We start from the raw sequence: 123957 nt of genomic DNA on the forward strand, positions 1-123957 counted from the left end.
AGCCATTCTTGGGGGTTTCTGGCTGTGTGTTTTGGATGGTTGTCCTGTTGGAAGACCCATGACCTGAGACTGAGACCAAGCTTTCTGACACTAGGCAGCACATTTATACCCAGAATGCCTTGAAAAAAATGAGATTTCATTTGACCTTCACAACTTCCAGACACCCTGTTCCAGATGCAGCAAAGCAGCCCCAAAACAGAACTGAGCCTCCTCCATGTTTCACAGTAGGGACAGTGTTCTTTTGGTTGGATGCTTCATTTTTGAGTCTACCAACATAGAGCTGATGTCTTCTTTCTCTTTCGGCTTTTCCCATCAGGGGTCGCCACAGCGAATCATCCTTTTCCACCTCACTCTATCATGGACATCTTCTACTCTAACATTAGCCAACTTCATGTCCTCTGTTAAGACATCCATGTATCTCCTCTTTGGCCGTCCTCTTGCCCTCCTGCCAGGCAGCTCCATCTCCAACATCCTTCTACCAATATATCCACTATCCCTCCTCTGAACATGTCCAAACCATCTCAGTCTGGCTTCTCTGACTTTGTCGCTAACACAGGCAACATGAGCCGTCCCTCTGATGTACTCGTTCCTTATCCTGTCTAACCTGGTCACTCCTAAGGAGAACCTCAACATCTTCATCTCCTCTACCTCCATCTCAGCCTCTTGTCTCTGTCTCACTGTACCGTCTCTGACCCATAGAGCAGAGCTGGTCTCACCACTGTCTTGTACACCTTTCCTTTGAGTCTTGCTGGCACTCTTCTGTCACACAACACTCCTGACACTTTCCTCCACCCGCTCCAACCTGCCTGCACTCGCCTCTTCACCTCTTTTCCACACTCCCCATCACACTGAACTGTTGACCCCAAGTACTTAAACTCCTGCACCTTCTTCACCTCAGCCCCCTGTAACCTAACGCTTCTACCTTGATCCCTCTCGTTCAGACACATGTATTCTGTCTTACTACGACTGACCTTCATGCCTCTTCTTTCCAGAGCAAACCTCCACCTCTCTAGCTGTTCCTCCACCTGCTCTCTACTCTCACTGCAAATTACAATGTCATCCGCAAACATCATTGTCCAGGGAGATTCCTGTCTTACCTCGTCTGTCAGCCTGTCCATCAGCATAGCAAACAAAAAAGGACTCAAAGCTGATCCTTGGTGTAGTCCCACCTCCACCTTGAACTCCTCTGTCTGACCTACAGCACATCTCACCACCGTCATACTTCTCTCATACATGTCCTGAACTACTCTGACATACTTCTCTGCCACTCCAGACGACCTCATACAGTACCACAGCTCCTCCCTCGGCACCCTGTCATACGCCTTCTCTAAATCTACGAACACACAATGCAGCTCCTTCTGACCTTCTCTGTACTTTTCCATCAACATTCTCAAAGCAAAAATGGCATCAGTGGTGCTCTTACGGGGCATGAAACCATACTGCTGCTCACAAATCTCCACCTTCTTCCTAAGCCTGGCTTCCACTACTCTTTCCCACAGCTTCATTGTGTGGCTCATCAACTTTATTCCTCTATAGTTGCTGCAGTTCTGCGTGTCACCCCTGTTCTTAAAGATCGGGACCAGAACGCTTCTCCTCCATTCCTCAGGCATCTTCTCACTCTCTAAAATCCTATTGAACAAACTCGTTAGAAATTCCACTGCTGTCTCTCCTAAGCACTTCCATACCTCCACAGGTAGGTCGTCAGGACCATCGGCCTTTCCGCTCTTCATCCTTTTCAGAGCCTTCCTAACCTCATCCTTTCCAATCTCTGCTACTTCCTGCTCCACAACAACCACATCTTCCTCCCTTCTTTCCCTGTCATTTTCCTCGTTCATCAGCTCCTCAAAATACTCCTTCCATCTTTTCTGTACACTCTCCTGGGTTGTTAGCACCTTTCCATCTCTGTCCTTAATCACCCTTATCTGTTGCACGTCCTTCCCATCTCTGTCTCTCTGTCTGGCTAGTCTGTACAAGTCCTTCTCTCCTTCCTCTGTGTCTAGCCTGTCATATAGCTCATCGTAAGCTTTCTGTTTGGCCTTTGCCACCTCTCTCTTCACTCTACGCTGCGCTTCCTTGTACTCCTGTCTACATTCCTCAGTCCTTTCTACATCCCACTTCCTTTTAGCCAACCTCTTCATCTGGACGCATTCCTGTACTTCCTCATTCCACCACCAAGTCTCTTTACCGTCTTTCCTCTTTCCAGATGACACACCTAGCACATTTCTACCTGTTTCCCTGATAATCTCTGCTGTAGTTTCCCAGTCATCTGGAAGTTCATCCTGACCACCCAGGACCTGCCTCAACTTCTGCCTAAATTCCTCACAAGTTTCTTCATTCTGTAGCTTCCACCACCTGGTCTTCTTTTCTGTTTTCCCTCTTTTCTTCTTCCTGACCTCCAGAGTCATCTTACACACCACCATGCGGTGCTGTCTGGCTACACTCTCTCCTACCACCACTTTGCAGTCATTAACCTCTCTCAAATGACCTCGTCTGCATAGGATGTAGTCCACCTGAGTACTACTACCTCCACTTCTGTATGTCACTCTATGTTCCTCTCTCTTCTGGAAGTAAGTGTTGACTGCAGCCATTTCCATCCTCTTCGCAAAGTCCACCACCATCTGTCCCTCCAGATTCCTTTCCTTCACACCAAACCTGCCCATCACCTCCTCATCACCTCTGTTGCCCTCACCAACATGCCCATTAAAGTCTGCTCCAATAACAACTCTCTCTCCTCTGGGGATACCCTCTATGACCTCATCCAACTCACTCCAGAATCTCTCCTTCACTTCTAACTCACAGCCAACCTGTGGCGCATACCCACTGACTACATTCACCATCACCCCTTCGATTTCTAACTTTAGGCTCATCATCCTGTCTGAGACTCTTTTCACCTCTAGAACACTGTTTACAAACTCCCCCTTCAGAATCACTCCTACCCCGTTTCTCTTCCTATCAACACCATGATAGAACACTTTGTATCCTCCTCCAATACTACGTGCCTTGCTGCCCTTCCACCTTGTCTCCTGCACACACAGTACATCTACCTTCCTTCTCTCCATCATGTCTGCCAGCTCTCTGCCTTTCCCTGTCATTGTGCCAACGTTAAGAGTCCCTATTCTCAAACCTATGTTCCTGCCTTTTCCCTTCTCTCTCTGGCCACGGACCCTTCTGCCTCCCCTCTTTCTTCGACCAACAGTAGTCAAATTTCCACCGACACCCTGTAGGTTAACAGCATCGGTGGCGGTCGTTGTTAACCCGGGCCTCGACCGACCCGGTATGTCCAAAGTGTTGTGGATGATTCGCATGGTTATTTTGGCAATTTTTACGCCGGATGCCCTTCCTGACGCAACCCTCTCTATTTATCCGGGCTTGGGACTGGCAACATAGAGCTGATGTGCCTTACCAAAAAGCTCCAGTTTGGTATCATCATTTTCCCAGAAGCTTTGTGGCTTGTCAACATGTATTTTTGCAAATTCCAGTCTGGCTTTTTTATGATTTCCTTTCAACAGTGGTTCCTCCTTGGTCGTCTCCCATGAAGTCCACTCTGGCTCAAACAACCACGAATGGTGCGATTTTCCCTTTCTGCCATGAGAGAAAACAATAATTTTCATAGAAAGGTATTGTTCCTCTTCACTGACTCACAAATCTTCATCCAATCACACAAGTAGCACATGTGTGGCAATGATGAGGAGACACGTCTTGACTTCAATACGTGAAGCTTTATTCACTCATATGCCAACAACTCAAATGAGGCGGGCAAATCATCCTATACATAAACACAGAATCAGACCAGGACCATAGCAACTGCGAAGGCTGTTGGGTGTGAAGTCCAGAGGCAAGGATAGCACCACACATGTCCCATTGATTACTGTAAGCCTTCCATCTGGTGTTCCAGACTTCTCATTGGCTGTTGCAGCTGTCTCCCTCTCCTGCTCACAGAGGCCTTCTTCATGGATTCTGAAGGTCTCTGGCAGGTTTCATAGAACCCAAAAACACAAGCATGCTGAAAGATGATTGGATAAAAACTTTACCACATTGTCAGCTTCTGCACCAAGCGCATGCACATGTATGTAGCCGTTTCTACGATCTGTGTCGCGTCAGCCGGACAATCAGCGTTGTGTCTTGTTAAATTGAAGAAACTTGATCAGAGAAATTTCAGCCAATAGGAGAAAGTTTATTGAGTAAAACCCCAAATAAAGCAATGCAGACACTTTCAGGTCTTTCATACACACCAAAGTAAAATCAGAAGAATGCAGCACAAACATGAGACGGTTCATGTCAACCTGCATGTCACTACCAGGCCTGCATTTCTGCTTCAACATGAATTATAAACAGTGACAGAAGTGATGGGAGAGGCGTTTATGAAACGACATAAAATCACATATGCTACATATGATATAAACGTAAGTGAACAGGCTTTTAAAAAAGTAGTTGTTTTTAGAACAGTTTTATTTATATACACTTATAAACAACGGAAAAATCAAATGTACTATTCTATGTGGGTTTTAGCTGGTGGTCCGGCACTGTGGTCTCATGTGCCACCAACCACCTCCGTAATCAAAGAGGCACTTGTGTTTATTGTTGATTCCCCACAGTATTAAATATTTTAATATTTAGCTAATATGAGATTGTAAAGGAAAAAGGTTTATTGGCAGACACATCCAGTCAAAGTTCATGTAATACAGGCAGTAATATTAACCTTTCAAATCTGACACAAACTGTAAAATCTTTCTTTTGCTCTTCAGTAGATAGAGCAGTAAAATATGATCTAAAGTGGTTGGATTAATCAGAATAACACACACTTATCTGAATTGAAGTACTTAAAGCCACGCCCCTTTTATGTAAGTGGAACACTAAAACAGACTATGACCTTGTGACCATTTCCTTCACTGCTCATTGTTTTCTGGCCATTTGTAACCAGGCTGTGTTCACTTGTCATTTTCATACTGTACATCGTATGCCACCGGACCTTCCATAGTAAATCCCAGGTAGAAAAGTACATCCTCCCGGCTGTATCCAGTCCGGATGTCACCCAGATAAGCTGGGCGAACCAACATTTTCAGGTTTCCTCCATAGTTGATGTAGATTTCCCCGTTTTCTGATCTCCCTTTAACCCTCAACAGTTCTTTCTGCACGTCGGGCTCCTTCCACGCAGTTCCACTCTGCCACAGACGGTGCACGTTACGTGGCTGACTACTCTGACAGCTGCAACTGTCCTGTTTATACACCTGGGCAAGAATTCTGTCAAGCTTCACTTTGGGTACTATTCGCTTTAATCCACTGGAGTTCCCCAGAAAAAAATGAGCTATTGCACTTCGAGCTGGAATCAAGTGAGAAAAGCGTCGATGGAAAGATTTCTTGGCTGACATGACATAAGTGCTGATATCCTTATAGGTTGGAGTGCTCTCCAGTTTTCTGTCTTTTGCAGGCCACATGAGCAGCATTGATAGGTAGTACATCTCAGTCAAATTTGAACGGGTTCCTTCCTTTTGCAGTTCCTTGTCCAAAAGGTCAACCAACTCCTCGTACCTTTTCACCAGCTTTGAAGAGGGCTTGATGCAGTGCATCACTATGTTTGCCAAGATGAAGTTCAGTGTGGTTCCAGATCTAGAAGGCGTGTTCTCAAAGATAAACTTCCATTTATTGAGAACAAACTCCATTTCTTTTGCAGTTTTCTCAGTTAGACACTGAAGAAGTCCAGCGAAGGAATCTACTCGCTTCATTTCCAGATAGTTCATTTGGTCCATTACTTCCTGATGGAGACTAAGCTTTGGGTTCTTGGCCTTTTCAGATGCCTTCTCTTCTTCTGAACTGCTGAAGATCTCAATGTACTTTCGGAATAGTTCTGATAACTTTTTTTTGTTTCTTTCATCGGCCGCTTCCCTTTCCTGGGACCTCTGTCGTAGATAAGTAAAGTAGTTTTCAAAAAAGGTAAATATTTCTTTGAGTTTCGGCTTGAAGGAAGCCAAAAATCTCTCATGTTCTGTCAGGACAGCCACAAACTGGCCGGCGGTTGTGTTGCTGTGATCAAGATGTAACTGGTTTGCTGAAATGTGACCTTTGAGAAACTGACGCATTTTGTCTTCTTCAAGTTTGTTGGCCTGAAAAGAAGGGAGACCTTTAATATTGTCAAGAAGGACCATCATGACTTCCATTTCTCCAACATAACCAGATGTGTTGTAGGACTTTGATCTCTTTATGTTGTGCATCTCAAATGGATCCATCTGTTCATCTTTATTGGCCAGTTCCTGAGAATACTGAAATGCCTTAACAGCCTTGGATCCCACAATCAGGCATTCTTTTAGCACTTCGGGGGTGGGATTACCTGAGTCATCAATGTACTTTTTGAGTTGACTTTTGTACACTTGTCCAACCGTGTCAGCAATGTAAGAATTTGGGTTTTTTCCCTGCGCGTCCTTGGCCCAATGAAGAGCAGAATTAAAGTCTTTCTCGTTCAAGTAGAAATGTCTTGCAAGTGCCTGAGGAAGTGTTGCACTTCTGTCAAACCTCTCTGTGGCTTTTTCCAGGACAATTTTGATTTTCTCAGAACCTTCTTCTTCATTTATTTTCTCAATTAATGGAGAAAACTGTGTGTTTTTGTCCCCACCTTGTTCTTTTCTGTGGCGCGTGACAAGCATGCTCTGAATGTTTTGATAAAGGAAATCTTTGCCCATGCATGATTTATAGACTGTGTCACACTCCAAGATGTCCATTACCATGTCAGACAGAGAGAGACCGTGGTCTTGTTTTAGAATGTCAAGACACTTTTGAGCAATCATTTGATGCAAGAATCTCACTGCCTGATAGGTGCCATGCTCCTCAACAGTAAACGTAATCAGAAGGCTGGAATAAGGATCCATTTTTTCATCGAGAGTTTCTTGCTTCCATAGGGGATTCTTGATGCCAACCAACTCTTCGCAGAGAGACAGTGATATGTAGGATCCATTGACAAAGGTGTTCAGCAGGGCCAGGAAAGAAAAGAGCTTGCCTTGTGGGCTAGTGGCATCAAGGTCTTTAACGGTGTTGCTCACCACATTAGCGATATAGGTTTCACTGAAGTTATTAGTCATTATCATGAAGGCGTAGAAGGTGTCAGGCTTCTCATGGTCATTCTCGAGCTGCTGGAGTTTTGCAGAAAACAGTTTCTGCTCTTTAGGGGACAGCTTGTTGGTTATAAACACGTTTGGAATGCGGCTATTTCGAGATCTTTCTTCAGGAAACTGTGTTCTCTCACAGTTCAGTATGACTACCATCAGATTGCTCTGTTGGTTTTTCTCACGAGAAACACTCAGAAGGCACAGCTTTAGATCTTCCACATCATCCCAGTTGTCCACCAATAGGAGGACAGGTGTGTTGCCTGGCTGACTCTGTCTTCCATAAGTGAGTAAGTTTATGACCTGCACGGCAATGTCATTGTTGGTTGCCTTGTTGTTCTTGACAACAGCACATCTGAACTTACTCCTCAGGTTCCAAAGAACATGCATTGCTAGAGTAGTCCCCCCACATCCAGGGTGATGGAAGAGATTGATCATGGCACATTGAGATGTGGGGACTCCAACAGGTACGATCAGCTCATACAACTCATTGTATTTGTCTCGTTGGATGAAAGGCAGGCTGTTCTCAATCTCTGAGAGGTAGAAGTTCCACCATGTAACTTGTCCTCCTCTGTAAAAGTCCTCTTCGGTTTTTTTCTTGAACTCCTGGAAAGACTCATTTGTTTCGATTTCTGTGTTCTCACACTCATTTTCACACAAAATGTCTAAGACAGTCATGAGTTCTTCCTCTTTTTTTGCCAGCAGGACCGAGCTGGAGCCTGTCGATGGCAGGTATCTCTGTGAAGATCGTGTTTTTGGTTCTTTAAGTTTCTTGATGGTGCTTGATATCTCATTAAGACTCAGTTCGTAGATGCATTTATTGGTAATTTCTTCCTGGCACCGAATCTCTACCAGACGCTTCCAGTCATTGAATACATCTGAATCTCTGCATAAGCACAACATGTTCTCAGCGCCTTCCAGAGAGCGATACATTGCACAGAATGTCTCTAGAATTGGGCTTGAGATTTCAGTTACTGCAGAGTGAAGAACAAATATGACCAAGAGTTTATCTTTGGAAATCAATTCTGGGTTACAAAGCCAGGTTACCATGCTGCTGATCTCCCCGGAGCGTCTCTTAATCCATTCGCTGGGTGTTAGTGCCTTGTCTGCCTCGTTCTCCTCATTCAGACGCCCATTGCAGAAAATCCAGCTGGTGTGCTTATACAGGTTTAGTTTTCCAATGATTGTAGACATGCTGTCTTGTGCAGTGTACATGTTTGGAAAGTGAAGATTGGCAACGCAATCTTTTCTGTAAAAACTGCATGTTCCGTTCACGTCAGACTCCGGGTCAAACTCAAGTACAGCAAAGACCCTCATCTCTTTCAGAAAATCCATGAACTCCAGCTGGCTTGGTGGACATTTGTCGGTGACAACAATAACCTGAAGATAGCTGTCAAATGCATCTTTCCCCCGTGTTATGAGTTGCTTCAGCCTTTGACCCTGATTGCTTTGAAAAATCCGGTTTTCACATCTTTCATCAGCAGATTTTCGGGCTGTTGCCCAGCTCTTCACTTTATCAGTCAAGCCTTTCAGTTTGTTTTGAGTAACTCGAGGATTCGGATCCTCTAAAATGTTAGTAGATTGTGGACCATCCCGGATAAAAAGACATTCTGTTTTGCAGTGCTGACTTTCGTCTGCAGCCATAATACCCAGTTGAGCATAAAAGATTGTATCTAGTGTCTGTGAATAAACTGGGACTACATCTACTTCAATCACCCATCTGTCTGAGGTGGTTCCATCTCGATGGCAAACTTGAATAAAATGTGGTACTCTAATGCACATTCTTGCAGTATCAACATGCTGTTCCTCAAAGAACTCTCCAAAAGACGATTCAAAAGCCTGATTGTAGTCTCTGAAAGATCTGATCTTTTGCCCAACCACTTGGCCAATCTCTTCACGGTCTGACAGTCTGTCTACTCCAAAATGTATAGTTCCGTTGGTTCGGGAATTCATGCAGCTAGCAGAAAAACAAAACACTTCCTTTTTGAATTCATAAAGAATCTCCTTTTCACTGGCTTCATCATCATTTGGAAAGAGGACATACTCGTGGACGGGATCAATAAGATTACTTGGCCCAGCCATGGGGGGAAGAATAGCATTTTCCATATAAAACATGGAGGAATTACTTTTATCAAAGGGTCGGAGCTGGCTAAAGGACTTTTGAGGTTGTACAGCTGTTTCACTGTCAGGAATCTCAATCATACTATGTGCATAGTTTGAGCTTTCATCTTGGCCTAACTTCATTTTGTATTGTGGCATTTCGAGCATCTGCATTGCAGAACTTAGACTCTGAATTCCTGAATCTGATGACACTGTTTCCGTTTCCATGAATTCATTCAATCTTCCTGACATGTCTTGAGCTTTTTTGACCTCATAATCACTGTGTGGTGTTCCAACACTGGACACCAACGTGTCTGAATGTCTCCTGAACTTTTCAGTCTCTCTTAAAATCTGTAAAGCTGGGGCTCGTGGAACACCTAGATCTAACAAATCGTCTTTCTCAAAGGAGGTGAGGCAAGCTCCAGACAACTCCTGGTCATAGAGATTCTGTGCAACTTTCTCTGATACTCTGAGTTTACAGACTAGCCAGGCTTTCACGTGGTCTTTGGTCCAATCTTCAATCCTCAGTGGCAGCTCAAGGTCAGATTTCTCCTGCAAAAGAAAGCATTAACAAATGTAAATTAGCAGAATATGTTTAGGAAAGCAAAAATCCAACAAGAAAACATTATGAAAGAGAAAAACCATACATATTTTGTTTGCAGTCCGTCATCTTTCATTATTGATGCAGTTGCTGTTGGATTCATATTCCTATAAATAAAACACAAACACTTCAACATGGTATCATGCACTTTCTTTAAGTACTGCCCTGCAGAAACATTTGTCTCAGAAAGGGGATCTTTAGTGAATGCTAGAGACTTTAGTAAACACTCCACTCTCTCTACTCCTGCACACCAAGTACAGCCTACAAGAGGACAATGGAAGACCACCTACGCAGCAATAACCCCAACAGGTATGTCAGGAAATCCACACCTTCAACAACCACAGAGGCTGTGCTGCAACACCAGGAAACCAGATGCAGGGTTTACAGAGGACCTGAACAGATTTCTTGCCTGTTGAGACTAGTTCTTGCCTGGAGAGACTAGTTCTCCAACCCATCAAGGAAGGAACATAGAGACCTGCCACCCGCTCCCCGGGAGGGAGGAGACGGATCAGGTTTGTGAATCAAAAACACAAACAAGATTCGATGAAGCAAAAGAAAGGATCTGCTGTTCATCTGAGTGACCATCTGACCAGAAGGGAATGGTGAAATGGCCAAGAAAGCTTGGATTTTGAAAAACATCAAAAAAGAATTTAGACCACCCGCGTGAGAGACTGTACAACAATCTTTACACCAAATGGACCACTAGACCGGTCCAGAGTTCTGGTTGTCATCAACTGAAAAATGTTTGATCATGGACTTAGTAATGAGTTGATGGGGTCATGAGTTGATGGGCTGCACGATATGAGGAAAACTTGCGATATGTGATATTAGCGATCAATATTGTGATGACGATATAACTTGCGATACTTGAACAAATATCAAAACAACAAAAACATCGCCATTTCACTGGAACAGTTTAATTTAAATAAGAGTCAAAATAACTTAAATTATTCTCAAAATGACCCTCGTCTACATAGGAAGCCAACATCTAACATAAAAGCTCCATCCGATTGGTCAACAACATCAAGGGCTGCATCTGATTGGTCGAATGCATAAATGGATTTATTCAATTTGTTAAATAGTTCAAGCTGCCATGAGATTATTTTAGCACATTTAAAGTTTACCATTTATCGATATAGAAGAAGGATTAGTATCTATCATTTTCGTAACTCTTTGTATTGCTAAAAAAAATATTTTAATATATTGGAAAAACAAGAAAAATATAAATGACGATTTATCGTATTTCGGGCAGATACTCGCTGCAGTGTTTTTCAGGTAAATACCCTAGGGCGGTTCAGTTAATTAACTCACCTGCTCAGCGTCCTATTTAAGCCAGGTGCGCAGTTGTTCATTCTTTCTTACCTTCAGCGCTCATTCTTCGCCGGTCTCCGAGGCCGCGGGTCTCCGTCTCTTTCGGCATCTTGCTGTGTTCCCCCGTCCTTCGGATGGATGATCCCCATCTTTCTGATGTGGGGTTTTCATTTCGCCGCGTCTGCTCTCCTTAATTTCTCCTCCGATCCGCGGGCGGCTGACGGCGCACAGCGCGTTCGTTTCGCCGCGGTCGCGTGCATCTGCAAGGGGTGTGCTTTCCGCGATGTTCGGGATGTCCGTGCCCCCCGATCAGGAGTAGTCCGGGTCTTCTCGTCTGCCGTGGTCACCCCAATTATCCACGGTGAGCGTCGTGCGGTACTTTTCCCGTGTAGTTTTCTATGGCTGCGTCTCACTTCCTGTTTACTTCGGTGACGTCACGCCCCTAAGGACCCTGGGAATTGTAGTTTTGACTCCGGGTCCTTCATGATGCACTTCTGATTCCTTTTCTGCTGCGTAGTTCTGCGTCGTCCGGTTGTTTTTTCAGGGGTTGTGGGGTCCTTTCTGTGGTTGTGAAGGCTGGCAGTCCTCGCTTGGACAGGTTTCTCATGCTGGCTGAATTTATCGTGGCTTTTAGCATTTGTTTTCTGTTGCTGTTTTGTTCTTTGGGAGCTGTGTGTAAATCTTATCTTTAATTTGATGCTGGCTTTATTATTATGGCGGTTCTTCTGTTTGTTTTCCTCGTTGTTGTAGCTGCTGGTTAGTTAGAATGTGAATCAGTGTCTCTTGGACCCGTCTCTGCTCTGTGGACATTTTTCCCTATGATTGGTCTCTCTTATGCAGCGTCTATGGCTCATTTTATTCACTCAGCGATCGTCGTTCATTGCCCCCGCACATTCTGCATCTGGTTCTGCTTCGCCTGTTTTTCCCCGGTCTGTGTACCCCAGTGGGTCCTGCCCTGTCCTCAGGGACTTGCGTCGGCCGCATTAGTGAGTGTGTCGGTCTCGTCGCGGCCTTGTTTTCCCGGCTGGACAGTTAATTTGTTGTTCTCTCTCTAGTTTGGTTGGAGGTTTGTGGGGGCTATGTGATGGATTCTTCCGGGGCATCGTTTTCAAAGCCGCCACTGAGGGTGGCCCCTAGGAAGTGTTCAGGTTGACGTGACTTGATCTGGACCTGTTAGCGCCTCGCAGTTAATCTTCTGGGCATCAGTGGCCTGGTTCCCCATGCGCCTTCAGGATTAGTATACATTTTCTTCAGCTCCCCATGCTGTCTCCACGATTTTCCTCCGAGCGCGATATAAGGCTGAGGATGACTGTCACTGATGGTCTCCCTGTTCTGCCTCTATGCCTCTCAGTGGCGTCTATTGGCCTTCAGTTGGCGCTCAAGGTGTTTGCCGGTTTGCCTTTCCGTTGTCGTGGCAGTCCTCATAAAATCGACTTTATTATCGCCCTGTACTGGATATTTGTAGGCGCTTGGTGCCCTTCATTTTGCATGTTATTGATGATTTCTTGGTGGCCAACTTTCCTTTGTATCCTTGGTCTTTTGAATCTGTGGAAAAACTTTATTTTCAAAATTGGGTTTCCACGTTATCTATAATGTACGGTCCTCCACCCGTCCGGATTTATTTTTCTTCTATAGATTTGGGTGGTTCATTGATGCTTGTCTCTCCCCATTATGTCATCTCTAGTTTTTTTGTGCAGCATGTCGTTTATTCAAACTTTGGTTGGATATGATTCGTCAATGATTGGCCCACCTGACGTTTGCTGTAGCTTTGGTCCTATGGTCATCCGTTCATCTTGTGTTCTTGTCCTGGGTAGTTCGATCCTGGGCCACGTGTTCCTGTTCTGGATTTTCGTGTTTTGCGTTTGATCTTTCCCTCTCTATGCCTGGAGTGGTTTTGTGATACCTGTTGTGTCTTCAGGCTCCCTCCACTTGTTCTCCTGAGTCTGCGCCTTCTGGTTTGGGGGAAAAGGATTTAAGAAGAGTGGTTTGTGTTTGTCCGGCCGCCAGAATCTACAGCTCTGATGGTTCTTAAGGGGTCGTCAGGTTATTTCATCCTTGGAGATTATATTAAGGCTGTTTCAATATTGAATGATAGTATTGTGTCATAGGTTGACTTGGTTAATGTTTAAATAACACCTTGAGCAACTTCTACCCTGACCGTAGGAAATGTATCACTTGCGCTCTCAAGCTTAGTTCAAGAGTTAAATCTTGTGTCCACAAGTCAGTCTTCTATCTGCCTTTTCTAAGCAGATGACACTCTGCTAGATGCATCCCCATTTAGAGGCTTGTTATACTCCGCCTCTAAATGCTTAAGGTTCAGTCTAGCAAAAATACTATCAAAACCTATGATCCCTCATGGCTCTCAAGTTCTCTTTTGCAGTATCCAGTCGCCCTTGGCTAAATAAAAAATTTGAGAACCACTAATATCAAATACAAGGCATCAAATCCAGCCGAGCTGTAATCCTCTGCTACGTGGGATGTTGACCTTCCTCATCTACAAATCTCCTTGGCTACTCTTCCATCTACTACTCCTCGATGGCCTCCTGAAGGTGCGTCCCTCTGAAACTGTCAAAGGTTACTTTTCTCATCATTGGAATATATAAAAAAATTGGTGTTAAGATTTCGTGCAGGTCATATATTTCACTATCATTTCACTGTTGGAATTTGTAATTATGGTGGTTTCTAGGGTGCGATAAATCCACAATGGGTCTTTACCTTAACTATCTACTAAATTTCACTTTCTCAGATTTGTTTTTTAAAAGCACTGTTATTTAATTTATCTCAATCATTTTGAAACTGATCAGTTTCTGGGTTATTTATATATTCTTTTCAAGACTAACACTGCTTTGTTTTTATCTATGCATCGCATCCTGAGCCTGCGAACCCCTACGCCCCGATCAGCTTCTCCGTTTCCAGGAAATGACGTCACCCATGCATTCCTTGATCTGGTGCTGCAACGATGACTGCTCGACGTACCTATTGCTGCACTGAAAGTGACGGGGCGTTGGACCTCCACTGCATTCCAATGACACTTCTGACTGAATTAATTAATCAATGTCAACCGCAGAATGAATGTAAATTCTTCGATTATAGATGTTAAAAGAAAATTATAGCCAGGTGGAAGCCTCAAAATTTAGGTTGCTCTAAGTTGTATCATAGTATGCGCGGAGCTCGAATCTGGTTCTTAAGCTCATTTGTTTGTAGTATGCCAATGAAGCATAGTATATATGGGCATTGAACTCGTTCTTAATATTGGGATGGAACCTCATTTATATGGATGTTCCTTGAGCGCTTATAATTGGTATGCCAAATGGAGAAAATTATGGCTATTAAGCTCGTTCGTGGTACTGTCGTTGGGAGCTTCGAAATAATGGATGTTACTTAAGCGCGTGTATATATATAGTTGCCAAAATGGAAGTTTATGGCCATCAAACTTGTTCTTAGTTTAATAGAAGTTTGAATAATGGCTGTTAAGCATGTCATACGCCATCGGAAGCTTTGGATTGGATGTTAAGTTAGTGTATCATACGGGTTGTTTGGCGGTTTAAATTATAGTTCTGCACAGCGTTTTGCGGAAGTGAGCTTACGTTCTAAGATCAGGTATAAGTAATTTTATGTTGGCTCCCCTTTTATTTCTTTCCCTCTCTCTTTCAGATAGTATGTTCCTCTAGTGGTTTCCACGAACGGGAGCGACCCTACGGTCAATGGTGCCGGGTCACACATAGCAGATCCACTAGATAGCATGTCCCCTTCGTGGCGCTGTACTCGAACGGGGCGGCCCAACGGTCAATGGTGCCGGGTCACACATAGCAGATCCACTAGATAGCATGTCCCCTTCGTGGCGCTGTACTCGAACGGGGGCGGCCCAACGGTCAATGGTGCCGGGTCACACATAGCAAATCCACTAGATAGCATGTTCCCTTCGTGGCGCTGTACTCGAACGGGGGCGGCCCAAACGGTCAATGGTGCCGGGTCACACATAGCAGATCCACTAGATAGCATGTTCCCTTCGTGGCGCTGTACTCGAACGGGGGCGGCCCAAACGGTCAATGGTGCCGGGTCACACATAGCAGATCCACTAGATAGCATGTTCCCTTCGTGGCGCTGTACTCGAACGGGGGCGGCCCAAACGGTCAATGGTGCCGGGTCACACATAGCAGATCCACTACATAGCATGTTCCCTTCGTGGCGCTGTACTCGAACGGGGGCGGCCCAAACGGTCAATGGTGCCGGGTCACACATAGCAGTCATACTGGGAAATGAAATGAAAATGGAATGCTGCCGAAAACACACCCCATTTTATTACACACTGATTATACATTCACATTTTCTCTTCTGGATGATTTTAGTGTTGGGGGTTTTGTTACCCGAAAGTTTTATGGAAATTTTATGGAAGTTTTATGGAATTGAACGGAGCCCTATACCAAACGAAAATATGTGAATGCCAACTTAAAGAATGTGGAAAAATGTCAAATAAATATTTCTTACTGCAAGAGTTGTCTGACTGAAATGACGATTTATCGTATTTCGGGCAGATACTCGCTGCAGTGTTTTTCAGGTAAATACCCTAGGGCGGTTCAGTTAATTAACTCACCTGCTCAGCGTCCTATTTAAGCCAGGTGCGCAGTTGTTCATTCTTTCTTACCTTCAGCGCTCATTCTTCGCCCCACCCTCCTCCCCGGCTTCCACCTGTGGGCTCCGTAAAGGGGGGTTTTGTTACCCGAAAGTTTTATGGAAATTTTATGGAAGTTTTATGGAATTGAACGGAGCCTTATGCCAAACGAAAATATGTGAATGCCAACTTAAAGAATGTGGAAAAATGTCAAATAAATATTTCTTACTGCAAGAGTTGTCTGACTGAAATATAAGTCAACACAGAAATCTGCTGCTTGCTCATATCAGCTTGGAAAAAATGTCAGCCCAAAGTTCAAGTAACTTTGGAAGAATTCAGTCTCTCTGGTATCCCATGGCTAACTCCATGACTTAGGGGGTGGGGGGGCCTGGTCGTCGCCACTCCTTGTCCTTCTGCCGTGGTTCGGGGTGGGGGTCGGGGCCTCCGGCGGCCGGTGGTGGGGGCTCCGTTGGTCGGGGGGTTGGGTCGGGTGCCTGAGTGGGGCGGGCGGGGGCGCTGCGTGGTCCTCTGGGCTTGCATGTGGGCGTGCGTGGTGGGGGGGTGGGGTGGCGGCCTAAATTGGCTTGGGGGGTTTGTCCCTTTGCCTGTGCTGGGGGGGGTTGGCGGGGGCCCTGCTTGGGGGGGGGGGGGGGTCCAGCGGCGCTGGGTGGGCTGCCCATCTACACCTTGGGCTGGGATCAGCCCTTCCCTGGCTCTGGGACGGGACAACCCCCTTGGGACCCCCGGTCGCTCTGGGGGTCATCCGCTTCGGCTGCGGGGTCTAGGGGGGGGGGGGGCTTGTCGGCCCTGTCCTGTGGGGGGGCGTTCTGGGGGGGAGGGGGAGCCCACTATTGGTACCGGATCTTGGGGGGTTGACGGGTCGGGGTCTCCGCTGAGGCAATCGGCGGTTGCCCCGGCCGGTTGGCTGCCTCGGCCCCGTCGAGGCCTGACCAGAGCTCTTCTAGGGTCGGCACTTGGGGGTGGGGGCCTGGTCTTGCTCCGGGGGGCCGGCGCTTTCTGGCTCCTCTCTCTCTCTGTGTGGGGTGGGTGGTGCTAGGCCGGGGTTGTCGGAGCCTCCTGGGATGGGGCCCCTGGTCTGGGGGGGCCAGGGGACGGCTGTTTGACCACCGGGGGACAGTCTTCCAGCTGTCCCCAACTTACCCCATTCCTCATATTACCTCATTTTAGGGTGAGGGGGTGGGGGGACATCACTGTGAGTAATCAGGAGATGTCCCCTCAGTGCCCTACCCGCCAATTTTAACTGCACCCCCATTAGTACACACACCCCTCCCCCCTCAAAATATACATTCCAACATAAACACACACACATGCACACACAGACCCTCTCAAACACACATACACGCACACACATTTGCAAGGAGGGTGGGACATAGGACCATCTGTCCCCTACCCCTTCCCTGGTGGGGGGTACGGGGTCCTTGGCAACGGTGGCCGTTTCCCCTGGTGAGCCGGTTTCCTGGGCCTGGCGGTGCTCTCTCTGCACGGGGGGGGGGGGGGGGGGTTCACATTACACCTGAGCCGGGGGTGTCCGTGTCCCTGGGGGGTGGGTTCGGGTCCTTGCCCCTGGGTGCTGGGCCCCGCCAAGTCTCCAACTGTGGCCGAGCCTGGTCGAGCTAAGTTAACAACACTCCTGGTGGGCCCCCGTTCTCCCCGGGGCGCTCCCCTCCTGGGCAGGGGCGGGTGGCCCCTGGCTTGCTCCTCCCTGGACCAACCGTGGGCCGGGTGGGTGGCTGCCTTGAGTGTGGGGCGGGTCTCCCTTGGGGGGTCCTGGCTCGTACCTGGGATTGGGGCGGGGGGATGCCCAGAACTCCTGGGGGGTGGTGTGCTGCTCGTCTGGGGCTGTGGGCGCCCTTCTCGGGTGGGGCCCTGCGTTGGGCTCTCCCGGCGCGGCGGGGGGCTGCCCTCCTGGTTGGGCTGGGGCGGCGCTCCCTTTCCCTCCGTGCCTCCCTGCTCTCTGGCTCTAGGGGCCTCGCGGCGGTCCTGCTGATCCTGGCCTGGGTGGCGGGCTGGGTCGGGCTGGGTCGGTTGTTCCCTGCCTGCTGCCGTGTGGCGTTGGGGTTTCCAGCTGCCGCTGCTGCTGCGGCGGGGGTCTGGGTGTGGGGGTGGCTGGGCGCTCCTCTTCCTTCTTTTCACATTCCACCATCCATTTTAGAAGAACATAAACACTCACCTGAGCACAGGTGTTGACTCACCTATGCACCAACAGTTTGCATGATTGAATGACTGAAATATTTCACACTAGTTGGTTTTAAGGCATAAGTATGCATGTGAACACTATCTGTTTTGTGTACATGTTGACATGTGGACATTTTTGCAGCTAGCAGGTGTGTTTATAACATTTGAGTGTGTGTGTGGACAGGCCCCGCCCTTTTTGTACTACATTTGAACCTTACCGTAATGATAAACAACCAGCAAACTTGTTGCTTTATGCTGCTTCATGGTCTTATCCCCCTTCCCCTCCTACTATCACCCCCTACCCCCCCTCTCTCTAACATCCCTCTCTCTTCTTCCCTTCTTTCCTTTTCCGTCCGGTCCAACACTAAAGATTTTCAAACATGATTGAAATTAATAAAATTTGGCCTCAATTACAAAAGGGGTTTATTCAGACATACCTTTGGTTTGTCTGAAGATTAATAACCCCTCTTGTTAAAGTAAAATATGTCCAACACAAGAGGCCCTCAGCTCTCATCTGCCTGCCCAGCTGTTGGACAGGACAAGTTAAAAAAAGGAAAAAGAAAGAAAAAGTTTACCATTTATTGCGATTTTCGCCAAATTTTGCGATATGGATATTGCACAGCTTGAAATCGCGATAAGGATAAATTTGCGGTTTATTGTTCAGGCCTAATCATGGTGCCTGAGATCTTCACAATCCCTAAAAGCTGGTTGTGAGCCCAGAACATCAACAGACTTCTGACCTGCAGATGAGTTGACCTCAACTCATTGGGTTACACTGAAAACAGCTGCAGAAGGACAAAGACCAAGACAAGGACCCGGACAAAGACCCGGACAAAGACCTGGACAAAGACCCGGACAAAGACCCGGACAAGGACCCGGACAAAGACCCGGACAAGGACCCGGACAAAGACCCGGACAAAGACCTGGACAAGGACCCGGACAAAGACCTGGACAAAGACCTGGACAAGGACCCGGACAAAGACCCGGACAAAGACCCGGACAAGGACCCGGACAAAGACCCGGACAAGGACCCGGACAAGGAACCGAACAAGGAACCGGACAAAGACCCGGACAAAGACCCGGACAAAGACCTGGACAAGGACCCGGACAAGGACCCGGACAAAGACCCAGACAAAGACCCGGACAAAGACCCGGACAAAGACCTGGACAAAGACCTGGACAAGGATCCGGACAAAGACCCGGACAAAGACCCGGACAAAGACCCGGACAAAGACCCGGACAAGGAACCGGACAAAGACCTGGACCAGGACCCGGACCAGGACCCGGACAAACACCGTCTGACCGCCGGCTGCAACAGATATACATTTCTGTTGTCTTCTGTAGTTTTATCTTTGATTTGATTTCCAAATTCAAATAAAACTTGATGCCTCCTGTTATTTGTAATCTTGCCCCCTCCTATGGGGGTTTTAAATCACCCCCTCACTTCTTTACCTCTTGTTCCTTTCTTTTACTTCCACTTTATCTACACCAGTCTCCCACTGATTTCCTTCCAGGTCCAAAAAGAAAAGCAATGGTTCAGTTCTGATCTGTCTGTTCAGGACAAACAAAATAAAGTCCTCAGAAACCAGAGCAATTCTAAGATAGAGACCCGGACAAAAAAGACGTATGTGCCCCCAGTAGATGGCCTAAGGCAGAGATCCAGACCAACCTCAGCTTTAAGTGGGACAATCTGTTGAATCTGTGACAAATACAGATATGCTTGAATTAGAGTGGAAATGATTCTGTGAGTACTACATAACCCGTTAAGCCTAATTTTAAAGGTCACACATGAGATCCTGATGCTCACACACCTGCTGTGCTTGCTGAACGTCAAAGGTTCATCTTTTGATTTGTCACTCGCCACTGAAGGGCAGGAAGAGGAGTCCTCCCCCAAATCAACGTCCATCTTTGTTCTGTTGTAAAAAAAAAAGAAAGAAGCAGACGTGTCACTGATGAAAATAAAAAGAGATTCTCTGGAGGAGTAGAACCGGTTGGACCAGAAAAACTCCCTCTGTTGTTTTGGAATTTGTTATGGAAAATCATTTAGGGGTTGCTAGGCTCTAAAAGTGAGTTTCTGTAACATGAAACCTTTGTGTTTTCCATACAAGCGTAATAAAAGATGTTTCTTCATCTCCTGATGGTTTTTCTTTTTTCAGTGAGAAGAAAGAACACGTATGTTGAAAACATGAAGCCTTTTTTAAAATGGGAGCTGAGGCCTCGTCAACCTTTGATCCCTGCGTTCACCTGACAGGAGTGATGGAATCTCTCTTGTTGGTCAATAAAGATAGCAGAGCAATGAAATCGTTTCTGTTCCTTGTCTGATTTCTGGAGTTATCAGATACATAAACAGACAATGTTTTTTCACTGGTCAGATATTTGTTAATGAGTAATCAGATTAACACAGGAAGATGCACGTCTTGGATTTTATAGCAGCAGCTGTAGAAAGTTTAGTATTGCAGGAATTCAGAGTGAAAACTAATTTTTCCATTTGTCCAAACAATAAAAATGTCGGATCACACCAGAGGTTTGAAAAACAACAACAACACTTTTCCCCCTGAGATTCAACAACAGACACATTTATGCTCAGAAAAGTCTAAACTATACTATGCTGTTGTCAAAAGTAAAAGAAATGTAAATTGTTATATAGAAAAATATAACACTATTCTGCTTAAATAACTGTAAAAATTTGAAAGCTAGATTTTTTTAAATAACTAAATGGACAAAAAAAAAAAACATAAATGGACGACCTTGGGAGAATTTCAGGCGATTCAGCAGTGTGTTTACCTGTTAACACCCGATTTTCCCCGTGGATGGTCACCTGTTCAGTGACCTACCTAAGAACCAGGTGTGTGCTCTTTGCGCTGTGCTGTATTTGTCACCCCTCCCTCCTCTGTTAGGGGTAGTTTTATACCAGAGTTTTTATGGAAGATCTTGTTTTATTTTTCTAAACGGAGCCTTACGCCAAACTAAAAAAAATCTGGAAAATAAAGCTTTCTCTACTGCATAAAGTGCATTATTCCAAACAATAAAGGTGAGACTTTAAAGTTCTCACAGTAAGAACCATTAACTGTTTCTAAAAACTGGACTGAGAGCCCTGCCCCCCTGGCGTTCCCCACAGGAAGTGCCGGACTTCTATAGAAAAACAAACAGCTGTTACTCAGTCGTCCTATTGGTCAGAACAACCGTTCTGGATCTGATACCTTTAACATCTTCTTGATAATCCTCATTTTTTAAGATATTTTTTCTGTAGCTCCAGTTATTCCAGTTATAAACTGGCCTATCAGATGCCTCAGTAAAAGTAGGTGGAGCCTGCTGGCCCACATATTTTGTGTAGGCCGCTTTTGTAGGGGTGTGGTCTTCTAACAACCTCACTCCTGATCCTGCGAGTGGTTGCCATAGAAACGCTAACTCAGACATACCCGGACCAATCACTGTTTCCTGACGACGTCTAGTTCCAACATGGGGGTGTCTGTATCGTTGACTTCATTTGGTTGGAGCAGGAAGTAAACAGTTTTCTACTGATCACTTCGCTTTGGCTCGTTCCAGTTCTCTAATAGTCAATTGTGAGAAACTGGACCAAACTTCTCTTTTAGTATTAAAAGGTTGCAGAACAGACAGGTTGTGGAAGTTTAGAATGTGGAAGCCTGAAATGCTCATTTGCACGCATTTAAGCTGTTCATGGGAAATGGCCGGTTGGACACGCGTTGCTAAGGACGTGGGGAATGTTTTAGAGATTGGAGAGAGCTCAGAGTAGAGCTGCCGCTCCTCCTCTTTGAGAGGAACCAGTGAGGTGACACGGCATCAGGTAAGAATGTTCCCTGGATGCCTCTCTGGGGAGGTGTTCCAGGCATGTAGGGACACGCTGGAGAGACTGCACCCCCCCAAAAAACCAACAGAATTGTTCATTCTTAAATCAAACATGTTAGAAAGGCCAGAGGAAAAAATGATGCCAACTGACCGGATGTCCCTGCAGAAGTTCAGATGTTCATCTTTTGACTTGTTACTCGCCACCGATGGACAGGAAGTGATGTGTTCCCTCCTGTCAGCCTCCATCCTCTGCAGCTGTAGAGCATCAAGAGTCACAGATGAGAAGGAAGCAGAGTCCCTGCGACAGGATCAGGGTTTTAAAACGACCACAAGATTTTTCTAAAGATGATCCAAACATGTGCAACCACATTTCTGTTCATTTTAATAAAAGCCTTTCTCAGAGATTATTTAACTTAATGTTAATTTGTTTAAATTAAACTTAATAATAACTATTTCTTTTAAAAGGCTGCTAGAAGTTGAAGCTGGGGTAACTATGGTGCACTGGGGTTCTGTCCTCTTTCCTTTTTTTACTTCTACCCTTCCTCTCCTCTATTCTTGATCATTATTTATCATTTAGTTCTCCATGCCTCTGTTTGGTGCAGTGCGATTCATGTATTGTCCCTCTTTCCCTCTCCCCTCCTGGGGAGTGGGAGTGCTTCCAGACTCCAGTTGGCTCATCCGTGCTCCAGTTCCTGACCGAGTACCTCGTCTCTGCTCCTGCTCCTACACCTGGCTGTGTTTCCTGTCTCCGGCTCGACTCGCGCCTTTGACTGTCCCCACAACCACGGCTGGATGAAGCTCGTCTGCTGGACTTTTATATATGTAGTTGTAGATTTAGATAAGTTAATTCTTCTCTAAGATTTCTGGTAAATCGCTTGTCCGTCCTGGGGGAGGATCCCTCCTTCATGTGGACACCCCTGAGGTTTCTTCGTTTTTTCCGGAATCCGGTTTTTTGGGGAGTTTTTCCTTACAGAGAAGGGGGGTCTAAGGGCAGGGATGCCAGTATAGCTTAGTCAGTTTGTTAGTTCATTTTAGTATTTTCCTATTGAACTCTTTGTATTCGTGATCCTTTTGAGTTCATGTTTGACTAAGAAGCCCATCGAGACGACTGTTGATGTGATTTTGGGCTATACAAATAAAATTGAATTGAATTGAATTGAATTGAATTTCTCTAATAGTAATTATAATAATATTTTTGTTAACAGTTTTGGAATGTAACCTGTGGAAACAACAAGAGGAAAAGGGACTTGAACGTGTTGGTGGAACCTTTGACACTCGACTGCTGTTCCAGGAGGATCAGGATGGACCGACCTGCTCCACCGGTGTTGGTACCAAAACTGTTTGAACTGCAATAAGTGTTCGGGGGCCTGACACTGATGATGACGTCACACTACGGTAACCCCACTTGGACAAACTACGTAGCGTCCAGATCTGCTCAGCTCTCAATCTTTTCATTTCACGTTTCCTTTTTTAACCTTAAATTCTTTTCCCTCATAACCAATAATGTCATTTTGGATTTTCAGGAGTCTCCAGCTGGTCCAAACTTCAGCGTCCCGTCTGTTAACAGAGACCTCTGCAGGTGAGCAGCTGAAGCACAAAGGTGGATCCAAGTCACTGAGTGGCTCTCCACCGGCTAACACATTAGAGCTGACAGACACTCCTTTATGTCGTCTTTTTTAGTTACTGCTCCCAGGACCCGTCAGAGGAACAGTCCTGCTAAGAGAGAGGAACAGCAGCGGCTCCAGAAAGATTCATATCATTCATGTGATGGACAGCTGTCCAGATGAGGACATTTCTCTGCACACCAACACACGACATCATTTAAGTGTCTTTGAGCAGAAAGTCTTTAATAAAACACAAGAAAAGTTGGAACCTAAAAGACAAAACAGCTTCATATGCTTTAAATATGCAGGTACAAACCGGTCATCATGCATCCATAGCCCATCCGAATATTTTGTCTTTTACTTTATTTAATGTTATTATTACGTATAACATTGTGGTGAGGGCAACAGAGGTGATGAGGAGGTGATGGGCAGGTTTGGTGTGAAGGAAAGGAATCTGGAGGGACAGATGGTGGTGGACTTTGCGAAGAGGATGGAAATGGCTGCAGTCAACACTTACTTCCAGAAGAGAGAGGAACATAGAGTGACATACAGAAGTGGAGGTAGGAGTACCCAGGTGGACTACATCCTATGTAGACGAGGTCATTTGAGAGAGGTTAACGACTGCAAAGTGGTGGTAGGAGAGAGTGTAGCCAGACAGCACCGCATGGTGGTGTGTAAGATGACTCTGGAGGTCAGGAAGAAGAAGAGAGGGAAAACCGCAAGAAGACCAAGTGGTGGAAGCTACAGAATGAAGAAACTTGTGAGGAATTTAGGCAGAAGTTGAGGCAGGTCCTGGGTGGTCAGGATGAGCTTCCAGAGGACTGGGAAACTACAGCAGAGATTATCAGGGAAACAGGTAGGAAGGTGCTAGGTGTGTCATCTGGAAAGAGGAAAGACGGTAAAGAGACTTGGTGGTGGAATGAGGAAGTACAGGAATGCGTCCAGAGGAAGAGGTTGGCTAAAAGGAAGTGGGATGTAGAAAGGACTGAGGAAGGTAGACAGGAGTACAAGGAAGCGCAGCGTAGAGTGAAGAGAGAGGTGGAAAAGGCCAAACAGAAAGCTTACGATGAGCTTTATGACAGGTTAGACACAAAGGAAGGAGAGAAGGACTTGTACAGGCTAGCCAGACAGAGAGACAGAGATGGGAAGGACGTGCAACAGATAAGGGTGATTAAGGACAGAGATGGAAAGGTGCTAACAACCCAAGAGAGTGTACAGAAAAGATGGAAGGAGTATTTTGAGGAGCTGATGAACGAGGAAAATGACAGGGAAAGAAGGGAGGAAGATGTGGTTGTTGTGGAGCAGGAAGTAGCAGAGATTGGAAAGGATGAGGTTAGGAAGGCTCTGAAAAGGATGAAGAGCGGAAAGGCCGATGGTCCTGATGACGTACCTGTGGAGGTATGGAAATGCTTAGGAGAGACAGCAGTGGAATTTCTAACAAGGTTGTTCAATAGGATTCTAGAGAGTGAGAAGATGCCTGAGGAATGGAGGAGAAGCGTTCTGGTCCCGATCTTTAAGAACAAGGGTGACACGCAGAACTGCAGCAACTATAGAGGAATAAAGTTGATGAGCCACACAATGAAGCTGTGGGAAAGAGTAGTGGAAGCCAGGCTTAGGAAGAAGGTGGAGATCTGTGAGCAGCAGTATGGTTTCATGCCCCGTAAGAGCACCACTGATGCCATTTTTGCTTTGAGAATGTTGATGGAAAAGTACAGAGAAGGTCAGAAGGAGCTGCATTGTGTGTTCGTAGATTTAGAGAAGGCGTATGACAGGGTGCCGAGGGAGGAGCTGTGGTACTGTATGAGGTCGTCTGGAGTGGCAGAGAAGTATGTCAGAGTAGTTCAGGACATGTATGAGAGAAGTATGACGGTGGTGAGATGTGCTGCAGGTCAGACAGAGGAGTTCAAGGTGGAGGTGGGACTACACCAAGGATCAGCTTTGAGTCCTTTTTTGTTTGCTATGCTGATGGACAGGCTGACAGACGAGGTAAGACAGGAATCTCCCTGGACAATGATGTTTGCGGATGACATCGTAATTTGCAGTGAGAGTAGAGAGCAGGTGGAGGAACAGCTAGAGAGGTGGAGGTTTGCTCTGGAAAGAAGAGGTATGAAGGTCAGTCGTAGTAAGACAGAATACATGTGTCTGAAGGAGAGGGATCAAGGTAGAAGCGTTAGGTTACAGGGGACTGAGGTGAAGAAGGTGCAGGAGTTTAAGTACTTGGGGTCAACAGTTCAGTGTGATGGGGAGTGTGGAAAAGAGGTGAAGAGGCGAGTGCAGGCAGGTTGGAGCGGGTGGAGGAAAGTGTCAGGAGTGTTGTGTGACAGAAGAGTGTCAGCAAGACTCAAAGGAAAGGTGTACAAGACAGTGGTGAGACCAGCTCTGCTCTATGGGTTAGAGACGGTAGCAGTGAGACAGAGACAAGAGGCTGAGATGGAGGTAGCGGAGATGAAGATGTTGAGGTTCTCCTTAGGAGTGACCAGGTTAGACAGGATAAGGAACGAGTACATCAGAGGGACGGCTCATGTTGCCTGTGTTAGCGACAAAGTCAGAGAAGCCAGACTGAGATGGTTTGGACATGTTCAGAGGAGGGATAGTGGATATATTGGTAGAAGGATGTTGGAGATGGAGCTGCCTGGCCGGAGGGCAAGAGGACGGCCAAAGAGGAGATACATGGATGTCTTAACAGAGGACATGAAGTTGGCTAATGTTAGGGTAGAAGATGTCCATGATAGAGTGAGGTGGAAAAGGATGATTCGCTGTGGCGACCCCTGATGGGAAAAGCCGAAAGAGAAAGAAGATTACGTATAACATTGTGGTGGAGGTCACGTGCACGTCGGGTCTGCTGGCAGCGCGTGGGATTGTGGGATGCGGCCCTCTGGTCAAAATAGGGTCTAGCGTGGGTGTTTCTTTTTGCCTACGTTTCTTTTCATGTGGCGCTTTTGTTGTTCCACCCTTCGTTAATCCTTCCTGTTATATTTGTTTCTTTATGTTGCACCATGAGTGAGGGAGGGGGAGAGGGTGATGACCCATGTGTGATGTTCACTGTTGTGTGTGTTCAAAATACCTGGGCTTGCTCTGCTGGAATGGAGATTTCGCTCTCAGCTTCTCTGTCTGCCTCCTCTTCTCTGATATCGGTCCGAGTCGTGCGCCGTAAGGGAGTGGAACAGCTCTCCAGCGCAGCCAGTTGATTGACAGCTCAACTGGTTGACAGCTTGGCTCCCCTTTTTGCCGCTACAAGTGACATACCAGCGGGGCGTGACAACATGTTATGTCGTAATAGTGTATATAGGTGTAGATTCTTCTTGTTAAATGTTATTACTTTTGTATTTTTGCATATTTTAAACACCCTTTCATTCTTTATGCACATTGATGTTGTTCTTTTTTTCTCTTTTTTTGCACTGAACTGTTGTAGCAATTGAATTTCTACAATGTGGGATCAATAAAGAATATATCAACCTCAAACATTAGATCCTGTTTGGGTCTTTAGACTTTAATCGTATCACCAACCAGTCCACAAGCCAACAGGAAACTCACCTTCAGCAGGTCTGAGCCTTAGTTTCTGTGCTGCAGCTGCAGGTTCTGGTTCTGGTCTCCCTCTGCTGCTAAAGAAGGAAACTGAGAGTTACCACAAACCCAAACGCATCACAAGTCTGATTAAAAACCAACTAATAAGTAAGGTGTCAGGTGATGACGGGTCCAGACTCTGACCCCTCCCAGCTTGCTTCCTGTCAGAAACGAGCTCAGACCAGAACTGTTCCTTCTTGGGTCAGCGGTTCCGCTCAGTCAGAGGAGGCTGAAGGGCCTCCTGAAGGGCCTCCTTTTGGCCCCTCGGCCTCCTCTGTGAAGCCAAAGCGTAAACGCTCCTCTGCACTGTGAGCTGCGACAGCAAAAGACTGAAAACGGCAACGAAACGGGAGCCTGAACGCACCACGGCGCTTGAGATGAATCAAAACGGAGTCACGCGTTAGAACCCCGCAGAAACTCAATCCACGCATTCTTGTGTCCGCGTCCCGCACTCTGTCTGCTTTTATATCGACAAACGTCCCGCAGATTGTGGAGCAACAGATCAGAAGCAAACTCACCTTTTTCTGGACGGACTTCCTGTGATGATGGTTCACTCTAAACAGTTCAGATTTCAGTGCGACTACTGCGCATGCGTACTGTCTCAGGTGTGTCAGGTGGGATGTTTTAAAAAATGTGCATTTACATGTTTACCATGGCAAAACAGAACAATATTAGAATGAATTGAAGACATTCAGATAAACTTTCTCACATATTTACAGCTTAAAGCTTTCTATTGCAGGAAAAAAGAAAACGTTGATTTGTGAAAAGGAGACCAACGTAATAAATGAATAGATGAATAAACACGTTTATGCTAAAGTCTGTGTTTTTTCTCCATAGAAGCCAAATGTTTGTTCACATTTTGAGTCAACATGGTGATTTATGAACCGCTGACGTTCCTGCTACATCGTTTCAGTGACATCACAAACCCAGCAGGTGACTAATAGTCTCTGGTTGTTCCTCACATGTGATAACAGGGAACCCAAAGGTCACTGTCACGGCCCCCACCCACACCCACAGGGGGACTGGGAGCAGGACCCGCTGGTCACTAACAGAATATTTCATGAGATCAGTTCACAACTTTGAATAACAGTTTTTTCATTTGAAAGAAACAGAAAACATTTTCTACATCAGAGTACTTTAAGGTACACCTGGTCTGTACGAAAAGTGAGGCACTGGAAGTTTATTTTTATATAATGTCTAAATTTTAAAGACTCAAAATGTTCCAATTTAGTCTGAAGTATTGACTTAGTATACTTCCTACTGCGTACGTCTGTAGTATACCTGCAATACTTACATTCAAGTATGTTTAAGAGAATACCTCAGGTGTGCTACTTTTTGCCAAAGTCTGTTTTTATTGTCCAGAAATGAAGCCGTTTGAAGCAGGGGGGGCGTTTGTTCATGAGGGACCGTGATCGTGCCGTAGGGTAGATCTTTTCCACCCCTGTTGTCCTCCCCAGCTGTGGATATTTTCAGCGTGTTGTCTATCACTCGTGAGTCGATAAATGTTTGTATTTTTATGGAGAGCTTCTTGTTTTTTTGTGAGGAAAACTTCAAGCCGCATGTCGTCTCTTCAGTGAACCAACAGGAAGTTCCTGAGATGACAGCAGTTATGAAAGAGGAGCGCTTGCTTTGGTTCAGCGGTCAGGTGGGGAGGCGCAGATCTCCTGTCTGATGGAAAAAAAGACAGCAGAGCCAAAGATCACGAGGGAAACTTTTATTTCCTGTCAGGTCAACAGACAAAGGTTAACAATGATGGAAAAACCCCTAAAGAGCTGAGGAGTGACAGAAACATCTGAACAGGTGGAGCTGCAGGTCATGAAGGTTCTGCAGGCTCTTGAACCTGATTGTCTGCATGTGTCCATGACTCGTTTCCACCTGCTGAGGGTCTGATAACTGATAGTCGTCACTTTTACAGCAAACATGCAGCTACAGGTGATGAACAGGAAGATCCACACAGACTCTACAGGAAGAACTGAAGGTGTTTCAGAAAAACTCCTCATGTGAGCGTCAGCATGAACTAACGGAATGTTTCACATCTATAGAATGTCCTGCTGCGCCACACTCTGATTGGTGGTTAAAGAGTGAAAACACTCATGGCAGCAGATGCTGATCTCTCATTGGCTCAGGTGTCACTACATCACCAAAGTGTTTGGTCCAAAGAAGCTCCTCAGATATCTGTATTAGCGTAAGCTGCAGACGGCCTCAGTGTCTGCGCCACAGATGCAGACGGCCTCAGTGTCTGCTCTGATTTCCTTGACAAGCAAACCTCAAGTTTGATGGTTACCCGTTTCCATGGTTACTAAGTTGGAATGCTCAGCAGTTCTTTATGAAACCATCCTTCTGACATGGATCATCAGGTAAAAACTTTCTGAAACATTTGGACTCAAACGTATCCGGTCCTCTTTTGATCTGATCCGGATCACAACTGCAGCGTCGTGTTTCTGACTCGTCAAAATCTGGTAAAAATGTCTTCAAAAGATGATTTTTTGGGCATAAATGTTTCGCGTTACAGCGTTAAACTTTCACCTGATCCTATGAAAACGTCTTCAAAGTGCAGCGTGTCGTGTGACCGGCGTGTCGTGTGACCGACGTGTCGTGTGACCGGCGTGTCGTGTGACCGGCGTGTCGTGTGACCGACGTGTCGTGTGACCGGCGTGTCGTGTGACCGACGTGTCGTGTGACCGGCGTGTCGTGTGACCGACGTGTCGTGTGACCGGCGTGTCGTGTGACCGACGTGTCGTGTGACCGGCGTGTCGTGTGACCGACGTGTCGTGTGACCGGCGTGTCGTGTGACCGGCGTGTCGTGTGACCGGCGTGTCGTGTGACCGACGTGTCGTGTGACCGGCGTGTCGTGTAACCGGCGTGTCATGTGACCGGCGTGTCGTGTAACCGGCGTGTCATGTGACCGACGTGTCGTGTGACCGGCGTGTCGTGTGACCGGCGTGTCGTGTGACCGGCGTGTCGTGTGACCGACGTGTCGTGTGACCGGCGTGTCGTGTGACCGGCGTGTCGTGTGACCGGCGTGTCGTGTGACCGACGTGTCGTGTGACCGACGTGTCGTGTGACCGGCGTGTCGTGTGACCGGCGTGTCGTGTGACCGGCGTGTCGTGTAACCGGCGTGTCATGTGACCGGCGTGTCGTGTAACCGGCGTGTCATGTGACCGACGTGTCGTGTGACCGGCGTGTCGTGTAACCGGCGTGTCATGTGACCGACGTGTCGTGTGACCGGCGTGTCGTGTGACCGACGTGTCGTGTGACCGGCGTGTCGTGTGACCGGCGTGTCGTGTAACCGGCGTGTCATGTGACCGACGTGTCGTGTGACCGGCGTGTCGTGTGACCGGCGTGTCGTGTAACCGGCGTGTCGTGTGACCGGCGTGTCGTGTGACCGGCGTGTCATGTGACCGGCGTGTCGTGTGACCGACGTGTCATGTGACCGACGTGTCGTGTGACCGACGTGTCATGTGACCGGCGTGTCGTGTGACCGGCGTGTCGTGTGACCGGCGTGTCGTGTGACCGGCGTGTCGTGTGACCGGCGTGTCGTGTGACCGGCGTGTCGTGTGACCGGCCTGAGCGTTGTTTACCTGCTTCTGCATCGTGACCTGTTGTTGTTTGTTGGTCCAAAAGCTTTGAACTTTTTTAAAAACACTTTCATGTCAGAAGCAGGAAATCAGAAATCAGTTAAATTGTTTGGGAGAAGCAGCTGCTGAACCAACAGACACAATCTGAAACTACAAACACAACTGACACACAATGACAGACAACACTTGGACGCGTTTCCTTCTTGGCTTTGACCTAAAATGTGAAGAAAATTCTACGTTTGCTTTTCCTAAACAGACAGAGAGGACGCTCCACCATAGATCTGCAGTCTGAGCTCAACCATAGTAACAGGTTTAGGGGTCGTCATGACGACCCCTAAACCTGTTACTATGGTGGAACCAACCTGGATGAATGAGTATTCATAGACCCATGTCTGAGCTCCACGTTTGCAGATTATCCCCACAAAAGGAGGGTGAAAAGACCATCGGCAGTATTTCAGCTCCTGCTGCTCTTTTTTGCTGACTCATCTTTAGTTTTGCATTATTTGATGGTCGTTGGGATTTTTTAGGCCGCCTAACTTCTCTGACAGCTGAGTCGTCATGGTTACGCCGCTGTCAGAGGAAGGCTGGTGGGGTTTGGACTCAACTAACTAACAAGCATGACTCAGCATTTCAGCAGCAGAGACGCTATTCTACAGGAAATCCTGAGATCAGCGTCTGACGGTTTTCAAGTCCTTATTTCCAGAAGACCCCCCCCCTAACAGGATAGAGAGCATCCGTCCCCCGTCACGTCCTCTTACGCTCGCTGCCCCGCCTCAGGAGGGGGCCCAGGCACCTCACGCCCTCCTGCAGCATGGGGGTCCCGTGATGAGGGTCTGAGGGGTCACAGGGGGAGGAAGGAGATCCGGTTAGTCAGACTACAACATCGTGTCACGCTAAACACACTCCTGCCGTGAACAAGTCCCGACCCGAGTCTTCGACGAGAGGCTCGGGTCCGAATTCAAGTCTCAGCAAGGTCACGAGGGTCACATGACCAGCAGAGGGCGGCGTCTTTCACAGACTCCACCAGGGGGTAGGATCACCTGCTGGATGTGGTCATGTGACCCAGACAAATGTTGACACAACATTTAAAATGTCACCATGGTGAGAACTTGGTAATAACCTGCCAGTCAAAAGGCCCCGCCCCCTTTTGTGCTGAAATGTTGACATCAAATATGAAACAAAAGGAGGAAAACTCCCATTTTCACGAGTCTCAGACCTGAAGTCTGAGTCTGCTCTGAGGTCTCCTGAAGATCCAGGATGAAGCTGCTTTCATGCTGGTATAGAATCCAGAAGCTGGACGGATCCAGAACCAGAACAGAACCGGGACACAACCGAGCGTTAGTCCTGGTCAGAGCCGCTGGGAAACTCACCGATGACTTTGGCCTGGACTCTGATCTTCAGACTGTGGTCCTTCCTGCCTTTGGTCACCAGCGTGAGGTCCTCCTGGGTCACCCCCTCCTGGTGGGTCCGGTACTCGCAGGTCACCTTCACCCCCCCTGAGCAGACAGACAAGGCTCTCATGCTCACTTCCTGTGGTTTGCAAAAGCCAGCGACTGATGAAAAATAAACAAAGTTTGACTTTGAACGGAGAGGAAACATTTTCATCAAACACAAACTTTTTGAATTCTGTTTGTAAAAATGATTTTAATTTAAGCATTTCACTAGTTGACCACTAGGTGTCGCCAGAGGAACTGCAGCTTTGATTCCATTAGAGGAGCTTAAATTATATTAGTTTATAATTAAATTGATTTTCTGACTTTAATTTAAACCCTCTTCATTAAAGAACTTTAAAGTCTGATTTTGCATCAAACTGCTGCTCATGTCATTGTTGAACCTTTAGGCTCCGCCTCCTGGGGGTCACATATTTGCAGTTCTGGTTCTGCGTTTTGACCACATCCACGTCACCAAATTCTCCTTTGAGGAGGAGCAGTTCTGGTCGGGTCGCGGTGGAGACGGACTCCTCCTTGTTTCTGTGGACGCGCTGAAGGACGGCGGGGTTCTGGACTTACCCTCCAGTGTGGCGCCGATCCTCTGGACTCGGAGGTTCGGGGTTCTCCTGGACGGGGAGGACGAAGGAGCGGTGGAGAGCTCTCTGCCCAGAGCAGGGACTTCTGGGAGTGTGAAGACGACCTCGTAGGTGTGGTGGCTCTTCAGGAAGCCAGCCTGGGGGGGCGTACACGTGTGGAGAGGGTCATGTGATCATGTGTGCCTGAAGGCTGTGCAGGTCTTCCTCGCCATCCGTCACTCACCTTCACCAGGAAGCTGCCGTCCTTCTCCCGAACGGCGAGCAGGCTGGACACCTCGGACCGGTCGTCCCTCCGCGTCGGGGAGCCGGGAGGCTCGTCGTCGTCAGGGAAACGCACCCCCCCGGCTTTGGAGGTGGAGCCTGGAGAAAGATGACGTAATCTGAGCGTAGGGGGCGGAGCTTCATCCTTCAGGTTCAGAGGAATTCCGATGAAGAACGATGAAGAACGATGAAGAACGCTCCAGACCTGCTTTTAGTATTTATTTCACTCCACATATTTCTAAGGGGGGGGCGTCCTTTAATGTGTGTGTGTGTGTGTTTGTGTGTGTGTGTGTGTGTGTGTGTTTGTGTGTGTGTGTGTGTGTGTGCATGGAGAGAGCATCTTCATCAGAGGAAGACCCCCCCCCCCAGCTATTTGGGCGACAGACCATAATTTCTATCCCCGTATCACGTCCTGGTTGGAGCACAGAGCGCCGCCTCGGATCCGCTCCTGCAGACTCTAGCGGGTCGGCCTTACCTTTTCTTCCTGTCGCCATGGTAACGGAGTTAGGTCTGGGGCCGTGCTGAGCAACACCTGGATTATGTCATAATCCACCTGAGAAAAGACAGTTCCATTGAAGAGGAGAGCAGGAGGAGGCGCAGATCCTCTTTCAAACAGGAAATTAGAAACATCCCAACAGAAAAACTGGATTTTCAAAATAAAAGACGGAAATGTGTAGCTTTTCCTAAACAGTTTTTTTGTTTTATGCCAATTTTTCAGAATTTGGACTAAAAATTTTCTGGAAGAAAGTTTGATTTTATCCTATTTTCACAGTAAAAAACAGAACAAACTAACACGTTTAGTTATTCTGTCGTTTTTTTCGCATCTGCATCAGTTTTGGTTCCAGCGCATGCGCGCTCAGCAAATGGAGATGCTGCGTTCGTCCTGATTTATTGAACGCGTCACGAGCTCAGAGACGTTTTCAGAGATTTTCCGTGATGAGTCACGTGACTCGTGATTTGTGCTGCATGAGCCCGTGGGAGAGGACAGCAGAATCTTCCGGTCCGCCCCTGAACGCATCACAGCAACACAAAAAACCCCACACAGGATCGCGCGCATTTTACTCACATCCAAACCCCCTCAGCATCCCGCGCGTGAAAAGAAACAGGTACCGTCTGCTCTGCAGTCCGTGACCCGGTTCGGTTCGGCGGCCCTGCTTCGTCTGTCCGGAGGAGAGGGAGGAGGACAAGATGCGCGCCACGCACAGCTGATGCGCGTCCCTGAAGCGGGCCCGCGCGCGCCCCCGGAGCCTTCATGCGTCACAGTTGGTGACGGGCAGTGCGGTCATCCGGACCGGGAGGGGTGGGCGTCTCCAAAACACTACAGACCACTGACGGAACCGTTTTTGGTATCATTTGGGGCTATGATATCAGGGGGCGGGGCTCTGGGAGTTGTAGTTTTTTGGATTTTCTAATAAATGTTCTCTGGTAGTCAGGAGGTTCAGAGGAAATGTAAAGGTTTTAGAGTCTAGACTGAAAACAGAATTTAAAAAAAAATTGAACTTCTTTAAGTGTTTTTGTTTATTTATTTATTTGTTTGTTTGCTCAGAATCTGCAGCCAAAGCCACAGAAATGCAGATCTACATCAACGATGTTCTGTCAGGAACTGGTTCTGGAGGACCCAAAATTCAGGAGACCAGGCTTGGTGACAGGAAATAAAACATTTAATAAACAAACTAAAACATGACAGAACTATGTGGAGAAACAAACCGGTGACCAAACAGAGCAGATGACCTGATGAGGATGAACAGAAACCAAGACACTTAAATAGGCTGAAGGCCATGAACTGAACTGAAGACAGACGGCTGTGGATCAGGAACCTGAAGGTGGAGCGACTGACAAGAAGAAAACCAAGAAGAAAACCACAGAATCCTCACATCTTCAGGTTCATTCATTTGGTTTTAAAGCAGCTTTCATGTGCATCAAGCCCCTCATACTCCTGCATGAGAAATATCACCCTAAAACAATGTTTATGATTATCATAAACAGCGTTTTGTTTTTATTTGTTTATTGTTCTTAACAGTTTTATCTTTGACAACAATGAACTCCTGACTCTAAAAATGACCTTTAACCCCGCCCATCGCTGGCGTTGGACCTCTGTTGGCGCCTGCTCCTCATCAGAGAATGGAGCAGCCGCCCTGAGGTGCTTGCTGCCGCCGCCAGGCCTGACGGTCCAGCCGCTCCTGGTGCTCCTGGTGCTCCTGGTGCTCCCTTAGCTCCTGCTCTCGTTTGGCTTCTAACGCCCTGTTTTCATCGATGCGATTGAATTCCTCTCTGGCACGCCTGTTCTCCGCCTCCTCCCTCTCTCTTCTCCTCTGCTCCTCCTCCATTGCTCTCCTCTGCTCCTCCACTCTCCTCTGCTCCTCCTCCATTGCTCTCCTCTGCTCCTCCATTGCTCTCACACCATCATCATCCTCAGTTCACTGTTGTTAGGGATGAAGGAGCCTGAGGACCAGAACCACATCGGGTCAGAAACAGAGTTTCTGCAGAAACGTTCCACTGTTCTCATCCTCCAAACCAAACCATCTGATCACATTTCAAAATAAATTTCATGAAATTATTCTAAACCTGGAATCACAGACAGAAAAACTTCAAGCATTTCTGGGCTTTCGTGTCATCAGGCTGATTCTAAAGTCTTCATTCCTTTGAGTTTTAGCACCTGATAGTTTCTGAAAACAGCATCTGAGCAGAAAACCGTGACCGTGATCGTCTCTCGTACAAACGTTACGTTTGGAAAGCTCCTGTCAATCAGCTGTGCTGCCTCCTCTTCCCTGTGATGAAGAAGCTGGCCTCACCTGAGCTGCAGGCGGTCTCCGGATCGGTCATGACGTTCCTCTGAAGCAGCTGAAGTGACTGAAGGGAAGCTGCAGGCTGCTGAACTCTCCACGGTCAGAGTCAAACTGAAACCATTCACAGCTTTTCAGGTCAGACCGGTCCTTCTCCTCCATCAGGTGGAGCTCAAAGCTGCTCAGGGAGGGGGTGGGGGTGGGGGGGGGGTACCACTACTGACATGTATTCAGTTCTGAACTTCTATCAGACCCAGACTCATCTGGGGGGTCTTCTGTGACGTCTTGTCATTTATGCAGAGATCGAACCAACGGCTGCAGAGAACTTCACTAAGATTTCTAGGATCCACTGTCGACGTTGAACCTTCACCTCCCTGAGGCCGTTTTCCTTTTAGTGTTGGTGCGGCGTGCGGCGTCCGCTGTCATGCGGTCGCTGTACCGGTCTGTTGTGGTGAATGAAGAACTGAGCCAGAGAGCAAAGCTCTCAATTTACCATCCGGTTGTCGTTCCAATCCTCACCTGTGGCCATGATCTCTGGGTCATGACCCAAAGAACCAGGTCCCAGATACAACAGTTCAAAGGAGCATCCTCCATGGGGGGGCTGGGCTCTCCCTTAGAGATAGGGGGAGGAGCTCTGTCACCCATGGAGCCGCTCCCCCTCCACATCCAGAGGGGCCAGTTAGGGGGGCTTGAACATCTGGTCCAGATGCCTTCTGGACGCCTCCCTGGAGAGGTGTTCCGGGCATGTCCCACCGGGCGGAGGCCCCTGGGAAGACCCAGGACACGCTGGTCAGCTGGTCTGGGAATGCCTCTGGGTCCCCCCCATAGGAGCTGGAGGAAGTGGGCGGGGCCGGGGAAGTCTGGGCATCTTTGCTTAGACTGCTGGCCCCAAGACCCGGTCCTGGATAAGTGGAGGAAGATGGAAGGATGGATGGATGGATGGGAAAATGAATTTATTGTTGCATCATAAACAGATTATTTGCTGCTAACTATTAGTTAAACTTTTCTTTGTCATCAGAAACTTCTTCACTCACAGACGGTGAATTTTCGCCGCGTACCAGCTATCGGATGTCGGCTATCGGGTACCAGCTATCGGATACTGGCCATCGGGAATTGGTTGTCGGGTACCGGCTATCGGGTACCGGCTATCGGGTACCGGCTATCGGATACTGGCCATCGGGTATTGGTTATCGGGTGCCGGCTATTGGGTACCGGCTATCGGGTACCGGCTATCGGATACTGGCCATCGGGTACCGGCTATCGGGTACCGGCTATCGGATACTGGCCATCGGGAATTGGTTGTCGGGTACCGGCTATCGGGTACTGGCTATCGGGTGCCGGCTATCGGGTACCGGCTATCGGATACTGGCCATCGGGTATTGGCTATCGGGTACTGGCTATCGGGTGCCGGCTATCGGGTACCGGCTATCGGATACTGGCTATCGGGTACCGACAATCGGGTACCGGCTATCGGGTACCGGCTATCGGATGCCGGCTATCCGGTACCGGCTATCGGGGGCCGACTATCGGTTATCGACTGCCCCCTATCGGGTGCTGGCTATCGGGCACCGGCTACCTTTGAGGCCTCAGCATCACCCGGTTTGAGAAAATGAGGTGTTTTCTGTGACAAAGTCTGTGTTGCTCTGAATTTCTGCTTCATAACTGACAGAAACGAAAGCAAAACTAAAATGCATTTCTTCTAAACCTCAGGACTTCAGGGGAAAAAGGTGAGGTGAGTCACACCATGACTCATGAATTCCTGCAGAATTCCTTCCTCGTGTTTTCAGTGACATGCTGCTCTGATGGAAATGTAGCTAAAGACTGAAAAGAACAAGAAAACAAACTGTCCTGAGAGACAAAGGTGGAAAGTTGGTGGGGGTGGGGGTGGTGTTTGTGTGTGTGTGTGTGTGTGGGGGGGGGGTCCTGGTGTTTGTCATGTTTCAAATCAAACAAATCTCCCGTGAGAAATATATTCTGACAGTATTTCACAAAGACAGCTCTACTTAAACACGGGGGTGGGAGTGTGGTGGTAGTGGTGGGCGGAGCATGTTGAATGTAGTCGCCAGACAGGTTTTCACCACCAACCTCACTGTCCAATGGCTGCATGTTAGGGATTTGTCCTCATACAGATAGGTACCACCTCTGCCAGATGATATCCTGGAATCCGAAGAGTCCAAACGTTTGGTTTGACACTAAACTCTATTGTTTGTCCCACAGTCCCGGTACCGTCTATGTCCTGCAACGCTGACAGCTATGAATTCCTCAAGTTCTTTACAAACAAGACAAAGAAGATCAGAGAGCAGCTCCCACCTCAGTGTGTTGATGATTGTGTTGTGGTGGAGCTAGTTTCACACTAATGCTCTACTTTTAGACCTGTCAGTCTGGAGGACATAGTAGCTCCGTTGACCAGAATGAAACCTTCTACTTGTCCATCTGATGTCGTTACTTCAATTAAATTCAATTCAATTCAATTTTATTTGTATAGCCATAAAACCACAACAGTCTTGATGGGCTTCGAAGTAAAACATGAACTCAAAAGGATCACGAATACAAAGAGTTCAATAGGAAAATACTAAAATGAACTAACAAACTGACTAAGCTATACTGGCATCCCTGCCCTTAGACCCCCCTTTCTGTGAGGAAAAACTCCTGAAAAAAATGGATTCCGGATTCGGAAAACGAAGAAACCTCAGGGGGGCCCACATGAAGGAGGGATCCTCCCCCAGGACGGACAGGCGATTTACCAGAACTCTTAAGAATTAACTTATCTAAATCTACAACTACATATTTAAAGTCCAGCAGACGAGCTTCATCCAGATGGATTTGGGGGTGACAGTCGAGCCAGAGGCAGGATCCACAGCCAGGTGAGGTAAACGGTCAGGAACAGGAGCACGAATGAGCCAACTGCAGTCTGGAAGCACTCCCACTCCCCAGGAGGGGAAAGAGGGACAATACATGAATCACTTCACCAAACATAGGAATGGAAAACTAAATGATGAATAATGACCAAGAATAAAGAAGAGAGGAAGGGTAGAAGTAGAAGAGAAAAGAAGACAGAACCCCAGAGCACCATAGTTACCCCAGCTTCAACTTCTAGCAGCCTTTAAAACAAATAGTTACTATTAAGTTTAATTTAAACACATTAACATTAAGTTAAATAATCTCTGAATACTACACACATTCACACACTGGTGGCGGCTCTGCTGCCGAACACTGGCACCAACCTCCCACCAGAGGGAAGGCGGGGTTCAGTGTCTTGCCCAAGGACACTTTGACACTTGGGCGTGCAAGGCGGGAATCGAACCTGCAATCTTATGATCATGAGTCAACCACCCTACCGCTGCACCACGGCCGCTCCCAACAATCTGTGACACCGTCACATTGAAAAAAGTAATGAAAAGTATGATGAATGAAAATGTAAAATATAAGGAGAAACGAAAGGGAAAATGCATATGAAAAGAAAATGTGGGAATTATAACAAAAAAAATCCTGTGTACACTGCCTATGAATATGAAAATCGGCGTCATTGACTATGGGGCTTTTGACTGGGTGAACCTTCATAAGAGGCTGAAACCAGAGGTGATTTAAAAAAGAGGAGCGGGAGACGCTGAAGGAGGGGGGTGTGGCGGTGCCAGACGCGGAAAGTCTGCAGCCGCAGCTTGTCATCCCTTCATTTTCATTCAACAGTAGTGGAAGAATAGCAGGAGATTAATTAAATATAACCTTCATCTTGGCGGAGCGCTTGCGGGAGGACCGGGTCCCGGAAGCGGCGTTCTGGACGGGAGGAGCGCACCCGAAGGAGCAGTTCTGGATTCCCTCTGGGAAGCGGTGAGATCGACCCTATATTCATTTTTTTGGATGTACTTTTTTTTTAGTCATGGTACCATGTGAAGATTGAGACTTCATTTTTTCGTTTTGGAGGAACTTTTTTTTTCACCGGATTATTCAATATTTTTTTGTTGTGCATCATACCAGGAGCGGACGGAGAACTATAGTATTGACTGTGGATCTCTCTTTCTGTTTTTTTTTCTTTCTTCTTGTTTCAACGGGTTCGTTTGTTGCGGGAAAAAGGATGTTTATTTATTAGGGTTTTTCCTGTGGGAGTATTTTGTGTTTCTTCTGGGTTTTTTTTGGTCAAAGGATTGTCAAAGACAATTTCAGTTTTCTGTCATTATAAAAACGTCGTTTTGTGACTAGCAGATGTAGTGGCTGGTTTATTTTGTTTGTGTGTATCTGGGTGTGTTGGCTTGCATTACATGGTGAGGAACCCCTTGGTAATGTAACCATCAGAAGACCTTGTAAATGGTTTTTTGAGCGTTACAAATCTAGCTAACAATCTAGCTGCTGCGTTCTGAACAAGCTGGAGACTTCTTAAGGAACTCTTAGGACACGCTGCTAACAAGGAGTTACAGTAATCCAGCCTCCACGTAACAAATGCATGGATGGGTTTTTCAGCATCACTCTTAGAAAGTATATTTCTGATCTTAGCAATATTCCGCAGGTGAAAAAAGGCAGTTCTACACGCCTGAGATATGTGAGCCTTAAATGATAAATCCTGGTCAAATAAAACCCCAAGGTTTCTAACTGTGGAATTGGGGGCTATACTTATGCCATCCAGGGAGACTATCTGAGCAGACAGAGCATCTCTGAGGTTTTTAGGATCTAGTATAATGACCTCAGTTTTTTCTGGGTTCAAGAGGAGGTAATTAATTGTCATCCAGGTCTTGATGTCACTGATGCAGGCGTTCAGTTTCTCTATCTGGTCATTCTGGTCAGGCTTCATGGATAAATACAACTGCGTATCGTCGGCATAACAATGAAAATTAATGCTGTGTTTCCTGATTATGTTTCCTAGGGGTAACATATAAAGCGTAAACAGGATCGGTCCCAAGACTGAGCCCTGTGGGACTCCATAGTTGACTCGAGTGCACTGAGAGGAATGGCCATTTACATTAACGAACTGATACCTATCAGACAGATAGGATTTAAACCACTGGAGAGCAGATCCTCTGATCCCTATGTCCTGCTCTAATCTATGGAGTAAAATACCGTGGTCGATAGTGTCAAAGGCAGCACTGAGGTCCAACAGGACCAGAATAGAAAGTAGTCCCTTTTCTGAGGCCAATAACAAGTCATTAGAGACTCTAACTAGTGCAGTTTCCGTACTGTGGTGAGGTCTAAACCCCGACTGAAAGTCTTCAAAGTGGCTATTGTCCTGTAGGTGGCAGTAAAGCTGCTTAACTACAACTCTTTCTAGGATTTTTGAAATAAAGGGCAGGTTTGATATCGGTCTATAGTTGGCCAAGATGCTAGGATCCAAACTGGGCTTTTTCAGAAGAGCCAAACTCTTCCTAAAGGTGTTTGATGCCATCGGCCAAAGTGTCACTGAAATGATCAACTTTCCACTTTCCACTGGTGTGTTTCATTTAAAGATGCCACAGTGGAGCCTCTGATGGAAATGTCTGATCAGGCGCCTCATTTCTAAAACTTTGCGTAGGATTTGCGTCAGAAGTGGCGTACGGATGAAACAGAGGACGTGCGTACGCACAGAAATATTCGGATTTATAAAACCGTGCGCACGCACATCCTACGCATCTTTCCCTTTATAAATCACAACCAATTCTAAATGCAGCGCAGCTTTTGCGGCTACATGACACGCCCATAGTTGCCCATAAATAGTCCGTGAAACGCCCACAAATGAATATTCATTGATTGGGAAACCATGGCAACACAGAGAGGAAATGAAAAAAACGTAACTTCACTCAATGTGAAGTAGAAGTTATCGTTGGCGAGGTGGAAAAGAGGAGAATAATGTTGTTTGGAGGGCACAGTGTGGGCATTACTACTGCCAAAAAGGCCCGTGATGGCAGACGGCGGCAGACGCTGTTAATGCTGTAGCCTCACAACCTCGGACCGTGGCTGAAATAAAAAAGAAATGGTCGGACATCAAAGTCGAGGCAAAAAAACGTCTGGCGCTCCATTGCCAGAGTGTGTCTGCCACGGGTGGGGGACAGGGGACACCGGAGCTGACCCCTCTTGATGAGAGACTGGCGGCAATAATTGGGGAATCCCTCTTAAGTGGAGTGGTGACTGAGGCGCAGGGGGACACCAACGCGCCAGATGCACCGGGTGACACCCCCCCAAAAGCCCGCAGAGGTCCAACAGGACGGCTGGAGGAAGTCAGAACCGGCTCATAAGCCACTCGTCCTCGTTTTCCAGCAAGTCTTCTTGCTGTCTAAAGATGCGTTCACTCCGAATTCTTCCATTTGCCACATCTTCTAAGAGCGCCGGATCAGCCATTGTGCGTCATTACGCATTGTGATGGGGCATTTTATTTCCCTCCATTTAATTACATCTGACAAGCTACAGATGTCGGTAATAATCCACGTGGAAATGGGAAATTGATCAGCAAATGTAATTTCTTGTTGCTTTCTGAATGGTTGAGACATACGCCATACATTGTTTCATCAAAAATAAAACAAACTAAAGGCATATGCATGCAAATTTCGTTTGATCTTTTTTGTTTGTTTCGCTGCTGATCGATCAAACGGGTGTTTGTGTAGCTGTTAATTGTCAGACTTGCTTTGTGAAGTCTTCATGTTATTTCTGAGAGGCAGGATTGTCATTTTCACTTTCACGTGTTTCTTCCATCTGCCGACGGTGTCGCCGTTTCTCATTTCACCCGTTTTTGTGCGTACGCCTGGGTCAGAGCGTGAAGGACCGCACATTTTCCCCTCAGGTTTGCTTTTTATAAATCTCAATTATTGCGTAGAGAGTGGCGTACGCCTTCTTTTGTGCGTACGCAACCTTTATAAATGAGGCCCCTGGACCCATCAGCCTCCAGAATCATAGACCCATCTGAAAGCTTCCATTTATCTCAAAGATTCTGGAGAAGGTGGTTTCTGAACAATTGTCAGAGTTCTTTGATAACAGGAGTATGTATGCCTATTATACATGATCCCCCTTGGAAAGATCATCCAGGAGTTCAGCGATGTCTCCTTCTTTGCTGATGATATCCAGCTATAATGTTCTTTTAAGCCCTCTGAGACACAAACTGGATTCTCTGATGAGCTGCTAAAACAACGGCACTGTAAAAACTCAGAGGAAACAGAAACGTTTGGGTTCTCTTGATCAGGCTGTCAAGCCCAGCTGTAGAACCGTGGGGGTCCTTTTTGACAAAGATCTGTGGCTGGAACAGAACTCCAAACAGCTGATCCAGAACTGTTTCTACCAGATGAGGAACATTTCTACTTCTATGGTGTCACATGAAGATCTAGAACTTCTTATTCACACCTTTGTTTCTACACGGCTGGACTTCTGCAACCGTCTGTTTCCTGTCTGAATCAGGAGCCGTCTCTCCTGCAGCTGATCCAGAACTCCGCTGTGAGGATCTGGACCAGCACCAAGAAAGAGATCCCACCCCCCGATCCTCAAAGATCTTACTGCTGACTCTTAGGGTCCTCCTTGTTCAGGCTCCTCCATGTCTGTGATCTGATCGCCCCCTACAGGCCATCTGGTGCACTGACGTCTGTGGATCAGAACCTGCTGATGGTTCCTCACACACGGTTCTGGACCAGAGGACACAGAACCTTCCTAAACTCTGGAATGAGCTCCGTTGTCCCGGCGTTCCCTGGACTCTGAGAAATCTTTTAAAGCTTTTTAGCTGAAACTGTTTTTCTTTGGGATGATTGTTTTACGCTTTCGTCTTTTCTGTTTCTATGTATTTATTAAAGGAGACACAGACATAACATTGACTTTCTGAACTATCAGTGGTGAGACCCTTTCAAAGTAAAAGCATGTCACACTTTATTCACAAGTTTGTTTATTTATAAACATCAGTGTGGAACAGAAAACTCTCATCCAGCCTGACATGACTCAGCAAAAAATAAATTAAGATTTCCAACAGAACTAAACTCAGGTGACACACAAACACACACACACACTCAAATATAAACACACACACACTGAGACAGCAGTGTGAATGAGTGGCCGATGCATTCACACACACACACACACTCACGCACGCACACACACATGAACACACACACACACAAAAAGCTGAACGTCTTCAGGAAGTGAAAGTGCTGAAAACTTGAGTGCAAATATTAGAAAGAGATCCTGCAGGCCCCGCCCTCACCGGTCACGGCCCCGCCCCCACATCTGTCAGCCCCGCCCTCGCCGGTGACGCCCCCCCCACGCCTGTGACGGCCCCGCCCCCACATCTGACAGCCCCGCCCTCACCGGTGACGGCCCCGCCCTCACCGGTGACGGGCCTGTCCTCAGATTCTGTTGAAGCCGCCCAGCAGATTCCTTCCTCCAAGCATCCAAACAAAGTTCCCTCCCCCCACACGGAGGGGCGGGGTCTGCGGTGTTGGGGGAGGGTTCGAATCCCCTCCTCCCTCCTACATGCTGCCGGAGCAGCCGTGTTTGGGCCTTCAGCTGGTTCATCTGGATTTACTCCTAAGTCTGGGCTTCCGGCAGCGAGCGCCCCGCCCCCCCCAGCCCGTTTGCGGCGCCACACAGGAGTCCTTTGGCGACCTTTGATGTGGGGGAGGAGCTATTGCCACTTATCGTCCCGTTCAGGTTGCGGTGCGGCCGCTGCAACGAGGCGCGCCGTCTGGGGCCGGGCACGGCGGCAGAACCGCGGAGGCACGCCGACGGGAGGCTGAGCCCCACCCAGCAGCAGCTGGGACAGGAGACGGCGTCCTCCTGCTCCGGGGAGTCGCAGGGTCGAACACGGGCTCCGCCGCCACCGTTGGAGACGGCAGCCCCGCCCCACTGCACCTGCTGACCAATCGCTACGGCAGAGCCGTTGTTGTTGTCCAATCGCAGCAGCGGGGACAAAGTGGGCGGTCCGTTGGAAATGGGGCGTCTCCATCCGTTGGTCAGAAAGGAGGCGGGGCTTGGTTTGAGAGGGGTGGAGTTCAGGATTCTGTGGGCTGGGTCAGGTGAGCGGCTGACGTCCATGGGTTCGGTCAGGCAGACGCTCTCCTCTTCCTCCTCCTCCTCTTCCTCCAGGCGCTCCAGAGACACCATCTCCAGCTCCACAGGAAGGCCAGAGTCGTCGTCCCCGCCCTCCTCCTTCAACAAGCCCCTCCTCTCTGCGTCTCCATCCACCCCCCCACCAACCCCCACCTTCCTACTGTCCACTGTGCAGTCTGCGGGGAAGGGGGGGGTCCGGCCCATCTCCGGGGTGCAGGGCAGAGACTGGCACCTCCTCTGTGGCCCCCGTCTCTCTCTGAGGAGGTGGGGGGAGGTGCAGGGATGCGCCGGCAGGGCAAAGGTCAGGGAGATGACCGACTTACTGGGCGTGTCCAAGAGTTTGCAGCGGCCCCCGTTTAGGTCCCGCCTCAGAGAGAAGGGGTTGACCCGTGCAGGCGTCCCCAGCAGGGGGGACGTCAGGGAGCTGGGGGGCAGCATGTCCGATTGGCTCCTGGAGAGTCCCGGACGCAGCTGGGCGCGGTCCGTGGGGGGGCACGGAGAGCTGCGGCGCCGATACGGGCTGACCTCCACCGCCACGGGCTCTGAGGCGGAGAAAACACGAGCATCAGACAAACGCCAACCGCTGAGACCTGGACCAGAGGCCCCGCCCCCCCAGAGACATCTACAGAAGAATAAACAGCTGATTATCTGTTGGTCAGAAGAACCGTTCTGGTTCTGATCCGGTTCTTTAACATCTTCTTGACAATTCAAGTTATAAACGGACCAATCAGATGCCTCAATAAAAGTGGGCGGAGCCTGCTGATTTTGGTTTAGGTTGTTTTCAAGTGGTAGGGGCGTGGCCTTTCATCAAGCTCCATCCTGATTTGAGAGAGTGGTTGCCATAGCAACACTGACACAGACCGACTCCGACCAATCACAGACGGCGTCTGGCTTCAACACGGCGCCGTCCGTAAAAATGGTGACAGAGTTGACTTGTAAACGGTTTTCTACACTCAGTCTAGTTCTCAGACACCGACATCAGCTGTGGTCTAGCGTCTGCTCGCGGTTCAATTCCCCTCAGGCGCCTACAGAACAGGATCTTCATCACGGTTTCCTCAAGACCTTTCAGAGTCACTGCAAAGGTTCTGACTCGGTTCTGAGTCCACCCACGGAGCAAACATCCAAACCAGAAGGAGGAGGGGTTTACCGGCTGGAAGGCGGCGCTCCTCCGGCCTTTCCATGTCCTCCAGAGACCAGACGATGTCAGAGAAGGAGGGGCGGCTCTCTGCGCTCATCTGGAGGAAAGAACGTCCTTCAGCTTTTATTCTGAAATCCCAGACGCTCGTCTTCCTGCGGTTTTACTCACGTTACAGCAGGACACGGCCAGGCCGAAGAACGCGGCGGGACAGTCTCCAATCATGTTCCTGAAGGTCTCCACGTCCAGACCGAAGTCCTGCAGAGACCAGGACGCCGGCGTTCAGCGCCATGTTTGACAACACAGACGACTAACGGTCAGAGATCAATGATCCTGAAGGCTGACCATAACATTTGATGTTTTCATTCATAAGGGAGGGGTCAGTCCCCACGCCGACCAGCGGGGGCGCCACGGGTCCTACCTCAGTCCTGGGTAAGACATCCGGGTCGGCTTCGATTCGGGCAATAATCTCACACAGGATGATGCCGAACGCGAAGACGTCCACCTGAGCAGAGACGTGGGGGGGTCACGATCCAACACAGAACCAGACCCCCAAACTAAAACTACATCCTCAGAACCCTGAAACTGAACCCAGAACCTGAACCCAGAACCCTGAAACCCAGCTGGTTTCTTCAGTTTTCCACAAACCTTTTCATTGTAAAGTTCTCCTCTCAGAACTTCAGGGGCCATCCAGTACGGAGAGCCCACAACGGCCAGAGGCTGCTTCTCCTCGGGGCCGCTGAAACACAGACAGACAGTCAGACAGACAGGCAGGCAGGCAGGCAGACAGACAGGCAGGCAGGCAGGCAGGCAGGCAGGCAGACAGGCAGGCAGGCAGACAGACAGACAGGCAGACAGACAGGCAGGCAGACAGACAGACAGTCAGACAGACAGACAGGCAGGCAGGCAGGCAGACAGACAGGCAGACAGGCAGGCAGGCAGACAGACAGACAGGCAGACAGACAGGCAGGCAGACAGACAGACAGTCAGACAGACAGACAGGCAGGCAGGCAGGCAGACAGACAGGCAGACAGACAGACAGACAGACAGTCAGACAGACAGGCAGGCAGGCAGGCAGGCAGACAGGCAGGCAGGCAGACAGACTCTGCACAGGTGTTGTAGTCCAGGTGAGGCCTGAGAATCATGAGGGTTCACTCACAGGTGCATGATGGGAATGTTGACATCAAAAGCCCCCCCACCCCCACCCACCTGTAGTCAGGGATCTTCTCTGCCAGACCAAAGTCTCCGACCACGGCGGTGAACCTGCCGTTCTCACAGCGGACCAGACAGTTCTGCGGGTCAGAGGGACGCAGGTTAAAGACGATCGGGACGTTTTCATGACGGGGTCAGAGGTTCAGATTAAAGGTGGAGGTTAGAAGATCCTGAAGAGATAGCTGCTGGTAAAACCATCTGACATGACCTTCATCAGGACGATGGAGGACGGCAGGAGACAAGATCGGCGTTTGGGGGGAGGTTACAGCAGAACCCCCCTCAAACACTTTGCAGAGATTTAAAGAATTTATGAGAATTTGTTTAGAAATTCAACATTTTTGTTTTGGAGTTGAACTCAATGACCTCCTAAAACCTGAACCTCAGGCGTCGGGGTCGTCCTCTTCCTCACCTTGGAGGTGAGGTCTCGGTGGAAGATGCCTTTGCTGTGCAGGTACTGCAGCCCGCGGGCGATGTCCTGAGACAGGCCCAGCCTGACCCCCCAGGACAGGAACAGGTCGCTGTCCAGCAGCTGCTCCAGGTTCCCCCCGTTGATGTACTGCAGAGGCATCAAACTGGTTAAAGGAGCCTCACAGAGGAAAGGAACACGGATGGAACACGGATGTTCCTGCTCAGGACAACAGGTCACCAGGATGACCAGCGGCGAGCGGCTTTCATTGTAACCAGCAGAACGCCGTACCTCAGTCAGAGCGTGGAGCTGACCTTCATGGACACAGACGCCCAGGAACCTGAGGAGACAAAGAGCAGCCTGAGCACCTGCTGCTGGCGCCCCCTGCTGCCCAGACGCCCTCAGCGCCAGAGGCTGTGGTGAGTGATGGACGAGGGCGGAGCCTACCGGAGGATGTTGGGATGGCAGAGGCGGTTCATGAGCTGCACCTCCCGCAGCATGTTGGCCTTGTTGCTCGCCAGCGTGTTCATCTTCAGCGCCATCACCTGGCCTGTGATGCGATGCTGCACCTGTGGAGGACAGAACCGGGATGAGGTTCTGCACAGATCCTCCACAGAACTTTGAGGGCAGAATCCTGACCCGGCAGGTCCATCCTGACAGAAATCCGACCCGTTCTGATCAGTGGCAGACGGGACGGTTCAGAACCGACAGCAGAGGAGAAGAAGGTGGAACCGCGTTTTCACCATCCTTTTATTTTGAAAAGCAGAGCAGGTTTTGTGGATCATGCTGTGTGCAGCTGTAAGCAGGACACGCACACACACACAGGTGGTTTGGCTAAATGTGTGTGTGAGTCCACACAGCATGTGTGTGTGTGTGTGTGAGTCCACACAGCATGTGTGTGTGTGCGTGTATTATTAGCGTAGCTCTAATAGGCTTTCTAGATTTCCCATCACTCTTCTTGATCTGCACAAATCCAGTTTGCCATAACCATCACCCCACAGTGCACACTTGTCAGTACGCATGGGCGCACGCACTCACACACACACACACATACACACACACACGCACTGCAAAAACACTTGTTCCTGCATCACAACCTAAACGTGATCCTAAAAGCAGTCTTTTATTTTGTTAGACGACCGGACAGCAAGCCCCTGACTTCCTGTGGTGAGGTGACGAGCACGCCCCGAAGACGGCGCATGTGTCCGAGCGTGCACGTACACAGTGGCGTGCACACATGCGGGGGGGCTAATCAGCTTAGTCTGGACAGAGAGTCCTTCAGTCAGGCTGTCAGCTAACACCAGCAGACAGTCTGTGCACACACACACACACGTGCACACACACACGTGCACACACACACGTGCACACACACCCACACACACATACCCACGTGCACATTTTAAATTGATCTGTGTTCTCCCCATCAGTTATAAAGACATGAAAGAACAGGTCAAAGTGTCTGAGAGCTTCAAGGCCTGTTCACACCGGGACGAATTTCGCCGGCGATTTTCGCCGACGTTTAACGCCTCGTGACTAAACAAAGGGCACCAACGAGAGTGTGCACACCGACGCGAAAAAACGCGACGCGTTAAAGCGTCAAAAAAAAAAAAACGCCTCGGGTTCGTTTTTTTTTTTCGACGCGTCGCGTCGAAATCTACTCGACCAATGAGAATGGCGCTTTTGCTCACGTGTCTGGAGCTTCTGAAGTTACAGTAAAACACAACTTGGGGGCGCTCAAACACAAAACTGCCTTGCTGAGCACACATACCAGCGAAGAAGATAGACGCCAAGTAGCGTCTACACTGCCGCGAAGCAATAATGACGGACATTCTAAAATATCCCCGAACCAAGCACCAGTTGGAGCTACTGGTGCTTGAAATATTCATGTTTTCGTTGTTTGATTCTGACAAGCGTGTAAATACTTGCTCTCTTCTTCTGAGTGAAAAGCGACTTTAAGAAGCGTAAAGTTGCGCAGCGCCACCTTGTGTACAGGAGTATTTCTGTTTTACATTAAGCGCCATCTAATGTCAGGGAATGAAATTGCATGTTCAATCCACTCATCGTCAGCGAAAATCGCCTGGGTGTGAACACAAAAAACGTGGCGAAAAACGCTGGCGAATAACGCCTGGCGAATATTCGTCCCGGTGTGTACGGGCCTTCATCCTGATGAAGATGAGGCTCAGTTTAGTTTAATGCATAAACGGCTCAACTTTAATTTTAAAGTTTGTTTCAACATTCATGTCATGAAGTTAAAGTCAAACTTTACGTTTGATGATATTGTTGATCTTAATGAAATAGATTTTAAACGTATTTTCTGATCTTCAGTCAAATGTTCATGTTTGGTCCTTTTTGAGGAACATTATCTGGACTCTGAAGAGGCGGAACGTTCTGCTGATCCAGAGGAACGTCTGGATCTGCACGTTTCCATGACGACTGCTGTTGACGAATTTCCTCTGCTACTGTTTTCACCTCATTTCAATGATGTACATTCAGCTGACAGACTAGAAGACACTAGAAGAGGTCTCCCCTCTGGGAATCCTGACTTCACAGAAGGAGGTCCGTCTGGTTCACTTCCTTCTGACGCTTTGGAGGTGAGGACGGTTTCCTGAGACCCCAGCGTGTCCGTCAGCACATGAGAGCGTTCCTCCCGTGTTTCAGCAGCATTTCTGCAGGACGCTAAACACGAGAAACGCTGCAGCAGCTCCACACGCAGACATTTTTATACTAGATCACGTTCCGAGAAACGCTGCAGCAGCTCCACACGCAGACATTTTTATACTAGATCACGTTTATGGTGACGTCAAAGTCAGCCAGGAAGAAAACCTCCAATGACAGCAGAACCTGAAGCTCTGAGGAGACGCCATGGTTCCCTCTGACCTCTGACCCCACTGACCTTGAAGACCTCTGAGAAGAAGCCCGAGCCGATCTTCTCGCAGAAGAAGTCGTCGATCCGGGCCAGGCTGGACACGGCGCTCCTCAGGGCCCGGTAGGAGGAAGGCCGGATCCGGTTGGGAGCGTGGATGCTGTGAAGGGGGGGTTCATCCGGCCCCTCCTCCGGGTCACAGAAGCAGCCCTCGGCGTGGTAGTCCATCGTTCTGGCGGGTCGCCGCCCCGCAGAAACGGTTTTCTCTCCCGTAGGGGAACCAGAACTCCTGTTAGACCAGAGTAGTCCTGTGGGTGGTGGGCCTGCCCCCCATCATCGGGTCTGAAGGGTTTCGGTTTGATGCAGCACCGACCCGATCATTCAGTCCCTGTTCTTCTGGTCGTCCTTAAATGATCACCTTCAGCATCCTGACCAGAACCTCTCACGGTCTGACGTTTCCAGCTTCTCCAGAACAACAGAAGTGGCTTCCTGTGCGGGTTTAAAGATTCCCACGGTCCCTGAAGGCATCCTCAACGGGTCCAGGTTCGGTCCCGTTCATCATCCCGGTATTTCACCACATGCACCGACAGTAAGATGAAGGATGCCACGAGCGGGCCACGTTGGGGTTCCTGCAGGGGAGATGCAGAAAGGCTGTCAACACTGGACCGTACCACTGCACGGGAGGGGGGTGGGCTCTACCAACAAACGCGGATTTAAGGAGGAAGCCGCCATTTCAGCCAGTAAAACCCTTTCTTAGGCAGACCAGACCCCCATCTGCTCGGTCTGGAGTGACGCTGGGGAGTCATCCCGCGCGGGATCCACCGAACCCGGAAGAACCGCGCGGATCAGCGATGATAACGGGCCTCAGTCGCGCTCACCACTGATTTACTATTTACTACACACAGGGCGAGTGAACCGTTTTAAACACGGGAACGGATTCAATCAAAAAGTTTCATTTCGAATTACATTTTTCGTAAATCGAGTTTTTGTTTATAACGGGGGTTGTCGTCGGGACGCGTCTTAAAGCGCAGTGCTGCTTACCGGTGTCCTCGCGCCCACTTCCGGTCGAAAATGGCAGCGAAAAGATGTTTTTTGAAATGGAATTAAAAACAGAAAACGTTTCTAAACTCCTCAACTGCGGAGGAAGCTCCTAATCCCGTCAGGTTTGTGCTGCCCACCGCTGATGGGACGGCGACCATAATGACACAGCCCGGAAACAAGCTTCCGCCCGTAGGAACTATAATTTCCGGTTTGGAACTTCACAATAAAAACCCGACGCATGATTTGTCCTCTAATTTAATTGAATTTAACTTTAAATTATTGTATAATGTTTTGGTAGTAAACATCTTTCTATTAAAACTTAAATGCGAAAATTAAAATATGTGTCTTGTGTCTTTATGACTGCTTAAAGTCCCACACCGACCATCTCCTGATCTGTTTCCAAAGCGTTCCCAGCGGCCTTTTCATGATGTTGATGCTGTTTTTACCCAAAATAATTTTTTATAGTTGTATTCCTTCATCATAAAATTGAACAAAAACGTTCAAAAACACAATTTTCCTTTTGGAGGGTTTTTAAGTGCATTGGCCTTCGCCCACAAGTGGTCGGGATAGGCTCCAGCACCCCCGTGACCCCGAAAGGGATAAAACGGCAGAAAATGACTGACTGACACTGCTGTGCTAGTTGTATGTTAGTAATGACACTTCAGGTTTTAGGGAGTTTGATATAAAGTCTTAATAATGCAGTTTTATAAATATTACCAAAATTATTTAAGCAGATTTTGAACAATTTTATTACTAAACTGAATTCGAATGTTTTTTTTTTTTTGGTTTTTTATTTGTTTTCTGAGCTTGTTTTCCAGATTAATATGGACTGCAATGTTTTTGCAACAAATCAAATGTTTCTCTTTTTTTCCCCAAACATTGGAAGATGTCAAAGTGTGATTTGTTTTTGGTGGAATAACTGTTTCTGCATTTAAAACCCAAGAACTCCAGAAGAATACAAATATTTTAATGCATTTTTTTCTTATAATGCAAGCATTTTAAAAGTTATTAAAACTTTTTAGTATTTTGAAAAGGACGTTGGGGAACTTCCTCTGTGTTTCTGCCTCACTTTTCTTCGTTGACAGTTTGCGCATGCGCGCCGGAGTTGAGTGTGCGGCTGTGATTGAAGCAGGTGAAGAAGGCGGAGCCTAAACCTGACTCGCTGAGCTGGAATCAGCAACAAAAACAAATGAATGCAGATTTACAGCATTAAACCGACCTCAGACCAGCAGCTGGAGCCGGAAGTGATGCACTATGACGTTTATTTTGAAGCGTCGGTTAATTAATACATTTTCAGTCCACCCCCCACCCACTGACACCGTTTTGTTTTGACGTTGGAGGACGTGATGAGGGAAGGTTTTTTCCCCAAAACTTTATTTAAAAATACAAACAAATTACTGTCGTCAAACTGTACAACAGTAACTGTACAGTTCAGAGCTTTAAGTTATCTTTATAATTATAGAATATACAATTTGTTTTTTAATAAGAAGTTCCTTTAAAAGATAAAATGTTCTTCATGTTTTTTAGATGTTCTATTATTCTTTAATGCGGTTTAAAGTCCTAAAGGAAAACAGTAAAACAAGACTGGGAATTGAACCATTTTACATTTGTGGATGTGGAATTTTCCAAAGACAATAATCAGTTTAACAATAAAAATGACATCTTTTGATAAACCATGAAAATCAAAATATGACATGACATCACCTACTATATTGAAGCTTAGGGGAATAATTACAATTTTCATTACATCCATTGTACATAATTCTCCACAGAGAGAAGATGGTTGCCGGGCCAGGGGGGCTCATTCCCCCAGCTTACATTAATACTATATTGTGTTCATATTAATATGCTTTTCTATTATTATTAGTAGTACCATCCACTAAAAGTACCATAGGTGGGGTGGTGTGCAGACAACAATTTGGTCCTAAAAACCTCAAAAACAACAGAAGTGATCGTGGACGTCAGGAAGAAATCCGATCTGCAGTCCATTGTCATTAATGGAGTGGGGGGGGGGGGGGGGGGAGCCAAGCTTCAAGTACCTTGGTGTGCACATTGATGAAGACCTCTGATGGAGCTCAAACACCACAGAGGTCATGAAAAAGGCCCAACAGCATCTTCACTTCCTGAGGATCCTCAGGAGGGTCAACCTGCAGAGAGAGCTGCTGGTTTCCTTCTACCGTCGCTCCATTGAGAGTCTACTAACATACTGCATCTCTGTGTGGTTTTCAAGCTGCACCATGGCACACAAGAAGGTCCTACAGAGGGTCATAAACCCTGCCCAAAAGATCATCGGCTACCCTCCTCCCTCACTGAAGGACCACTACAGCACCCGCTGTCCGGGGAGGACACACAACATCATGAAAGACTGCACACACCCAGGACACCGGGTGTTTCAATGGCTGCCCTCTAAGGGGGCTGAGGTCACTGACAAACAGACTCAGAGACAGTTTTTACAACTGAGCAATAACCCTCATATGTATATTTGTATATATATATATATATATATATATATATATATATATATATATATATATATATATATATATATATATATATATATATATATATATATATATATATTTGTACATATGTATATATTTTTATATACTTTTTGTATGAAAGATAGTTGTGAGCTGTTTTATTATTATGTTGTGGTTTTCTTCTTTCTTCATGCACCAATGTGGGACATTACGCAATTTCGTTGTACTGTTGTACCAAGTGTGACTGTAGTACAATGACAATAAAGCTTTATCTTATCTTAAACACACCTTCCTGTCAACATGCTTGAATTAAACTAAATAACAATTAGTTGTTGGTAGGCTGCTGGAGCTGGAGAAACGATGGAGCACTGGGTTCTGTCCTCTACTCTCGTCTACTTCTACTCTATTCTTGATCTTTAATTTATCATTCAGTTCTCCGTGCCTCTGTTTGGTGACATTCATGTGTCGTCCCTCTTTATACAAGGCAGACAAGGTGCAGCAATATTACTTACATGTAATCAAAAATAAAAACACGTTTTAGATTTGACACATATGAGTATTTCTACCTCTGCACGTCTATGTGGTAATAACACACTTCATCACCACTTTACTTAACCTGATTTTAAAAGTATTTCATACACGCTTGTTTATATTTTAATGTTTTGTTATCATTTAATTGTACTTTGACTACCGATGTACAAGTGAGCTACAAAACTGTACTACTTGTTCTAAGTGAAACAATTATTAATATTTATTGTAGTATTTCTTTACTACGAATATGTTGAAGAATTTGATATATTTTTAAATGTTATTGCAAACTTCCAGTGGGAGTGGGACGTTTCCTGCTATCCAATCAGAAGGACGCAGCCGTCGTAACCTGAGCCAATCAGAGCCTGCTGGGGCAAATTCGTCCTGTTTGACCTCTGCCAGGGCTGTTTATGTGAAAATGTAAATGTGACCTCCCAATATTGTGCAGGTTATAATTATAATTTAACCAACAGAGCAAGAATGCGCCAATCCTTTAGGCGGGGAGATACGAAAAAGAAATTAAAACGGTAACACCGGAAGTGCTTTTCCTTGGCTTCACATTAAAATCCAAAAATGCGAAGTCAGGTCATTGATGACAGAACTTATGCTTTCAGCTGATTAAAAATCAATGAAACCATTTCTAAAAATATATGCAGTTTAATATAAGTAAACACAATGCCATTAAAGAGAGCTTTTGTGGTCACTATTAATTCAAGTTTGTTTTATTTCGAAAGTTCCGAACCGGAAACCGTGTACCCTGTCACTAACTCGTTCGGTTCTCGCTCCCATAGCGATGCTAACGGAGTCATTCATGTAAAACTAACGGATTTTCTCCAGCACTCAGCCCAATCATAGCGGGAATCCAACGGTTATTCGGTTAAAGATGGCTCTGCTGACGCCATTGCTGGCCTTCCTCTACCACCTGCCGCAGGTGTACAAGTGGCTGCTGAAGCCCTACTACGTAGCCTCGTTCTTCATGGCTGTAGCCTTCGTGGCTATCCGAAAGACCCCCGGCGTCTGCGACCACCTGGAGACGCAGCGAGAGGACGGGAACTCCTGCGACTTCGACTGGGTCAGTAGAACTCTAAGAACCCGCTAGCATGTTCTTGTGGACCTGCTGGAGGCGCGTGCAGCTTTAGTTTAGCTAGTATTTATTGTTCCTGCGTCATTTTTGTTCAAATTGTTGCAGTGATAAAGTTAGAGAAGCTGTTCTTCCAACACCCACGTGATGGTCACGTGACTCTAAATGTACAGTTTTTCATTTACTGGCATGTTTGTCTCATTGAAATGTTTCATGCAGTGTGTAAATCATTCTCATTAAACTTACATGAGCGAGTGAGAGACACTCCTCAGAGGTCAGAGGTCAGAGGCCTCCTCTGGGGCAGAACACGGCCGGATGCTCTTCATCACCTGCTGTGGGAGGATCCTGAGGGGACCCAACCCTCTGGAAGACCTGGAGGTCAAGAAACAGCTCAGAACGTCAAACACGGGGGCGGCAGTGTGATGAGCGGGGCTGCTTTGCTGCTTCTGGACCCTAAAAAGACTCAGTGAAGTTCTGAAGTTGTGACCCGCAGAGGAGGTTCTGCTGGAAAAGCTGAAAAGCTCCTCCACACCTTACAGCAGCAGACGGTTCAGGGCAAAACCTCCTTTAGGGTTTATTTCATTTGGTTTGATGATGTGAAACTTTACAAACTCAGACGCCCTAACTACTAAAAAACTATGCAGTGCTCTGGATTGTAAAAGCAATTCGGACTCCATGATCACTACTTTTCTTTTTTTTATGACAGATATGACGTCATCGATTTCACAAAGTTAAATTCTAATCAATATGAGCGTTTTGGGATGATTATTTATGATCTACTGTCTTCTGGAAATAAAATCTTTGATGGTTTATTTAAAAAATACATTTAAATAAACATATTATTATTATATTATAATAAACATAATATTTAAATACAAAAATTGTTCAGACGCAATGCATTGTGGTCTATACTCACCGGTCTAGTGAGCATGGATGCACACGGGTTTTTCACAGAAACTTCTGGGCTCTGGATTTTTGGATTGTAGATTCAGACAAACTAGAACCTGCTATAAGGAGCACTATGTAGTGATTGAAGCATAAACTCACTGTTTGTTTTCACAGAGGGAGGTGGAGATCCTCATGTTCCTCAGCGCCATCGTCATGATGAAGAACCGAAGGGCCAGTGAGTCCAGCTGCGTTCAGAAGAACCGGGTTCAGAAACCCGCTAATCCTAAATCTGATTCTAACGGACTTTATTTAAAAAATCCAGACGGATTCATCCGATCTGATTCTCCTTCTGGTCACTTTTATTTCTGTGTTGACTCCGGTTCCTCACAGACATAGGTCCCCGTCATCTGGACTTGGTTCTGGTTCTGACGCCGTTGCTCGGGTCGGGAAACGGCGGTGAGAGAGCGGCTCCATGTTCTAGGGAGGAGGGGTCACGATGGCTCCTCTGAAGGTCAGGTCAGACCTATTAAAGGCTCAGGTGGTTTTGGGTCGTTGGAAGCCCAGGTACTTGTCCCAGCAGCTGGTTCTGGTATGTGGACGACACCCGGGTCCAGATGAAAATCCCGGAGCTGGAAGCGGTTACAGAGAACCCGCACGCAGATCAGAACCTCCAGAACAGAACCCAAGGCGGGTCCATTAGGCCTGAAGGTGAAAAGAAAGAGGAACCCGTCCGCCTGGCCTCAGAATGTTCTGATATCCAAACCGGACCTTCTCCAGATCCCAAGTAAAAAACCAAGGAGGAATAACGATGTGATCCCGTTCATCTCTGGACTGTCCCAGAACCGCATCCCGGCCCATTCCCGATCTCTCAAAGTGTTGGAACCAGTTTGGACCGACACGTTACAACAGAAATGTGAAGATTTCCATCCAGTGGAGTCCAGTGGTGCTGGAGAGTCCAAAGAACCAGGAGGCTTTATCAGCACAGCAGGTCCGGATCTGCTGGAGCGGATTCTGCAGAACACGTCCACCCGAACGACCCAAAGCAGACGTCTGAGGACGGAACCGGAGAAGTTCTGAGGGAAAGATGAAGATGAAGAGTCCCCCACCACTGTGGTCCAGAACCCAGGAGCCCTCTTCAGAACCAGAACCAAGTCCAGTTTAATGCTTTTTATATTGTACTATTTAACTTCTTTAATGTAAAAAAATGAAAACTTTACAAATGAGAGTTTGAAACTGTTCAGTTTAACTCATTAGTGTCTGTGTGTATTGTGTGTCTCTCTGTGTGTGTGTTGTGTGTGTGTTGTGTGTGTCTGTGTTGTGTGTCTCTGTGTGTGTATTGTGTGTCTCTCTGTGTTTGTATTGTGTGTGTGTTGTGTGTCTCTCTGTGTGTGTGTTGTGTGTCTCTGTGTGTGTGTGTTGTGTGTCTCTCTGTGTGTGTGTTGTGTGTCTCTCTGTGTGTGTGTTGTGTGTGTGTTGTGTGTGTCTGTGTCTGTGTTGTGTGTCTCTGTGTGTGTATTGTGTGTCTCTCTGTGTTTGTATTGTGTGTGTGTGTGTGTCTCTCTGTGTGTGTGTTGTGTGTCTCTGTGTGTGTTGTGTGTCTCTGTGTGTGTTGTGTGTCTCTCTGTGTGTGTGTTGTGTGTCTCTCTGTGTGTGTATTGTGTGTTGCCGTCAGTCACGGTGGAGCAGCACGTTGGGAACATCATCCTGTTCAGTAAAGTGGCCAACGTCATCCTGTTCTTCCGGCTGGACGTCCGTCTGGGTCTCCTGTACCTGACGCTCTGCATCGGTGAGTCCGGCCTGCAGAACTCTGAGCGGTTCTGTTCAGAAGACCCGGGCGAGGACGGGGGGGTCAAACAATCACGGCGTCTCTGCTGCGTTTCAGTCTTCCTGATGACCTGCAAGCCCCCCCTCTACATGGGACCCGAGTACATCAAATACTTCAGCGACAAAACCATCGATGTGAGTAACCCCGCCCCCCAGCACAGCTGGGCTTAGCCTGGGTGCCCCCCCAGCCCCCCCTGAGTCTTGTGTCTGCGCCTGCAGGACGAGCTCCAAAGAGACGGACGCGTGACGTGGATCGTAGAATTCTTCGCCAACTGGTCTCCGGAGTGCCAGTCCTTCGCCTCAGTCTACGCTGACCTCTCGCTCAAGTAAGCCCGCCCCCCCTCACTGGGCCAGGACCCCCCACCCCCACAAACACAGTCATGGCATGCATGCTGCTCTGCAGGTACAACTGCGCCGGCCTCAAATTTGGGAAAGTGGACATCGGACGCTACGGAGAAGTTTCCAAGAAGTAGGAGATGTTTCTGTAAAGGTGGGAGGGGCTTCCATCCAGACTCTGACGCTGTGCCCCCCCCCCGCAGGTACAGGGTGTCCGCATCGCCACTGTCCAAGCAGCTGCCGTCCTTGGTGCTGTTCCAGGGAGGAAAGGAGCTGATGCGGCGCCCCCAGGTGGACAAGAAGGGCAGAGCGGTGTCCTGGAGCTTCACTGAGGTAAGGGGGGCGAACACTGGCCGATGGTCCCAGAGTTTAACGTACGGCGGACGACGGTAACGCGGAGGCGGGACGAGCGAAAACACGTCAACACTGAAGGCAGCTTAGTTCAGGGAACCTTAGTGATGTCATCACCGAGGCTCAGTTTCCCCTGGACTCCTGATGCTGAAGCGGCCAATCAGAGGCTGACTTCAGTGTCCTCTTTCAAGCTCGGTGGAGGTGTCATCATGGTTTGCAGGTGAAGCTGGATCAAACGTCTGCTTTGCTCCTCAGGAAAACATCATCCGGGAGTTCAACCTGAACGAGCTCTACCAGAAATCCAAGAAGCTCAGCAGGAGCAGAGAGAAGCCCAGCCAATCCCAGTTCCCCACGGTCACCGAGGAGGAGGAGCCAGAGCAGCAGGGAGCCCCCGCCCAGGGGGAGGAGCCTGAATCCAAGAAAGACAAATGAGACTGTTGGCTTAGCAAACTCCGCCTCCTGTCATCAGCTGTGGAACTGACGGTTGATCAAGCAGGAGGGGCTCGTGAGGCCTCACCCCCCCCCCTCTGTTAACAATAACTTCACAATTCCCATGCATCCCATAATATGAGGACAGAGGACCCCCCCAGCAGCGTTGTGTTTGATCATTTCCATAAAAACGTTTGGTTTTCTGCAGGTGGAGGCGGAGCTTATGTTTGCACGCAGTTGGATTGTTTTTTTTATTTCTAGAGTAAAATTCTTTTCTTACGTTTGTTTTTAACATTCCTGTAGTAAATTATTAAAACACTGGAAATGTTATTTTTAATCTTCATTCCTAGATTTTAATGATTTGATTTACATTTGATCAGTTTTTTCATGCAATAAAACAGAAACGTGGAAAAGGTGTTTTTCTGTCAGATCTGCAGGTTCTTATGTTTGACAGTCGCCCCCTGGTGGCAGAACGGAAACTGCACCAGGATGCAGGAGAACTGCTGTTTTTAATGACCCCCCCCAGAAAGGCCACGTTGCAGCGATGTTCCACAGGAGGAGTTTATTGAGCAGCTTGCAGCACAGAGGGACTCACATGGATCTGTACAGCAAACATCAGCCGTCCACGCGGCGCCCACAGAAACCAACGCCACGGTTTGCATGAAAACGCCCTGGAGGCCCGATTGGTTCTGGAAAACCCACACGTCAGTTGGTTCTGCTGGAGTTCTGATTGTTCAGGAATAGAAATACAAACCCAGCTCATTTCAGGCCCAACAAAGAGGCAAGCACCCCCCCCCCAATCATCAACGGCCAACAACAATGGAGGAACTTCTGTGGTTCTGGTTCTTAAGACATGAAGGCGTCGTTTTTTCCTCTTGTCTGCTGTTCTTGAATGCCTCATCGTCCTCGCCACGCTTTGATTTGACTAATTCTATTCACATTTTTATCAAACATCTGATGCTGTGCTGTTATTTTGAAAGTATTCATTTGGGGGGGCGTTTCCGTGCTTGGGGGGGGGGGGGGGGCTACAAGTAGTTCACATTTTGGAGCTGCACTGCTACCCTCGGACGCTTAGAGGCGGAGTCTCAGGAGACGAGCAACAATCTTTCTAATCGGACGCCCGCACTGAGACGGATTAGAGTTGCTACGGCAACGCGATAGAAGGGGAGGGGTCAGCGATGGAGGGAGAAATGTTCAAAACAGTTTTATGAGCACAAACGGAAACCGTCTCACTTTCACAATAAAACACAGATTTTCATAATAAAAGCAGGGGTTTGCAGTCAAACCACGTGTCTGATTTTAGAATCAAGTTCAAAAAGTTGTAAACATGAGAGGAACGCAGGAGGAAGGGTTTGTCCCGTTCAAATGTTTCTGAGTGTCTTCATCTGGTTCCTCCGTTTGGATCAGAACCAGCAGCTCTGGAACAGACTTCCTTCTTCAGGAGGTTTTGGCTGAAGCAAGTCTTCCAGCTCCTACAGCAGCTAAACAGACACCGACCACCACACTACCACCACCGTGTTTGAGGAGCCAGGTGTCTGTCAGCTGATCGGTTCTTCTAAAACTCTGTGGTGAAACTTGGTTCTGAAGTTCCAAACGCGGTTCCTTCAATCAAACCCGACCCGGGTCTGACATCAGAAACATTTCAAGGAGACAAACCTGCAAAGCCTCCTTCCTCTCCAGCAGCTGGTCAGGAAGTGGATTTTCATTCACCGGAGGAAAACCTGAACAGGCGAAAATTATCTCCGTTTTGAATGTTTGGATTGAAAAATCTTTAAAAAGCAAGATTCAATCCCAGAAGTTAAAAAAAAAACAGACTTCCACTTATCCAGGACCCAGTTTGGTAGAAAAGTCTGGCATTGGATGGTTTCCATGGTGACGGGGGATGTGGATCTGGGCATGCTCTGTGAGAACATCACTTAAAAAACAAACATTTAGAAATCCCGCCGTCGTCCTGTACAAACACGGAGTCACGGAGGCCCAGGAACAAGGAGGGAGGTTCCAGGGGTCCGGGTCCCCCATCAGGGGAGGAGTCAGGCTGCTGTCAGGGGGGAAGCGCCCCCGTGACCCGATGCCGGGAACCGGCAGCTGCAGCCGTGGACTCAAGGTGGAGGATCTGGACAAGAAGGTGAGAGCTTTGAAAAGAAATCCTGTTTTCTGTGGCGGAGCTGCTCCGGCCCCGGCAGGAGGGGGCTGCTGCTCCATGCGGGAGTCCGAAAGTCCAGGAAGTCTGAAAGCCCAGGACGTCCGAAAGCCCAGGACGTCCCAGCTGTACAGGAAGTCTGTTCCTCTCCGCAGAGATCTGGGATGGGAGGAGGCGGAGCCTCAGCGCTCTTTTACCTGTCATACAGAAATCTCGTAGGTAGTTCCCCCAACGCCCGTCACTTTCTTCACACTGCCCCCTTGAGGTTTGTGGGCGGGGCTTGGATGAGAAGGGGAGGAGGGGGTGGAGCAGGAGAAGGGCTGGCCCCCATTGGTCCGTTTCAGCTCATCCCTGTGGGGAGGAGGGAGAGAGGAGCGTTGAGTTTCTGGTAGAACCCGTCCGGTTCTGCGATATAAGTTCCTGTTAGAGAAAAACAGACTGAACTGGATGAAGCAGAATCACCGTTAAAGTTTTCTTTACATGGAATTCTGGTCACTAAAATAAGCGATGACCTCGTCAGGCTTTTATGGTCCAGATCTGATACTTATGAGATGCATAAAAAACTAAAAAAGATGAAAGTCTTTTTAGGCTCTGTTTGCGTTTGGACAAACCAGCAGAGACACTGATGAACCTTTATGGAAACAGTTATTGGTCCCAAAAGTCAGAATCTGGGAAGATCTTTACCAAACTGGTTCTGTTACTCTAGAACTAGAGCCAAATTCTGCTGCGTTGTACGGCGGTAAAACATGGCGGTCTGTTGGTGATGTCACTAGTGCACTAATGATCTGGAACAATAAGCTTCAAATATTCAGCACTGATCATAAAAATGAGACCAAAATCTGATTCCCGATCAGATCACAACTTCCCTAAATAAAATGAAACATTTAAATGATAAAGTTTTTCAAAATAAGAGTCGTCTTTAGTGGAAATAAAAGTGAATCATTTCCTACTAAACTGAAATCTGCATGTTTGATTCTAAATCATCTCAAAAACAAAAAAAGCTTTAGGAAAACTCCTTTATGGACGTCTTCCGCTATAGGCTGTCAATCATTTAGTGTAGATATTATTTTGTCTTTAGGCAAATGCTTCCACATTAATTTAAGTTTCATAAATATTCTCATCAAAGAATAAATTTCATTAAAAAAATCAAAAGTTTCCTAAATAGCCTAATAATCAATTAATTCAAACTGTTTAAATATTTCACATAAAAGTTTAAAGTGTGATTAACACGTGAACGCATTAACGTCCACATCCCCGTCAATAATTTAAATCATTATTATCAGACTGATTTAAACTTTATGTAAAATATCAAATAAGATAATCATAAATAAATTCTGCTGTATCCTCCAAGTTTCAGTATATAGAATCTCACAGATCAGAAACAAGAAAAACTGTCTGCTAGAAGAAAGATTTCTGCTAAAAACATTTTCTAAAACATCTCATCCATAAATCTGCCAAAAGACAGAAACTATAAAAAGTGTCTGCCAGATAAAAAAACTTCTGCCAGAAGAAATAATGTCTGCTAAAGGAAAAAAACATCTCATAGGAGAAAAACATGACATGACTAGCAGAAAGATAAATCCTGTAAAAGATTTTCTTTGTTCTGTTTGCTATGAAATAAGAAAAACACACAAATTTAAACTAAACAGAGAATCCAGAAGGAGGCGGAGCCTCACTGCTGATGATTCATGACTCGTCATTTTCTACACCTCTGAGCCTCCCGCAGCACTCTGAAATGCCAACTGCTTTTCTGCCTGGGGGGCTGTGTCTGGTCTAAGGAACCCTGGGGGGGTGAGGCTGGTCTGAGTCAGTCTCAGCCTCATCCTCAGTCAGGACGTTTGACAGAAACACAGAAGCAAAAACAGAAGAGGAGCAGAGAAGGAGAAACTCACAGAATCTGGCAGTGAGAGGAGGAGAGAAGGGGGGCAGAAGAGGAGCAGGAGGAGGCAGTCAGGCAGTTGGATGTTCGGGCAGGTGGGCGGGTTCAAACCCATTGTCCTGGCCGAAGGGGGAGGTCATACTCACTTTGGCGCTTGGACCGCTCCTCCTCCCATCCCTCCTCCTCCTCCTGCCCCCGCTGCGTTGGCCCCCGCCGACGCCGACGCCTTGCGAACCAGCCGGTACTGCATTTCGGCGGCGGCGGCGCTCGAGTAAGACAGCGACTTGCCGAGGGGCGGGGGGTGTGGGGTGTGCAAGGACTGGATTGTGTTGGTGGACCCCAGCGGGGTGTCTGTGGAGCGGGTGCGGTACGGGTAGTGGTGGTGGGGCGGGGCATGAGGAGCGGCGAAGCGTGGGGGGCGGGAGGTGGAGTGGTGGTGGTGGGAGTGGTGGTGGTGGTGGTGATGATGGTGGTGGTGATGGTGGGGGCCAGGCTGAGATAGTGGGGCGGAGCTCTGAAGGCCAGGTGGGAGGTCAGCCAGCAGCCGCTCCCTCTCTGGTGGGGGAGGGGGGGAGGAGGACGTGGAGGAGGAGGAGCGGTGGAGGAAGGGGTGGTGGTGGTGTGAGGAGCGGTGGTGGTGGTGATGGGGAGACTGGGAGGCCTGCAGGTCCGCCTCCCTCTGCTGCAACAGGAGGGGGGGGTTGAAGCCGCCTCCCACTGCTGTACAGGGTTTCCCAGAGGAGAGCTCAGGGGCAGCGGTGACCCCCACTTTGTTGAGATCCTCGCCCCCCACCAGTAAGTTGTCGTAGGACAGACTCCCGTTGCGGTGGGGCGACGGCGTCTGATTGGCTAGACTTTTGAAGCTGGCTGTGGTTGCCTCGGAGATGTGGGCGGTGCCTGTTGAAGTGTGGGCGGAGCTGGAGGACCGTCCAGAGAGCACGCTGGCGTCAGAGAAGGACGGGTACGAGCGCCCGCCCAGGGAGTAGCCAGGTATGCCCCCGCCTCCCGATTCCCGCCCCCCCTCTCTCCTGTCGGCGCCGGCCCCCCCTCCCACTCTGTCGGTGGGGGCCTCCCTCCGGTCCAGGCTGGGCTGCGAGCGGAAACCGGGCTGCTGGCTGGCCTGGAGAAGGGAGGAGGTGGAGGAGGAGGAGTCCCTGGCACTGCCGGTGCTCTCCCCCCGACTCAGCTGGAGGGGGCGACAGAGGGGGGAGAAGAGGGGAGGATAGGAGAGGCTGAGCCAACAGGAGCAAAGAGAAAGACCCCACAGCCCCCCCTTTGTGTTCTCAACGACATAACATCCTAAACACTAAATGACAAAACTAGGAATTCTGGGAAAATCGGTCCAAAACAGAAAGGTCAAATGAGGTCAGAGGTTCTGGAAGAACTTTTGCATAAAAAGTCGTCAAATCCCGAAACATCGGCAGAACATCAAAGAGATGGCTTCTGCCCCCCCGACCTGTTAGGCCAGGTGAGATGTTCACCTGATGCTGTCGACTGTATCTGAGAACTGGACTGAGCGACTCCGCCCCCCTGGCGTTCCAAACAGGAAGTGCCCGCCAAAACAGAGAAATAAACGACCGTTATTCGGCCCTTCTTTTGGTCAGAAGAACCGTTCTGCTGGCCGCCTAAACGTTTGACCGCGGAAGGGGTGTGGCCTTCCAGCACGCTTACTCCTGATTGGAGAGAGAGGTTGCCATAGAAACAGTGACTTGGGTTGGAGCTGGAACAGAACCGTTCTGGTGGGTCCAGTTCTCCGATACAGTCGGTTCTGGGACACCGTCCAGCTCCCAGAACCGACATGCAGAACCTTCAGCTATCGTCTCCGCTGACGTTACCTCCTCACATCTGCCACAGATGAGGCCCTTGGGCCGCAGAACCCACATGCTGCTTTGGAAAATGCCCCCCGTGTGGACAGCAGGACAGGGAGGGGGGCAAGAAGGGCAAATAACGGGGGTGGGGGGTTCTAATAGGTGTAGGGAGACCTACAGACTCACTGGACAACGGGGGCAGAGAGGCTGAGGGATCTAGACCAGACACAGCTCTGGATTTGAGCAGATGCCTCTGAACTCAGTCGAGGTTCTGGGTCGGGTCCAGATCATGGGGGGAGGGGTGTTAGGAAACATAGCTGAGCCTAGGCAGGGGGGGGAATGCTTCCAGAACACTTACTGAAACTGATCAACAGTAAGCCACTGAGAACCCAAAAGGAAAGCAAAAGAAAACGGGTCATTAGAACGCAGTGGCTGAAGAAACTGATCAGAACCGGGAGCGCCGCGGACGCTGCGCTGAGGGCCGCTTTACCTGGTTGGCGTACGCGTGCGTGAGCGCGGTGTGGTTCTTCCCCGGGCTGTAGCTGGGCCTGTACTTGTACATGGTCGGGGTGGGCGGGGCTTTGTTCAGCAGGCTGCACTCTGCAGGAAGGGGGCGATAAACCGCAGCACGATCACACACGGACACCAACGAGACCAAACATTTTCATGACAAGGAAACACCAAGAATAGAAACTGGTTTCAGGGTTTTGTTGGTGGATCTGCTTCCAGCTGAAGTCAGGGCTCCAGACTAACTTTTTTCACTAGGAGCACTGTGGCCCCTAACTGAAAATTTTAGTGGCACAACCAGAAAATTTAGGGGCGCATACCGTAAATCAACATGCTAACCAAATCTACTCATTTCCACTGTATTACTAATAAATACTTTAATAATAGATGCAGAAATTACAATGTGCTGTTTCAAATTCAGTGTCACATTTTATTCTTCACTTTTGAAGATGCAACAAGAAGGTAAACTGACATCAGCATCGCTGTCATGACTGACTGTCATGAATAGTAAAGAAAACAGAACTGATCTTGGTGAGACCAAATAGGTGCAGCCAAGATGCACAATAAGCGTGTTTGAGATCACCCAGGTGAACTCAACGCTGCGCAGATCACCTGGTGTGAGATATATATTTTTGTTTTTGCTCCAACATTAACTGTCAATCATCACAAAAATATCGCGAGAAAGGGGTGGGAGCAAGGGGCAAACCTACCCGGACACAGCTGGAAACTGAACTGACTGAAAGCTGCCCTACAGACTACAAAACAATGCATTATGGGACATGTGTCCTGATGGTTTTCGTAGTGGAGTGATTAATTAAAATAATTTAAAATACCAATTCATTAAAAAAGGCTACATACATCACAAAATATTAAAATAATCATAAAATATATAATAACACAGATCATACTAAGGGGGAGAAGAATATTAAAACTAAATTGAATGTTAAGGACAACTCCAACTTCCTGTTCCCCTTCAGTCTTGCTGCAGATTCGCGTTCATCTCACAGCCCCCCCGCCTGGTCTCCCCAACGATCCAGGCGAGGTGCCGGTTCATCTCAAACACGTCTATCGTTGCATTTTCCCCACGTATTTTCAGTGTGTCTAAAACTAATGTTGTTTTTGCTCGAGCGTGTTTAAAGTTCAAGCCCCGTTAGCTGTCACGCATGTAGGTGTGGGACATTTATTCTCCTCAGCTGACCCGACTCCCGCGGGAGCGGTGTGCTGCCGTAACCCGTTTGATGCGCCGCCGTAACCGAAACCCTAAACCTTCCTCCGGTTCTGTGCGGCCCAGAGAAAAGTTCAGCACGGACTGCATGTATGTAGAAAATTACGAGCGACTAAATACGTTCTAAAGGAAAGTAAGGAACTCCTTAATGTGGTCCGGGGAGGGAGGGGGCTGTCAGGTTTCCTGCTTTCAAGCCCGGTCATTGTCCCGCCCCCAAGAGTCATATACCCCACTGTGATTGGTTACTTTGTCAGCTCCGCGCACGACAATGTAAAAGTGTCATTCATACAAACTGGCGGGCTGCAGTAACATTAAACCTTCATATTAAGGCGGGGACCGCAAAATATCTTGGGGGCCGCAAATAGCTTGCGGGCCGCGAGTTTGAGACCCCTGCTGTACACTCTGGCACTGGTACACTAGCCGCAGGTCGGAAGAACGAATCAATAGTTCGCTTACCCATAGTTCAGACGCACATATCAGGTTGTGATATTTGTCTCCGTTTCCTTCCCACAGATGTTTACGCGCACTCGATTATCTCTAGGCCCCTCCCCCTCCACGCATTTTAGCCACTCACAGTGGCTTTCCCTATTCTTCTCACACGCAGTGGCCGCCTCACACACAGGCATCACGCGAGTGTGTACGTGCTCGCGTTTCATGAGTATGTGCGCGAGTATGTGTCTGCCTGCGTCCGTGTGCGCTTGCGTCGCATTGATTATTTCATTGATCATTGACTTGCCCCTTCCACGTTTAATGTTTAAAAAATACGAAGGGTGGGGGAGGCAAATTTACTGGTCGCGCATGTGCGACTGGATGTAAAATTCAGTCGCACACTCTCAAATTTTGGTCGCAAAATGCGAGCAATTGCTCGCAGTCTGGAGCCCTGGAAGTAATTAGATAACCGTCAAAATAAAACGTACAAAGACTTTCAAGCATGAATACAAGGTTTGGTTTGACATTTCTGTTTTCAAAACCATTTATTTGTCATGAACACGAAATTTCCCGTTAGATCACGGTCAAAAGTCCGTCACAGGTCACGGAGCATGGATGCAACCCTGCACACATACCGACTAACACTAGATACAGTGGCGGTTTTTCTATGGGCAATGTGGGCGGTAGCCCAGGGCGCAATCTGGACGTTTTTTTCCTGTAGTTTTTCTAGACTAAACCAGGTAGCTCCTCCAATTGCGTCAACTTGCTGCTATTGTGACAATATGGGGGTGAGGGTGGGGGGGGGGGGTGGGGTGGGGGGCGTCCAGTGTTTCACCCAGGGCGCCAAACAAGCCAGGACCGCCTCTGACTAGATCAGAGGTGGGCACTGAGGGCCGCATTCCTGCATGTTTTCCAGCAAACCCTGCTCTGGCATGTTCTAATTGGCTGGACACACCTGAACCAGGTAATCAGCCATGAGTAGGGCAAGGATGTCTGGAAATCATGCAGACACACCGGCCCTCGAGGCCTGGAATTGCCCACCCCTGGACTAGATAGAACATGAGGGAACAGAGACACCTGGGGGGCAATATGTCAATCATAAAGACCTATGGGTAAATCACATTCATCAAATGTAATCATCATGCTCGCCATAAATGATGATGTCACTTGATTGACATGCAGAACGGCCAGTGGGACATCCGTCTCTGGGGCTGCACGATATGAGGAAAACTCGCGATATGTGTGATTAATATTGCGATAACGATATAATTTGCGGTGTATAAACAAATATCAAACCAACCAAAAACATAATTTCCATTTCAATGCAACAGTATAAAACAGTATAAAAGTTATACTCCAAATGACCCTCGTCAACATAGGAGGCAAACATCAAACATAAAAGGGCTCATTTGATTGATCAACAACGTAAACGGGTCCTTCCGATTGGTTAAATGCATAAAGGGATTTATTTCATTTATTCAATATTTCAAGCTGCCATGAGATGTTTTAGCACATTTAACCCTTGTGCTATCTTAGATGACCCCCCCTTCCATTGAGGTGTTCTCCCTACCATGACAAAGGTGGATAAAGGTGGAAAATTTCATGTAATCCATGGACACCAGTGAAGATCACAGATCAATGAAGAAAAAAGGTTCAGAGCACTGTCTAGTGGGTCTAGATGACCCCACTATCAATGTTAAAGTGCCTAGGATAGCACAAGGGTTAAGGTAACCATTTATTGCGATTTTCGCCGTCTTTTGCGTTATGCATATTGCACAGCTTGATGTCGCGATAACGATAAATTTGCGGTATATTGTGCAGGCCTATATGTCACGCATGATCGCACACGCAGCAGTTTCTGTTGTCGGGGCGCCGTGCGCCTCAGTGCCGTTGACAACTACAACCGCACAAGTCACGTTCACCGAACCGTTGAAGGAAAAATGACGGGAAGGTTTTATCGTGTTGTAATGTCACGTATTCATCTACATTTATCAAGTCAATTCCAAATCAGTTTTTCGTGATAAATCTGTGTGTTTGGTAACATAAATGAGCTTCAAAGGCGCTCGCTTGATGTGGATCATTCATGTCGCAGGAGTGATGTCATAAAGTAGAGACGGTGTAGTTTATTAAAGACACATTTAGGGGCGTGTAGATGAACTTCAGAGATGACAGGAAGTTGGGTTTTTGGATCATAGGGACGTTTTTGTTGGTTTCAAACCGGCGCTGTGGTCGGCTGCCGGTACGTTTGCTTTCCTGACAACTTTGTTTCTGACAGACTTGGACTTTTTTATTTTATTTACACCTAATAAATGTACTGAGGGGCCTGCTGCTCCTTTTTTGGACTGTTTTCCACCTCCTCCTTCCACCTGAAACGGTCTGTGGGTATATTGTTTACAAGACCAGCTGTTGTCGCTTAGCAACAACAAAGCCGTAGAAGCGACCGGACATCCCTGTTATGAGTTTGATTCCTGTATTAACACGTTCATTCCTGAGCCCGTCACTCCCTCCTTCCCACAGCGCCTCCCCTCAGAGTCCAACACCCCTCAGAGGAGGAGGTACCTTCTGTGTTCTCCCTGGTGATTCCGGGGTAGCGCAGCTCCGGTTTGGGAGGAGGAGGAGGCTCAGCGTCACACGATTGGCTCTCCATCATCTCCAGACTGGACTTGGACTGGGAGGGACGAAGAGGACAGGGGGATGAGGAGCAGAACCGACAACGGCCTTCTGGACCTGCTGACAGACCCGTCAGGCTCTGGAGGAGCACCGGGCCTCCCCTCACCCTGTGGAGGTCTCCCTGGATGCCGTTGTCCAGGATCTTCGCCGCCAGCTGGGCCTCTGTCAGCTGCGGCCGCAAAAACGGCGGCTGCACGCTGACGTTCTGCGTGCATCGCTTCCTGCCCAGATACCTGCAGAGGAAGCGGGATAAAAAAACTCCCATGATGCAACACAGCTGAGCTTTTCTGCAGTCCACGGCAAAGTGAAGCTAGCAGGAGAGCAGGCGACACTTCAGAGGGGCGGGGCTGCAGCCAGGAGTCAGACGTGGAAACGCCAAGTTTACCTGGGCGCCAGTGAGCTGCAGAGCACATGAGACACGTTCTTCCAGCAGCCGTTGGTGAAAGGGTTGACTCCGCCCCTGAACTTCCCCGTCACCTGGACAGAAACAACCGGTTAGCGTTCCCGCCGCGCTGCAGCTGCCCCCGGCACGCCCTCCCACGCACCTGCTCGTTGGTCGTCCTGCCCCGGGCCACCAGAACCACGTGGAAGCCGGTGAGGCCGGCCACCGGGATGAAGAACAGACCTGCAACGCACATCACAGCCAGCCTGGGGGGGGGGGGTCAGGGGTCAAGGACCATGACAAAAACATGCAGCAGGTCGTCCGTCTGTCAAACATCTCAGCACCTCCCCTTAGGAGGAGCCACAGCAGATCATCCTCCTCATCCTCATCCTTCATCCATGAACCTCCTCTTTCCTGGCAGCTCCAACATGATCACTGCTCCTCCTCTCAACGTGTCCAAACGTCTGCTTTTCTGCACGGATCTCCAGAACATCTGTGTTCTGATGAAGATCCGATCCAACGAAAAGTACTAACACGCCACGCCGCATCCTGAGACGCCGTGACTGCGACCACGAGAAAAACCAACAAACGTTCAGCGGGAAGAGAAGATCGATTCAGGAACTGTGACGAAACCAGAAGCATGACCAGAATCTGCTCGCCCTCCCCGGAGAACCAGGGACGAAGACGGACCCGACAGCGGCACAGCAGAACCGTCTGAACAGAACCATCTCAGCAGAACCATTTAAACAGAACCATCTGAACAGAACCATCACAGCAGAACCATCTGAACAGAACCATCACAGCAGAACCATCTGAACAGAACCATTTAAGGTCATAGCAGTTTAACCTCATCTGTGTCCAGAACCTTCACCTCAGTGGAGTCCCACCGTTGTAGTTCTGGTCATACGGGCGCAGCGACCGCGGGTCGGCGCCTAAAGGATACGTGACGATGGCGTGCAGGCGGTCCACGCTCTGCCGATGGTAGAGGATGAAGAGCAGGCCGAAGCCGAACACGGCCATGATGTGAGCCGTCAGAGACAGGAGGAAGAGGAAGAAGTAGCGGTAGTTCCTCCTGCCGATGCAGTTGTTCACCCACGGACAGTGGTGGTCGAACTCCTGCAGGAGGAGGGAGGAGGAGGGAGGAGGGAGGAGGGAGGAGGGAGGAGGGAGAAGGAGGGAGGAGGAGGGAGGAGGGAGGAGGAGGGAGGAGGGAGAAGGAGGAGGAGGAGGAGCACAGGTGAAGCAGCCGTCTGAACATGAACGCTCCTTCCTGCCTCGTTCTTTCAGAGGATGGAGATCCCAGACATGTGGACATCCAGACTCTTTGGATCGGTCAGAAAAACCCACATTTATTAAGTTCTGACCCGTTACAGAACTGGGCTGAGAATCTTTGCTGATGCAGCAGGAAGTGGCGGTCTGTGGTTCATCATAAAGTGATGTCAGAAGCATCAGCTGCTGCAGGAAACGAACAGATCTCCGCCTGCTTTGCTCTGACCCGGAACGTTCGCCAGGAAGTCGGACGAGCAGCACGTGACGGGGGGGTTCCGTCCTGCTCTGTTTCTGATGTCATGCCCCGCCCACTGCTGCTACTGACGACATGAATCAGGCGTTTTCCGACAGACAGAACCGGACAGCCTCATGAAAACCAGACGCTCATTATCTTGGGGGCGGAGCCTCTCCGGGGCGTGCATATGTAAACGCTCCAGGATTCTGCCGGCAGAGGTTTCTTCTGACAGATTCACACTTTAATATTATTAATAAACCTGTGCCGCATCGTGTCTGAATGCTGAGAATAGAGCGCCCCCTGGAGGCCAGGACACTTTTAGAGGACCTTTTGTTTCTTTTGACGTAAATTATTCAAGTTAATCAAGACCTGATGTCCGTCTGTTTTTACAAAGTTCAGCAAAAGCAGAGGTTTGGGTTAAAGGACGGGACCGGCTGGTTTAGGGTCGGTTCCACGGCCTCCTGAGCTTTTGATGAGCTGTGGTTTATCTGGACCTGAACGATGCCTTCAGGGTCTGTGCGACAGACGTGCGCTTAAGGCAGAGCATGCATCAAATTCCTGGAAATGTTTTCTTTGTCGTTTTTAAATCTTTTGAGTCCTGAGCTCCACCAGCTGCTGAACCTCTGAGGAGCAAACAAAGACCAAACACAGACTTTTTTGTGTTGGAACTTTTAAAAGAAAAAAGCTCATCCTTTGAGCAAAAGACGATAAATCTGAATCAAAATCTTCAATTAGAACCAGGATTTCAGTGATTTGACTCGACTCATTCATAGACACTGAGAACGCTGCAGAACCTCAGCTGGAACCAGTTCAAAAGCTGCTGAGGGGCGTGGCTTCCTGTGAAACGAGGGCGGGCTGAGTGAGGACACACCTCCACGCAGTTGTCGCACACGGAGCAGTGGGAGCAGCGCGGCGGGCGGTAGAAGCGGCAGGTGGAGCACCACTTCATCCGGACCTGAATCCCCCGGATCTCCACGGTTTTGTACAGCGGCGCGCGGAAGTCGTCCTCCTTGTCTTCGTCCTCCTCAGCTGCACACAAACACACACCCACGTTTGGCGGGCCCTCTCTGAATGTCGCGGCGCTCTTGGGCTGCACTCACCTCTTGGGAAGATCCCAGGGTCCATGAATGTGGCCATGCAGAAGTTAGCCAGCACGAACAGGAAGATGACTCCATTGTAGACGGGCACGGCGACGGAGAAACGCTCGGTAAGCCAGGGACACCTGCAACAGCAACCAGAGCGCCATGACACGCTGAGGTCACGCAGAGTCACCAACATCAGAGCACCGCACATCTGGACAAGCTTTAACCCTCAGGACGCATGAATGGAGGATATTTCTAAAAAAATGGCCCCATTTCTCTGATCCCAGTTAAAACTACAGATGTGAAGAAATTCTGCCAGGAAAAACCCAGATGAGGATCCTGTCAGCACCAAGCAGAACCAAACAGAACCAGCATCCATGAGCTTCACAGAACTTCAAGCTGCTTCGCTGGATCTTTGTCTTTTAGTCACCAAATGATCAGAGATTAAACATCTTCATCCAGAGTCTTCCTCAGAGGTTGAAGGTGGAGCCACGCGTTTCTGCTGGCAGAATCCTCTGACTCTGCAGACAAACCTGATCACTGATCGATCCATCATCAATGCCTCTGATCAGGAAAGAGTCCCTAAACTGCTGCAGACCGTCTGTCCCATCGACTGTATCACAGACCTGGACTGAGTGATGTCAGCCTGCTTCTGGCTCCAACCAGATGAAGTCAGTTAAGTCACCATTTTCCCCCGATAGAACGCCGCCATGTTGGAGCCAGGCGACGTCAGTTAGCAGTGATTGGTCTGAGTCGCTCTGAGTCGTGGTTTCAAAGAAAAATAATCATGAGAGAGCTTGTTGGAAGGCCACACCCCTACGACTTGAATGCGGCCTACGCATATGTGGGCGGCCGTGGTTAAGCGGTAGGGCGGTCGACCCACGATCATAAGATTGCAGGTTCGATTCCCGCCTTGCACGCCCATGTGTCAAAGTGTCCTTGGGCAAGACACTGAACCCCACCTTGCCTCTGGTGGGAGGTTGGCGCCAGTGTTCGGCAGGGGAGCCGCCATAAGGGTGTGAATCTGTGTGTGAATGTGTGCATGGGTGAATGGGTCTGTGACTGTAAAGCGCTTTGAGCCTTCAAAAGAGGGTAGAAAGCGCTATATAAGCCATTTACCATGTACGCAAAATCTGTCAGTCAAATGTTTGGATAATAGGGCCCAAAGGCTCCTCCTACTTTTATTGAAGTATCTGATTGGTCAGTTTACAACTAAAAAATGGGGATTATAGAGATGATATTTAGAAAGGTATCAGATCCAGTTAGTCTAACCAATAATGTCCAAGATAGCTCCGGGATTTGGCCTTCTTGGAGCCAGCAGGTCCTTCCTGTTTGGGACGCCATGGGGGCGGAGTCAGTCGGTCCAGTGCTCAGATGCAGTCACCTCACCTGCTTTCTGGTTTGGTTTCACCTGAGCCCCGATTGTTTCCACGATTTCCCTCCATATGACCACAGAAACATAAACAGACGGGGGGAGGGGGGGGACTGGATGATGGGCTTTTGTCAGGGTGACAGATGTTGGCCTATTTCCCCCCCACCCTCACTAATCTGGCAGCCCACCACACTGACCACACACAGATTAGACTTTCTCACACATGCGTGCTCTGAAACGCACACGCCAATCGGACTTTCTCACATCTCGCCGCCGCTGCCTCTTCCTGTCCTCACACTCTGACTAGACACGTAATCTCCCTGCAGAGTCACAACCAGCGGGATTAGAGACAACAGCCTGCGACCGCCGCACAAACACGCAGACCCCCCCCGACGGAGGATCTTCCTGAAGTCCAGCATCAAACATGAAAACCAATTCGTGAAAATATGAGGATTTTCCAGTCTGGATTAAATCACAGGCTTATCAATTTCTAATTAATCTTTACTTAAATTCTACATCTCAAATCAGTAAATCTCAGAACCCCGTTTAGTTTTGAGCAAAAGGTTTAAAAGTGAATATTTTCTGAAGGAAAACTCCATCTTTCATGGTGTTTCGGTAAAGTCTGTTTCATAAACAATTAAATGGAAATTTCCAGAATAAATCAAATGACATCATGAATCCAGATGATTCCGTGTCTGAGCAGTGATGTTCACCAAAACCCTCAGATATTTAGGGTTGATCTCTGTGAACTTCACCGCAATTTCATAGAATCACCTGAACCGTCAGGAGGACCAGCACAGATTTCTGCATCTGAGCCGTTTGCTGGGTTTAAATAAAGTTACGGCTTTCTTTTAACATCGGCAACACCGAAATAACACACGCTCTGGGAACTACCAGAAGTCTTTCACCGTTCCGCCAAGGAGGAAGCGGCTTTTCTTCTGGGCTTTGCACAGATCCACGCCACACCACTGACATGACATGACGTGACGTGGATCAGCATGAAGCTGCTTCAGAATCTGCAGGAATCGTGGAAACGGTTGAAGACCTAAACGATGGCTCAGACCCAGATCCATGTGGACAACATGAGAACCTGCAGAACCATCGGGTTCTAACAGATTGACGTGAGCAGAACCCTGAAGGTTCCTTTGTCCTCCAGCCACTTACGTGAAGCAGAAGAAGAGCGTGGTGGAGCCCACCAGGAAGAAGGTCGCTGCCGACACCGGGACGTAGCGGGAGGGCCGCAGCGGTCTGCTGGGGGGGGCCACGGCGTGGGGGAGCGGTGAGGAGGACGGACCCCTCCCTCCGCTTTTACTGCTGCTACCTGGCATCACTTCCTGTTTCCTGGCGGTGTGTTTGCTGACTAACAGCTGGGATGAAGAGGCTGTGACTGTGACTGGTGGGGGCAATAACCAGGCCGAGAGGGGGGTCAACTGAGGATGAAGGCTTCCTCTGTCAGGACATGGGGGGCCTGAGCTTCACCCCATTCAAGAGCATGGATGTTTGTGTAAATCCCAATCCTGATGGGGCAGATTAGAAGCAGTTTATGGGTCTCTGTGCCGGAAAAGCTGGGTGTTCTGATTAGACACAGAATAACAGGGGGGGGGGGCTTAAACCAGAGATGATCCAGATGAAGGTGTTAGAACAAAACCCTGTTAGAACCAATCATTCAGATCGTGTGCTCTCCATCAATTGTAAGAAAAAAAACACAAAGAACCATGTGACGGTTCTGGTTCTGGTTCCACAGCCGAGGAAAACAAACCGTTTCTGAGACGGTGAAGTTCTGAAAACCCAAGAGGCAGATCCTGAGCCGAAACCTCCAAAAGTCCTCAGGGTTCAGAGCAACTGAAGCGGATCGTCCCTGAGGGATCCAGGCTGACGGGTCCTCAGACGGGGGCAGAGGTAGTTCCACACAGAAACATGGACAGAATGAGGGGGGGCCAAACAACAGCGAGGGGGGGCAGAACGTGAAAAGGCCGGAGGATAATCTGCCCCGACGCTGCTGTCCTCTCTGTGCTTTTCTTCTCTCTCAGCTCTGGCAGAATCTGGTTCTCACAGCAGACCCGGAGAACCGGCAGCTCCTCACATCCTGAGAGGACGCTCCACTTCAAAGGGAAGAACGGCCTTCAGGTCAGGACTCGGTCTAGCAACAGCAGTCTGACCACGGACCAACACAGGAGACTGGTCTTCCTGTGTCGGGACATCCCCAAACCCCATCGGCGGTGGATTCAAACCACCTCCCCTGCCAGGGGCGCCTCAGGTGTGACAGAGGGGGGGGGGAGTGGGGAGCGAGCTGATCGTTGGGTCCAAAACTCTGACGTGAGCTGGTGATCCATCGGCGTGTGCGTCCGTAAACACAGAAAGGAAAACGGAGAACAGCCGACCTGCAGCAGTAACACCTGCAGAGGCTCCGCCTCCTTTCTGCTGGACAGGTGTGTAACCTCCAACCTTCCCCAGATTTCCCCTCCACTGCCTTCCCCTGAACACAGAAACGGTGCCTGGATGATGGTTGGACGACGACCTCCGTCAGTGGGTGGAGCTGACGCTCAGACAGAAGCTGAAGATGTCCTTGGAGAACCCCTCATCCAACAGGAACCCCAGGATGACGGCCTCACAGCAGCCGCCGTTTCCCAGGTGTGTGATGGGGAGGGGGCCGTCCTAGCGGCATGATCCAGTCCGACGGCCGATCAAACTTCTGCTCCTGCAGCAGGAAGGAGAGCAAACAGTCTGTTAGCGTGAGAAGGTCCCACATCAGCAACGGATTCAGGCTTTTCAAACCAAAACTGTAGAACGTTTGCTCAGCAGGAAGTGATGTAAGACGACAAAGGATCACATCTCACCGTGAAGAGTCGAACTCTTCTTTCTGAAATGCTTTAGCCTGAATGCACATAAAGCCTGACAGAGCAGCAGCTTCCTGCTGCCGTCTGATTGGCTGATCAACACCACAGGCAGGTGAGGTGATGCTGCGGAGCAAACACCTGATTTCACATCATCTGTTTGCTGAAGCAGAAGTGTGGAACGCGTTCTGTTGCATTCTGTTGTCTTGGTTTGGGATAAAAATCCAAAAGTCTATTTTTTCTTTGTAATCTTCCAACAGCAGCGGTTCCTGACTCGAGAACCGTTCCGGTATCCCAGAACCTTTGGTGATTGGAGGAAACCACTTGGACAACTCGTTTTTGTTTTGACTTTTTCATTCACACCTTCCCACTGTGGATCGTATCGGGTTGGCGAGGATTTCTGTGACTCAAAGGTCTGATGTTCTGCATGACGACAGCAGAGAACGGCAGAAAAAACAGAGTCCTCCAATGTTCCAGATGCTGTTCTGCCAGCACGTTCCAACTTTAGACCTAAAGAAACCGTTAAAGCCCATCAACAGCTCTTTAACAAATAAAATGACTGCAGCAAAAGCGCTAAAGCACCGCGGAGCTGAACCGAACACGGAAAGAGATCCGTTTGGATGAGAGACGTCGATGTCATGAGCAGATGAACGAACGCATACATGAAGGAACAAAGGAATGAGGGCAGCGCTTAAACGAGAGAAAACAGACAATGAACCCATAACAGGAGCCATGTTTCACAATAAAATGGCCTTTCTGGATTTTTCCCTAAAGTCCCGCCGCCATCATCCTTTAATCTGTTTTTGCAAGTGTTCCCAGTCGTCTTCTCATTTCTGATGACAGCGTTTTTAGCCAAAATCCAAAAACCAGTGTCGTCTTCTCAGTTTATGCAGAAATTCACCTGTGGGCGGGACTGCCGGTGCAGAATAACCCCGCCCCTCTTCCCTCTGAGAGCTCTCTGTTCACAGGCTCTCCCGCTAGCTTACAGCTCCCTGAGGTTTCTTCTTTTTTTCAAGAATTTGTTTTTCCTTACTGGGAAGGAGGGTTTAAGGGGGAGATGTTTAGTTTAGTAATAAACTGCCGTGTTTTATGAATGGTTTCCTGTTCTTATATTACCGCTTTGAAGCCTATTGTTGTAATAATGTATTGGGCTAAATAAATACAAGTGAATTGACGTGGAGGAGGCTCTGAAGGAGAAGATCCATCATGAAGGACCTGAAGGAACTGGCACGTTTCCAGGACCCGGTCTGCACGGACACACCCCCGTTACCGGATCTGGATCAGCGACGGCGACACCGGCGGGATTACTTCAGCGTTTCGGTCTAAGCTTCTACGCGAATCGGTCCTTAGCTAGCAGTAAGCTAACACACCATCTCACCTGAGAGGAGGTCCCGCTGCTCCTCCAGGCGCAGCTGGGGGCTCCCACCGGGTCCCGGGCTTTGTGAGGGTTATACCGAACAGACACACGCCGCGGCCGTCCGCCCCTCAGCCCGGTTCCAGAAAGCGGACGTTGTAGCTGCTGACAGGCGAAGCTAGCTTTCCCAGCAGCCCGCGGAGGCTCCTGCTTTTAGACCCGCGAGGCCGCTGATCCAAAGAAGCGCGAGCCGAAGGCGGGAAAAGTGATGAAAAATAGCCCCAAATGCTCACGCGCTTCTCTCTGTCAGGGCGCTTTCGAAGAGGCTCCCGGAGGCCGACATATTCCCCGTAACCCTGATGCCACGGAGCAGCAGGAGAGCCGACGCCGCGAGGACAGCTGTGATTGGACGACAGGAACAGTCAATCAAGCTAGCAGCGAATTGCTGCCTCGCGTTTGGCTAAGTCCCGCCCCCAGCATCCGGGATGTCAAGCCCTCTGAATATCGTGATTCGGTAGAATCCGGAGCAATTTAGCGGATATTAGAGAGATGTTGAACGTTTTCTGCTGCTTTTGTTTTCGTTGTCACCGCGCCTTGTTGACGTGTAATCGGTTTATGACACAAAATCCTAATCTTCTCACGTGACACCCTTTAAACGTGTTTTCGGGTGTTTCCCCGAATTTAAGCTTGAAGCATCCTGACCCACCCATCATGGAGACCCCCCACCCCCACCCCGGGGGGGGTAAAATGACAGCAGGAGCCGTGGAGATCACCCCAAACAGCGAAGATCCTCCTCACGCGCGTGATCCGAAAAAGCAAACAAAAAGAATCAGAGCAACAGAAAAACAAACACGCGGCTCTGCTGTGGTCGCGTGCGCGCATGCGCGTGAGAGATGAATCCACCAAACACAGAAACAGATGTTTGGCTGTTGACCCATTTCCCACAGTAAACACCTCCTCCACCTGCTGCGACAACAAACAGTTAAATCACTTTGGAGTGCACCTGTCCAGGTAGGGGGCGGGGTCTGCCCATCCAGCGTGCCCCTCTCTCTCTCATTTATTTATTTTCTGCCACATTATGTCCATACAAAACACGTGTTTTCCACACGTGTGTTTTCCTGTCAGGTTTTGTGACTGTTGTTCCTTGTAGAGCTTTAAGCGAGAATTCCGAGCATACCTGAACTTCTCACCGGTTCCCAGATCTACCTGAGCAGCAGGTGCGGCGGGACGAGAGCGCGAGGCGCTGATGTCGGAGCTGGAAACGGATCACGCTCGGCTGATCCGGATCAGACCGGCTTCGGGTTCAGAAAACCTGATCACGGTTTTAATTCACTTGGATCAGTCTGAGTTTAACCAAAACCCTGTCTAAAGGAATCACCATGGCAACCAAAAACCAACGACTCAGCTTCACTGGGTGAACGTGATGACGGACTTTTTGTTAACCTGCATTTATCCAGGGAAGACCGATTAAAACAAAATATTATTTTCAACTGTGGCCTGGTTAAAGGAGAGACTTTTAGAGAAAGAAAAAATATTTTTCTTTGTAAACACTTTATTTAAAATTCACAGAGCTCAGCCTAGTCGTCATTTTTAAACCTGAAATCTCTGTTCTGTTTTTTTTCTTTCATAAATGACATGAATGTAAAGTGAGAAGACCCAGGAGGTAGAGCTTAGGGTTAAAAAATGTGAAGAACTGATCCACCCAAAACCTTACGAGGCCTTCAGGAGACCTCCTCTCCTAATCCTTTGTTTCATGAGATCTCAGTAAAAACTCATCCTCTGGATCGGTCCCCCTTCTCCATCTCAGATGAAACGATGCTGCAGACTATAAAGTGGGAGGGGCTAGAGTTATCAATCAGCCTGAATTTACATCATTTCTGAAGTGAGTGTGGATTTATTCATGAGGATAAAACAGATGAACAGGTTTCTGACTCTGACAGAACCCGTCCTCTTCTCCTCTTTGGACCTGAATCCTCATTCATGTCCGGGTCAAAGGAACCCGTCTGAACAGAGGCGGTCCCGGCTGGTTTGGCGCCCTGGGCGAAACTACGGAATATTGAACTTTTATTTATGCAAATAAATATGAAACATTTATTTTCCATTAGTTTTTTTTATCTATTTCATGCCTGATATTTTAGATCAGGGGGGTCAAACTCATTTTCACAGAGGGCCACATCAGCACAGTGTCTGTCCTCAAAAGGCCAGATGTAACTTATAAATGTAACTAAATGTAATGAAAAATAAATGTAACTACTACTACCCTAACTAAAGTATTTATTCTAACTTTTTAAAGTGACAATTACAGTTGCATAGAAAACATGTTTGCTTGTTACTTTAGCATAAATCCCTTACATTTTGTCCACTTATTAAATAACTCCATTAATGAAGGACAAACTGTCCAAGTGAATAAAGGAAAATAACATAAAAATGAGCTAGAAACAACATGTATGACACGTGTTACAGTTTGTCTGCTTACACCTGCAAAAACTAAAGAAAATTCTTATTTTAAGAAATTAAAATCTTTTATGCTCTCGCGGGCCACATTTGGCCCCCGGGCCTTAAGTTTGACACGTAGGATCATGAAGTTTATGATTAAAACACTTTTTATGTTTAATTTTGAATAATGCTCACAAATCCTGTCAGTCCACATTTACCACATCGATGGAGCAAAAAAACAGAAGTCACTGAAAGCAACACACACTTTTTTAAACAATTCTAAGCAAATTCAGCTCAACCACAAAGAAAAATATCAAGAAAAAACAGTTGAAACAATTATCAGGAAAAAGCGCAGACAAATTTAGCAAAGTCTTCTTCTACATTACAGATGAACAAAAACTGACGCAGCGCCGGTTTGAGGGTTGATCCAAACACATTCGATAAAAACCCGTCTGGTGTCAGGAAGCTCCAGTCTGCATCTGACCCCTTCAGAACCGCTGCTCCATCGCCCGCCACATCTTTACCATCAGAGTTCTGGTTCTGGTTCTGCCCCTGCACAGAGTCTCCCAGCTCCAGGGAAAAGGAGGACCTGCTGAAGTGGCCCAGATCCTCTGAGCTGATGGGACCCCCCCCCCCCCCCCCCCCCTTCTGCCTGCTGCTGCAACAAGCTTCAGCTCTGGGGCTGAGTGGAAATCGAGTTGGGAACTGTCCGTTCATGACCTGGAGAAAACCCTCAGACTCCTGGTTTCACAATCTGAATCACCGGAGCGGATTTCATGCTTTTATTTTGGCAGGGACAGCTTCCTGGAACTTTCTATTTGCCGTCTGGCTGAGAGAAGTTCCATTGAAAACTCTAATTCTGTGCTGATTGTCATTTTCATGAGGAAGGAGGCGGGGCAAACGTCCCCGGCGCTGAGGCCACCGCTCCGTTGGAAACAGAGACTCGCTCCTCATGAAAAGTCCTTTGGAGTCGGCGGCGTTACGCCGTTAACCCGCTGGACGCCTCTTCAACCTCCAAGAGGCCGTTGACCTGGCCCGCCGCCGTCCTGGCGTCCGTCTGGATCAGAAGAGCCATTTCGCTCTCGGACTGGCTGGAGGGCATCAGAGTCCGGGCCGCCTGCACCTTCAGCAGGCTCCGGCGGTGCTGGAACAGGTAACACGGCAGCAGGAACCCGGCTAGGGACAGGACCAGGAGCCCCACGTTGATCTGCCGGGAGAATCCCACGTCAGCTCGCCGTCCACAGCTGCTGACGGCGGACGGCGTCTCTTACCCAGTGGGGGTCTCCGTTCAGGTGTCCCACCATCAGCATGAAGAGCGGCTGCTGGAGTAAGGCGAAGGCGGCGCTGATCATTGACTGCATTCCTGTCAGAGACCCAAAGTGGTTGGACGGGTACCTGGAACGAGGACAGAGGATGATGATGATGATGGTGATGATGATGAGCTCCTACGTCAGTGTCAGTCGTCAGGTCACTGCAGCTCCTCTGAGGCGACAGCAGAACCGAAACCCATGTGGTGGTGAGGGGGGGTCCTACTCCAAAGAGAGATCTTCCATCCATCCAGTTCCTGAAACCCACTCAACCACTTTCTGGGTCACGGGGTGGCTGGAGCCTATCCTAGCTCCTGTTTGGTGAAGGCGGGGTTCCCCCAGGACAGGTTGTCAGTCCGTCAGAGCCACACAATCCCACACACACTCACACCTACACTGGAAAAATGTCCACAAAACAAGACGAAACTTTGAAAATACAGATGTAGAAGTGGGAAAAACCTGCAAATAGAACAGTTTTTCTTGATTTTTTTAAAAATAAGTTGAGATGTCCTCTTCTTTTAGGACTAAATTTCATAGAAATATAAACACATATTTAGGTATGCTGCTCTGAAAATTGAGATCATTGTGTAAGAGTGAATGGCCTTCAAAGTGTGCATGATCACTTTTTAACGCACGCCGTGGAAGCCTGAACCGTCCTCCGCTTCAGGCTTCCACGGCATGCGTTAAAAAGTGATCATGCACACTTCGAAGCCCATTAACCCGCTTATACCATGGTCACTTACAAAAGAAAGAAATAGTAACCTGTTTTTAGTCCTTAATTCTTGTTTTTTTTTCCAATTTGGATCGCTTTTCCGTACCACGTGGCAAATAGCCCACGTTGCGCCGCACCACCGCTGCAGTCAAGACTCTGCGATAGATATATGCTGATCTTTCCGATGGGTTGAATAAAGCATCAGTTCAGAGAGAAAGTTCTCCTCTTACTGCTTGTTTTTGTCTAGATGATGAAGCTAAAGGTTGTTTTAAAGAAGTCGGCGCAGTGATACTAAACATTTAAGCTAGGTGACCGGAACTTCTTTTTTCACCCTGCGGTTATCCTGTGGTATTTCACTTTTTAATGCACACCCAGGAGCCAATCAGAATCGAGTATTCACCCGGACCGTGGTAAATGTTTTAATATATGCATGAGCTTTCATCTGTGAGGTAGGAACATAGTCATGCAGAGATGATGATACTTTCCCCCCAAAACTGTTAGTGCTCCAACAGTCCTGCTGTTCTCATTTCTAGAACAATTAAGTCAAATAGGACCAGAATGAAACATTCAAGACCAAGTTGGCAAAATTATAGGACAATTTTGGGTAAAAACTAGTTTCATTACAGATGTCACTTAAAATAAAATGTTCTCCACAAGATATTCAAGATTGTAACAAACTGTTACATAATACTGAAAAGTTACTAGTGAGGAAGTATTCTCAAGTGTAGAAAGATGACAGAAATACTTGGCTATATTTAGTATTTTGTTAGTATTGGGGCATTTTGGAGTCACTTCTGTAGTTGGACTGTAGGAGGAAACTGACGGAGGCCGACTCATGAACCGGCAGAACTCCACACAGAGAGCTCCCCTCTGGGATTTGAACCCTCTTGACTTGAGGTGAGGGTGCTAACCACTACACCACCATGCAGTCTGTTGGACCTGTGGGACAGTCTGAACCTGAGCAGGTTTATGTGGAGAGAGGGTAAATGTTGAAAACTTTAATGTTAAAAGGGTTTGGCCTGAAGCAAACACGGTGGTGGTGCCATCATGATATGACCTGCAGCTGCACGGCCACAGTGGGATGAGGGTCTGAATCTGAGGCTGAGACTCCAGATCTCCATCAGTGGAGTCCGTTCAGGTCTGAGGAGGACCTGCGTTATGCCCCTCCCCCTCTCACCGGGCGTTAACCTTTGGGCTTCACACGGTGCAGACGTGTCACTCACACGGCGTGGTACAGGCCCCCACAGCAGGAGTGGATGAAGCCCCTCACCATGGTGTGCAGCACGAAGGCCCCCAGCTGTGAAGGAGCACACATGCATGGATCCAGCTGCGTTTGGTGGAGACCTGCAGAACTCACCTCTCTTTTCTGCTCACCTGGACGGGCAGGTTGTCGATCAGAGAAATGACCCCGAAGACGACCAGGAGGAGGTTGGTGAAGATGAACGCCGTGATGGCGTTGGTCAGCTTTTGGATCTTTTTGTCTCTGGTTGGAGGATCTGATTTGCTGCCGGAGGGGGGAGACCGACAGTGGATCTTTATGTCAGTGATCTCTGAGCAGCAAAAGAGGAGGAATCCAGACGGAACCGGCTGCAGATCCTCCTCTCACCTCCTGCTGGGACTCTCCTCCTCACACTCCTTCATCCTCCAGTCCATGATGTAACCGATGAGAGGACACGTCACCAGACACAGCAGCTGCATCGTGCCGAAGACGGACGAGTAGAACCCGACTGTGGGAGACAGCAGACCTGAGCGTCTAAACGTGAAAAATGTCTAAACGTGAAAAACGTCTAAACGTGATAAACGTCTGAACGTGAAAAACGTCTGAACGTGAAAAACGTGTAAACGTGAAAAACGTCTGAACGTGAAAAACGTCTGAACGTGAAAAACGTCTGAACGTGAAAAACGTCTGAACGTGAAAAACGTCTAAACGTGAAAAACGTCTGAACGTGAAAAACGTCTAAACCTGAAAAACGTCTAAACGTGAAAAACGTCTAAACCTGAAAAACGTCTAAACCTGAAAAACGTCTAAACGTGAAAAATGTCTAAACCTGAAAAATGTCTAAACGTGAAAAATGTCTAAACCTGAAAAATGTCTAAACGTGAAAAACGTCTAAACCTGAAAAACGTCTAAACGTGAAAAACGTCTAAACACTGTGGGTTCTGCATCCTATGAGAGAATGTACAGCACCCAAGTCAGCGTTAGTGCAACAACACAACCCTTCACAACCACAACAACACAACCCTTCACAGCCACAACAACACAACCCTTCACAACCACAACAACACAACCCTTCACAACCACAACAACACAACCCTTCACAACCACAACAACACAACCCTTCACAACCACAACAACACAACCCTTCACAACCACAACTACACAACCCTTCACAACCACAACAACACAACCCTTCACAACCACAACAACACAACCCTTCACAACTACACAACCCTTCACAACTACAACGACACACCTTTTCACAACTTCAACAACACAACCCTCTACAACTACAACAACACAACCCTCTACAGCTGCAACAACACAACCCTTCACAACAACACAACCCTTCACAACCACAACAACACAACCCTTCACAACAACACAACACTTCACAACTGCAACGTAACAACCCTCTACAACTACAACAACACAACCCTCTACAGCTGCAACAACACAACCCTTCACAACTACACAACCCTTCACAACTACAACGACATAACCTTTCACAACTGCAACAACACAACCCTCTACAACTACAACGACACAACCCTTCACAACAACACAACCCTTCACAACTGCAACGACACAACCCAAGAAGCTAAAATCCTGTAGACTTTTATCGAGAAATAAACAGCTTTTAGACATCTTGATAATTCTCGTTTTGTCATGTTTTTTTGTAGTTCAAGTTATTCAAGTTATAAACGGACCAATCAGATGCTTCAATGAAAGTAGGTGGAGCCTGCTGGCCACCACGTCCAACATTCAAAGTGTTTGACAGATTTTGTGTAGCCTGCTTTTACGAGGTGGAGGTGTGGCCTTCCAACAAGCTGACTCCTGATAGGTGAGAGTTGTTGCCATAGAAACTTTGACTCAGACCGACCCGGACCAATCACAGCTCACTGATGACCTCTTGTCTGGATGGAGGTTGATATGGAACCATCACTGAGTTCTAACCCAGAATAATCCAGAACATCTTCCATTTTCTGTAACACACCAATGGCTTTGCGTGTTTCTCCTTCTCTGTTTCCACATCTTGATGAGTTCTACAATCACGACTCCTGAGGATTTATTTACCCCACAGCATTCAGCTCCGTCTATTTTAAGTGAAACCTGCGACGCCACGCCGCCTCCGGACGATTACCTTGCTCCTCTGCCTCCCTCTGCAGCTCCTCTGAGGCTGAAAAAGACAACAGAAAGAGATCAGCAAACCTACTTCAGCGTTCCCGTGGTAACAGCTGATGCTTGGCCTCATCGTTGTTCTGCAAAAAGGCAGCTTTAAAGGTGCAGGTTCGATTCCCCTCAGCTCTGCTGCCTATGTGCAGTCTCTGTGTCAGGGTCCCTTCAGTAACTTTTCTGGGTTTCTGGTCTGTCTAATAGAGATTCTATTATTATTCGATTGTACCACTTTCACCTGAGAGTGCAACCGTGTGCATTAGGCACAGACACCCCCCTGAGGTGGTTGGTACGACCCACTTCCTACAGAGACAGAACCTGAGGACCTCTGCTCCACAGTAACGCTTGGATTCACAAAGGTGACTGTTCTTACGGTGGGGGTCACCATGAATGACCAGGAACTCCAGCATCTTGTTCATCGCTCCCATGAAGAAGATGACCCTGAGCTGGGTGATCGCCATGGTGACCACGCTCCACAGGAAGATGGGGGAACACACAGAACGGCAGAGCGGCACCGAGGCTGGGGAGGGACAGATGAGACGGGGGTGAGAGCAGGATCCCGTCAGGGAAGAAGCTGGCTTGAGAAGATGCAGCAGAGGGTTGCAGGTCGTTCCGGCTCAGGGGTCAGAATGTTTCCCCGTGTCTGAAGGAAACTCGTTTAGGAGGATTTTAAGGTTCAGGGTTGTTGCTCCTGCAGCTCCTGCTGAAACAAAACTAAAAGAAGAGCAGCTGAGTCACAGTTTTCTGCCTCAGGTTGGTGCACCTTCACCTGAAGGTCTCAAACATGCCGTCAAACGTTTGCATGGAGTTTCTATCCAGAAACTGTATGAGGAGACGGTGAGAGACGTTTGGAGACCTTCAGGAGGACTCAGGTGGAAGCAGCGTTACCCAAACACTCCTTCAGCTTCTTCCTTTGAAAACCTTCTGGAGGATTCTACACTTCCTCTGGAACAGTGAAGGTCAACCTAAAGTCAGCATCTGACCTGAAACGCAGGAAAAACGCACCGTTGCCTTTGCTTTGGGGGTCTCGCTGCTCACAGTCCTGCTTCCTGGCCCCCACGGTGTCCGTCATGACGGTCAGGTGGGTGACGTACCTGTCCCCGGTCAACCGGTCCTCGGACACCACCCTGTCCAGCCGGAGCTTCTTCCTGCAGAGACACGAGGGAAAAGGCGTTTTGGCGGAAACGTTCAGGCTGAGATCAGCTGATGAAACTAAACTCTCTTTGTTAGGTCGGTCGAAGCTCCATCATGTTCCTGAGGAACTGCGCATAAATTCAGGTGGAACTTTCCTCTGGTTTGCTGCGTCTGACGTTCTGGTTCTGACCCGGAGCCTGCAGACTCATGACGGATCAGAGGCGAGAACCCGCCTCCTCCAGAGCGAGGGGCCCCACCTCCTTCAGAAAACATCATTCATGCTTCCATCTGTGACGCCGAGTCGTCCAGCCCCTGACCATGACACCACCGTCACCGTGTTTGACTGTTGCTTCTCAGTTTGAGGTCCACCTCAACGTTCTCCTTCCAGAAAGTTCCTCTTCCGCTCCAGAATGTCCGTCACAGACTTTGGTAGATGTTTGTGAGACTTTGTGGAGGTTTCCACCATGGAGTCTCCTCCATGTTTGTCTCTTTTAATCCTCCATAGTCGTATTTCTGGCTGCAGATGAACGTTTTTTCCCTAATCAATAAATCATTCTTTGACTTTACATTGTCTTTTCTTTATGTGGGTTATTTTCCTGATTTGACCTGCAGTCTGACAAATTAACCAGAATGAGGAGAAAACGTCTTTTTTTTACGTCACTGACTTCAGGTCGTGTTTGGAACTGAATGGGATGATTAAAGGTCTGCAGTAGAGAGGGAGCAGAACATCTGCACTGACGTGTATCTGATGTCTTCAGGAGCAGGAAAGGATTCGCCGGGCCAGTTCAGCAGACAGTTGAGGATGACCATGCAGGCCAGGCCGGTCCAAACCCACATGATGACCCGGAACGACGCTCCAAGGTCATAGATCAGCTGGTGAGCATGAGGAGGGGGACCATGTAAGGACATAAAAATGAGGAAGCTGCTTTATAGATATAGTAGTTACTGCATATATTTGTTCCTTTATGTGGATCTGACAGAGTGTGTGTGTGTGTGTGTGTGTGCGCGCGCGTGCACGTGTGCGCGCACCTTGACACCAGGAAAGGTGACGGCTGAAGAGGCGTAGGATCCGATCATCAGGGAGAGGATGGTGGATCGGATGTTCCCAAACATGTTCGGCAGCTGCAGGAAAATCCGCAGAAACAACAAAGAATTGATGAAAATGTCACTTTCACTTAACTCTACTGTGAGGTTCTAATGTTTTCTATTTATTTCCTGCATTAATGACAGTTTCTCCCACTTTGTCCGCAGTGAAGCTCTTCATGCTGCTGATTTTGGGAGGAAATAAAGTGATAACAACCTTTTATTCTGCAGGTCGTTATCATGCGGACGACCGGCGTAAGAACAGGAGCCCCCACCACCAGAGAGAGAGAAAGCCCGGGGGTTCTGAGAGACCCGTCCCAACCTGGAAGGGTTCTGGTTCAGGTCAACACAGGACAGAGGCACAAACCAGCAGACCAGGGTCTGTGACAGATGGGCCCTTGAACACATGCAGCCCATGGGGGCCCAGCCCGACCCAACCTGCCCCAACCTGCCCCAACCCGCCCCAACCCGCCTCAACCTGCCCCAACCCGCCCCAGGCCTGGAGGCAGGAGAATCCTACAACCTTAAAGATACTGCTTCCTGTTTGGACTGAAAGGCTATTTCTGGAGAACGTTTCCACACAGCAGCTCACAAACTGCAGAGATGACTCCAGACGCCCACTGGGCGTGCCCAGTCCAGGCCTGGCTCACAGTCAGGCGGTGGGAGGGGGGTCAGAGCGGTGGGTGTGTGGACGGGCAGGTCCAGGATTGGCTGGAAGGCCTCGTGAGAATGTGTGACATGTGGAACAGCATGTGCTGTGGCCCGCATCGCTGGGATGTTCCCCAGCTCCCTTCAGTCAGACTGAAACCAAACTGGAGTTTGGCCTGTCAGAGTCCGGAGGGAGGATCTGGTCTGTAGGATCTGGTCTGTAGGATCTGGTCTGTAGGATCAGGTCTGTAGGATCTGGTCTGTAGGATCTGGTCTGTAGGATCAGGTCTGTAGGATCAGGTCTGTAGGATCTGGTCTCTAGGATCTGGTCTGTAGGATCTGGTCTGTAGGATCAGGTCTGTAGGATCTGGTCTGTAGGATCTGGTCTGTAGGATCAGGTCTGTAGGATCTGGTCTGTAGGATCTGGTCTGTAGGATCAGGTCTGTAGGATCAGGTCTGTAGGATCTGGTCTGTAGGATCTGGTCTGTAGGATCTGGTCTGTAGGATCTGGTCTACAGAGACCATCAAGAAAACCTCTCTGATCCAAAGATCTGATTGTTAGCTTCCTGTGAAAAGGATCTTCTCTGGATCCACCTTACTTTCCGTTAAGCCAGAACTGCGCGGTAAAAGTAGTCATCCAGTACAATTCAAAAATGAAATGACCTACAACAACGGCACAGGGGTAGAGTGGTCAGCCTCTGGCAGGTTTAGTTCTTGTCCTTGGGGTAGACATAGAACCCTGCAGTGCCCAGGGGGCTGGTTAGCGTCTATGGTGAAGATGCTCCACAAAGCAGGACTTTGGTCCAGACCTGAACCTTCATGGTCCGATGGGTTCATCAGAACCGGCGCGTGGCAGCACGCCACGTTTTTTCTTCACGTGTAAACAAGCCAAAGATGGAGGGAAAGTCTGCTCCTCGCCCGTGTTTACCGCTGTTTGGAACAGAGCGGGACCGTTTACAGTACGGCTGTCAGCTCAGATTTACTTTGTGAACCTTCAGCAGGAACCAGAACACCAGCAGACCGACGGGCCGGGCTTCTGGGTTCTGGTTCCCTGAAAGAGCCGCAGATCCAACAATGTCCAACAGGGGGCAGGCTAAGAAGAGAGACTGAGAGGCGGACTGATGCAGAACAAATCCTGTGGCTGTTTCAAGCAGGGGACCGAAAAAAACATTTAAAACACACACGACTTATGCACGCGTGTGTGTGTGCGTGTGTGTGCAGGTGTGTGTGTGTGTGTGTCAGCCTCACTGTCAGAGAGGTGAAGGTCAAGCAGATTCCTCCAAAGCCGTTGAGGCAGACAGCGAGGAAGATGAGGATGGAAAAGACTGATGAAGAAAAACAGCTGACATGAAAAAAATTGTGTTGATCTTTTTTTCCCTCTAACATTCGTAGGAAAATCAAGTTTTTTAACACAACAAGCTTTTTTAACTGTACCTGTTTTACATAAGCTCTCATTTTTATTTATTTTACGTTTAAAATGTTTACATTTTGATTGTAAAGGCCTGTTCACACCGGGACGAATTTCGCCGGCGATTTTCGCCGACGTTTAACGCCTCGTGACTAAACAAAGGGCCCCAATGAGAGTGTGCACACCGACGCGAAAAAACGCCAGGCGTTAAAGCGTCAAAAAAAAAAAACGCCTCGGGTTCGTTTTTTTTTTTCGACGCGTCGCGTCGAAATCTACTCGACCAATGAGAATGGCGCTTTTGCTCACGTGTCTGGAGCTTCTGAAGTTACAGTAAAACACAACTTGGGGGCGCTCAAACACAAAACTGCCTTGCTGAGCACACATACCAGCGAAGAAGATAGACGCCAAGTAGCGTCTACACACAGCCGCGAAACAATAATGACGGACATTCTAAAATATCCCCGAACCAAGCACCAGTTGGAGCTACTGGTGCTTGAAATATTCATGTTTTCTTTGTTTGATTCTGACAAGCGTGTAAATACTTGCTCTCTTCTTCTGAGTGAAAAGCGACTTTCAGAAGCGTAAACTTGCGCAGCGCCACCTTGTGTACAGGAGTATTTCTGTTTTACATTAAGCGCCATCTAATGTCAGGGAATGAAATTGCATGTTCACTCCACTCATCGTCAGCGAAAATCGCCTGGGTGTGAACACAAAAAACGTGGCGAAAAACGCTGGCGAATAACGCCTGGCGAATATTCGTCCCGGTGTGTACGGGCCTTAAATGTGATTTATTGTTTCCTCCTAACCAGGACTCCCTTGAAAAAGAGATTCTTCATCTTTTTGGGACGTTTCCTGGGTAAATAAAGCTTCTCCTGTAAAGAAAATTCACTGGAAAAGCTGAGTCTGTTTATTTGTCGACATGCAGGATCAACACAAAGGCAACAACGGCGTGGAAGAAGACCCGTGTGACCAGCTGAAGTACTCCCATCATAGTAATGTAGTACTTTGCAAAAACACAGACAGAAAAGTACAGAAAAAATAAAGACTAATAAGTACAATAAAGACGGTGGGGGGGTTCAGATGTGTTACAGACGTCTTCCACTTTTGGTCGTTGGAAACAGCACGAGTGTGAACATATAGGTGTGCATGAGCACGTGCACGTGTGATGGGTCAGTTCACTCACCTCTGGGGTTGTAGGCGGCGGCCGCCATCACCGCACAGGAAGCTGCAAAGCAGGAACTGACAGAGAAAATAAGCTGAGTTCAAACATCAAAGAGCTTTTTTGGGATTTGTGCGTTTTTTAACAGACAACGTGGAGTGATGCGCTTCATTCCAACGTTAATGTTAAAGTACGATTAGCTGTCACATAAAGGTGTGGGACACTTGTTCTCTGCATTGACCCCTCCCCTGGGGGAGCAGTGAGCCGCAGACACAGTCGGGAACCATTTGGTGGTTCAACCCCCCCAATTCAACCCCCTCACGCTGAGAGTCCAGCAGGGAGGCATCGGGTTTTTAGAGTCTTTGGTAGGACTCGGCCTGGATTTAAAGCTTCTCCTAAACTTTAGCTTTAGCTTAGCTTATCTTAGCTTTAGCTTAGCTTTAGCTTAGCTTAGCTTTAGCTTAGCTTAGCTAAGACACACAAAGTTAGTCTGTAAATTCGGAACAACCTAAATCAATCAGAAACCTTTCGGAGTGGACTCCTCTTGTTTGACCTGGCAGGATGTCGTGATGAGGACATGAAAAGACTCGGACCATCTGCAGGTCAGACTTGTAGAAGAGCAGTTTTGTCAAATACGGTAAAGAACTGCAGGTCATTTCTGGACTTCAGCAGCAAAAACGGATCAAACTGAACTAGAGACCTGGTTCTGCAGGTCAACGTGTCACAGGAACAACAGGGTTTTGTTTCTTTGCCCTTTAAAGTAAACTTTTTATTTTATTTATTTTTTGGTTTATAAAGGGGTTGTGTTACCTTCCCACGAGCCTGACAGGGCGGGGCCCAAATCTGTCCATCAGCAGACCCAGCGGCATGGTGGCGGCGCTCAGCAGGAAGGAGCCGATGGTGAAGCCCAGATTCAGGACCTCCTCCTGTTCGATGCAGCTCGGCCAGCCGTTGTAGTAAATGAAGGTTTCATTGGGGGCTCCTGTCAGGTTCTCTGGATGGGGTCAGAGGTGAAACCAGACAAAACCACACCAGTCCTCCTTTTTGAGAGTGCAGACCGGTTTGAGCGGAGGTCACATGGTTTTCACCTGTAGGGTCAGTCTGCAGCACGGTGACCATCCAGAAAAGATCAAACATTTAGAGGCATTTCTGAACTTTAATGATCATTCTGAAAGCCTCACAATGACGAAAACTGTTTCTTTGTGTTTTACTTTGGGCGGGGCCACAGCCTCTCTGCTCCGCCCCTTTCTGATGCAGACCAATAGATCCATGAATGTCTTTGTTGTCCTGGTCTGAGCTGGATCTGGATCAGAACTGGATCTGATGTTGCTGCTGTTTTTTATTCACCGCATGTTAGGTCGGGGGGGGGGGGGGGGGGGGGCTGTAAGCTAGCAGGAGAGAGTGTAAACAGAGGGATGATGGGAAATGAAGGCTGAAAACTGGCTGAAAACAGCATCATGGTCGTTAGAAGAGCTTTGGAAACAGATCAGAGGATGATCTGGGTGGGACTGGAGGCAGCGCTCAGGGAAGCCCGCTCCACCACAGCCGTACAGATACTTCAGCAGAACGTTTCTCACTTTGAGGAGCAGATGATCAAAAACAGTTTGACTGAAGTTTTTTCTCATCGATTTCTTTGTTTCAAACGTGTTTTTGATTGACATGTTTGTTTGCTCAGAGAAATGAAGAACGTTTCCTGAGGAACCTGGAGAACACCTGAAGCAGGTGAGCTGCTGCTGTTCTCCTCCAGCCAAACTGAACTGAACATTAGTTCATCATGTAACCTGCAGGTGATGGTTCCATTCTTTCTGAAACACGTTTCTCTATTTCAGTTTATTCATTAATAGTTTCTAGATTTCTGGAGAAAATTATGTTTTTGAGTTTGCTGCTTTTGTTCTGCGGTTCTGACGGAGAACGTTCTGCATGAGTCTGTGGTTCTGCTCGTTTCCTGCTGCTTTGCAGCTTCAGCCCAGGTCAGACGATGTTTGACGGTTCTGCAGACGTGACCTGCGGCAGGTGAGGCTCACCTGTGCAGAGGTGGGAGTAGAAGCCTTCGCTCTTCAGCATGATGAGCAGAGAACCCCATCCCAGCAGAACCGCAGAGAAGAACAGGTTCTCAAAGATGGCGGTGACGGCCATCCACCACCTCCGCCTGTACGCCAGGGCCAAGCTGGGGGCCATCGCTGCTGGGGAGACATGAGCCCAGCATCAGCCCTGGACAGGTCAGACCTGTTCCTCTGGTCAGTCCGGACCGGTTCTCCATCTCTGGAGTTCAGACCGTTTGTTTCAGCAGATCTCCGTTTATTTAACCTGGTTCTTCTCTTATCTGACTGGTAGATCAAGTTTAAGTCCTCCTCTGCATTCCTCACTTCTGGTGTCCCACAAGGCTCAGTTTTGGGACCTTTATTGTTGATTTTATATCTGTTGCCTTTGCAGCACATTTTAAGTTCTTTTAACGATATTTCTCATCATTTTTATGCTGATGATATTAAGCTTTATGTGTCTTTCAAACCGCAAGATGTTTGTAAAATACAGATTTTACACGTGTCTGGATTCAGTCAACAGTTAGATAAACAATAATTTTCTCCAACTAATTGAAACCAAACTGAGGTTCTAGTCTGTCCTCCTGACAGTTGCCCCCCCAGATCCTCCAGTGGTTCGGTCCACTTGCTTCCTCCATCAAGCTCTCTGTGAGGAACCTCAGGGTGACTCTAGACCCGGTTTTATCCCTTGACTCTCATGTCGGGTCAGTTGTTCGTTCTTGTTTTTATCATTTAACCCTTGTGCTATCTTAGATGACCCCCCCCCTTACATTGACATGTTCTCCCTACCATGACAAAGGTGGATAAAGGTGGAAAGATTTCATGTAATCCATGGACACCAGTGAAGATCACAAATCATTGAAGAAAAAAGGTTCAGCGCACTGTCTAGTGGGTCTAGATGACCCACTACCAATGTTAAAGTGCCTAGGATAGAACAAGGGTTACAAACAACTGAGTCCAGTTGTGTTGCGTTCTGAGATGGAGATGCTCATCCACGCTTTCCTGTCATCTCGTCTTGATTATTGTAACTCCATCTTCAAATGTTTAAGCAGAAAATCTCCAGAACGCTGCTGCAAGGCTTTTCACTAAATCTTCTAAGTTTTCTGTTGTTAATCCAGCTGCACTGGCTCCACATCCGCTACCGAGTTCATTTTAAAATCCTGGTTTTAACACACAGCTCTCAATAGCCAAGCCCCGGTCTACAGAAAAGACCTTGGGCGGTCGTACACCCCCAGCAGGTCCCTGAGGTCATGTGACCAGGGTCTGCTGGACAAGAAAACCCGGGTACAAACTAAAGGTGACACAATTAACAAATAAAGTTTATCATTTTAATTAATTATTTCTTTTTAAAGCTCATTATTATTACTAAACTTTGAGCCCCCCCCCCTGCAGAGCAGCTCTCCTGCAGCCTGTTAAACACTGGAGCAGCTGCAGCATGGGGGGGCATGCACATGACCTGCAGATATCGGGTGTCATGGTCTCGGACACGTGCTCCGCCGCCTTCTGGAGGTCAACCTTTGTGGCGTTCCTCCGTGGCGGCGAGAGCGCTGGAAGCCACCGGAGAACCGTGCGTGACCCCTCCCTGACCCCTCAGTGAACCTTCAGCCTCAGCTAGTGTCAATATTTGAAGTCAAACACGGCAGATTTGGAAAGGTCTCCACAGATCCAAAGCTCCAGCCTGGACAGGAAGGAGGAGCTCACCTGCTCAGGTGTTTCCTGTCACCTGTGGCTCCAACATGCGACGGAAAGAGCTGCAGAGAGAACCGGGCTGCAGCTCCCTCCGTCTGGTTCTGATCCAACTCACTCGACAGCTGCTGGCAGAGGAGCCCTGGTGTTCGTCAGGTTTGTTATCTTAAAAAATAACAAACCATGTGTTTCTGTTAACGCACGTGAAACGTACGGAGCGGCAGTGAACGCATCGTTCAGGGAGTCTGCACAGCTTCACCTTCATTCAGCCCCTGCAGGAGAACCAGGCAGGAGGCTCACATCCACCCCCCCTCCCCTCCCCTCCCCAGGCAGAAAATACCAAACACTTACCTTACAGGGCCGTCCCCCCCACCAGGGAGCAAATCTGACGGGCAGTGAGGGGCAGCTTCAGCCTGAAGGTCCAACTGAGTTCCTGCAGCAGGAACCGTCGCCGTGAGCGCCAGCCGCCTCTGCAGGCGCAGCTGCGTCGCGTCATCCACCCCTCCTGTGTCTAAAAATGGACCTCCAGCCCCCCCCCCAGCTGGCCTTATCTTAGGTCCAAACACACGTGCAGACAGAAACTCTCACTTTGGACCCCTCCTCCTGCAGGGAAGACCAACTTCTCCAGAACCTGCTGGTCCCCCCTGAACAGTTCTGCGTGAAGACGGCAGCACCGGCTGGTTCTGATGGGACGTCCCGTTTCAGTTCTGCAGATAAGGAACCGGCCTTCCAAAGAAGGCCATGATCCAACCTTTGAGCAGCAGCGGTGACCTCACACTAACACGGAAACACAGATCAGATCACCAACGACGTTCTTTCAGGGAACCTTTATTTAAACAGGCAGGTCAGTCCAGAGCCAACCCCCCCCCCCCCCCCCCCCTCCTGTCCCACATCAACCAAGGACGCACACAAACGCGAGCGCTAACGTGTCACAGATATCACAAATAAAAAATGAATTTTGAATGCTCTAAAGACCCTTTTGCCTTCATATAAAACAAATAAACTGCAACAGAAATCCTTTGGGGTCATTTCTTTCCCTTTGACGCCAGAAACAAGAAAACAGGCAGAAACTTTATTACAGCAACAAAAATCCTCCTGTCAGCAAACAAAAGACTTCATTTTATGTTTTGGAAATGAAAATATTCTCTGTTCAATTAAAAATGCAGTTTACAGAAAAGTTCAGTCACCTGAGCTCTAAAGCTGAAAAACGTCAAACAAAACCCTCCATAGATCAGCACTGGACCCGCCAACAGGGGGCGCTGGTGTTCTGGTGCTGGTCGGACATCAGACCCGTTCTCCTGCATTCAGCTGAAGCCCATAAGCAGAAATCCATCAAACCTTCAGCAGAACAAAAACGGGGCTTAAGGAAACAGCAGAATCCCATCAGATTTTCAGAATAAAAGTTCTGAGGGGTTCTGCTTCCACCAACCGGTTCAGAACCACAGGAGCAGCGAAGCATCAGAACCAGGTCCATGACGGAGGCTGCAGGAGCGGCGTGGTGTCCCGTTTCTGCAGCAGAACCTCCTCTGGAAGGCGCTGGCCGACCCGCTTCTCTAAGTTCTGACCGAAAACGAACAAACCGAGTCGGTTGTTGGGAGTAAACAGAACTTTGAGGAAGACGCTGTCAGAACAGAACGCTTCTTTTGGTTTTTACTGAAATAAATGAAAGACGAACGTTTGACGGAAACCGCAGAAGATTATTCTCTGCATTTTGGGGTGTGGCTGTGGGCGTGATGCCACGGCCGTGGCCGTTGGCGTACGGATGTGGCCGTGCGGCCGTGGGCGTGCAGGCGTTGGCGTGCAGGCGTTGGCGTGCAGGCGTTGGCGTGCAGGCGTTGGCGTGCGGGGGGCAGTGTGGATGTCTGCTGAAGAATGTCATCGCTCAGAGGAAGCGGGGAACACGCTGCGGTTTGAGGTTTGGATCTCTCCATGAACTTCAGCCAAACACAGGAGGATGTTTGGTCTGACGGGAACATCTGGACGACCTTCGTCTCCATGGAGACCTTCTGCTAAAACTGACCTTCTCTTCTGTCTGATTGTCCGTTGGCGAGGCGTTCACCTCCTCCTCACAACAAACATTTTTTCTGGGTTTTTACTCCCAGAAGATGTTGGTGATGTCAGAGTCCAGGCTGAAGATCCAAAACACCAGCGGCGCCGAGATCAGCACAAATGACCAGGACACGCCCCTCAGCGACTGGCGCAGCTTCAGCATCACGGCCCCGACTACGCCGCCGCCTGACCTCTGCAGCTCCTCCTCCTCCTCGTGTTCCTTTGAGGGACAGAAGGAACCGGGAGGTTAGACCAGAGGAGCGCGGAACAACCTGAAGACGCTGGAAGCTCCTCCCACCTGCATCTGGCTTCCTGGTTCGATGTAGTTCCTCGCCAAGAACTTTAGCGCCTCGTCCATCAAGATGACAGGAAGCGACAGCTTCAGGACCACCACCCACTGAGTCCAGGAGAGGGGCCGGATCTGGAAGACCACCTGCAGACACGCCCCCGCGTCAGGACCGCATACGCCACAGAGCGCGGCGTCTGTGGTTCTGCGGGGTTCTTACCGGGAGGGGGTCCACATACAGAATGAGGAAGTGCAGCGCCATGGACAGGCAGATGGCCCCCACCAGCCAGGGGTTGGCCCAGGGGGGCATTTTCAGCAGGGACTGGTTCTCTGACAGACTGAAACAGAAACAGAAGAGAAGACGTTTCTGAGCGGCGCCGTCACAAAGCGCTGAGTCATGTGACCACAGCAGGATGAGCTCGTTTCCAAAGCAGCTTTGGTGAACAGACGAGCTCCTCCAGGTTCTGGTCCTGGGGGAACCACTACACCGGACCAGGGGGGGTTCAAAGACCTCCTGCAGAAACTCCAGCACCACCTTCAGGAGACCTGGAGACTTTCCGTTCATCACATGTGGAGCGGACGACCTCTGATCGGGGATCACAGGTTCGATTCTTGCCCATGTGTCAGTGTCCATGGATAAGACCCCCCCCCCCCCCCCCCCCCCCCCGTGTCTCTGGTGGAAGGTTGGCGCCAGTGTGTTAACAGATGGAAGGGACTGTGACTATACAAGTTTGAGCCATTACCCAGAATGCATCACTTCCAACAGGTTCTGTGCAACTAAACTCCCAGAGGTTCCTTAAACTGGAGAACCTGAACCGTGGGCGGGTCTGTTTGGGAACCTGACCCGGCGGTACCTCACCTGTTCAGGGCGTTGCACATCTCTATGGTGACCAGCACAGACAGCGCCATGGTCATGGGGTACGGAGACTCAAAGACCGAACACTGGACGCCGGCAAACTCAGCGTGGCCTTCACTGCACTGCAGGTAATGAGACTGCGGGCACAGAGGAGGTACAATCCTAATTAGGGGAAGTCAAAACCTGCCTAAATCCTGTAGAAGAAACAGAGATGATCACCAGCTGGTAGAAGGACACTTTAGGTCCATCATGCGCCGCCATGAACCACCAGGCAGCGGCTCCTACGGTGGCTCCTCCCACATAACCTGCAGACAAACACGTTTTTTTCTGTGTTTCAAGGTCTTTCTTTCATAGTAAAAAAATAAATAAAATCAGAAAAATGTATAAAAAAAGTGCAACAGGGTTCTGGTTTTGTGTTTTTGGTTCACATACATTTTTCTGCTTCCTAGGGTTTCTTTTATGCAGATGATGCTCAACTATACGTCAACCCCAGGCTAAACAACTAACTTTTTGTTTTAGCTTTAATTTTATGAGCACTGACATTTTTAAACTTCAATCAGTTTCTGTAAAAATGTATTTGTATCAACTTCCTGTGAAGAGGATCAGAACTTCCTGTCCCAAAGTCTAAACCAGCGCAGGTCCTTAACATCAGACCGTCACCAAACTCTGATCATGTCCCCTTCCTCTTTGACTTTCATGAATTATTGTTTACATATTTACATTTTTCCTTATTCAAGGGAAACATCTGTTGTTTGGTTATGAAAAGTAATTTCAACAAACTTTGGGATTTAATTTAAACAAAGGAGAAACTTTTAAGAATTTCACATTAAAACGATAAAGTTTTCCCTGAAAAAAATGAAATAAATTGATGTTAGGTCCTGCCTAGAGTAAAATATTCATGATCTATAAATCTCTTATTAGAGGTCAGTCCTACAGTCTATGGTCAGTCCCCCCCCCCATCCACCAGAGGAACCCCCCAGGAGGATGACGAAGGCGGGACTCACATCCGATGATGAGGTAACGGAAGAACAGCCAGTTGGAGATGAGCGGCTCCTTGGGGGAGCGTGGAGGACGCAGCATGATGTCCAGGTCTGGGGGGTTGAAGCCCAGAGCGGTGGCGGGGAAGCCGTCGGTGACCAGGTTGACCCACAGCAGCTGGACCGGGATGAGGGCCTCCGGCATCCCCAGAGCGGCCGTGAGGAAGATGCTGAGGAGGAACAGGCAGGGGCAATGAAACTCCGCCTCTCGCCCGTCAGCTGATGGGTGCTTCCTGCTCAGAGCCACACCCACCACACCACCTCCCCGATGTTGGAGGAGATCAGGTAGCGGATGAACTGCTTCATGTTGTTGTAGATGGCCCGGCCCTCCTCCACGGCCGCCACGATGGTGGAGAAGTTGTCGTCGGCCAGGATCATCTCAGAGGCGGACTTGGCCACGGCCGTTCCACTGCCCATGGCGATGCCGATCTCGGCCTTTTTCAGCGCCGGCGCGTCGTTCACGCCGTCGCCTGTCTGGAAGGTAAGAACAGACGGTTGGATGAAGCCCGAGCTGAGGGGAGGAGCTGGGGGGGAGGAGCAGCCTCACCATGGCGGTGATGTCGCTCAGACTCTGCAGATACTCCACGATGCGGCTCTTGTGGGCGGGCTCCACGCGGGCGAAGCAGCGCACCGTCTGGCAGGCCTGCCGCTGCAGGGCAGGGGGCAGCTCGTCAAACTCTCGGCCCGTCAGGCCCCCCATTATACCTGCCCCCCCCTGCTCCTCCTCCTGCTCTGTGATGATGCCCACCCTCCTGCAGATAGACAGCGCCGTCCCTTTGTTGTCACCTGGAAGGAGGAGGAGCATGGAGGAGGTGAAAGGAGATTAATGGGAATTTTAGAGCAGAGAATTTCTGCAGGGACGCCGTCTGCAGGGACGCCGTCTGCAGGGACGCCGTCTGCAGGGACGCCGTCTGCAGGGACGCCGTCTGCAGGGACGCCGTCTGCAGGACGCCGTCTGCAGGGTGCTGTCTGCAGGGACGCCGTCCGCAGGGACGCCGTCTGCAGGGACGCCGTCTGCAGGGTGCTGTCTGCAGGGACGCCGTCTGCAGGACGCCGTCTGCAGGGACGCCGTCTGCAGGACGCCGTCTGCAGGGACGCCGTCTGCAGGGTGCTGTCTGCAGGGACGCCGTCTGCAGGACGCCGTCTGCAGGGACGCCGTCTGCAGGACGCCGTCCGCAGGGACGCCGTCTGCAGGGTGCTGTCTGCAGGGACGCCGTCTGCAGGACGCCGTCTGCAGGGACGCCGTCTGCAGGGTGCTGTCTGCAGGGACGCCGTCTGCAGGACGCCGTCTGCAGGGACGCCGTCTGCAGGACGCCGTCCGCAGGGACGCCGTCTGCAGGGTGCTGTCTGCAGGGACGCCGTCTGCAGGACGCCGTCTGCAGGGACGCCGTCTGCAGGGTGCTGTCTGCAGGACGCCGTCCGCAGGGACGCCGTCTGCAGGGTGCTGTCTGCAGGGACGACGTCTGCAGGGACGACGTCTGCAGGGACGACGTCCGCAGGGACGCCGTCTGCAGGGACGACGTCTGCAGGGACGACGTCTGCAGGGACGCCGTCCGCAGGGACGCCGTCTGCAGGGACGCCGTCCGCAGGGACGCCGTCTGCAGGGTGCTGTCTGCAGGGACGCCGTCTGCAGGGACGCCGTCCGCAGGGACGCCGTCTGCAGGGTGCCGTCTGCAGGGACGCCGTCTGCAGGGACGCCGTCTGCAGGGACGCCGTCTGCAGGGACGACGTCTGCAGGGACGACGTCCGCAGGGACGCCGTCCGCAGGGACGCCGTCTGCAGGGACGCCGTCTGCAGGGACGACGTCTGCAGGGACGACGTCTGCAGGGACGCCGTCTGCAGGGACGACGTCTGAAGGGACGGCGTCTGCAGGGACGCCGTCTGCAGGGACGCCGTCTGCAGGGACGCCGTCTGCAGGACGCCGTCTGCAGGGTGCTGTCTGCAGGGACGCCGTCTGCATGTTTTTTTAATTTCACTCACATTTCTCTTTCAACTATTTCTGAATCTCAGCACATTTATAGATTTGATTTTGATTTTATGGGGCGACAGTGGCTCAGGTGGTTGAGCGGGATTGGCGGTTCGATCCCCGCTCCCACCAGCCAAAATGTCGTTGTGTCCTTGGGCAAGACACTTCACCCTCCTTGCCTCCAGTGTGGCTCCACTGGTGTGTGAATGTGTATGAATGATCCCGGTGATGGTCAGAGGGGCCGTAGGCGAGAACTGGCAGCCACGCCTCTGTCAGTCTGCCCCAGGGCAGCTGTGGCTACAACTGTAGCTACCATCACCAAGTATGAATGAGGAGTGAATGAATAATGGACACAATGTAAGAACTTTGGGTGTCTTGAAAAGCGCAGAGAAATCCAATCCATTATTATTATTATTATTATTTTCTTCTGATGAAACTAATAAACTGAGATCTGCAAGAATTTTCTGGACTAACTTTAGTGACCTTTCCAATCAAACGAAAAACTTGACCTTCATCCTCTTCATCATCGTTTATATACTAAAGTCACTCAGGAACCGAGCGTGGAACAGAAAATCCTGACGTTCCACCTGTGGAAATATGAGGAACCGCCCTCCAGAGGAACCATGTTTATGCTTCTAGAAACCAACAGAGTGGTTTTATTTTGAAAGAGACAGATTATATTAGGATTAAACCAGACTATGATGATGTAGGGGGGGTCCAGGGGGGCAGAACATGCAGCAGCTCGTCTGGTGAAGGTCACGGAGGACGTTCACCTGTGATCATGATGACCCGGATTCCAGCCTGCCGACACATTCGAACGGCTCCAAGCACCTCCTTCCTGGGGGGGTCCAGCATGCCCACACAGCCCACAAAGGTCAGGTCCGTCTGGGGGAGGACAGGAGGAGCAGGAGTTAGAGAGAGGAGGAGGTTCAGATTCTTGGTTCCATCAGGATCTTCTGAACCTCATAATCCACAAACGTCGCCGAGTTCTCCAAGTTCAGGCTGTTGATGTCGGGGGGCGTGTCCCTGGTCGCCATGGCGAGGCAGCGCAGGGTGTCTCTTCCTGAGGTCCAGTCCCGTACGGTGGACAGCAGCTGCTCGCGCACAGCCATGCTCATGGGCACGCGGGCAGAGCCTTTGACGCGGATGTAGCTGCAGCGCTCCAGGACGCTCTCCGGGGCCCCCTGAGGAGACAACACCACGTCATGAGGTCCGCTCAGGGCCCCCGCGCACGCCATCGCTCGCCGGGGGAGGGGGGCACCTTGACGAACATCTTGGCTCCGGACGGAGAGCGGCTGAGCTTGTTGGTGGAACAGAAGACGGACATGGACTTCCTGTCTCTGGAGAACTCCAGTGTCAGCTCCTTCCTCATCAGCTGCTTGATCACCTGACAGGAAGACAAAGATGGAAGTCCTTTCAAAATAAAAGGATGACTCTGGACACAGAAGATACCATCCCTGTTTACCACACCTTCACAGATGCTACAGGGATCCATGGATCTATAGGTTGGAGTTTCTATACAGTTAAAAGAAAGAAAACTATTTCCTGTTTGATAAAAGAAGGAATTATTTTATTAATCAAAGTCACCATTTGTTCGGCTAATAAAGCTGTGAGCTTCGTGGTACGGCCCGCAGAAGCTACCTACCCTCGCTGCCCCCTTTTAACCCGCCCTCCCTGTCTGAGCAGCTACACGCCCCTCACTCACTCACGAACAGGTCTGCAATATTTTGGGAAAAATCTGCCAAAGGAAAGGTTTTTCTTGACCACGCCCACATTCCTAACATCTCCATATTGTCTGTCAAATAATTTCTTTCAGCTTAAACAATTTCATTATTTACAGTATTCCGCAAAAAAAAAATGCGAGCAACAGGGGGCGCCACTCTTGCTGGCTCGCCACGCGAATGCCGTTCAAGATCGGAATTTTTAACACCAACATTCTTTGCCTCCAACGATGTCTGACAGGAGTTTGAATCTGTAGCTGGTACTGAAGATGGTGACCTGGTTCCAAGGTCAAAGGTCAACTAAACCGTGGACGTGGTTGTAGACTTTAGCGGGCGACGGGTTTGTGACATTTCATAAAGTTCGCTCAGATCAAAGTTTTCTTTTCTCGTCTGTAAAATGTAAAAAATCAAAATGGCCGCCGAGCCATCCCATAATACTTTTACAGCTTCTTCGTGTATTTTGGTTTTGTTGGGGGATTCAGGAATATTTTTTTGAGCCCCGTTCTTTTTGTGTGTGACCCCCCTCCCTGTGATGTCATCAGTGTTTTGGGGGCGGGGGGGGGGGGGGGGCGAACGTTGGGGTGAGTTTCTGAGTTTGTGGCGGCGGTGAAATAAAAGCTGCAGTGAAAAGAATCTGGACGGAACGAGGACTCTGCAAAGATCCCGCCCCCTCACTTCCAGAACAGCCGTTTGGGTTCCGGATGAGGTTTGGACGGGTTCTGTTCTCGGGGGAACGTGGCGGCGGCGTGCTCACTCACAGAGCAGCAGGCGGTGGCTCTTTCGGCGCGGCTCAGTCCTCTCAGGTCCGTGTCGAACACGTTCATCTTCTCCACCAGACAGCAGAGGGCGGTCTCCGTCGCCTCGCCCACCTTCTCGAACACGCCCTTGGACTGAACGCACACACACACACACACACACGGGTTAGGGTCAGGCTGACGCGTCTGGGCGTGGCGTCCGCGCTCTCACCTCGTTGTAGTCCAGAGACGAGTCGTTGCAGAGGGCGCAGATGGACGCCATCTCCACCAGACCTTCATACTGGCTGCACTTCACCGCCACGCCGTCCCTGAAGCTGCACAGACGGAGACGCGTCCCGTGAGAGACTGACAGCGGAAGCGGCGGCCGGGGGGCGGGGTTACTGGTTAGAGACACTCACACGTCCCCTTCAGGGGCGTAAGTCGATCCGGTCACGGAGAAGTCGTTCAGGCTGCAGGTTTCTCCGGACACACTGTCTACTATGAACATCTGAACACACACATGCAGACGGTTAGTGCGTTAGAAACAGAGAACTCTCATCCTCTGACGCCAGGAGGAGGAGGAGGAGGAGGAGGAGGAGGAGGAGGAGGAGGAGCACAGAACGGAGCGCCTGGAGTTAGTCTGAAGGCTTCTGAGTGAAGCCGACAGAGACGACCCGACAGCAAACTGGATCTGAAGGTTTCATGTTTCTGTGAACCCTGATGATCCATGATCTTATTGAAGGTTACTAAACAGATCTGGATTGGAGATCAGAAACGTGGTGCTGGTCTGGATCCGCTTGTCACAGCGGAAAGTTGCCGGTTCGAATCCCAGCTCTCTGTCTGCATGTGAGTCTCCTGTGATAGCTGCCAAACACAAAAGTGTTTCTACGTTAGAACTGATGGCGATATGAAAGGAGAAGGTCATTAGTTTGACCTCATTTAGAGACACACACGTTCTCCACGTCCCGCCTTCGTCCCACGCCACTGTTGGAATCAAACGCCGTCGGGTTTTGGACAAACCAAACTTTTAAAACTTTCAGTTTACCTTCAGATTAGGAATTTTAATCTGTTCCTCATTAGTGACAGTCCTTCAGTTCCAACTCATCTCTTTGTGACTCGGCTCTGACTCATCCAGGACTCGTCTGTAAATCAGCAACGTGGCCCTAGATTCATCTGGGACTCGGCTCTAGACGTGGCTCTGGACTTAGGACAGATCTGCCCCCCCCTTGCTGAATGTAATTCTTGAGGGGGGGGTAGTCCTGGGGGCGGGGCTCTATGGGTTACGGTGAGCAGTCGCAGTGCGGCGGTCGTCACACGTCCCACCGTGGAGCTGAGCCGCGTCTCGCCGCCGTCCTCTCGTTTCTTCTGTTGGCGTTTCATTGTTTTGGTCTGTTTCTGTTTCCTGAACTTAAAGATTCTTTGAAACCTTTTTGAGAACTGATAGAATGTGGTCGGAAGACGACCACGGCTACACCGAGGCTCCGCCCACATCTTACCCGGCACACGGACATCTGGTTGGTGGTTAGCGTTCCCGTTTTGTCCGAGCAAATGACAGACGTGCAGCCCAGCGTCTCCACGGACGGCAGGCTGCGGACGATGGCGTTCTTCCGGGCCATCCTCCTGGTGCCCAGAGCCAGGCAGGTGGTGATGACCGCCGGCAGACCTGACGGGGAACAGAGACCGCCTTCATCAGAACCACCTCCGGTTCGGATCCGGCTTCCTCACCATGAACCAGCTCGTCTCGTTGTTACGGCGAATGGGAGACAAACCTTCAGGAATGGCGGCGACAGCCAACGCCACGGCGATCTTGAAGTAGTAGACCGCTCCTCTCAGCCAGCTGCCGCCGTGGACCGGGTCGTTGAAGTGGCCCACATTGATGGCCCACACAGCCACACAGATGACACTGATGACCTGCAGACACACGGCGAGGGCGCCTGGTCATTCCACGTGGACTCGCCTCTGCGTCAGGGTCCACCCGGGCGCCGCCCCTCACCTTGGACAGCTGCTCTCCAAACTGGTCCAGTTTCTGCTGAAGGGGGGTCCGCTCAGGTTCAGTGGCGGCCATCTCATCCCGGATCTTCCCGATCTCGGTCTGTACCCCGGTCGCTATGACGACCCCGATGGCCCGGCCCGCGGCGATGTTGGTACCCTGCAGAGAAAACGGCGGCTCAGAACCGAGAGGACCTTCAAACACAGCCCAGCGTGAGGCCCGGTCCGGTTCAGACAGAGACGTCAGAGGTGGTTCTGAATAAAACATCAGAGGCTGCAGCTCAGACGCCACCTGCTGACTCCACCCCTTCATCTGCTGCTCACACAGCTCCGCCCTCTGACCTTCTGAAGATCTGAGTCCAGAAGCAGCAAACGCACAGAACCGGGTCAGACGTTACGGACCTCCAAGGACCGGACGTCTCTGCAAACATGCCAGTTCACGCGGGCGACACACCTGTGTGCTAAACGAACGGCGCCGTTCACGAACGCCCGAGGCCCGTGAAGAACACGCAGAACACTCACAGAGAACAGCATGTTCTTCTTATCCTGATTGACAGCTCTGGGGTCGGGGACGGGGTCGGTGTGTTTGAGGATGGACACGGACTCCCCCGTCAGAATGGACTGGTCCACCCGGAGCGTGGTGGAGCAGATGGACGTCAGCCTGATGTCCGCCGGGACTTTATCGCCAACTGAGGAGAGAGAACGTCATCAAACGCTCGCCGTCCACCCTGGAAGTGTGGACCTGAATCCTGGTCTTCATCGTTTCAGAGGAAAAACAGACAAAAGGAGGAATGAGGAGAACAGAGAGGAGCTCCTCTCCTCATCCAGGAGGAGCCAGAACCTGAAGAACTTTCCTGGTCCTTTGACTTTCTAATGAAACTTCATTAGATTGCAGATGGATTTGGATTTTAAACAAAACATCTGATAAAAATTAGATTTACATTCTTAAATGTATTCTGTAATTTAATTAAAGATGTTTGTCTTTTTGAGGAGCTTTTAATGATAAAAATAGTATTTCTGTCAATAAAAGTTAAAGTTTTGGTCTTTTAATCACCGCTGATGTAAAACTCTGGAAACCAAATCAAATTTTGAAACAGAAAAATTAAAAATAGATTATTATAGAATCGTGTTAGTAAAGGAATAATAATCATATGGATCCAAATAGATTTAGAAACTTGTGTAGAAACTCCCAAAAGCTGAACCTAAAATCTTCTCATCTTCACATCCATCCTGACGTTCCAGCTGAGCTGCAGAAGCTTCACGCGTCTCAGAACCTAACAGGAAGCTCAGGAAATGAAAATGTCTGCTGGAAAATGTTCATGGAGTTCGCATGAAGGAGCAGAAAGAACCGACTAGAACGTCCAGAACTTTGTCGTCTTCTGCTTCAGAAACGGAAAGGAAAGCTGAACTTCCACTGCAGGTGGAGGTGCGGGTGGAGGTGTAGGTGGAGGTGTAGGAGGAGGTGAAGGTGTAGGAGGTGGTGTAGGTGTAGGTGCAGATGGAGCTGCAGGTGGAGGTGGAGCTGTAGGAGGAGGTGGAGGTGTAGGTGGAGGTGTAGGAGGAGGTGGAGGTGTAGGAGGAGGTGCAGATGGAGCTGCAGGTGGAGGTGGAGCTGTAGGAGGAGGTGGAGGTGTAGGTGGAGGTGTAGGAGGAGGTGGAGGTGTAGTTGGAGGTGTAGGAGGAGGTGGAGGTGTAGGAGGTGGTGTAGGTGTAGGTGCAGATGGTGCTGCAGGTGGAGGTGTAGGTGTAGGAGGAGGTGGAGGTGTAGGTGGAGGTGTAGGAGGAGGTGGAGGTGTAGGTGTAGGTGTAGGAGGAGGTGGAGGTGTAGGTGTAGGTGGAGGTGAAGGTGGAGGTGTAGGAGGAGGTGCAGATGGAGCTGCAGGTGGAGGTGGAGCTGCAGGTGGAGGTGGAGCTGTAGGAGGAGGTGGAGGTGTAGGTGTAAGTGGAGGTGAAGGTGGAGGTGTAGGTGTAGGAGGTGGTGTAGGTGTAGGTGCAGATGGTGCTGCAGGTGTAGGCGGAGGTGTAGGTGGAGGTGTAGGAGGAGGTGGAGGTGTAGGAGGAGGTGTAGGTGTAGGAGGTGGTGTAGGTGCAGATGGTGCTGCAGGTGGAGGTGTAGGTGTAGGAGGAGGTGGAGGTGTAGGTGTTGGTGTAGGAGGAGGTGTAGGTGTAGGAGGAGGTGGAGGTGTAGGTGGAGGTGTAGGAGGAGGTGGAGGTGTAGGAGGAGGTGGAGGTGTAGGTGTAGGTGGAGGTGGAGCTGTAGGAGGAGGTGGAGGTGTAGGTGTACGAGGAGGTGTAGGTGTAGGTGGAGGTGAAGGTGGAGGTGTAGGAGGAGGTGTAGGTGTAGGAGGTGGTGTAGGTGTAGGTGCAGATGGTGCTGCAGGTGTAGGCGGAGGTGTAGGTGTAGGTGGAGGTGTAGGAGGAGGTGGAGGTGTAGGAGGAGGTGTAGGTGTAGGTGCAGATGGTGCTGCAGGTGGAGGTGTAGGTGTAGGAGGAGGTGTAGGTGTAGGTGGAGGTGTAGGAGGAGGTGTAGGTGTAGGAGGTGGTGTAGGTGTAGGTGCAGATGGTGCTGCAGGTGGAGGTGTAGGTGTAGGAGGAGGTGTAGGTGGAGGTGTAGGAGGAGGTGGAGGTGTAGGTGGAGGTGTAGGAGGAGGTGTAGGTGTAGGAGGTGGTGTAGGTGTAGGTGCAGATGGTGCTGCAGGTGGAGGTGTAGGTGTAGGAGGAGGTGTAGGTGGAGGTGTAGGAGGAGGTGGAGGTGTAGGAGGAGGTGTAGGAGGAGGTGAAAGTGTAGGAGGTGGTGTAGGTGCAGGTGGAGAGTCTCTTTGTTGCTGCTGGTCTGACGTAGATCAACAATCAGATTCTTCTCACAGAAACAGTTCAGTTACTGATTTCCCACGACCTTCATACCAACGGAGAGAGAGAAAATACACACGCATACATGCATACACACAAAAAAACACATGAAAACACACGCATATGCATCCACACATGGATGCACACACAACACATGTACAAACAAACATACACACACAAGCCCTCAAAGACACACTAACACACTTTTAGCCCCATTTCCTGCAACTGCAGAGCCTAAAATATCTGAGCGCCCAGAGGGTTTGGAGGTTTCTGCTGGATGTGTTCATGTGTGCAGAAACACACAACCCGCCTTCTGGACGTTCATGTGTGCAGAAACACACAACCCGCCCTCTGGACGTTCATGTGTGCAGAACTGTGCGCGTGTGCGTTCAAACGGGGGGTGGAGGTAAAGCTGCACGTCTTGGCAGAGCTGCACAGAGGAATTCCACCCCAAAGCTGCAGAAGACCTCTGCTTTCCACACACTTGGCTCCGTTTCCTTGGCGACCAGCTGAAGGAGGACAGAACGGCTGCATCCTGGGACGTCATTGGACTCTTTGTTCCCTCCCTACAGGCACCTCTGAGGGATGTTTGAGGGAACGCATGAACTAAAGCTGAAGACCCTCAAGCTTCTCTAAACACTAAAAAATATGACTGACAAAAGTTATTTGATCAAAGCTAAACAAAAAAAAACAGCTGCTGCAACAACAGTGAGAACGGAGTTTGGAACAACGAACCCCTGAAACTGATATTTAGAAGAATTTGGTTTATTCAGGATTAATAAAGCCTGAAATTTGTAAAAAAGTTCAAATAAAATTACATTTTTCCGGTGACATCTGTTAATAATTCCCCAAATTATGAAGCCAAGCAGAAGACTGACCTCTGACCTCATGGAAGTGTGAGTGTGATGTCATCACCTCTCAGCGGCTAAATGATGGAAACGTAAAGATTTAACTCCCAACAAAACCAAAAATGTTTCGGTTTATGGAAAAACTAACTTTTCTGTTTTTAAACAAAAACCCAAACTTGTTTTTAAAAAGATTACTTTTTGAGGAAATCGATGTTTGAACCCCAAACCGGTGGAGATCATAGATGACTCACCCAAAGGCCCAATGGCTGTTGTTGGCCCCCCTCCCCTCCCCCCAAAGCCAAAAACATCTCTGAGGATTCGACAGCATTCAGGAAAACGGGAATCTCACCAGCAACCTCCACGATGTCTCCGGGAACGATGTCCCGGGCTCGGATCCTCTGGACGCTCTTCTTGTCCTGCCGGTACACCTTCCCCATCTCAGGCTCGTACTCCTTCAAAGCCTCAATGGCGTTTTCTGCGTTCCGCTCCTGAGGAGAGTCACAGCACGGAGAACCTCAGGAGAACCTTCCAAACCCTCCCAGAGAACATGGACGTGTTCTGGTGTCAGATAGGAACCCTTCATTATAGGGGGGTTCTTTATTTGTAGGAATGTTAGAGGTGGGGGGGAACCCTCGTAGACACAACAGAGAACCTTTGGGAAAATGTTCCCGCAGGAACATCTTCCCAAAGCTTGCTGAGGGGGCTCCTTACCTGCCACACCCCCACGATGGCGTTAGCGATGAGGATGAGGAGGATGACGAAGGGTTCAACGAAGGCTGTGATGGTGCCTTCGCCTTCTTCAAACCACGCCAGCGTCTACGGAGCAGAGAACATCGGGTCAGGGTCAGAGGTCGTGTTAGGGGGGGGGGTACGCTGGTTCTGATCCGCTGGATTCCTCACAAAGGAGATGCAGGCGGCCAGCAGCAGAATCCGGACCAGCAGGTCCTCGAACTGCTCCAGGATCAGCTCCCACAGAGACTTTCCTGCATGGGGAGGGAAACCAGCCGCAGCTCAGAACCCCCCACAACCGTTTTACTGCTTTTTATGAAAAAAAAAAATACATCCTTCATGTCATCAAAGAACAAACTTTCTGACAGGAAACGGGGATCAGATGTTCTAACAAAATAAAAGCCTGAACCAAAACATGCATTTAGTGACGTCAGAAACGTTTTGCTCTTTTCAACAATCAGACGAGGACTGACCTTCTTCTGCTGGAAGCTCTGGAGAGAAAATGACAAGCAAAGGAGAAAAAAGAGAGATTATTGCACGATTGTGAGCAAATTCAACACAGAAACCTGTCAAAATAACCGCTTGGTTTACCCAAACCCCACATCCCTACAGACAAACGGCCGTTGGATTGAAATAGAAACGCTACCGTTGGGCCCCCATTGGTCCCGGTTCTTCTTCAGCTGCTCACAGCTCAGACCTGTGGATTCGTTCACGCCGAAGAAGCACAACACCTCCTCCACGGTTTTGGTGTGAGCGTTGTCCATCCCTGTGGAGAAGAGCATGCTTTTAAACTGAAAGTCCCACACTTCCTGTCCCGTGGTGAAACGTGTGAGCAGATGTTCTCCAACAGGTCCAGCATCAGCTGATGCTCCTGGAGGTCAACTGCTGTCATGGAAAGTTCAGTGGATGTTCGGGGAGGGGGGAGGGGGGCTCTTTTCTTTTTTTTTGGGGGGGGGGGGGGTTGTTTAGTATAAACATTAAACATTGTGAAATCTTTTTTTGCTCCGAGTGTCTCGATTAAAAAAAATCAATTGATTTATTTTATCAAGAAGAAAGAGGGGTGAGGCGTTCAAAGACGCTGGGAAATGAGCCTTTTGATGAGTCTTAAACAGGTAAAGGCGCAGATCGCACCTGTGCGTGATCACACCTGTAACTGCGCATGTCAGTCTCTGCCCTTACTGCATCCAATTCCCACAGACTCCCGTCATCATCCACGCCCGTTCGATCCCCGTTAACGACTAGAACGGTTCTGTTCTCGGCTGGACGTGGGTCCGGGCTCCACGGAACCCGAACCGCACACAGTAACCGGGTTACACAATCAGAGCTAGCGGTTAGCCCACGACGAGGGGGGCGGGCGGGGAGCTAACGCTAATCCTCCGGGATGAACGGGCCACCTACCGGAGATCGGTGTCCGTCCGTCGGGTCCGCTCGCTGTCAGGAAGGCGGGTTGAATCACAGCAGCATCGGTTTCAGACCCGATTCCTCCCGAAGATGCGACGGACGTTTTCCGCAGAGCCTCTTCGTTAATCCCGTTAGTTAGTAATAAACACGATAAACTAACAAACGTGACTCCTCTGCGTCCAAAAAACCTGAAGCGCGTTCTTCCGGAAAAAAAGAGAGTTTTAAGGCAAAGGTTCTTCTCTCAGCGCTTATTCATGCTGTTTTATTACAGTTCATCCTGTCAGCTGCGCGCGCAGTCAGCGTGAAATCCACCGACGCCAAACATAACTTCCGGTCATGTCAAAATAAAAGCATCCGCAAATGAGACGATAAAGGAAAATAATACCTTCGTTCTCCCTCTCTTTGAGGGTTTAATGATCCATGTTGGTAGTCCTGTAAACGACGTTTTCCTAATTATTGAGCATTAATTTGCATGAAAGGGCGGGGAATGAGTGGCGTGGGGACCTAAAAACGGTCAAGAAGCTTCGTCCTGTTACGTAGTTTGAATATATTTTACGTTTTTAAACTCATTCAAATGACCGGACTAAGATGCCAGAGAACTTCTTAGGGATTTTTATTGAAAAATGGTCTGAAGCTGCTCAGTAGCAGACGCGATTAGCGCAGACTGAATTGACCAATGAGAGGACACGGAATGTAAACTCCGCGTGCGAAGCCCCGCCCATAAAGCATCAGTAGGCTCCTTTTGGGGGTCGGAGCCCGCCTCTGGCTGTCAGCGCGTTCAGTTGTTCGAGTGACAGCCATGACAACCAATCAGTGTCCGAGGTGAGAGCGTGACGCATTCAGCAACCAATCAGAGAGCTCTGGAGGCGGGACTTAAAGAAAACATGGAAATGTTGCAGAATAAATAAATGACACAGCGTTCCTAACGATAAATATACCATATAAACAATGTTATTCACTTTTTTGGGTTAGGATTTTAGTAATTGATATTTTTTTCTGATCATCATAAAATATAACAGTTAAGAATGCAGGAAGTGGCTTTGGGTCCATTTCCTCAGACTTGATCCTAAAATAGACGAACCGATTAAAAAAAAAAAAGAAATTTGGGTCGGCTATAAAAAGTCTAAAAGTGTGTCAGTGAGTGGAGCCCGTGGCTTCCATCACACGGTGCTTGGATCTGTGTGTTATTGCCCACCTCCAGATTCTAATACCAAACATTCAGCAGGTGACATTACCTGAAGAGCCCCCCCCCCCCCCCCCCCCCCCCCCCCCCCAACAACATAGGCAGCCAGAGAATCAGCAGAACCTGTTTAATAAAACAGAACCGGTCCATAAAAACAGAACGTGTTGTGATGCAGAAACATGATCATTATGATGATAAACGGCGTAAAAAGGTGGAACTTTGCAGGCTTTGGCTCCTCCTCCTCCAGACTCACAAAGGATATTCGCTCCACAGGCTGAAAATAAAGGAGATGAAGAGTCAGAGTTTTTAAAGAAGATAAAAATCTGTGTCTGAGATTAAAGAGTTTTAAAAATCATCCCTGATGTCAGAGTTTTTAGTGCATCATCTCCGTTTTTTAGAGAAAGTCTGCATTATTTGAACGTGGAAAAGCCGGATTTCAACATTTAGAAGCATTTTCTTCCTGATCATCTTCAGGAGCCGCTGCGGTTCTGCCAGGACTCCTGAGACCCGGACTCCTGTGACCCGGACTCCTGTGACCCGCCTGCAGACGAGCTGGCCGTAACAGTAGGACAGTGTGTGTTTTTTCAGGACGTGTCACCTCAGGCTGTACTCGGGGTCGGCGGGGGCTTTCAGCAGCAGCTCCCTGATCTCCTCGGGGGGGTCCAGGCCGTGCAGCTCTGCTCTCTCCCACCTCTGCAGACGACTGATCCCTGAAAACAGAGAAGGAAAGCTGCACTCCTCCCTCCAAGAGGAGATGCTCCCCCAAAACCGTCTCTTTTCTTCCCATTTCAGGTCAAATGTGAGGAAAGTAGGTTTAATTATTTAACATGAAAGCATTCCTGTGATCTCTAGAGGCTGGAGCAAAGTCCGGCAGACACGTTTAGATCTGCTTCCTATAGATCAACCAGACCCCCCCACCCCCCCACCCCCCCAGTGCTGCTCCAGCTGCAAACTGAAGGCGTGCCCCCCCATCTGCTTCCATACCTGTGCACGGCCCAAATCTCAATTCCAAGTCGAAGTCTCTGAGCTTCTGCAGCGCCTCCTGCTGGACGGTGTCTGCAACATTTTCTGCAAAAGCAGAAAACGGATTTCAAACAAAAAAGTCCTGAAAGGTAGAATTTATTTTTTAATGTCTCTTTATAATTATGTCTGTAAAGATTCTATTTCTATGTCATTTACAGTTTGTCTCTTCAATACTCGTCTGTTTTTGTACTCAGAGAAACAGAACACGTTTTTACAGCCCTCTGACAGAGGAGGAGACACTTTTCATGGGACTCTTGACCTTCTGTAACCTTTCAGTGACCCGGGGTGACCTTTCTGTGACCTCCTGTAACCTTTCTGTGACCTCAGGTGACCTTTCTGTGACCTCAGGTGACCTTTCTGTGACCGCGTGGCTCGTGCACGCCGCGTGGCTCGTGCACGCCGCGTGGCTCGTGCACGCCGCGTGGCTCGTGCACGGCGCGCACATCAGCGGACACCCGGAGGATCCCCACCTGTCCGAGGGGGGGGCGGCGTGGGGCTCTTCTCCTGCTTCCTTTCTCTCTTCTTTTTCTTCACCACCTTGAAGGAGTCAGTGATGAGTCCCCGCTTGGTTGTCATGGTGACCGGCTGTACCGATGATGCAGCTGCAGACAGAGACGATGACAGCGTCCTGCAAGTTACTCTACCTGTAACAGATTACTCGTCCATTTGAGTAATACCTCATCTCACAGAATTATTGCACAATCAGTTTCTTTATGATTCCTCCAGAAGCAGGACAGAACGGTCTACAGCAGGCATGTCCAAAGTCCGGACCAAGCGCCATATGCAGCCCGTTCTGCAGGCTCCTGTCATTAAATCAATAAAAATCTTCAGAACTTTCTAAGGTTGAGGATTTCTGGATTTTGATTGGTTAAAACCAACAACCTGCAGCTGCTTGAGCTTCAGAGCCAAACGAGGAGATTTATTGTTTCTGAGATCTAAACCAAAATGATTTGAACTTCTGAATAACTTAGATTCATGTGACTTATGTTGGAAATAGTGAATCGTTTGTAACATTTCATAGAAATTCAGATTTAATGTTGACCAAAATTTTCCAGACAGACTTTTTCATCTCTGGTCTTCAAATATAAACATTCATAAACATTCACAGTCATTTAGGTAAAAACATATTTAGATCTGTTCTCTGTGAAGACATGAAAATACTCATTTGCATTTATTATAGTATGGCTGCTGAGAAAGCAGCATAAATCTGGCTCCTCTTCACAAAGGTTGCACCTAAAGTGATTTAAATTGTTCTCCTTTTAGAATTAACAGGTTAAAGTTGGTCAGAAAAGCACAAAAATGAAGACAAATTAACCAAAAACATGCAGTCATCTGTATTTTCTTCTAGGATCCAGTTCATCTTTGTGATCCTGCTGCTCTGAACGACATTTTAAAATGCTGCTATGGAGGAAAACTCAGTAGGTGATGTTCGTTGAACTCAAACACATTTAGGAATTTCTTATTTTTTAATCAAAGATAAAAATCAAACAAACAGAAATTCCTGATGATTTAAAGTTTGATGGAGTCTGTCTGCTTATGCATGAGGACTTATTACATCTCCCTACGTTTATTATAAGGTTTTCGTAAAAGTTTTTCTAATAAAACAAGTTTGACTTTTTTCAAAAGTGGAATGTAGTCTGAAGCCACGCCCCTTTACCTGCTCGAGCCTTTATTACAGCTTTACGGACAGTCTAAACACGTAATTACACCTTAACCGCAGTTATCTATGAAACATTATCAGACCTTAATGTCCCAAATATATTTCATTTTAAAAACTAAATGTTTTTATGATGAAATCTGCAGGAAAATAATATGCTTTCACTTTTGACTAAACACGGTACTGTAGTGCGCCTGCGCCAACAGAGTGCTCAGAAAACCGAACAAATACGAAATGAACTCACCTGATTTTGGAGAACAAAAAGATTTCCGTGAATATTTATTCCTCTTTAACAGATTTGCAGAAAGCAGCAGGGCGGAGGACCAAAACAATGACGGCCACGGCGCGCGCTCTTCTTCGTGTTTCTGACCAGTTGGAGCGCCGCGCGCCTCTGCTGCCCCCTGCCGGCGACTGTTGAACAGCAGTTTACCACACTGACGCAAACGGTCTGATGCAAGAATGAAACGAAATGACATGAAACGAACCAATAAAAACACATCAGGAGTTATTATCTATATAAAATTTTATCTTGAATTTTTAAAGATAATTTTTTCTTCTTCGTAGACATGTTACAGTCCTCAGAAACTGTTTGAAAGCTGCAAAGTCTGCCTTTAGCCGGTTGCTGTCCCTGCAGTTTAGTAAAAATGACTTTTATAGAATTTTTGGGTGTGGTGCAAAGCTTATGGGGTTTTGTGAAGCACTTTGAAATGCCTCAGCGGGTCAAAGATGACAGAGATGCACTTAAACAATAATATGCCATTAGAAGATGCACTCACACTTAAAAAACAAACGAAGTCTGGCAAAAAGCAGCAAACTTCTCTCAAACCTCAATCCATCCATCAGTGAACAGAAGACACGCCGTCTTCCTGTAGAGGCCCATTAACTTACAGACCCAGGAGGACGATGCAGCGGCGTGATCTCTGCGGTCTGCCCTTAGTAAAAGACTCTACAGCGAAGACGGTGGGAATGTGGCTGGAGGTCAACCCCTAATGATGGCTGCCTGGAAGGACGCCGCCGGGGGGACCGCCGCCGGTTTCCTCTTTCTCTACTTCTCTGGTCCTGAATGTCAAAATCAATAAAAAGCAGTTTGATTGGTTCTCCTCTGATGTGTCTGTCCATTAATCTCCCATTTTCCATGTCAGAACACTTCCATGTGATCCGTCTGGATGTGCGTTTGTGTTTCGGGGATTGTGTGCGTGTAGTGATGCAATAAAGCCTCGACACGGTGAGGACAGTTTGGTTCTGGTGGAAAAACAACAACATGCCATTAAAAAAACTTGTATGTGGAGGTAAAGGCTCAGAGAGGAACTTGACGGTTCCCTTTGGAATCCCTGATGCGGCTGTGAAATGTCAGACTTGGAGAACATCAGCTGCTGCTGCTGCTGCTGCTTCCTCACACCCTCGCTGGGGGGTCCGCGAGCGCCACTCGCATAGTTCACATCAGCTTTTGTCTGGCATGGTACTGGTATGTATGCGTGAGCTGGGTTCACAGAAATTTGACATGTACAGTTCATGGATTTCAGTTTCTCCTCATAAAAGATCAAACGTTAAAGGTCTCAGGTGAGCCGTAGCACAAAAAAGTCCTAACAGCTGCTAACTTGATGATCCCTGCACTACATCACGTCTAACCTTCCCATACAAATAGTAAGAGCAATATTTTTATGAACATGGTTTCACTTTATTGGACAGTAAAATATTCTACAGTAAATGACTTAGGTGGTCTCCAGGGCACAGCCCCCCAATCACGTCTCTAGATCCTCCTGAAGCACGGACAGAGGTCTCATTCCTTTCAGAAACACGTTAAGGACATGTTGCAGCCGTGTCCGGCGTGCACCGGCTCCTCCCCCAGTCTAGACCAGAATTCCAGGTTCCTGCGTCCGGAACGCTGGTGATCGCGCGTTGCTGTGTACGTTTTAAAGTCCAGTGGCGAGCTCTGCGCACAAACCGGCGTTCATTGGTGGCGCTGACGGTTCAACTGGTTGAACTTTTTCATGCTGAACGCAGCGATGCAGCTCTGTAGCTCTGTGACCAATCGGGGACTCTGATTTAGTGACGTGTGGGTGGCGTCCACTTCCAAACACGAGAGCATGAAGCGTTGCCAACGTGATCATGAAGGAGACGTTAACAACTGCGACCGTATTAATTTGACACCAAGACCGGACATTCATGGGAACAGAGCCGTGAAAACCAAACATCTGATTCACGGGGTTTGCACCGTTGACTTGGTGCACAGAGCCTCTTCCTGTTGTAGGTGGCAGACGAGCGCCAATAAACAGTAAATACTAAACAGAGGAATCGAGAGGGGCCAAGATGGCGACCGCGACCGCATGTAAGAAACTTCTGTGAGTTCTTAAAACTGGGAATTCGCTGCACAAACTGTTTTTTTCGCCGACCCTTTGCCTTGAAACAACAGCAAAAGTTTTTCCGTGAAGATTTTTCAAATTAATACTTCAAAATCTAAACTAACAATGATGAAGAAATCAAAAGATAACCGCGGCTCTCTCAACCGCAGCAGCTCTTTGGAAAATATGGAAGTGGATGCTTCTAAGGAAAAACGAAACATCAGAGAAACCCATTCCTATGCATGTCACATGAAGGATGATGGAGAATGCTCTTCAATGCCAAATACACCTATGAAACATCCCCCCAAGAAGGTGAGAGGAGAAGAAAAGCAAAATAATCCTGAGAAAAGCGCTGCAACTGAGCCGACTTTACCGTTTACCAAAAAAATTAACGAACGAGCAGACAGAACCGACGAAGCTGTGCATTACAATACTGTCCAAATTGACAATTTAAAGAAGTCGCTTGAGTTTTGCCATCAGGAGGTCATGGACTTGAAAAAACTAAATGAGAGCCTGAAAAAGCAACGTGAAGAGCTGGAGAAGAAGGTTGGAGAGATGGAAACTAAAATGAACGATGCCGACCGCCACAGCAGAAGAGTGAATTACGCCTGTCTGGTGTCCCTGAAAGAAATCCAGAAGATGTCAAATCAAGAGTCCAAGACATTTTTAAAGAGATGTTACCAACCAAAGATTCTGCAGTGGTGGTTTCAGCAATCAACATCGCACACAGAGTTGGAAAGCCCAGTGGGAATGGAACCAATCAACGTCCCCGACCCATAATCATCAGGTTCCTGTCCAGATCGGCCAGAGATCTCCTGTGGAAAAGTTCTCCAAAGAACGTCTACCTACTGGATCATCATCTTCGTCTCCAGGAAGATCTCACATCTGCTGATAAGGAAGCTCGCAGCCGCCTATGGCCAGCAGTGGAGGCAGCCAGGAAGACAGGAGAGAAAGCCTACTTCATTGGAAACAGGGCTTTCGTGAACGGCAGGGAAATACTGAGTTAAGCTGAAATATGTTTGTAAAGGTCAGTATGACGGTATAAAACAGACTCAAAGTTTAAGGCAGATTGAATATGTGCAGCGGTTCCTGAACAAAACCAGGAAGTTCCTAAGTTAATTTTCTCTTTTTTCTTGTTCTTATAGTTCATGTCATTATCTGTTCTAACTGTGAATGCCAGGGGTATCAGAGACCAACTGAAAAGAAAATGTGTTTTTTGTATTGCCAAAATAAAAATGCAGACTTTTTACTTGGAGCAATAAGGACAGATCTCAGCGTTCCCGCTTTGATTTTTGGCTCATTTCTAATGACATAGAAAATACAGTTGATTCTGTTGAGATTATATCCAATGTTTTTTCAGACCACAATACAGTGTCCATTAAAATTAATATGGAAACTGATGCACCCAAATGCAACGTAGACTATTGGAAATGGAATAATTTACTATTAAACAATAAAGAATTTACTGGTGGAGTAGAAAAACTAACTGATAAATACTGGAAACAAGCATTTACATTAAAAAGATATTCAAATAGTTGGGAGTTAATGAAGTATGAAATAAGATCTTTGGCAAAATCATTTGGGAAGAAAATTGCTAAAACAAAACAAAAAAGAGTCAGAACTAATAAGAAAAATAATGATTATTAATGAAAAAACGAATTTATCTGATCTAGAACAAAAATTACTCATTTCTTTGCAATCAGAATTGAATGAAGTATATGAAGAAAAAGCACGAGGAGCGTTTGTTAGATCAAGAAGAAAATGGTTAGAAAGGGGGGAGAAATATAAAAAATATTTTTTCAACTTAGAAAAAAGAAATTTCGAAATTTCCTGTCTACGTTAAATTAAAATTGATAATTCAATAAGTGAAGATACAAAAAAGGTTTCTCAATATGTTGCAAAATTCTATCAGAGACTTTACACCAAAGATTGCTTTAGAGAAGAAGATATTGAATTATTTTTTTAACAATATTAAAGATAAGATTGGAAAAGTCAGTGAAACTTTTGAAAAGACTTGTGACCAGAAAATTAGAACAGAGGAAGTTGAAGACTGTATTAAATCTCTTAAAGATAATAAAAGTCCAGGTAATGATGGACTAACAAGTGAGTTTTATAAATTCTTTATTGCTAAATTGACCCCTTTTCTATCAAATTTATTTGAAGAGGCTTTAGACATTGGTATATTGCCCCCAACTCTCAGACAAGCCTCATCAAACTCATCCCCAAACCACAAAAAGATAAATTATGCATAGAAAACTGGAGACCAATTAGTCTGTTAAACAATGATGCTAAAATATTCGCTCTTATTTTTGCCAAAAGATTGAAACCAGGACTGGATAACATTATTGATGAAGAACAATCTGGTTTCATGCCTGGTAGAAATATTGCCAATAATATCAGATTAATACTTGACATGATTGATTATAATAAATATATTAAAGATGATAGTTTTATCTTATTTGTTGACTTCTACAAGGCATTTGAAACAATTAGTCACAGTTTTATGATTCGAGTTATTAAAGAATTTGGATTTGGTAAAAGATTTTTAAAAGCAATTGAGGTTCTATACAATGGATGCAGCAGCTCCATTAAACTGGCACAACTCCCAGATGTGACATTAACAGAGGAATCCTGCAGGGATGTCCTCTCAGCCCTTTTCTCTTTTTACTAGTTGCTCAGGTTATGGCCCTTCATTTAAAAAATGTCCATTTCGTGGTTTTACAGCTTTGGGGAGAGAATTTAAACTCTCTCAACTAGCAGATGACAACAATTTTTTTGGCCAATAAACATGAAATAACAAATGCAATTAAAGGAATCAAGGACTTTTCTGGATTAGAAATGAACCTTAACAAATCTGTCCTGTTTCCACTAAAAGATTGTGATTCACCAGAAATCAACGGTATTCCAGTTAAATCTTCACTTACATATCTTGGTGTAATTATTGATAAAAATGAAAAAAATCGCAGTGAAGTTAATTTCAAGCCAATAACTGAACAAATTATCAAAAGATATAACATGTGGTTAATGAGAGATCTTTCTCTGAACGGTAGAATTCTGTTCTCTAAAGCTGAGCGAATCTCTAGATCTGTCTATGTGTCTCTGTCTTTAGAAATGCCAAAACACATCTGGAACCTATTAAACAAAACATTATTTGATTTGATTTGGAGGAAAAAATGTCATTACTTAAGGAAAAATGTTTTATGTAACACCAGAAAATATGGTGGCATGGATGTATTAACCTTTGAAACTTTAAACAACTCTTAAAATAAAGTGGCTAAGTCAGTTATTGAAAGAGGAAGACAATATCTGGAATGCATTTCCCAAATACATATTTGACACAATGGGAGGCATTAAATTCTTGCTAAAATGGAATTATGAAATGGAAAAATTACCAACAAAACTTTCAAACTTTTACAAACAAGCCCTGCTGGCCTGGAAACTCGTTTATAAGCATAATTTTTCTCCAACAACTTGTTTTATTTGGAATAACAGTAATGTACAATACAAGAATAAATCACTTTTTTCCCTAGATGGTATGATAATGATATTGTTTTAATCAGACATCTTTTCAATTCTCATGGACATCTTCTGATGTATGAAGAAATTCGGTGTTCCTGTTCCACCCAGAGAATATGCCATAGTGTTAGATGCCGTTCCAACCAGTCTACTTCAACTGTTTAAAGGGATTTATAACATAAGTCAATTAAGAACCCAGACAATTTTTTTGGACAATGTGGATATTTGTGTTCATTCAGTTTCCAATAAGCAAATAAGAAATCTTTTACAGACTACAACCTTACCTGCTGGGAAATTCTATTGGGAGTCCAAATTTGTGGACATAAACTGGACATATGCCTGGACTATTAGTAATAAATACTGTCTAAATAACAAAATAAAAGAGGTGTCTTTCAAAATATTGCATTGTATATATCCTACCAAAAAAACTTTGAGTAGATTTGTTGTGGATATGGACCTGTCTTGTTCATTCTGTGGAACTCAGGAGGAAACTATTTCTCATCTGTTTGTGGACTGCAGACATACTAATATGTTTTGGATTGAAGTGGGAAACTATATTGGAAATATAACTAAACAAACTGTAGCGGCTGCGGGTTTATGAGCCGCTAGAGAGGCTGCGGCAGGTCCTGTTTGCGACGCGCTCCACAAAAAAAAACTATGACCATGAAATCCACTTTTCTTGTGTTTCGTGATTTATTCCACTTCATTATTGCCTCAGATGACACATGTGGTACGATCCATCAGAAAAGTATTGTGCATAATCAAGTGTAAAAGTGGTCAAAAAATACTGGGTCCTGTGCACCCTCTCTGTGTCAAACCAACAAAACCAAACTAACACAGGTGACAGGTGCGCCTAAATGACGTCTTAACTAATCACGTGACTACACAAACTGTTACATTTTTAGATAAAGACATTATTCTGGGTTACCTTAATGTCAAAGTAGACAAAGATTGTATCTTCATTACACAATTGTTTTTATTATTGGCAAAATTTCATATCCTTAAAGCAAAATGGTCAAACTCCAAACCTAAATTCCAGCAGTTTTTGAGTGAAATCAATCAGTATTGTACCATTGTCCAACATCTGCAAAACCAAAAAGCAATTCCAACTAATTTAATTCTTTTTTTTTTTAATTTATTAAACCCCAAAGATTTTTGAAGTATTGATTCTTTTTGTCTGTATATGTATGTGTATATATTTATATACTTTTTGTTTTATTTCTTATATTTTCTGTAAAATGTACACATTGCAATTTCCCCTGAGACATTCACATTGTTATTGTATTGTGTTGTTTGTCAATAAAGTATGAAAAAAACCAAAAAAAAAAAAACCCAGAGGAATCTTCTCCCTGCTGCTTCCTGCATGTCTGCCGCTGGTCCGGTCTGAACAACACCGGCTGGATGAGCGTTCAGAAAATGTTCCTGTTGTGTGACTTTGTGGCTGGTGGTTATTGCAATCATTTGAAATGACCAAAAAACAAAAAAGACGCGTTGACAACTTCAAATTAGCATAGACGACTTTCTATGAAGTCGTGGACTAATCGCCGTGAGCATCATTTCTTCCTGCAGTTCCTTCACCTGGCCTCTAGAGGGCGGGATGTTTGCAGAAGTGCATTCAAAGACAAACTGAGGAATTTGGTCTTTTTGGTGTTTCTGACATGGTCTGGTGGCATTTTTCTGACGGTGGAGGACGATTTACAGAAAACTGAATCTATGTTTCTGTGTGTTTCTGTATTCAAATGTGTGGCAGTTTCCCCTGACTGAATCTCGTCCCGTTCAGACCAGATCCTCAGAGCTTCGGCCCGGAAGACTCTCCGTCTTTTACATCTGATCTGATTCCCGTCCTGCTGAGGGTCTCCATGGCAACAGGATGTTGAAGCTGAGAAGATGATCTTTGTGAAGATGAGAAGATAAGAAAATGAGTTTTAATGCATCTAAACTTAGTCATTAAGTAAAGTAACCGAGCGAGGAACAGCAGGAAGGTTTCAGTTGAGCGCTGTGACGTCAGGACGAAGATGGGATTGTTTTCCAGAACCAGTGCTCTACTCTGACCTGACAGCTGGAGGAAACCTTTGGGAATCATTTACACACCAGTGCGTGGTCAAATCTGCAGCGGAGCAGATTGACAGGCGGAAAGCGCTGGCGTGTCCTGCAGGCTCCTCCTGAGACCGTGGTCAGCGCTCGCCACAGCTGCTTCCTCTTCCCCTCAGCTGCTAATGGAAGAGCAGACAAAAGACTTCAATTCATCCTCATTCCCTTCATCTCCATGACACATCTTTTCCTCTCTGACTTTGTTCCTCGTCGGGTTACGTTCTCTCCTCGTCTGCAGGAAGAAAACAAAGACGTTTGACGTCTTCCTGGGTTCTCCTCCACCAGCGGTCCGTTATCGACCCGTCTTAAGTGACTGCGGCTTAATGGAGGCAGTCAGTCAGTCTCAATAGCACCATAAGTGAGTTAGCGGGTAACACTACCTGCTGGAGATGCT

The 123957-nt window shown here is 48.3% G+C and overlaps 8 protein-coding genes and 1 long non-coding RNA gene across 19 annotated transcripts; 1 reads left to right on the forward strand and 8 right to left on the reverse strand.

Moving 5' to 3' along the window:
* Positions 1-3701: 3701 nt before the first annotated feature.
* LOC110015914 (sterile alpha motif domain-containing protein 9-like) lies at positions 3702-27527 on the reverse strand. Of its 2 annotated transcripts, XM_023953853.1 has the most exons (7): positions 27408-27527; positions 26860-26927; positions 26390-26556; positions 21873-21976; positions 19726-19827; positions 9842-9902; positions 3702-9746 (listed from the first exon to the last, which is right to left on the reverse strand). In XM_023953853.1, the coding sequence occupies exons 4-7, from the start codon at positions 21965-21967 to the stop codon at positions 4929-4931; spliced, it is 5076 nt and encodes a 1691-aa protein (XP_023809621.1). In that variant the 5' UTR covers positions 21968-21976; positions 26390-26556; positions 26860-26927; positions 27408-27527; the 3' UTR covers positions 3702-4928. The 2 variants fall into 2 exon arrangements, with proteins under 2 accessions (XP_023809621.1, XP_023809622.1); XM_023953854.1 differs by lacking the exons at positions 26390-26556; positions 26860-26927; positions 27408-27527 and having other exon boundaries at positions 21873-22138.
* A 1061-nt stretch (positions 27528-28588) lies between these two features.
* LOC101158745 (UPF0687 protein C20orf27 homolog) lies at positions 28589-34064 on the reverse strand. 3 transcript variants are annotated; one of them, XM_020702381.2, is made up of 6 exons: positions 33865-34064; positions 33230-33307; positions 32717-32853; positions 32477-32630; positions 31838-32020; positions 28589-31300 (listed from the first exon to the last, which is right to left on the reverse strand). In XM_020702381.2, exons 2-6 carry the CDS (start codon positions 33246-33248, stop codon positions 31212-31214), a joined length of 582 nt encoding a protein of 193 aa, XP_020558040.1. In that variant the 5' UTR covers positions 33249-33307; positions 33865-34064; the 3' UTR covers positions 28589-31211. The 3 variants fall into 3 exon arrangements, with proteins under 3 accessions (XP_020558040.1, XP_020558067.1, XP_020558112.1); XM_020702408.2 differs by having other exon boundaries at positions 33821-34064; XM_020702453.2 differs by having other exon boundaries at positions 31838-31963; positions 33865-34048.
* A 201-nt stretch (positions 34065-34265) lies between these two features.
* Positions 34266-35651, reverse strand: LOC105353613. The gene is made up of 2 exons (XR_908608.1): positions 35547-35651; positions 34266-35196 (listed from the first exon to the last, which is right to left on the reverse strand). It is a non-coding gene; the product is annotated as an uncharacterized LOC105353613 (long non-coding RNA).
* A 7675-nt stretch (positions 35652-43326) lies between these two features.
* Positions 43327-51418, reverse strand: LOC101158994 (dual specificity testis-specific protein kinase 2). The gene is made up of 11 exons (XM_011488760.3): positions 51177-51418; positions 50166-50764; positions 47720-47841; positions 47564-47612; positions 47276-47422; positions 46864-46946; positions 46303-46393; positions 46076-46159; positions 45826-45912; positions 45667-45754; positions 43327-45061 (listed from the first exon to the last, which is right to left on the reverse strand). The coding sequence occupies exons 2-11, from the start codon at positions 50361-50363 to the stop codon at positions 43998-44000; spliced, it is 2013 nt and encodes a 670-aa protein (XP_011487062.2). The 5' UTR covers positions 50364-50764; positions 51177-51418; the 3' UTR covers positions 43327-43997.
* A 3506-nt stretch (positions 51419-54924) lies between these two features.
* LOC101158084 (thioredoxin-related transmembrane protein 2-B) lies at positions 54925-59430 on the forward strand. The gene is made up of 8 exons (XM_023953963.1): positions 54925-55256; positions 56328-56388; positions 57826-57939; positions 58036-58112; positions 58197-58303; positions 58381-58446; positions 58517-58646; positions 58920-59430. The coding sequence occupies exons 1-8, from the start codon at positions 55068-55070 to the stop codon at positions 59094-59096; spliced, it is 921 nt and encodes a 306-aa protein (XP_023809731.1). The 5' UTR covers positions 54925-55067; the 3' UTR covers positions 59097-59430.
* Positions 59431-59636: 206 nt separating this feature from the next.
* Positions 59637-79735, reverse strand: LOC101159242 (palmitoyltransferase ZDHHC5). Of its 5 annotated transcripts, XR_002873132.1 has the most exons (13): positions 78304-79156; positions 75256-76789; positions 72738-72859; positions 72509-72666; positions 71077-71249; positions 70297-70399; positions 70137-70228; positions 69858-69984; positions 69641-69749; positions 65411-65520; positions 63259-64298; positions 61356-61584; positions 59637-61321 (listed from the first exon to the last, which is right to left on the reverse strand). XR_002873132.1 is itself a non-coding variant. In XM_023953945.1 (12 exons), the coding sequence occupies exons 2-12, from the start codon at positions 75417-75419 to the stop codon at positions 61434-61436; spliced, it is 2349 nt and encodes a 782-aa protein (XP_023809713.1). In that variant the 5' UTR covers positions 75420-76789; positions 79457-79735; the 3' UTR covers positions 59637-61433. The 5 variants fall into 5 exon arrangements, 3 of the variants coding, with proteins under 3 accessions (XP_023809713.1, XP_023809700.1, XP_023809707.1); XM_023953945.1 differs by lacking the exon at positions 78304-79156 and adding an exon at positions 79457-79735 and having other exon boundaries at positions 59637-61584; XM_023953932.1 differs by having other exon boundaries at positions 59637-61584.
* A 1129-nt stretch (positions 79736-80864) lies between these two features.
* LOC101159485 (large neutral amino acids transporter small subunit 3) lies at positions 80865-96099 on the reverse strand. 3 transcript variants are annotated; one of them, XM_011475567.3, is made up of 16 exons: positions 95637-96099; positions 95301-95450; positions 93585-93740; positions 92371-92554; positions 91585-91640; positions 90242-90318; positions 88292-88384; positions 88002-88135; positions 87134-87276; positions 86502-86648; positions 86097-86132; positions 84341-84461; positions 84109-84238; positions 83958-84031; positions 81987-82110; positions 80865-81922 (listed from the first exon to the last, which is right to left on the reverse strand). In XM_011475567.3, exons 3-16 carry the CDS (start codon positions 93736-93738, stop codon positions 81695-81697), a joined length of 1701 nt encoding a protein of 566 aa, XP_011473869.1. In that variant the 5' UTR covers positions 93739-93740; positions 95301-95450; positions 95637-96099; the 3' UTR covers positions 80865-81694. The 3 variants fall into 3 exon arrangements, with proteins under 3 accessions (XP_011473869.1, XP_011473316.1, XP_011474350.1); XM_011475014.3 differs by lacking the exon at positions 95301-95450; XM_011476048.3 differs by lacking the exon at positions 95301-95450 and having other exon boundaries at positions 93585-93743.
* A 188-nt stretch (positions 96100-96287) lies between these two features.
* LOC101159722 (sarcoplasmic/endoplasmic reticulum calcium ATPase 2-like) lies at positions 96288-112078 on the reverse strand. Its single transcript, XM_023953930.1, has 24 exons — positions 111749-112078; positions 110997-111116; positions 110824-110841; positions 110522-110604; positions 110333-110437; positions 109971-110109; positions 106446-106612; positions 105928-106083; positions 105704-105845; positions 105431-105597; positions 104354-104442; positions 104167-104269; positions 103959-104090; positions 102741-102866; positions 102442-102663; positions 102253-102364; positions 100061-100299; positions 99767-99987; positions 99481-99683; positions 98696-98781; positions 98480-98613; positions 97841-97958; positions 97633-97767; positions 96288-97554 (listed from the first exon to the last, which is right to left on the reverse strand). The coding sequence occupies exons 2-24, from the start codon at positions 111112-111114 to the stop codon at positions 97378-97380; spliced, it is 3192 nt and encodes a 1063-aa protein (XP_023809698.1). The 5' UTR covers positions 111115-111116; positions 111749-112078; the 3' UTR covers positions 96288-97377.
* Positions 112079-113046: 968 nt separating this feature from the next.
* pold4 (DNA polymerase delta 4, accessory subunit) lies at positions 113047-115992 on the reverse strand. Of its 2 annotated transcripts, none has more exons than XM_023953974.1 (5): positions 115859-115992; positions 114428-114601; positions 113919-114002; positions 113533-113644; positions 113047-113208 (listed from the first exon to the last, which is right to left on the reverse strand). In XM_023953974.1, the coding sequence occupies exons 2-5, from the start codon at positions 114531-114533 to the stop codon at positions 113184-113186; spliced, it is 327 nt and encodes a 108-aa protein (XP_023809742.1). In that variant the 5' UTR covers positions 114534-114601; positions 115859-115992; the 3' UTR covers positions 113047-113183. The 2 variants fall into 2 exon arrangements, with proteins under 2 accessions (XP_023809742.1, XP_023809740.1); XM_023953972.1 differs by having other exon boundaries at positions 114428-114559; positions 115859-115991.
* Positions 115993-123957: the final 7965 nt, after the last annotated feature.

This window comes from Oryzias latipes, chromosome 1 (genome assembly GCF_002234675.1).
Source record: "Oryzias latipes chromosome 1, ASM223467v1".
Taxonomy (NCBI): Eukaryota; Metazoa; Chordata; class Actinopteri; order Beloniformes; family Adrianichthyidae; genus Oryzias; species Oryzias latipes.

What these genes read in the sequence shown, in the direction of transcription:
- LOC101158994 (XM_011488760.3), bottom strand. Translation starts at nt 50,363, where the DNA reads ATGGACTACCACGCCGAGGGCTGCTTCTGTGACCCGGAGGAGGGGCCG. An exon ending in TCTTCTCAGAGGTCTTCAAG is followed by an intron (nt 47,842 to 50,165) that starts GTCAGTGGGGTC and finishes TGTCCTCCACAG; the next exon opens with GTGCAGCATCGCATCACAGG. An exon ending in GAGAACTTTACAATGAAAAG is followed by an intron (nt 46,160 to 46,302) that starts GTTTGTGGAAAA and finishes GTCTCTGCTCAG; the next exon opens with GTGGACGTCTTCGCGTTCGG.
- LOC101158084 (XM_023953963.1), top strand. Translation starts at nt 55,068, where the DNA reads ATGGCTCTGCTGACGCCATTGCTGGCCTTCCTCTACCACCTGCCGCAG. An exon ending in GATGAAGAACCGAAGGGCCA is followed by an intron (nt 56,389 to 57,825) that starts GTGAGTCCAGCT and finishes TGTTGCCGTCAG; the next exon opens with TCACGGTGGAGCAGCACGTT. An exon ending in TCAGCGACAAAACCATCGAT is followed by an intron (nt 58,113 to 58,196) that starts GTGAGTAACCCC and finishes CTGCGCCTGCAG; the next exon opens with GACGAGCTCCAAAGAGACGG.
- LOC101159722 (XM_023953930.1), bottom strand. Translation starts at nt 111,114, where the DNA reads ATGGACAACGCTCACACCAAAACCGTGGAGGAGGTGTTGTGCTTCTTC. An exon ending in TACGCCCCTGAAGGGGACGT is followed by an intron (nt 104,270 to 104,353) that starts GTGAGTGTCTCT and finishes CCGTCTGTGCAG; the next exon opens with CTTCAGGGACGGCGTGGCGG. An exon ending in AACCAGGAAGCCAGATGCAG is followed by an intron (nt 97,555 to 97,632) that starts GTGGGAGGAGCT and finishes TGTCCCTCAAAG; the next exon opens with GAACACGAGGAGGAGGAGGA.
- LOC101159242 (XM_023953945.1), bottom strand. Translation starts at nt 75,419, where the DNA reads ATGCCAGGTAGCAGCAGTAAAAGCGGAGGGAGGGGTCCGTCCTCCTCA. An exon ending in GCAGGACGACCAACGAGCAG is followed by an intron (nt 70,229 to 70,296) that starts GTGCGTGGGAGG and finishes GTTTCTGTCCAG; the next exon opens with GTGACGGGGAAGTTCAGGGG. An exon ending in CGCACGCGTACGCCAACCAG is followed by an intron (nt 64,299 to 65,410) that starts GTAAAGCGGCCC and finishes CGCCCCCTCCAG; the next exon opens with CTGAGTCGGGGGGAGAGCAC.
- LOC101158745 (XM_020702381.2), bottom strand. An exon ending in GATCGGCGCCACACTGGAGG is followed by an intron (nt 32,021 to 32,476) that starts GTAAGTCCAGAA and finishes ATTTTTCATCAG; the next exon opens with TCGCTGGCTTTTGCAAACCA. An exon ending in AGTCCAGGCCAAAGTCATCG is followed by an intron (nt 31,301 to 31,837) that starts GTGAGTTTCCCA and finishes GTGACCCCTCAG; the next exon opens with ACCCTCATCACGGGACCCCC.
- pold4 (XM_023953974.1), bottom strand. Translation starts at nt 114,533, where the DNA reads ATGACAACCAAGCGGGGACTCATCACTGACTCCTTCAAGGTGGTGAAG. An exon ending in GCCGCCCCCCCCTCGGACAG is followed by an intron (nt 114,003 to 114,427) that starts GTGGGGATCCTC and finishes CTGCTTTTGCAG; the next exon opens with AAAATGTTGCAGACACCGTC. An exon ending in GACCCCGAGTACAGCCTGAG is followed by an intron (nt 113,209 to 113,532) that starts GTGACACGTCCT and finishes CTTTATTTTCAG; the next exon opens with CCTGTGGAGCGAATATCCTT.
- LOC101159485 (XM_011475014.3), bottom strand. Translation starts at nt 93,738, where the DNA reads ATGGCCCCCAGCTTGGCCCTGGCGTACAGGCGGAGGTGGTGGATGGCC. An exon ending in CTACTCCCACCTCTGCACAG is followed by an intron (nt 92,555 to 93,584) that starts GTGAGCCTCACC and finishes GACCCCATCCAG; the next exon opens with AGAACCTGACAGGAGCCCCC. An exon ending in GAGGGAGGCAGAGGAGCAAG is followed by an intron (nt 84,462 to 86,096) that starts GTAATCGTCCGG and finishes TGTCTCCCACAG; the next exon opens with TCGGGTTCTACTCGTCCGTC.
- LOC110015914 (XM_023953853.1), bottom strand. Translation starts at nt 21,967, where the DNA reads ATGGAGGCTGACAGGAGGGAACACATCACTTCCTGTCCATCGGTGGCG. An exon ending in AACTTCTGCAGGGACATCCG is followed by an intron (nt 19,828 to 21,872) that starts GTCAGTTGGCAT and finishes TTTTTACAACAG; the next exon opens with AACAAAGATGGACGTTGATT. An exon ending in ACGTTCAGCAAGCACAGCAG is followed by an intron (nt 9,903 to 19,725) that starts GTGTGTGAGCAT and finishes TTTTATTTATAG; the next exon opens with GAATATGAATCCAACAGCAA.